This window comes from Vidua chalybeata, chromosome 3 (genome assembly GCF_026979565.1).
Source record: "Vidua chalybeata isolate OUT-0048 chromosome 3, bVidCha1 merged haplotype, whole genome shotgun sequence".
In the NCBI taxonomy this organism is placed as follows: Eukaryota; Metazoa; Chordata; class Aves; order Passeriformes; family Viduidae; genus Vidua; species Vidua chalybeata.
The window spans coordinates 46,632,133-46,774,840 of NC_071532.1; the positions used below are offsets into that span (position 1 = coordinate 46,632,133).

The window sequence follows — 142,708 nt, forward strand, 5'->3', positions numbered from 1 at the left end:
TATAATGACCTGTAATTATTCACCTGCTTTCGACTTGTTACAAGGCTATGATTGATTTAAGGGTAGCTGCAAAATATCTTGTGGGAGTATATTTAAAATTCTTATGATCAGCTGTACTGGATCTGACAGGGATTCATGTAATTTTCTCCATAGCAGCCTATATGGTGCTGGGTCCTGGATTAGTAAATAAAAAAGTGTTGATAACTCACCAATGTTTTGGCTACTGCTGAGCAATGCCAGCACAAGAAGGTGTTTTTTTTCCCACAGACGGTGAGTAAACTGGGAAGGGACACAGCTAGGACAGCCCGTACTATATAACATCTTCATGGAATGGAGGGGGGAAACCAAGATGTTCATGGTTATAGTGTTTGTCTTCCCAAGCTGTCTTCCCATTATGTGTGCTGGAGGCCCTCTTTCCCAGGAAGTGGCTAAACAAACATCTGCCTGCTGGTGGTAAGCAGTGCTTGAATTTCTTGTTTTGCTTTGCTTGCACATGCAGCTTTGCTTTACCTATTAAGATGTCTTCATTGTGGCCCAAGAATTTTCTCACTTTTGCTCTTCCACATCTCTTCCCCATCCCAATGGGACAAGTGAGGAAGCAAGCAAGAAACTGGGCAGGCACTTGGTGTCTGCCAAAGTCAGCCCACCACATTAGCCAGTTTTGTGATCAAAACTAAAATCAGACTTGTCTGACAAACCAAGTGGCGCCAAATAAAGAGTCATCTGCCATTTACTGCTTGTGTTCATCCCTGATTTAGCAGTTAGCATATGAAAGGCAACATTCTTGCAATTCTGAGTCCTGTGTCATTTTGAAAGCTACATAAAGTCTTCTTCATTTACCTGAAAATTGCCTATTCTTCAAAGATTATTAAAAGTGCACAGTTCAAGTTCAGAGAGATCCTTACCCATTTATTTTGATGCTCATACGTGTTATGTTTTATCATATGTGATATAATATTTTCTCTTTGGCATTGTCCCTACTAACAGTCAGGCCTAAATTATTTTACTGTGGTTGCAAGATGCAACCACTTCTGTTAATTAACTGACTACTTACCTCCTCAAAACTGACTATTTACTCAACATTTTCTTTTTACCAAACTTTTAACAGTGCTAGGATTTCATAGGTTCTTAATTTTCAAATTATACCCTTTTTAGTCTTGCTTCCTTTTCCCATCAGTTTTCTTTATTAATCGCCTGTGTTTTCTAGGAGTTGACTTGTAGTCATGGCTATTCATGCCACTATATTCTCCACTGTGCAGAAACTATCCATAATGTAGTACTATTGCCAGTAAAAATCAAGTGTTTAATCCTATGGTGAGTGAAATAATGGACAAGCTCTCAGGAGGGAAAGGAGGGAATCATGCTGTAAAGGAAAACTGTCAAAAATGCATGATGTGTGTGTGCTATCCTTATCAACCTTCCACCCAGTCACTACCTTACTGTTATGCTATTTAAAGTGTGACAAAGTTAGAGTGCTATAAGTGCTATCAGATCTTTTTTTCATGATTCGTTATATTAAAAAACCTGGGTAGATCAGACTGCATGTCATTGCTCAGCATTACTGTTTACTTCCAAACCCTAGGGCTTTATAAGCACCAAATGGAAACTGGTCCTGGCCCCAACCATTTTATACAATAATATTATCCAACTGTCTTTCTTAAGTGTCAAAAGAAAAGCAGAGACATTTAATTTTTTTGAACAGATAATCTACTAAGGCATTGCACAGAATTTATTAGAAGATTAGTTGTTTATCCTGCTCTTCAAAACAGAGGATGAGACTGGAAAGAAATTAAGCATAGGCAAGTGATGCTTGCACTCACTCATCTTACAGCAGTCTTTTCAATGCTGGGTCTGGTACAAAGGTGTGTGGTAATGGATTTGTTGGTATTAACTGTGGATTTCCTCTATCTTGATGCATTCATTTGCAGGATGGTTTCTTTCTACCAGCATCCACAATTATGTTGCACTTAAACGTTCCAGGTGAATGAGTTGTTTGATTGATCCAGACTATATATAATAACTATAATAACTACTCTATTAAGGAAACTCTTAACAGGACAACCTCTTTCAGCATGGCAGAAGTTTGTGCTTCTGCTGGCTGCAGTAGTTAGTTTGCCAGAATTTCATTACAGCCCTTGCCAGTGCTTTACAAAATCTGTGACGCTCTTCAGCTGCCCTCACCCACTGGGGCAGTTCAAGCTGAATGGCATCAATGGTGCCAGAACTACAGGAACCAAAATTCTTTGTTATGTACCCACCACTATAATAGCTTCCATTATTTGGGCTAGGATTGGATGGAGAAGGCACACAAACATAACTCTTATTTTGTCCTTCAATATATTTACCCAAACTTCTGTTCCCGGCAACCAAAATCTCAGAAGACACATTGACCAGCTGACTGGCCAGATGCCTAATTGAGGAATTCAATGCAGAAAAGACACCTAAGTTAAGGGAAGTTTTTGAAAGTGTGTAACCTAGTTCTATCCACCTTTCAGGATGTGCTTGTCCGTGGATATCCAGAATTAGGCCCCCTGACATCTGTGATTTTGCAGTGGTCAAAAATCCCATATAGTCCTCCCACGCCTGTTCTGCTTGGGGAATTCCAAAGGAAGCTTCTTCCTTTCCCCTGTTAGCATCCATCTTGAACCTCTGTAGGTGGTTTATGATGATATGTGGGAAGAAGCCATCAGTAATTTTGTTGATTTCTTCAGCAAGAGCCTGAGCCACTTCTATAGTATATCTGTCTTGGTTTGTAGACACTTTGCATTTCATAGAATTTTGACTACTTCCAGGAGGACAGTCATGAGAGAAAATACAAGAGGATGTCATGGCATCCCAACAGGCAGCCTCTCGATCAGGGATGTCCTTAGGTTCCATTGATCCACCATGCGGGACAGAGAGAATGAGGTTCATGTTGCCCACTTGATATTCTGTGAAATTATTATGGCCAAATATAACATCCTTGGTGCCAGTGACTTTCAAAAGCAAAGGTAAAATGGAAAGGAGGAATAAATACATGTTTTTCATTTGCTGCTGGAAGACTCAGCAATATGGAATATATCAGTACCTACAAAAAAGCAAAAAACAGACTCTAGATTACTTTCAGTTGTGAATGCATGAGACTGTTCAGCTGCTACTGGCATAATTAGTTAATGATTAACCTATTTTAGTTTTATTCCATGTAGCACAAAGAAGAACACTTGAACACAAAGAAGAATATGAGAAACAGAAATTAACAGGGCACTTAGTATGGCTTGATGTAACAGATGCAAGGGAAATGGTAGGCTACTGGGCCTCTCCCATTTCCCCAGAAAGCACAAACAGTATTTGATCACCCTATCTGATTCCAGAGAATCATCCCAGCAAAATATCTGATTTTTTTTTATTTTGCATCAAAGCCTCTCTTTTTTTATCTCTGAAATGTAAGAAAATTCTAACAGAATTTGATAAAACATCTTTATGACATTGACCTGTGTGAAATAGCTTTGTATTATCGATGTGGTTATAGAGGCTATGTCAGTCCAGACCAGCACTTGTGTGACCAGACTTGTGTAAAATAATCAGACTGATAAAAATTGAGTGCTACCAAGCTCTGTCTCTAATTATACTCCAGACCGAGTTACTTTAAGACCTTTATAGATAGGTACTATTGAGTGCATTAAGTAGTGACTCTGTTCTCTTTAGTTTGCAACTCTCCATTCAGTTCAAGAGACCTCAGATATTTTAAAGCCCTCACTAATTATGTCATTTTTTGGAAAGCTGGAATTTACCGAGATGCTGACAGGTCTTTCTGTTTTGAAGATGCCTCTAGCAAGATCCACGTCTTGAGTGTAACTGTATCTGGTGGCTGTAACATGAACCAGTAAAGTCAGTGAAATCAGAATAAAAATGGATACTTTTCACTTCCAGGAGTAAAAAAAAACCTCCTCAGTAAAGGCCAGATGAGGAGAATATAAGACATGCATTTGCAGATGACTAAGTGTACCCTTGTTGTCTGGTCCTGCCCCTATCATTATAGCACCTGTGGAAATGCAGAAGATAAGAGGACAGACAAAGGTGAGAGAAAGAAAGAAGATCAGCACAAATCTATCCCCAGCTTCTGTCCTGACACTATGTATGAGAGCAGCCAGTAATACTGAAAGGGCAGTGGGCACTGTGGAAGCACCTGCCATCAGCTGCCTACTCTAAGAAAGGGAGTAAAATAATGCAGCAAAATATTATTTTCCTGCTATGAGAGAGTGCTGCTGGATTTTTAGAGATAATCTCTCCTGCCCACTGCACTGCACTCTGAGGAGCCTGTACCTGAAAAATAAACATCTATCTTCTGCTCTATTTTCTGGGCTGAAAGTCCCATAAAAGTCTGTGAGCTGGAATCAGATATCTGAGAATCTCAGCTACAGTTTTCCTGTTTATGACAAAAGATTTTTTTTGTTTCATTTCAAGCTTTAATTTAAAAGCTGCTTTTAGTTGAGCTACTGGCTTAAAACAAGATTTTATCCAAGGCCCGTATGGTTCATGTTTCCGTAGACTTCCCTGAAACACATTCACCTGCTAGTTCACTGTGTGCTACCAGAAACACTGAGGAAAGGAACGCTGTCAAACATTATTCAAAATCTCTTTTCTCAGAAAACTAGACTACACATGTAGAGTAAGTCTAGGAATAGCTTACCTGAGGTGCAGGGGGGTCCAGCACTAAGTTAAATAAATCGACAGTAACAACTCCCCAGAGGCTGCTCACCTGCCCCAGAAGGACTCGGGTTTCTTGTCTCAGGCTCTTTTAAATACGATGACACAGCTGTTCTTTTCCCACAGCATGCCAAGCTTTTTGTGGTTCTCAGCAGCAGTTTGCTTGTCTTTTTGCAATTTCTTGTTAATTATTGAATCAAGCTGTTAATGCTACTAGATCATACCTTAATGAAATATGGAGAGAGAGCCCTATAATTCTAAACTGAAAGATGACACAGCTCATGCTCTAGACAGACTTGGAGAGTCTAGAGGCACCTGTGTTATTGTGAGGTAAAAAAAAAAAAAAAAAAAACACACAAGAGTAATTTAAAGTGGTAGTAATGACTGCAGGACGAGTTTGAAGATTTACTTGCAAATTAAGAAAGTTTTTCCTGCCTCTGCGCCTCCGAAAGCGAAACTGAACTGCCCCTTGCACTCAGCTGCAGCTGAGGCTGTGTCCCAAGAAGCCTCTAGGGGCCAGGATGAGCCATGCGGCCACAAGAACAGAGGCTTCAGCAGCACCCGGATGTATGATATCACAACGACAGATCACAAGGGGAAAAATATGCACTACTGAGATACTAGCAGTTTGCCATGCTTTTGTTCTCTGTACTGACAGTACGTTTCCAGAGATAAAAACATTTGCCACACGAGTGGCACAGTGTAGCAGAAGTGCCACACATGTAGCACAGCCAAACTTAATACAAGTTCGGAATAGCTACTAAGCTAACATAATCAGCAGATACCTATAACAAAACTATGTTAACTAGGTAATCTAGGTTTTTAATAACTTTACTAACGCTATTCATATAATATTTTCCTGATAAATGAGGAGCTTTTAAAAACATTTCCTCTGCTACTAAATATAGTTTAAGGATGTCATCCTCTAAACTTCCCTCAAGTGTGTACAACTGTTCATGAATTTGCTGGTGGTGTTAAAGTCTATCTTCTTAGCTAAGCTTAAAAAAGCTGTGAAAATTGTTATATGTAACAGGTATAATTCGCGCCATTTTTTGCATGATATATATATAATATTAAATAGTTGTTAGAATGTACCCTTTGGCATTAGAAGCCCCCCTCCTCAGGCAAAACCAGGTGTGTGTTGAAACCCGATTTACAAGCAAAAGGATGTGGCTCGCCAGGAGATGGGCCTTATCTGAGGCGATATGGAGACACCCAGGCACTGATCGTCCGTGAACGACCCGAGATGGACATCAGGAACATCCCCCCGCCCCGGGCCGAGACATGTGAATACTGTGTTCCCGTAAATTTCATCAAGGGTTTCAATGACACCGGACTTCGAATTGTTCTGCCTTGCTGCCGAGAAGGAAATCTCATCAACTTATGGGACTCTGAATGAAACAAAGGACTGAATGCCGAAATCCTGGCTTCAGGCAAAATTTTCCCTATAAAAATCACTTGTACCAGGATGGTGGTGTGGGAGCATAGAGGAAAACCTCTGCTGAGGCTGACATCTTTGTCTCGCACCCAGTGCCGATCCCGGGCTCGGCACTGTCCTTTTCCTTGTGGCTGGCTAAGTTATATCTCTATTGCTAAAATAAATTCTTTTTTATTTTTTTATTTCGGCTGGATCATTTTTCATTTATAACAAAAATATATAGTCCAATAATAGAAATTTCAATAAAAGACAGATAAAGGGTGTGGTGAATGTAATGTTGCCACCTATCAGAGAAAAATCAAATTTCTTTTCTAAGAAATTGATTAAATAGTCCAACTAACTTCCAAACGAACTTTTTGAGATAAAAGTGATCAACTTCTTAAGCAGTGAAAACAATATAGTAGCAGTAATAAGAAATTCACTGAAATTTTGGAAAAATCATTGTAAACCAGACCCTCAGTCTATTAATATCACTAAAGCTGGTGGCCTGATTGTGAGCTTCAGCAAAGTGCTGGTTTTCATTCCGAGGATTTTAATCTTCTGCATGAAGACACTTTCACCTGTGCCAGACACTGTAGTGGGCACAAATTTAATTTTGCTTTACTTGTCCGTGTAAAGGTTAGATGTTTACATCAGACAGTGATCCCATTTCCTCTCTTTAGGAGAGCTGTGTTGAGAAAGAAGCAGTTCTAGAGGTACTTCAATGTTTTTATCTTGGGCACCTATCTCAAATTTCTGTTAGGGATCAACAGGGCTATACTCAGAATGGCTCTTCTTTTTTTATTACATGACAGAAAACAGTTGCAAAGAAAACAAAATGTTTCTGCTATACTTTCTACTTCAAGATCTCTTTAAAATGTATTCTGCCAGTCACTATTACAAAACTGCTCAAGGAAAGAAAAAAATGCACAGCAGAGATTTGGCATAGTAATTTATAGTCTTACCAGTTCTCCTGATACAGGAGCTACTTGTGAAAGAAAATAATTCTCTCTATTACTACAAGTCTTGTAAAAAACCATAATGCAGTGCTGTTTCATCTGGTACTTATGGGAAATAAAACTGCAATACTATGGTATTCTTCAAAAGAATAACCCACCAAAATGTTCCCATCTGACTACTTTCTTCCGAGACACTGTTGAAGTGAAAGCTCGGTATCTTTAGCCAGTTTTAAGTCGACGTAGCTCTACTGAAACCAACAAAGGCTTTGACTCATGGTATCAAGCTTCTATTATTTTATCGAAGTTAGATGATCTCATGAGGGTGGGTCACACTGGTTCATACATGGCTGAATACATTTGTAATAAATTGAATGTTAAGGCATGTTGTGCTAACTCTTAAATTCCAAAGTACCTATCCTTTCAGGTGAAGGAATTGAAAAGGAAAATCTGTGCTGGGTAAGAGTTCTGTAGCTCTGGCTTCCTTCAAGGCAAGTTACTTGGCTCCAGTACTTCTGACTCTGAGGTTCACCTTAGGACTATTTTAAACTATTTTTAATTTACAGAAAATAGTCAAAAGTATTTTTAATTGAATTACACGTAAGATTTTGAATTATATTGGTAGATTACATTGTCTACTTTGATTACTGTTCTTCCCATGAGCACAGCAGTTTGATAGAAAAAAAAATGTCAGAAGTGATAGAAGAACACATTCTTAAGAGAAGCGAACCTAATCCAAATGGATTCTAACTGCAATTGGATTTAAAACTTGTGGAGTGTGTCATATATAGTCAGAATCATGGTGTGAAGAAAGAACTGGCAAAGCAGAATTGCAGAATTCTATTGATATTTTCACATTAAAACATCTTATGCTATCCCTGTGGCTAAGTTATTTCTATGCATTTCTTAGCTGAGAAATTGTAATTCAGATGTGCTCTTTCCAGAATGCATTGAATTTAAACTTTGCTGTCCACTGTCTGGAAACATTGCTTTCTACACTGCTGACTGAGTCATCCACATCACCGAGTCAAAGTATCTAAGAACTGTACAGGCTTCCAAATGGCATGTAGAAAAAGACACTTCTATCTGGTAGATATTGGACTACATTTACTTCTTACTGCAATTTTTGTTTTTATTTACGCAAGAAAACCCTTATGAAAACTGACAGGATAAAGGACCTGTATCAGATAATTGTAACTTCGACCATCCGTTCTTACATTAACCCCGGGGTTTCAGTGTGTAACATTAAAATCTGTCCCCCGCTTGATCCTTGGCAGGCGGTGACCCGCGCCAGCCCCTCCCTTCCCCTCCTTTCTCACGGCGTTGACTACAGTCCATTGTCCTGTTAAAACTCTGCGGAGGCTTTTGATTTATGCGTATTTAATGTTTACAAATGCCACGTTAGTGTTGTCATCTACGAGCTGTGTTCGCCGCACAGCGGCTGTGAGAAATGCTCCGAGCAATGCCGTGAGGAATGTACAGCCCCACAGCGTAGGCCCCGGTCCCGCCCCCGCGGGGCACCATGGGGATCGTAGTCCCCGCGCGCGGGGCGGGGCCATCGCGCTCAGCGCGCGCTGCTTGAAAGCCCCGGGCTGTGCCGAGCCGAGCCGAAGCAGCCGCGATTGCCCGGGCGGGGCGGGCAGGGTCTCCGCGTCCCTTGCCCCTCTGTCCCTCTCTCGCCCCACTCTCCGGCAGCGCCGGCCCGCAACGAGGTACAGCGGCCACCGCCGCGTGGGGAGGCGGCCCCGAGCCGGGATGCGGGGGGGCAGCCGCAGGAGCTCCTCGTGGCCCTGAGCGGCCCAGCGCCCCGGCTGTGAGCTGGCCTGGCGGTCCTCGAGCGAAGATCGAGAGCGGAGATCGAGAGCACAGGGCACTCGGCTTTGTGTTCGCTACTTTCTTTGTTTCCCCGCTCTGCGGCATCATGGGGATCCAGGGCCTGCTCCATTTTATCAAGGAGGCTGCCGAGCCTTCCCACGTGAAGAAATACCAAGGAATGACGGTAGCTGTGGACACCTACTGCTGGCTGCACAAAGGCGCCTATGCTTGTGCTGAGAAGCTGGCCCGGGGAGAGCCCACGGATTTGTAAGTCCTTCTTACGTTTAGCTCTCAGCCCTTTTAAAACTAAAGTTTTGCCAACTTGGTGTTTCTTGAACTAAAAACTAAGTTACATTAGTTTCGCTTCTTACTATTGTTTCTGAATTCTGAGTTGAGGTCTTTTGAAATGGAAATTTTTGGCGATAAATAAACAGCTTTCCAGCTGTGCAAAATAAAAAATATTTAAGATTATATTGGGGAATAAAACTCTCAAAATATTTTTTGTTAGAATACCCAAGGCCCTATCAGTCAGGCTTTTTATCCTAGCATGTATCACTCTCAACTATAATCTAATTTCTCTGATGGAATTCTGTATGTGCAATTCTTTAATTTCAAATTTGATGTTATTTTCAGACACCTTTTTGTATGCAAAGAGACTTTGTAAATACTTCTGTGACAGAGGTTGTAATGATGCCAAGGAATTTTGAGAGCTGTGTTGTGCTCTGAATAAGGTGTAAGATTTTTTGCTGAACATACTACGTTTTTAGTTAAAGTAGCTTTTTAAAAACACATTTACACAGTTAGAGTTCTAGGGAAGGAAATGAACAAAAATTGTGGCCATATTTCAGATTCAACTCCACACCTTAGATCAGGTTTGCATTTCTTGCCCTTCTCTAGAAATATGGCTTGAACTTTTGTTTTAGATTGGATATAGGTAAGGTTGGAAGGGGCCACTGCATGTCATCTCATACAGGCTCCCTTAGAGAGCATTACTTGGGGTTGTGTCCAGACAGCTTTCCAATATGTCCAGAGAAGGAAGAGGTTCGAAAACCTCTCTGGCCAACCTGTTTCAGTGCTTGGTTACTTGCACAGCAAGGAAGTTCTACTTATATTCTAGTGGAATTGCCGTGGTTTGGTTTCTGCCTGCTGCCTCTTGTCCTATTGCTTGGCACCACCCGGGGGCCCTTGGATCCATCAAATCTTGTTACCATGCACATATGATCTTAGACTGGCACCTTAACTATAGTGTAGGGTCCTTTCATACTTTAAAATTCATCTGGATGGAGGTATTATATAGCTACAGTGCTATGTGCTCCTGTCTTTCAAAAATCAGTTATTTTTCTGTCGCTCTAAATCTAGTTTCTTCAGTGCTCGTATCCTTGCATTTTAAATGCTTCTAAATCCCACTCTCCTTCTCCTCCCTTCCTCTGTTGATGAGGTTGCTTTTGCTGTTTTAAAGTGTCCTTAAAATGAATTTTTTTTTCTTTGAGCATCGGTGCAGTATGCTTGCTTAGTGTTTACAGTAGTTATTAGATTTTAATTCTGTGCTGCTGATAAAACGATCTCAAACACATCTGTAGGAATAACAGGTAAGAAGATGAGAGGTTTGAGGGAATAAATAACATCTGGAATGCCTAACAAATATTTTTTCTAGGGATGGGTTTGAAAGCAGTGGATGGTTGCCTCCTGAGCCATATACCATCTTCGCAGTTTGTACAGAACTGTCTTTCGGAATATTTTCAGCACTGTGCCTGCATTTTTAGTATGGGAAGATAGGTTTGCATGTCTTGTCCATAGGATATATGCATTATCTGGAGAGAAGAGCAGATAGTTCTACAAGGAGAGATTAAATAACCTCATCACTTCCAACTCTACAAAAGTGCTTTTAGTCTGCCTTTCTGGGGGTAGGTCATGTGCTGTGCTTGTCTGCTTCCTGTTTCCCTGGCCATTGGAATTAAGTTGCTGAAAGTAAAAAGACAATCCATGTTTTAACTGGTTAAGTTTTTGTCAGTATTGAATAGCAAGACCAAGTGAATTATACTTGAATTCTTATTTCATTTTGTCTGGGAGAGAGGAGCAGTCAGCTCAGTTCTGAACTGGGAGGTAGATTGTTTCTCTTGGTAAAAAAATCAACCAAACTGCATCCAAGTGTTCTTAATTTTTTCTGATACTGGGGGAATGTTCAGCCTGTTATGATTTTTGAACAATAGTTAGTCCTAAATTTACAGTTCTCCTTTCCTGCAGCTGGAAAATGTGTAATAATCTTGTGATTAACAATAAAGTGTATCTTACTTTTCTTATTTTTGTTGTTGTTGATACAGTTACGTAGCTTTCTGTATGAAATTTGTTCATATGCTCCTCTCATTTGGAATTAAACCAATTTTGGTGTTTGATGGATGTACCCTACCTTCTAAGAAGGAAGTGGAAAAGGCACGACGAGAGTAAGTACTGAAGTGTAGTGACTTGCAAGCAAAGCAGTTTTATCACTATAGTAAAAATCAAAAACCCTCCAACTTCAGCTAGGAAGTAAGTTCTGGTAAACTCCGCTGCAATGTAGTATGATATTTTTTCATTTACATCTAAAATCGTACAAACTTCTTAGAGGTTTTATTCCAAAAATAGAAAGTCAATTCATAAATGAAAGCTATTTTATAAAGGAAGGAAGTAAGCCTTTGAGCAGTAGTTCCTGTCATGTATTAGAGACTTTTAGTTTACCCACACTTGTCATCTCTGGACAAAAATATTTTTTCCCAATATAACTATTTCAAATAAAATTGATTTGAAATTGATAAATAAATAATTAATGAAATTGATAAATAAAATTGATTTCAAATAAAATTTATTTGAAATAAATCATCTTTCTCTACAACTAACAAGATAAAGATGTTTCAAATTTAGATTCAGGTCCTTATAAATGGGACTTTTCACTGAAGTTATGAGAATTTTTCAGTAGTGGTTGTTATTTATGAAGTCTCATGAGACATGTGCTTTCTTCAGCGCGAACAATTTCTGATTTATGAAATTAAGTAAATTTGGTTTTCTGTCCTCTAAATCAATAACTATCTAGTGTCAGATACTCCCAACTCTCGTTAAATCTATTTTACTGCAAGCTGAGTGGGTGCATTTCTTCTTTTACACTGCTGATTTCAGTTCTTATTTGTCACTGTTTTCTGAGAAAATATTATCAATTTCAGCATTCAAATCTAGTTGTTCTTGTCAATGCAGTGACCTAGTTATTGTTTTGTTTTAAAAAATTATGCAATAGCCCAGATTTGGGAGGTGTTACGATCTTCCCCCTTTCTTATCTGTCTCTCTTAGTCCCTTCTGCTGTTTGTTCTTTTAAGTGAAAAATAATCTGAGATTGGTGGATATTTTTGTCTTTCTTTTAGGAGGCGTCAAGCCAGTCTTCTGAAGGGGAAGCAATTGCTGCAGGAAGGGAGACTGTCAGAGGCTAGAGAATGTTTTGGGCGAAGTGTAAATATTACCCATGCTATGGCTCATGAAGTTATTAAAGTAAGTTGTCAACATTATTGATAATGCCAGTTTTAAAAAAATCTCTGCAAAAGGCAGCATATCCTACTCTGCATTTTTCTGGCTACATCACTGCCTCTTCTATATAGAAAAGAAAAGTATTCCCACCTGCTTAGTTTCTAATTACCCTGCATGTTAGGCACAATTAACAAGCTTGAAGTTTGTTATGCCTATTTGTATAAATAATAATGATGTGTCAAACAAAAGGCATCTCTTCCTACCACTAGGAACTGAACTTGATAACACTTTGTTTTACTTTTGCAGCACAAAAAAAATCTTTTTTTTTTTCATTTTTCCCTTGTCTAGTTTCTGAGCATAGACTACAGAAAAAAAAAATCTGGCTGATTAAAAATTGTTCTAGTAATTTTTTGCTATACTTTCAATGCAGTCATAGGGTCTTTATCAAAAAGTATTAAGTTTGTTCTAATATTGTTCTTTTTTGTCCACAATATAACTTGCATGAGTTCAAAGTTGTCATCTGTGGTCAGATGCAGTAGTGTTATAGGAAAGGTTGTTTTTGTAAACCAGTGTATATAGATCTAAACTGCTTTAAAGTGGAGTTTCTGGCTATGAAATATTGGACTCTTACTGGGGGCAGGATGGGTATGTGATTAAAAGGTCATGGTTTTGGCTATTTAATGTAGAGGTTTTTATGCTTTCAGGTCTCTTAAGGTAATTACTGAAAATTAATGCAAAGTACATGTATGCTTCTTGTTTATGTACAGGCTGCACGAGCCCAGGGAGTTGATTGTATTGTTGCTCCTTATGAAGCTGATGCTCAGTTGGCTTATCTTAATAAGATCGGCATGGTTCAAGCTATAATTACGGAAGACTCTGATCTTTTAGCTTTTGGATGTAAAAAGGTATGGAAGAAAATACTCATAACCTTTACCTCTTGCTGATATCTGAAAAGGAGAGTTTGAAGTTGCCAAATATGTTTGATGTATGGATTAACTCTTCTACAGCAAATGTGGGAAACAGAAGAGATGAGAATAACACTTTGCCTTGTCTTGTTTCCACCAAGTGCAATGAACTGCCTTATATGGGTGAAAATTATTGTTTTCACTTCCTCTTAACTTTCAGGTGTTTCTGAAAATTGACAAGTTTGGAAATGGACTAGAGATAGATCAAACTCGACTAGGAAACTGCAAGCAGCTTGGAAATGTATTTACAGAAGAGAAATTCCGCTACATGTGTATTCTTTCTGGTTGTGACTACCTCCCTTCAATTCATGGAATTGGGTTAGCTAAAGCATGCAAGTTACTAAAATTAGCCAACAATCCAGATATTATAAAGGTAAACTCAGTTTTGCTTTGTGTTTTGTTTTTTGGCAGCCTATATCAGTATATACGAAATTTGGCACAACTGAAAATATGAAGCTTTTTTGTCTTCCTCCATTTTGAGGAGAATACTAAAAAGTATTTTTACCTGTTCTTAAAAAAGATACTGGCTTAAACTTACTCAAGTGTTGAAGCTGATATATATTTATAAGAAATATACCAAAGTAAACTTAAGTAAAGAATTGTTTTAGTCCTTCAAGGGTATATTCTGTTTGAAGGGAAACTTAATTTTTGGTAAGACTTTGATTTTTTTTTTTTTTTTCCCCCCCACCCCTCATTACTGCTTTCTTTGGCTTCTGCAGATTAGTTATCGGAACTGTTCAATGAACTGTAACTTCTGTATAAGTACAGATTTATCTGTGTGAGGGAGGCACAGAGATTGGGAATCCTATTTCATTACATATGTATGGATATGGACATTTCTATATTAAAAACAGTATGGAAGGAATGTGTGATATGATGCAAAACAAATTCATATAGGGTGTTCTTTTTTTTCTTGTCCAATGTATGAAATTAAAACAAATCTCATATTAGGAAATACAGAGACTAAGAGGACGGGAATAACTTCTTCTGTATGGGTAGTAAGGGAGTAGAGAGGTTAAGAGCTAATAAGAAGAATACCTCATGGGGCTGTCCTGGAGGCAGGTAAATCTAATCGAGAAAAGCATTTTAATACGCAGTTTAATTAACTTAGTGTGTTATCTTCTTTCTTAAATTGCTTGTGTGTTTTAGTGTATTTATCTTTTTCTCTCACAGACAAAGAACAATGATTTTTAATTTTAAAGTGTTTTGTATCATACAGAGCAGACATCAGAGCAACTGGTTTGGCTTTTGAGGAAGTAAAAGGGGAACTTTGAACTTTTCCCATGCAAATCATTATTTGCTTTGATGTATGTCTGAGCAAGATTCCAGGGTTTATTCTGGTTAATTTTGCAATTTTTTTCCATTAAAAGAACACCCACATATTGCTTATATGTCCTGATAATATGAATGATAAAATTTTGATGTGCATTAGTTTAAATAAATACACCTTAAGGAGATTATATGTTTTTCTGATCTCTGATTTTGTATTGACTTATTTATTGAAGGAGATACAAAAATTGAATTGTGTTATTTTTGTAATTGTAGACAATTTGAGTGGGAAAAGAATGTACGAAGTTCTATTTTCTTTCCTTCCCCTATTTAAGTTGAATCTGCTTGTTGCAGTAGGACACTCATTCTACATTTAATTACAAGCAAAGATAATTAATATTTGAAATGTATTTAACCTTTCACATAACCTGTTAAAATGAAACAGTTGAGTAATTTCTTTTTTTGACAGGTTATTAAGAAAATGGGGCAGTACTTGAAGATGAATATAACAGTACCAGAAGAATACATACAGGGTTTTACACGAGCTAATAATACATTCCTGTATCAGTTAGTTTTTGATCCTGTCAACAGAAAATTAGTTCCTCTGAATGCATATGGAGATGATATTGATCCAGAAACACTAACTTATGCAGGACGGTATCCTTTGTGTTGAAACAGCAGAATGGGGAAATAAGAGTGAGCTGATGTGGTATCTTACAATTTCCATTGCCTCTGTGGTGTACTTAGATTTTTTTTTTCCCTGCTTTGACTAGAATCTAGCTTTTCTACAGTCTTAAACTTCTGTGGGGGTTTTCTTCTTTTCTCCTTTGCTCTGATTTTTTTTTTTTTTTTTTAAGTGCAGGGAGTAACTAAATGACCTATTATTTATATAGGCAGAAGTTATTGATCTGGCTGTTTTCTTTAGAAAAAAAATTGTTAAATACAGTTTAAATATAAACTGACTACTTTATGGCTGTCTTGAATTTCTGCCTGTGTTGTGTGCTATAATATCTTCCAGTTTAATTCTTGCAGTTTGTGCTCAATTCAGTCTCTAATTTTAGCATTTTCCTGTTTTACCTGATCCCTCTTCCTATAGAAAAGGTAGCATTTTGCCACATCTGTGCAATGTAAATTTCAACATGTAAGATTAGAAAAATGAAGGAAGAGAGGGGACTGTTTTAAGTAGTTACTAGCTTTGTATGTTCAAGCCATCTGATCTCTGGCATTTGCAGAAATTTGGAAGGAGGAAGTTGCTGCCTCTCCTGCTGATAATTGAAGACTTTAATATTGACTTGCATGATTTGCCAAAGACTGCAGATCTATTGCAATTGCTGTTACATCAGATGAGCCAGGAGTAGTAGTATTAATCCTATGGGTTAATATTCTAGCCATGCCTTTTAGTGGAAAAATGGGAAAGCAGCTGTTCTAACTTTCATGGTACAATTGTTGAAATATAATGTAATATTCAGATATTTTCCTTTACTATGATGGAAACAGACATGTTGGTGATGATACTGCTTTTCAAATCGCTGTTGGCAATATTGATATCAATACAATGGAACAAATTGATAGTTATAACCCCGACACGGCACAGGTAACATCTTTATTATGAAGTTAGACATTAAGAACTTGATGTGGGTCTGAATGTTAATGGGAAAATGTGATTGAGTGTTATTCACAAATGAATTGTCAGTGAAAGCTATTCTGATATTACAGAAACTGTGTGTTCCCACACACATAATTCTCATTTTTTTAAGGTAAAGTTTTATTTTTCATGGTATTTGACTTTAATATCTGTTTTACTTTCAGACTTATTTGCTAAGTCCTTAAATCTATTTACAGAAGTAACTGGTTTAAAGAGAAAATTCTGAAAGAGTTTTGGATTTCTTCTAAGAATAATCCAAAATTGTTTCCTGAATAGAAATAAATTTTAAACTTTAAATTTGGTCTGAGATGAGCAGTTAGTTGTTGCATCCCAGGTTTGAGTTCAGATTAGGGGTTCTGATCTATATTAGTTAAGCGAGTCCTGTGTATCCCCGTGCACCCCCCATGCTTCCCCCCCGCCGCGATGGTTAGCTCCAGGCTGCCTGCCATTGGAGTTTCCCCCCGCCACTCTTGTAACCACTCGCTGCCCACTCCTGAGGATTCTGTGTCCGTCACCCCGTTCCTGCGACCCCACTCGCCCCGAGGCTCCATGTCTGCCCCTGCCGCGTTCCTGTTGGTCACTGTGGTCGTGTCATCGCCACAGCATCTGCCCTCATTGGGTGGGAGGGCCTTTGCCCTCCCTGTCTCACCCCTATATCATCCCATGGTTCCCCAGTCCCGGGGCCATTTTCGTCCACGCGAGGTTGGGAGCGATCTGCGGCTTCTCCATCGTGGCTCCCGCGGCCATTAAAGCCTTCCAGCCGCCATGTGGATGGATTTGGACGATACCCTTGCCACTTTATTTCCTCCCTCGCACCGATGGCAAAGCGCAGCCAGCCCGTCCTGGTGCGCAGCAACAGAAGCGCCCGGGAATCGTGACACGCGCCAGCCCCAACGAGAAGCCGAGGCGCCCAAGCTGGGCACTCGGGAGCTGACCAGGGCCGAGAAAAATAACACATTGTTGCTGTTAGTCACTTGTGCCATATTGAAATGAAGACATCATGGGAGTGCAACAAAAAGTATGAAAAGCATGAGAATTGTGGGAACAAAAAAAAGGTTTTTGTGGACTATGTCACTAGATGTACAGATGTCAATGTTTCCTTCCTTGTATTCTAAGTCAGGAAATCATATATGGAAGGCAAAACTATAAACCTGTGTCTTGTTTTTTAATTGTTTTGTGTAGCCTGTGCAGCAGAGGAGTTGTGGCTGGAATGACCAACGTGATAATCATGTAAATAGCATTTGGAGCAGAGAATACAAGTTTGGTCCCACTGAAGATCCTGCTCCTCCTAAAGTGCATTTCCCGGAGAAACCATTAACCAAAGGCATGGAGAAAATAATTAGTGTTAAAGGACTAAAGCTTGCAGGCAAAGAGCTCTTGTCAAAAAGGCCAAGGAGTGGTATGTTTATATTAAATAAGTATATGAACAACAGTAGAAGGCTGTGGGAAAGCAAAGGATTTTATCTTGTATGAGGCTTTAGAGGCTTAACTCTTGAATGTTATTGTCTTCATTCTGTTTTCAACAAGCTACAAGACTAACAAGCCACAATATTAAAGCCTAGATGATGATTAAGGGTGACAGCAAACTTTCAACAGGACTTGATCTTAACATTCTTTGGTTTGCTATAAAACTCTGGTGGTTTCAGTTTCAGGTTATGTTTAATACAAGCTGTGTTTTGATATACTTTTGGTTTTAATTTCTATCTTAAAATGGCTTGTGAAGAACTTAAAGCAGCCTGTTTTTTCCCAGCATTGATATTAGGCCAGTCTGAGTACAGACTGTGCTGCATCTAATCCCCTGTATATGTGCTCTTTATGCCAAATTTTTCACTTTCTCTAGCACATCTGTGTTATCTTGTCTTCTCTGCCACCTGAGTTATATGTGCTCAGATAAACTGTGGACTTGTAATAGAAGAGGCACTTTTTCTTCCTATTGTGCTTTATGTTGAGTGTTTTCCACTGCTTCCTTTGCTTTCTGATTATACTGCTGGAGCTTTCTTTTTTTTCCTTCGGTACTCCAGGTATCTTCCTATTCCCTTGCTTACCAAAGTCTGTAGGTAGTTCAGCAACCTGCCTCTAAACCAAATGTAGTTTCATTGTAGTTGTTCTGCCTTCACTCCATCTACCTTTTCACCAAGTTATTTTTAAGGCTATGTACTAGAAAACAATGGCATTAAAGACATCTAAACTCTATTTTCTTACCAGATCTTACTAATATGTTTAAGCCTGTGAGAGTAAATATGTAATGTTTAGCTAACTCATAACTGGTTAATTGTACAATGTGCTTTTACAGTGATGCTTAAATTGTCTTTAGATTCAGAAGAACTCTCAGATGGAGATCTGTTGAAGCAGTATTCATTTTCAAAAACAAAAAAAATCAAGGAGAATGATAATGATGGTCAAGCACAAAAGAGTGTGTCAGCAATACAAAACCTTGTTTCTCCAGGAATTTCCATCTCTCAAGAAAGCTCTAACTCCCTACCCAGAGTTAGAAATAAATTTGCTTCCTTTTTACAAAGGAAAAACAAAGACAAGGATGCTGTAATTGTTCCAGGAACAAGAAGCAGGTATGCTTATGTCACATGTTTTCATGAGTAGCAAAACACTATTTGCTGTCCTGGTTGCTAAAATAGCCTGAATAATGAAAATAGGAAAAATGCTAACTCAAACTTTTTATGCAACTGTATTGCACCTCAGCTGAGATGGTGGATCTTTTGTGCCTAGGCATGCTATGTTTTGGGAGACAGATAATGTTCATTTTTTTACTGCTGAAGTGAAGACTGAAACTATTCATCGAATAGTTTGGTTTGGAGGGGACCTTAAAATAATCTCATTCCAACCCTCCTGACACTGTCAAGACACCTTTTTCTAGACCAGGCTGCTCAGAGATCCATCCAACCTAATCTTGAGCACTTCCAGGGATGGGGTACCTGCGACTTCTCTGGGCAACCAGTTCCAGTGCACCACCACACTCACATTCACCACAAGGTGAAGAATTTCGTCCCAGTATCTAATTTCAGTCTCTTTTAACTTGTCCTGTCACTACATACCCTTATGAAAAGTCCCTCTCCATCTCTCCTTTAGGCTTCTCTGTAGATACTGCAAGGTGCTATAGGGCCTCCCTGGAACCTTTTCTTCTCTAGACTGAACAGCCCTGATTTTCTCAGCTTTTCTTTGTAGGAGAGGTGCTCCAGCTCTGATCAATTTAATGGCTCTCAAGAAAGTATTCAATATCTCTGGGGATCAAAATTAATTAGGAATTGCCTGGGGTTTTTTTCCAGGTAAAGGACATATGATATATCCCAAAAAATCAAGGGTAGCTACTTTGTGGCAAATATGTAAGCAGTTAATGAATACATGGACTTAAGTTGATAGGGCTTTTTGTTTATTTCAGTAAAGCTAAACCTGGTCGTACTCTATGACAAGTACCTGTTCTTATCCCATCCCATTCAGCTGATACTATTGATCTCTGCAGCAGCAGTTTGAGAACCGGGACTTTGTTAGGTTTTCTTTTTTTTTATTTAGTCCCATTTGGCCACAACTACTTGAATTTGTTTTACAAAACATTATCACAATTAAATCTATTATTGTGTAATTTTTATCTTAAATAATGTGAATATTTTTGAGCAGTGCAATTTTACAGAACAGTCTTAATACCGTAGTTTTAAAGCAGACCTTTCTGAGCTGAAAGTTTTGGAAAGTTTTTTAATGCATGAAAAAATAAGAGTTGTCACTGATAGGTTCTTCCCTAAATCTGTGCTCAGTATTCTCAGGAACTGCTGTAGCATAGAAAAAAAGTAGTAAGGTTCTATTTTCCTTGATAAGTGGTGCTGAAGTATTTCACTACTAGCTTTATCATCGTTAATATATTCTTAAATGTTGTAGGATTTCGAGGTGTTTCTCATTCAGTTGAAGAACCTTCTTAGTATTTCAGTCAAAGAATGCCATTTTTATAGATGCTTTTTCCTGCTTTTTTTTCTTTTTTTTTTTTTTTTTTGCTAAATGTCTCCCTGAGGGACTTTTCCTGTTGCCAAAATAATTTGTCTGCAAGGATACCTTGAAAATAAAATTGATGGATAGAGACAATGATGCAAATGAGTATGTAATCATCAATAACTTTCTTCTCCTTTGCTTTCACTTTTTTTTTTTCCTTTTTTAGGTTTTTCTGCAATGATGCAGTTATGTTTGACAGTAGAGCAAAGAAGGAAGGTGGTGCCCTAACTGAGGATGCTGAGCAGGATTGCCAGAAACAGGAAGTAAAACATGTAGCTGAAGACGTTTCTAGGTTTTCAGAAACTGAAAAATCATCACAGACTGTCTTTACACCTCCTGGAGAAATGCAGAATAGTTGTTCCCAGTGGTTTAGCAGCCTCAAAAGTAACTCACGAAATCTTGGTCCATCTCAAACTGTATTTTCACAGCAGTTTCACCATCAGAGAAACAACTGCATTGTATCCCAGGAAGATCAGATTAATGTGGCAGTGTGTGATGAATCAGAGGAAGAGTCCTCCGCCTTAATAGAACTGGAACAGTCATCACAGTCTCATGGGTCTTGTGAGCCATCCGAATGCAGTTTGGAGTCTTCAGAAATCCTGCAAGTATCCAGCGATAGCGTAGGTGCAAAGGTAAGAAAATTAGACATTGTTTCAGCATTTGTTTTCACATTAAATTTTAAAAGAAATTATTCAGTGAAGTCTCCTTTTCAGAATGGTGCCCTACAGATGCTGTAGCTTGTGCTAACAAAACTTACCTCTATATAGAATCACAGGATGATCATATTCTTGTCAATGCTTAACATAATTGTACAGAATGGATTGACATACTAGCTTAAATAAAATCTGTTCTCTGGTTTTAGTTTGTCTTGTCTTTGCTTTTATGAGGCACTGCTATCACTGCAGTGCCTCATAAAAGCACCTGGTAGGCAACCTTTTGTTCTCTGCTTTTAGTGCCTGAAGTGCTTTCAGAAGCATATGCATGCCTTTGTAGTGTTGCTTGCTAAAAGACAGGTTTTTGTATGAGTTCTTAGAACTGCTGAAAACATTGCAGCTTAAAGTATAAACATGTAGCTATGAAAACATATATTGTGTTTACAAAAAGGCAACCTGTTTTAAAACCAGATCAATTTTCTCTTGAAGGAATCCGATTCTAGTTCAAAACTGAATGATGATCAATGTTCCCTGTCTCTGCTATTTTCTGCTGTTCAAACTAACAAAAAAAATACAATCATAAAGACAAAGGTAAGAATTCTTTTAATTTTATGAGCTTTACTAAACTCTGAAAATCAGTTCCTACTAGTTCATTTTAGAACTTGTAATGAAAGACTTAAGCCATGCAAATGTTGACAAGACAAAACTTTTATTCATGTTCATCTACCCTGGAGCTAGGGTGAAATATAACCACCTGTAATTGATAACAGAGTTGCAACTTGTTTGGGGGTTTTAAACACTTCAGTGTAAAGTAAGCCAAGGTAGGGCAAGAAAATCTATTTCAGGTTTTATCATATAAATTGCAGTAATGTTCACAGTCCAGATACAATCACAAGATGCAACTGTAATTTGACTTACCTGTGTTTGCTTGTATGTAAAAGAATAAACTTATGTTCCTTGTCTTTGGAACATTTCTAAGAGCTTAATATATTTGTCTAGTTGATAACTTCTAAGACTTTAACAGCTCTGATTCCTTTGGTGTTGTCATTAGTTTTGGCCAAAAGATGTAAGAGGCAGATATTTTCTATGTATGCCCCCTAGTAAGTTTTCATGTAGACAGACTAAAAATCACAAACTTCACTCTGCCAGACAAGAATATTGTGTGTTTTGTAAAATAGTGACATCTTGTGGTTATTGTTAGGAACTTATTTGTTAAGGAACAAGTTACATTTGTATTTTGGAACATTAACATTTTTCCTGCTTTTTCTCAACAAGACTGAGTAAGGAAATCATCCTGGCATTCAGAATTTTTATTACTTTGGTTTAAAGGCTGTGTTTAATATGTTTTACATTATTTTGCTCATCTTAGAAGGTATATTGGGAGAATGAATATATTAAATATTGGGGGATCACATTATGGAAGTACTGATGTAATATAAGCATCACATAAAAACAGAATTTCAGCATGCTTGGAGCCCTTCATGAAACAAAAATTGCTGAAAATCTGTGAGGACAATAGGGTTAAAGCAAGTGGATAGTAGGAGGATTTCCACCACTTATTTCCATGGCCATGAATTCCCTCTTCTGCTATTATGTGCTGGGAATAATAATTATAAAGAATTACATCAGAAAACCGGCTTGACCAAAAAGTAACCTGACAACAACAATGAAAAGGTCAGTCATATTGTAACTTGGGTCCACCCAGACTCTTGGGACTCCTGAGAGTTGTTGCACCAGTAAGACCATGGGAGAGGCAAGGTAGAGATAAGGAGCACCACTTCTGGTTCAGTTTTCTTTCAGAATTTATTAAAATCTTGTTAGGATATTTATTAGGATCCTGCAAGTGTAAAACAAGGGAAGTGTTTGCTGGTGTTAAAAACAGCAGAAGATACCAAAGGGGAAAATGAGTTCCAGATTTAAGGAAGAAGCAGTTAATCACATAATGCATAATTTAATGTGATTTTGGTAAACTTAATATCAACTATGTAGATTTACTTAGAGAAATTTAATAACTGGGGGAGGCAATTTGAAAAGTTTGTCAGCTCTTATTGTGGTTCCAATCCAAAATATGAAGTGCTACCTACTCAATTCTAATATCAAAACTAGTAGAAGCTTTTTACTAAAAAATGCCTGTATGATACAGAGTTCCCTAAGACCTCAAGTTTTCATCTGTGATACTATTTCAGCTGTGGTTTTTACTGCTAATTATTTTTCACAATTGCTGTGAGCTCAACGAAGAGTGTAATACTCTTTGTGTTAGAAAATAGTATATAGTAGAAAAGAGCATTCTGCTCTGGCATGAAATTTCTTAGCAGGTGTTCACCATGCAGGTTTGCCTACTTTTGGGTTAGCTAAATTAAGCTCAAATTCAGACATAATTCAGTACTACAGGAATACGTAGGATTTAGGTGCCTTCATATGCTGCAAAAAGATCAAGGTGATTAGATAAAAAGCAAAATACTATAAAGCAGAATACTAAAAAGCAAAATACTATAAATTTTATTTTATTCTTCGTAGTATTCCAGTTCCAATTTTTAGCTTACAACATTCTAAACACTTTTTTCCCTCCTTGGAATACCAAGATCTGCTTAATATATTTAGGTAGAAACAGTGCAATTTCAATAATAGGATCACAGAATCATTAAGTTTGGAAAAGACTTTGCAGTCAGGTCTAGCTCTCAACCCAGCACTACCATGTTCACCATTGAATTGTATCCTGAAGTACCATATCCACACAATTTTTGAACACTTCCAAGAATTGTGATCCTGCCACTTCTCTGGGCAGCCTGTTCCAATGCTTTACAACCCTTTGCAGGAAGAAATTTTTCTTAATATCCAATTTAAACCTCCCCTGGTGCAACTTGAAGCCGTTTCCTCATGTCTTATTACTAGTTGCCTGGAAGAAGAGGCCAACCCTCATCTGGCTACACCTTCCCTTCAGGCAGTTGTAGAGAGTGATGAGGTGGTCCCTGAGCCTCCTTTTCTCCAGGCTAAACACTCCCATCTCCCTCAGCTGCTCATCATCAGACTTGTGCTCCAGACCTTTCACCAGCTCTATTGCCTGTCTCTGGACATTCCAGTGCCTCAATGTCTTTCTTGTAGATAGGGACCAAAACTGAGCACAGAATTTGAGATGCAAAAAATATATAATAAATGTGTGTGGTGGGGAGATGGCAAAATGCCACGATGTTTCAGAAACAACGAAGCTATGAATTCTCTTTGAAGAAAAGGCTGCTGAGATGTTCCAATTTAAATCTGGTTGCATTTAAGAGAGAGATTCTGGCCAAGCACAGCTTTTCTGAGCTCCTGGTATAGAAATTGGATAAGAAGGTCCAGCTAGAGGTCTAAGGCTCCTTGGGGTCATTTTACTGTTACCTGTGCTCTTGCTTGTGGCTACATCTTTGTGAAATCTGAGTGAAACTCGCAGGAGTGATACCAGCGAGTTGCTGCTCTTAAAATTCTAAAAGATGGCATTACATGAGAGCACAACAAATAGTCTTCAAACAGATGAAAAAGTAACTATTCAGTAGGTTTTAAAAACTGAATTAAAAAGAAATTAGTATTTACAACCTTAGTATGAAGACTTATGGAAGTGGTTTTGCCAGTTCTTACAGCTGCAGTATGTCTTGTGTTTGAGATTATATTTTTTAGATTATAGACTATCTAAATATACTTTGTTGTGGCATTTCCAATTTCATTATCTCAACACAATGTAAACCACTATTTTTTTGATTATAAACTTTGCAGCATGGTATCTGTTGCTTGCAGGTTGTCATTTTTACCATGTGTACTACAATATTAAAATTCCACAGGTTCCTGGATTGCATAAATCCAGTAATATAAGGTCTCATATGGCAACAAAGCTCAAGCCATTGATACCAGCTAAAGTAAGTGGACTAAGCAGGAAACCTGTGCAGAAGAGAAAGGACTGTGATACTGAAAATAAGCTGGGGCTGCAATCCACTATTGGGGAACTCTGGAAAAGTTTCCAATTTAAAAGGTGAGTTGCTTTAACCCTTTACTTAGTACACGGCATGCTTTTTTCCCAAAGAAACATTTTTCAATTTCTACACATGCTCTCCATAGAATTCAATAAGGATAACAGTGCAAGATTAGATATTTTCTACATACAATTTATAACTTCCTAAGCTTGATGTAAACATGAAGCATGGTTTTTGGTAAATATGTTTTTCATCTAACCAGGAAAAACTCTCAGCTAAAATTCACTTCATGAATTTTATTGATAATTACATTTAGTTTACCATAATTGATATGAAAATTGTTACCATTGTTTGCAATCAAACACCAAAAATCATTTCTTGACCTAAATGCAAAAGCTGCATTAAAGTTGCTAAATTTGAGTCAAAGACTGCTTCTATTTAACTCTGTGTCACCCACATTTGGAGATGGCTGATTGTCAGAAGTATTCTGCTTTCAAGATGACAGTGAACTGATGGAATGTTTCTGTTAGCTGGAGTTTCTGGTTACAAGAGACATTCTTGCACACTATAAAATGCTGTTGCTTTTCCTTGTGGAGATGACTTGTCTAAATTGAAGTTTCTGCAAATAGCTTCAAGGTTTGAATTTGAAGGGCAACTGTGATTTCTAAAAAGTACAACAGAATCTGAACTGTAGTTATTCTAACTTACACTATCTCCATGGGCTCAGATAAAAACTCCTGGTGGCAAAGTTTTCCCAGCTTTAAGTAGCAATCTCAACTTTGAATAAATAAGCCTTATTTAAATAAAATTATTTTCACTAACTTGAAACCAAATATGACTAGGGGAAAAAGTATTCTTTGCACTGAGTAGTAAATGTTGATTGATATTGGTGAGCGTGTGTTAATTCAGATGAATGTATTTTAGTAAGTTTGGGCCTTAGGGTAGGTTATTATAAACATACAACTGTTTTCTGTTTAAAAAAAATGACATATAGTATTTACATTTTTAGAAATTTTTCTTATTTATTATCTTCATTATGGGGTGTGAGAATGACTGACAGTTTCAAAGAGGAAGTGAAAGTGTTTATGTATTTCTCTATTTGGTCTGACCAGGGTTGCTCACAGGGAGAAAATGCATAAATTTGGATTTATCAGAATACAGGCAGATAGAACAGTGTGAGCCTAGGTGGCACACTCTGCTGATGGTTACAAGACTTGGCTCCCACCACGCACATTTTATCCATCCAGTTTTGGTTCGTTTGTAACCTCTGGGTGTTAATACTGGGGATATATATTTTTCTATTGCTTCTATGTAAGCAATAGTTTATTAGTTTTTAGGGGATTTTTTTTCCTCAACACGTTTCACAAATTGGGTTTTTTACTGCTAGAACTTGCTTAGATTTTTTTTTTTTCAGATTTTAAGATGTTTCTAAATTAGCCTTATGTTTTAACAATTATGTTACCTTATGGCAAATACGTTTTGTGGGACGCTAACCGCTAACCAGTTCTGCCTCAATGTCAAGGCTCACAGGAGCAATGAAGTGCTCCTACATATAAAACTACACTTATTCAGAAGACTTAAATGTTAAGGAGGCATGTACAACCCGAAGTAGGATGGGGTACATGCAGTCTTTCATAAATAAAGCTAACAGCTATCATTCTGTCAGTTTCAGTGATTTTTTTCAGTTTCAGTGAATTTCACTGAAATTGAAATTAAAACTTTGCATCAGAAATTTTTATTTTTTTACTTATTCATAGGTGGAGTGGGTAGTTAGGTGAGGGGTCTTTCTTTGTTTTAACCTGTATATTCTTACTGGCCTATGGTTAGAAACACAAAATATCATAACATTCTTTGGTTTTGTTTTGTCTTTGGTTTTTTTGTGCAGAGAGTATGAAAAACTTCCTTCCTGTAGAAAGTCAGATCCTTTGTCTCCAATCAAAGATAATATACAGCTCACTCCAGAAACAGAAGAGGAGATCTTTACTCATCTGGAACGTAGTCATGTTCAGAGAGCTATATTCCAATGAACTGCATGCTGTTCATAATGGGATGGATTTTTAATCATTGTCAAAATTTACATTTTGGATATTTCATCAATATATAAAAGATACTTTGAAAACCAGCAATGTACTTCAGTCTGACTAGTGATTTATCATTTCTTTTATAAAAGCGTGAATTCAAAGGTACAGTTCTGTACTGACTGGAATAAAATAATTCAGATTCCTCTGTTCTCTTATTTGAAGTCCCCATGCTAATTTTTTCTCTCAAAACGTTTAGTTGCCCCTGGGCATTTTATGTAGGTCTCACATACAATCCAAGTTTCTGCAAGAGCAGCAGAACAAGTTTGTGTCTTAATTTGTGATAATTAATATTTTTTGCCTCTTTCTTTTTTCTTCTTGGGGCTAATCTGGCTTCAGTACAGGTTTAAAACTGCTGCTAAGTGTGCATAACAGTCTGCAGTATACTTCCAGTAGTCTGATAACTATTTCTTTTCCCTATAAGGTAAGATTTGCTCTCTTGACACTTGGCTTTCTGTTTGGTTCAGTTGTGTTGGTGGTAGGAATAACTGGGTGTCTGCAGAAAGGAATATCACAAATATCTGGTCCCCAAATTCTCACATTAATAGAATGCAATCCAAAAAAATATAATGTATTCTTCTGTTTAACATGTCTATTTCACATTTTATATTCTTCTCCAACAACAGACACCCAAAATGCTGGTCCTCAGAGTCAGGGTTACAAAATAGCATTGTCATCACAACAGGCCAAGCTTCAGTGTTCAAATAAAGGAAAAGAATGCAGGAGACTAGAGTCCTTGCTGTCTTTGACTCAATTACTATGAAAGAGTATGATGGGATTTCAGATTTCTACCTTGCAAATCAGGATTTGAGTCACTGTAAAGGTATGTTTGGAACTTTCCTATTTTTAGGAATGGATAATATTTCTGCAGCAGATGAAGGTACAAAAATATCTTAACCTGTGAAATATATATTTTCCATTCCTGAGATTAATGCTTTCCCTCAGCCTTTGAGCTTTTTGCAAGAGTTTCAAGTTTGAAATTACCTATGAGAGGCAGAGGTTTTTAGGTTGCAATGTACTTTTTTTTCTCTCTAAGAGAATTTTCATCTATGAAACCGAAGTGAGCAGCTGAATTAAATTACAAAGAAGCTGCTTAAAAGAAAATATTGATCCCCAAATTTGTGGAATCAACCCTTTTATTTTTATATTTGTGTTGAAAGTATGGGGAACAAGGAATTGAAGCAATGATGCTCTAAGGCAGGCTTTCTCTCATATGAGCACCACTAGAAAATTCCTACCACTGAAAAGCAGTATTTTAATGTTGATCTTCAGTGAGAACTATCTCGGATATGATGTTACAAATGTAGGCCAGGGATAAATGTTTGTGTTTCTAGTCATAGAACTGTTGCCTAGGATGAATTTTTATGTGTTCCTACAAATATAATAAAAATGGCAGAATGAGTCTTTGAAGGGAAAACAGAAAAACAATCTAGTTTCATCCATTGCTTATTTATTGGTTTGGGAATTGCAAGGTTTTTTGTACAGTGCATCCTTACCTTTTTCCTGCCCCTTCAATCAAAGGGCCACCTGTTCCTGCTTTAGTGGATCATCATAAGAGACAAGCTACTTGGTTTTGTGCTAGCAAGGACAGATGATTTTAAGAGATTATCTTTTGTGACAGCTACATTGTATGTTCTTAAAGCAGATTTCTTAAAAATACTTCTATATAGTTCCGGACTTGTGTTTTGGAGGTCTTGGGTGTACTGACTTCACATTACAGAGGATCCTTTTCAGGAATAGAGACACCTCTTACATTATATGTAAATATGTAACTTGTAAGCATATATAATAGCATTTCAGTTTTATACTTCTAATGTGGAGTTATTGTGTTGGTGTTTGCTCTGTGGAAGGTGCAATAACATAAATGCAAATGAATTGGTGCAAGACTTTATTCCTGAGTTTAATAGGGTAGGGTAATATTCCATAGTAAAAGTTATTAAGCATCAGAATAGGAGAAAGTAGTACAGGTTATAATGGCCTGGGCAGGATAAAATATAACACAATGAAAAGAAAAAGGAAAAAAAAAAAACATGGAGGAAACAGGTGATTTAAAAAAAAACGCAGGCATTTAAGATTTGGGTAGTTGGAAAACAAGGAGTAGGAGGAATTGAAAGCCAATGGCAAAGAGGGGCATAACTGTGTGTTGCTTGCTTTATAATCTCATAAAATACTAAATGTACCTTTTTTAATATCTATAACTAATATTTCTAATTTTATCAGCAGTACTTCAGAGTATTCTTACAAAATTGATGGCATTGCTATACCATATTAAAAGGGTAAATCTGGCCCAGAAAAACTAAATTTAATAATGGTGGTCTAATCAAGCTTCACTTTTGAAAGTGCTGGCTGGCCATTCCTTTATCAGAATTCTCATATGACCTATAAATATGCAGTATCACAGAGAATTAATGTGAGAGTGTGATCATCTAAATCCAGTCATGGTTTTGAAACTGTAGGTGACTTGTCCAAATTCAACTGAGTATTTCTGCTTAAATCGTTTTTATTCCTTCTCACACAAATCAATACAGTAGAGTTATTTTTATGAATGCATGTGAATAAAGATGTTTTCAGTTCAATTAGCAGCTATTAGCATCCTTTTTTTAACAATTAGCTAATTCTGTTAAACTAAATACAATCTTAGACATTTCACCTCACTATTTTTTCTCCAATGAAGATGATTTTAAATTTAGCTAATGCTAACTTTAGTGTATTAAAACCATTTTCATTAGCAAACACTGTGACCTTCAATGTTCACCTGAATTACAATGAACATTTTTTAAAAAGTTTTAGGTAGAACTAAATAACATAAGTACAGATTTATAAAGAATTTTTAGTTTAAATATAGAGAACACTGACTTCTGAGATTACGGATGCTAAATGCAAGAAAACATTGAACATTTTTGGTGGGTTTTTGTTAGGGGATTTTTGTTGTTGTTTGGTTGTTTTTTTAATAAGGTAAATTGCTAAGCAAAGTAGAGTTCAGTTAAAGGTCTAAAATCTGATCAAAACTAAGCTGGATTGTCCTGTGTCTAATATGATACGTATGTTCAGAGGCTTCAATAAGCTAATATTTGTATTGGCTTAAAAGTCTGCTTCTTGGAGGTCAGTCACAGTAAGAACATTCATCTTCTCACTAAACTATAAAAATGATACCATTTTGGAGGCTTCTGTGGTTTGTCTCGTTTTTATTGGTTTCCTGTGTCTGGCATGCACATTTTGCCAATGCCAGAATCCTGAAGTGATATCTGTTGGACAAATTTCTGTCTGACAATAAAGACCAAGAGACTGTAGGTTTTTTAAATTTAATGTGGATTTTGCCCACTTTGATTTCACAACATTTAATAGCTTCAGGCATGCAAGAACATTATGCTCCTATGTTCTGGTCAGTATTTTTAAGTCAAATTTCAGCTGGCTTTGAAGAAGGAAAAAAAGCATATATATTGGCAGTGCTTAGCTGAATAAATACAAACTACATATAAATATAACTTTGTTAATATTAATGAATCTTTTGCATATCCTCGGGTTTCTTTTTTAAACAATTCTTTAAAACACATAAAAGCTTTGCATAGCAGACAAGTTAGAGTAGTCAAAGTGTAGTTTTGGTGTTAGTTTTTTCTTTTTTGTGTTTTTTTTTCTTTTTTGGCTGCCATTATGCTATTTCCTCAGCAAAAACAACATGAAAGACTTCCCTTCTTTGCCATAGCCCACATTTTGATTTATTTATATATTAAACCATCAAAATGCCTTCTTATCTGCTTTTTAAGCCAGCAGTGGCAAGTGGAGAGAAGGAATTTTGTGAATTTTCTGAAAGTTATAATAGTCTGCAGTAGCAATTTCCCCAGAACTAATGATTGTTTTATCTGTCTTCAAAACAGTCCACTGAAGATTTCTGTAATTTCCTAGGTTATAGATTATTATTCTAATCTTATTTACTCAACCTTGAAGTTAGTTCACTGACGTCATTATTTGTCTCCAAGGGAACACTGACTACTGAACTTTAACAGCTAAGAATTTCTGTTTTCATTCCCTCTTTCAAATTTTAGACTCGCTTCATAGTGATGGTATGAAAGTGGAACAGTAATTTAAAATATCCTTATTCTATGTCTCCTCCTCTACAGCAAAGGACAATATTTGATGTGCAGCCCCATTTTTATTTTCCCATGCAAAGTTATACAGCTGTAATTAAGCACTAAGAGACTGTTGAGACTAGTTGCCTGAGGAAGTTCTTTTTTACCTGAGACTCACTGACTTCTGTGGATCAACACAGGTGTTACAAAAAAAAACAGCCCAACTTGCTGAATTTGTTTCATGTTTGCCCAGTACTAAGTGTAATAGACCACTGACCTCTGGCAAGTATTTGAAAAACAAAATCCTTCAAATTCTGGTAGAAAACCTCATTAGGGTTTGTTCCGAATCCTCCTCAAAAAATACAGCACAATTTAAGGCAACACAGCAAAGGAAGAGTAGGGGAGGTGTTACCAATTATTAGAATTAATATTTAGACTACAGTGGTCTAGAGCATTAACTAAGACTCTTTTCATAACCAAATATAAATAGTAAATAACACATTGCTAAGTGTAAAGTTTTAGAGACAGTTGTGAAATCCAATTAACTGGTGTTTAATTGCCTTTCATGAAACAGTGTTTCAGCCAAAAAGTACAGAGCAGTAACAAGGCTTTTTACTGTGTAACAGTGTACAGCTCAGAAGGCTTGGGTGCTCAGCGTGTTCCTTGTGGGCAAGGCTCTTATGGATTCAACTCACTACCTGTGTCTAGAAAGCTGGATAATATTTATTGCTATGTTAATTAAACAAAAAAATAGGATAATTACCATCCATATCTGAAAATCTTGTGAGCCTGTTTGAGGGTCTGAAAATAGGGACCATTTTGCACAGTAAATCAGAGCTTACTACTGATTTGCTGGCGTGCCTTGTAACAAAGGAAAGGATATATTTACAAATTTCTGGCCTTAGGACCCTGATCACAAATCTATACCTGAACCTAGCTTTCACAAGGAAAGACTCTGAACATACATCTTCAGATGAACTGTTCAAAAAGCTCCCACCAACTATCACCAATTTTAAGCCAAATAAAGCAGTTCTGGAGTTGAAACATTTTATGCAGGGTGTGTGAAGTGCTTCTTCCACTCTCCTTGACACTCTCCAGTAGCAAGAAGTACTGTTTTGGGCACCATACTTGAAGAAAAATGTAGACACCCTGGAGACAGTCCAGAGAGAAGTAAAAAGAATGAGCAACAGTCTAGAAGACAGTATGAGGGAGGGTGGAAGGAATTGGCATTGTTTAGTCTAGAGAAGGGAGGGCTAAGGAAAGATGGGATGTCAGCCCATAAACCATGAACAATGTTTCTGCAAAACAGAAAATATCAACTATAGATTGGGAGCCAAGCAATAAAAAGTACGCAGCAGGGGATCTCCAATCTTGTGGCTGGAGTAACTTTCCTTAAATAAATTGGTTAAATGCTTAATAAAGTTTTCTGGCTGCATTTCATTTTCAGTTTAAAAATTAAGTACTGGTATCTGCAAAGATATAAAGCAAAAGTAAACTCTGTATACAAGCTGTAACTTCTAGGCCAATTCAGAAGCCTTAACAATAAACTTTCTAGAATATCTGGAAGATTTTTATATTAAACAAGTGCCTGCAGTAAGTCATGCCCACTTAGCATGACAGGATACTAGTTGCTGAATGCGACCAAGGTGAACATAATTAGTGCAAAGTTTATAAGTAGCAGTACTCTGTTTTCATTTGGGTTTTTATTTCATTTTTCAGACCAGCAAGAAAATCTCCTGGGGTGGAAGTGGTTCCATCCCAATTTTTAATTGAATCATTTTCTTCTTGTGGGCCACTGAACAGAGGTATTAATTTTGCTAACAGTTGTGGTAGTTAATTTTGTGTAAAATCTGACCCTCTTTCTATTCTGAGTCTATAATGTTTCCAGAATTGAAATGTGGCTTTAAAAACTTATAAAGCAGCTGCTCTGAATATTTTTGTGTTTAATGAGGAAACTGGTTTTCCCTTTTTGTATCACTCTTCTTTAATTCTGAATGTTTTGGACCTGAGTTTTCAGCCCTGTCTTCTTGCTTCATTCCTACTTCTTTCTAGGGATCTAAATAATAAGTATAAGTAAACCAGAACATTACATCTAGATATACACACTGGAAAATCATAAAAATTAAAGGACATTTTAGGCTCGTATCCTTCTGAACTGAAACATGGAACTTCATACTTTCTGTGTGGGGAGGAGTATTTATATCACTCAGATTTGCTTTATTTGTGCTTCTAGAGACCTGATAACTTGGAAGAGACCATTTACCAGTGATTTGCAAATGCATCTAGTCAGAAAAGAGGATCAACCTGGGCTCCCCTTCCCAGAGGGCTACTAGAAATCATCAGATATGGCAGGTAGAGGAAGTTACTCCATCACAATTTTATTTTACTTAATATATTATATTGTGCCATACCTTCTTAACTCCTTAAGGATGCAAGTTTTCTGGAGTACTTACCTGCTTGATAGAGTACATAAACATACAGCTATCGCATACAACTGTAGTGAGAGTAAATTCTGAGTTGCAGTCATTTAGCTTTTATAGGTCTCAATAACAGATCTCAATGCAACAAGGGTCAACAGTACTGTCCTCATTTTTTTTAAATAGAAACTCTATTTGGACTGGCTTGGAGGATTAGCCACTGTTCTCCTCTAAACCGGTGAGAGAGTAAAAAATAGCATGTAGATACTTTGAATCACAGTTCTGCACTGTAACAAGGAGACATCATTCCTGAAATCACCTGAAAGCACCTTGAAAATTGCATCAGCAATGAAACTTGATTATAGGACTACTAATGTGACCTTCTGCAGTGGGTCACAGATGGTCAGAATGGAATAGTATAAACATACAAGCCCAGAAATGTCAGTTCATAAGGTTGACTGTAAACTTAAAATCAGCTTTTAGGAGATCTAGGAACACCACTGCCTCTTGATTTATTTTAGGTTCTGCACCAGAAAAGCTAAACAAGGGGAGTTGAATAATAGAGATGTGTAAAAAGAAGAGGAGCAATGTCCAGCCAATTAGAACTCGCCCTAATTCCAAGGAAAAACATTCATCTCATTACCCTTCCCATCTGGCCCTGCTTGCTTATAAACAGGTGACTAAACAATATTCTTTGAGAACAGTTACATTTCAGCTGGAGGGCAAAGATGCACGTTTGTTCTGTACAGTACTAAATGAATAGACAACACAAGAATGTATCAGTCCAGTGAGTTATACGTCTAAGCCTCCATTGTCTGGAACATAACTTATAAAGCTGCTTTTGCACTTGAGACATGTGCCTAATATAGCTGTGGGTAAGAGTGTCTGAACATTCCTCAGCTGTGCCTGCAGGAGGAAGAGTGTAAAAATGTTCAATCTCCCACATTTATAGCTGTTGTGAAATGCTGGCATGCTCTAGCAATCAGCATTAATACATGAGTTTGTTTTGTGGATTTCTTGTTTAAATGACACTAATTTAAGTTTGAAGAACTTAAATCTATATGTGATGTGGATTTAGATATGAGTGTGCTTGTGTCTGTATGAATGCTGGAGATGAAGAGGTTGAACTAGGAGTTTTCTACAACTCTTAAATACCTGTGGGTCAATCTTTAAATATTGCGTATGTGTAATACCACTTCTCTAGTGGTGCCTTCCTGGGCAGCTGGAGGCTGTAGAAATGTAGGTTATATGTAGGTACAGAAACAAGTGATATACAATGGTTTCTATAATGCCACTGAATTCACACATTCTGGAGTTTAATCATCAAGATAAATACTATAACTTAATAAAAATGAAAACAAAGATGACTTCTGAAATGAGGCAATGTAGTGTATTTTCATGTATGTGATAAATATTTCAAAGAAATCACTAGCCAGTGAAATCACTCAATTGGCTCCATTTGTCCTTTTACAAAAAATAGATTTGGTGTCGTGCAGTTGTGCTGCATGAGAATCCATAATTTATAATGGATTTTTAGAGGGAGTTTTTTTCCAGGACAGATTAAATATTTGGACTTCAGGACTGTGGGAAACCACACATTACTTAGAATGAATGTCTGTTCTTTAATTCAGGTATTGGCCTGTATCCTGGGGAGTTGTAGCACTTGAGGACTTTGAATATCATTCAAACCTACCGTAGCTCTACCCATCAGTCTTGCCTAGAGCCTGACTTGACTGGACCAGAGATTCTGGCTCACAAAGTGTCTGTGCAGCTTGTGGGAGGCAAAATAATCCCTGAAAAGCATGGTAGAAAGATAATTGGTGGGGTCTTATTTTTATCTATACATGTGATCCACTGAAGGTGAACTCCATTTGCTGGAAAATGGTAACATCTGGCAGATTTATTTTCAGTTAGAAATGTATCTTATTTTACTTTGTGACTGTATTTTTTTCAAACAAAACCTTACTGTTTTCAATTGTTAAGTGTTTGAAATTCTGTTTTGAATGAGTCATGGTAAAGCTGGACATTTCAGAAAATATTTAGGAAAGGTGATATATACTGGGTAACAAGGGAGGGTAAATGCTCAAACTAATGCATTCTGTCAATGTTATTTAGCACTCCTATGGAGGAGAACTCTAGAAAATGACCTTTTGCCTCAGCTTGACCACTGTAAATGTCCGGCCTCATTAATCCAGAATGCTAGGTTAGCCTTTGTTCTAAACTCCCTCAAGATATCCTAGGCCATTGTTATGTGGTTACTTTAATCTCCCAGATGTCTGCACTGCTGCCAGAAAAGATTGGCTTTGTTTTTTCTTCTCTCCAGTAATCCATTGCTTTTTGCCTGCTGGTTTTCGTGTCCTACCTCTAGTGTGCACCTAGCAGCCTTTTGAATCAGGCCAAAGAACGTTATCTGTTTGAAAACTAGTATCAAGGAAGCAAAAAAAAATCAATGTGCTGACACACAAAGGTCATATGTTCATCTGCTAGACTGAAGAACCCATTATCAATTCTTCCTGCCTAAACTATTAAGGAAAAAAAACTATTTAAAAAGAGTAGTTTAGCCATCTCTTATCCATAGGTAAAGTAGGTGGTTTTTTTTTTTCCCCAACATGTGAATCATTCTTTTGACAATTCTTTGAACTTTCTCCAAGTTGCAACATTAATCCTGAATTGTACTCACTAGATTTACTGTAGCAGCAGTCATTCCATTGCCAGGTGCAGAAGTAAAGTTAAAATTCTTCTCCCTGTACACTAATCAAAAGGACTGTATTAACCTTTTTTATTACTGGCAACACATGGTGGCTACCGTATGATTATTCTCATATTCTTCTACAAGACAAGGCCCAGCAGCATCTCCTGTAGTTACAGCTGTAGCTGGATTTTATACGTGGCTGTTGTATTATAACTGTATGTGCTCACCTTCATAGCACCCACTAGCAATGATCTGACCTTCACTTTTTATCACTGTCTGTTGCCCTGTAAAATATTTACAGTGAGATACTTCTCAATCATTGTTACTCTAATTGTGCCATTGTGTTTCTTTCTGAATACTTCTAGAATCCAGATAGAGAGCTTCCATGTTTCAAATGGGATCGTGGGCAGGGTCTAAAAAGCTCCTTTCTAATACATAAGTAATCCATGGCACATGGGCATTGACATTCTTCCCCTTCCTTTTCAAAGAACCTTTCATTTGTGAGGAATATCATGTCCCTTTCTGAGCATTTTCTTCTTGAGGCTAAACCTCCTCTGTTTGTGCAACTTTTGTCGTACTAAATTTCTCCTTATCATCAATAATCTCTGAATTCTCAAGTGGCTCATATTCTTCTTGGTGTGCAGTACACTATACACAGTGTTTCAGACAAAGCCCTACCATTGTTGAGTACAGCACAGAAAAGGCATATTTCACCCATCTTGCAGGCTCTACTCTTGGTTAGAAATCTAAGTAGTGTTTGCTTTTCTCACAACAGCATGATAGTGTTGACTCCTGCTTAGCTTGTGATTCACTACATTCCATGGGCTCTTTTAAGAAGAAATGCCACCAGCCACTTGTTTTACACCCTATATTTATGTAGCTGACTATTCTTGTCCTAATGTAGGGTGTTACATTTATCCCTCTTGAATAGTACCCAGGCAGTGATGACAGCCCTCTTCATCTCTTCATTCTTCCTGTAAGATCTTTGCCAATATTTTTGTGTTTCTTATTGCAAAACGTACAAGATACACAGGACTAGCTATTCTATGGACCTTTTTTTGCCTTTGGATTCGTATCTTTATTTGTTTTGAAGGCATAGTGAGTAAAGGTATTAGATAAGCACCAGCTCTGTTAGCAACTACTTTGTATGTGAATAAGGAGACAAGAGAAGAAACTTCTCAATTTGTGGGGTAAACTCCATAAATTCTGATTTGTTTAACCAGAGATTAAATGCCTATGTGAAGCAAACAGCATTAAGAAGAAAAAGGCAGGAGCTGACATTGGTTAAACCTTTGTAAAATTCCATGATGTCAAGCAGATGATTAGAATTTCAGTCAGGAGAAAGACCTCCAGCATGCATCGATTTCCTTTGTGTTCCCTTGCAGTACAATCATGACTCCTTGTGCAAAGTAATCAAGGAATTAGATATAAAGAAGGCATCTCTTCTCAGTATTTTATAGAAATAGGTCTTTATACAGTGTTTAGCTCACTTAATAAGCAAAAATAAATAACTCTTCAGCTATTTGTGCTGGAGCCAAAACTGGTTCTGAGCACTCCTGAGAATATGGCAGAAATAAGAAAATGTGTGTAAATAAAAGTATCATTAAAGGTTACTCTAAGCACTGTTTTCATATCACAAATACTTTTACTGGTAAATGTAAGTATTTGGGTTTAGTAGCTGATTAAATTTAGCATATTTGCTTCAAAATACAAAAAGCACCAGGATTTGTTTTGACCTCACTTCTACAGTTTTGGAATCACTGTTCAAGTACTCTTTATTTAAATTTAGTAAAACCAAAACTGGGACAAAATGGGAAAGACACTTGTTTTGAGCACTGAAATCAGTCTGAGCCTTGAATTTTGGCCTGCTCTAGATGCTGGGGTTTTGTTAATCTCTGACTCATTTCCTCTAGTAACCCAGAAGCAGGCCAAGAATAACTTTGAAGTACCTATTTTTTTATTGTTTGTAGAATATACCATTACTCAAAAAAATCACAGTTATTGATTAAGGTTATGTATCAGACTGCAGTGTGGCATTGACTTTGATAATCACAGAAATATCAGAAATAGTATTCATGGGCCTAGTCACAGGGTCAGAAAATATAAGTATAGAGAAAAATTCTGTCCTCTCCAAAGGATTTTCTTTTCAAATTTCCTGATACTCATCCTGCAACCTGGACTCTCTATAGCACTAATCTCACAAAAACTGAGGGTTTGTTAACAGATTTCCAAAAGTGTAGGCCCTACATCAAAGTGAGAAGATATACACACACAGCCCTGAAGGATTCAGTTTGCAGTATGACTATCTTTTTGAAATTCAATTTGACTGTAACATCCTCCAAAGAGTTTGCCAGCAATACCCTACTGAGCTTCACAGTCCATGGATAAGCAGGGTGATGCTGTACTCTTGCTCTTCTGTTTGCTAACATACTGAAGGCAGCCTTGATTTAGTGTTTTCTTACTTCAGTAAGATCATAAAACATAGTCTAACCAAAAGTGTGTGTATCTTGTTTATATGTAACCAAAACATATCCAAAAACCCCACAGAACACAAAAAATTCTGTGCTGAGAATTAGCAGAAAGTTCCACCTGATTTTAAAATGAGACATCTAAAATGGAATAACCTCTCTTTTGGCTTTTCATTGTTACCTGAGTGCCTCTTGGCACACATACTGCAAATTTTTACGGCAGTTACACTGCATACACAGTTACCATATGGTGTAATTAATAGTCAAAAAGCTTCTTTTAAATTCATTTTTTCTCCCATAAAATATAAATTGAGATTTGGATTTTCCCTTTTTGACAAACCAGTTTAAGTAAAATTAATTTGATGAGGGAAAAATAGTTTTGTTTGAATCAGGAAACAAGATACGTGGTAAAACTGTATTTTGAAGAAAAACTTTCCAGAAACTTAAACATAAAAACTTTCATGTCTGCTAGAGTGTTTGACCTTTCCTTGTTCTCTCCACTTGCTGTGGATAAGTGCTTCCTCCCATGAATTGCAGCATGGTAGCTTTAGCTCTGCAGCTTTTATGGCTCCAGACACTAATTTCAGTGCCTGTCCCAGTTTCTACTGGAATTGCCTCAATTATTTTATAGGGTTTTGCCTAAATTTTCCACTAGTAAAACTGCAGCCTCTCGCAGATCCTGCAGTTGCATAGTTTATTTTCAGAAAGAGAAGGTAGGCTGGGGGTTTAATTTGGGAGCTGGGTTCAAGCCCCTTAGCCACACACCTCTGCTGTCACTCTGGGCTTCACCTGCAAAGGCCACAGGAGCTACTGGGAATGCAGAGTGTGGAGTTTGTGGCTCAGTGTCTTCAGGGAGAAAAAGGAATCATAGCAGGGTCTCCCCAGTTCTTTATCCATTGAGTTATAAGTATGCTTCTTTGTGAAGCACATGACAATAATCTTGCTCAACACTTGCCTAGTGGACCACCTGCCTTGGATGTCAGAAACAAAGGAAATCTTCCTTAAAGGAAAGGTATTTATGTAAGAAGTCCTGACATGGACTAGCCTGCAGACCCATATACTCTTCAAGGTCTACCTATACCAGCAGCAGTTCCACCCTTCAGTTTCTTGTGACAACCCTTCTCTGCACCAAACCTCTCCTGAAAGTTGTTACCTCTCACCAGCCTGCACTGCATGGCATCCTGCTTCTTTACCAAAATCATCTGGATGAGCTGGGACATGAAATTAAGCTGCTTCATTCACCTATCTTGTACCGCTAGAAAAATGGTTCCCATTGGTGAGCAAGGCTAACCCACACAGCTGTTCTTCAGCTAATTCAAGAAATTTTGTCTCAACAAAATTCACTGGAAGGGGGGAGGTTACCAAATAGCAGTAATGGCTGCAGCCATCTCATTTAAACTGCTGCTCCAGCCCTGACAGAGGGATAGAAAGTTGAGTGACTGAGGCACAGCCAAATTTTGTGGGTTCAGCATAGACTGAATTACAATAGCAGAACAGCTATGAATTATCATACAAATTTGTTACATGGCAACTAAGGTAATATTATTTATAATTTTCAACAGCCTTGGAACCTGTACCCAGGTTCTGCAGACACAGAAGGCCTGGTCCCTTTCCAAAAAAAGAATGGGAACAAAGTCAGTGTGCAAGAGGATGGCTGAAAGAACTGGGGTTTAAACCAAAGCCAGCTGCTTCCTAGGAAAATGCAGTTTCTCCTGAGGCCTCTCTTGACAGTTTTGACAGGTTTATAGCAGAGCCAATATAATTTCCAATAGCAAAATTACCTTCATAACCCCTGCAATGCTTGGGTTACCCTGACAGTCTAGACAGCACAGATGTGTCTGCACTAAGCTGGTGATTCTGCCCTCACCTGGAGCACAGCAGCTGTTTTTTCATCGATGGCTCTATTATTTTGTAGGTGACTAATGCATCAAGCTGCTGGAAAATAAGCCAGTCAGCATTCAAATATGCAGCTTGCATCTCTATCTGATTTTTAATTTTTGAGCACAGATGCAACATTTCTGGGGAGAAAGGTCAGACAGAGACCATACTACAATCCATCACTTGACATGAAGTTTTTAAGTTCTCAGAGTAGGGCCAAGCTGTCTTGTGAAGTAGTGCCAGCACCAAGAATAGAATTTCTTTATTTGCCATGTCTGCCTTTCAGCACCATTCTGTGTGGCTTTTTTTTCCATTGACAGAATTCACGTTTTGTTCAGGAAAAGGCTATATCCACCCTCCATCTGTGAGCATGTGTTTCTTTCTCATAAGTTCTCTTTGTAAGCCAATGGGTGTAATAATTGCCTTAGTGAGATCACACTGAGGCTCAGGCTTTCCAGGCAGTCACAGGCAGGCTTGTGAGGAGTACATGGTGGCAGCTGCTTTGGATGGGAGCACTGATATGCGTGCTTAACCCTCTGGCTCACTTCTTCCCCTTTCCTCACCCACTGGTCAGCTGACCTAAAGATGTCCCTGTAAATCCATTTGTCAGGCTGTAAAGTCTTGGCTCTGTTTTTGAGAATAAGAAATAAATTTTAGATCTACTTAGTAGGCATGTCTTGGTCAACAGCATCAAGGACCATGCAATCAATAGCATTTCTGACATAAAACAGGTTTGAGCTGAAGGTTTGATTAAGATCCAGACCATGCTGTTATATACAGAAATAAAGTAAAGGCAGGGTCCTGAAATATTTGCAAAAATAAACACCAGCAGCCAAGCCCACCCTGCAACAAATCATAGGCAGCCTTGTAAAGGCCCTTTACAGTCCCTGGCAGACATGATGTAAGTGCTGAGTGGCCTGGGCATCCCCTCCTCAGCCCCTGCCTGCCTGCTCTGGAAGATCTATACATATCTAGGCAGGCACACTCCCTCTCTCCTGGGGGTCTGACACTGCAGGGGAAAGGACAGAGCTGCTTTTTGAACTCTGGCATTGAGACTTTCCCTGTGTTCTTCGAAACCCACCTGGACTCCACTGCTACAGTTGTGTGCCATAGGAATATTACAGTTATAAGAGAGGCACCACATGAAATACAGGAGGCAGGGAGTGATGTGACTTTCTGGGGAGAAGCTTTAAGGGCATTATTAATTTCATTCAAGTTATATTCATGTCCCTCTAAACTAGGGCCAGATTGTTATTTATTGTAGGACCTAACTGCCCTTGCATGTTGTGGACTGTATAGGAACAAGTAGTAGCTAACTTAAACTCCTAAGAAACAATCTAAAATCATGAGGGGAGAGAATTTGGTAGAGCTTACACTATAAAACAACAAAGCACCTTAGGAAAGCTAAGGAAACTAAGCACATATTTATAGGCAGAAGTCTGTTTTTGGGTTGTTTTTTGTTTGTTTTTCTGGAGGTTTTTTTTGTTGTTGTGTTTTGGTTTTGTTGCTGATGGTTTTTTATTCTCTGTCTCTTATGGGTTGGTTCAAAACTATGACAAAAAGGGGCTATTTTAAGATACATGAGATTTGTCTCAAAATATTTCTGGAACAGTGGTTCTTGAGGGAAGTACGTATGCCATTACCAGTTTTGTATATTGGCACTGTAACATATGAAATCACATTTCTCAATCACCTTCAGGGATCCATTGAAGGTTTTCCATAGAAACCTTTCCACTCTCCCCCCTTCCACTTCATACTGCATAAGTTAAAACACTGTTAAAAAAATGTTTCTGTCCTGCTTAGGTTGTTTTGTTTTCTCCCTATAATTTCTCTACAGGCTTTCTTGAAAGAAGAATATAGCAGGGCAATTTGATTGTCAAGATAAAATATTCTGTCCGATTATCTCATTTTACCTTCTTAATTTACTGTATCTTACCTAAACAAAGCAACTTGTTTGCAACAGGGGATACCATCTGTCACTTAGTGTTTGTAAAATATTAAAGTATTTTTATCCTGAAACTACCACCATCTGGAAATAGTTAGCATGGGAAAACAATAAAAAGCCCATCTAAGTTCACAAGTGTTATTGCCTTGAACAAGAAGATTAGCATTCCCATTCATTTATTTAGTCTACCAAAACATAACAATTAAGTCATTTTTAAATCCAAACAGTTTGGAAAGCTCCTGATGTTGCTTATGTGTGCTAAAGCCCAAGCTGAGGTTATGTTATCATGTTTGTATTGCAGCAACAAATGTCAATTTGCACTCCATAAAGCACTGCAGACAGGTTGTAGATGGCTGTAGGACATACTTCCCTCAAGGACCACTGCTCCAGAAAGGCCCTCATACCACTCTAATATTCCATATCCTTCAGGTTGATTTGGTTTATATTTGAAGCCAGAGCAATGAGCATCTTCTGGCATTGAGCTGGTAGGCTATGGAAGAAACAGAAGTATCCTCAGAATGTTTTCTGTTCTCTGGTGGATATCTTTGATATTAATGAACACAACTCCATATCATGAAGATAAAACTTCTAAAAACAAATGGCACCTCTGCCGTCTCTTTTTGCATTAGTGGCATGTTGGGAACAAGTATAAAATCTGCTTAACACAGCATTGTGTCTTCCATTGAAAAAAATATATACTTGTTTCTAATCAATAAGTATTTGCTTGAGTAAATATTAGGTCTTCAAACAGCAGCTACATTGGAAGTAGCTGCAGCTATCTCAGTTGCATATGTCAGTCAGAGCAGTTTTTCTGTTTGCTTCTTTTCTAATCCTTGTTCTTTGCACTTCAAGAGAGAATAGTTGAAATTTAAATCTTCTAATCATACCAAGGCAATTCCACAAGGCCAACAGATTTACTTGGGCATGTAACTCCTAGGTTATTATTTCAAGACTTTGTGAAAACTGTTTTTGATAGTTAATATCCTAACTTCTTCAACATCTGATAGAAAAGCAGTGATTACCCCAATGATCCTTTCCCAGTTCACAGGACTTCTTTCTAGGTTCATCAGGCCATAAACAAGTTTATAATGATGCTCTTTACCTACAACTGACCTTCTCCTTGTGCAACTTTTTGGGCTGGATCTGTGACAGAGCCTGTAGACACCATAGCCTAATGTTAATAAATGCTGGAGGGATCAACACTTACACCTCAGCCACTACATTACAAACCAAAGAAAGTTGGCTGTCAGACAAAATTGTTCCAGCCAAGAAACTATAGCGCTTCCCTCTTCATGTACCAAGTATTAGACAATACAGGAAGACAGAGGAGCCATTGAAGCAAAATGTTAGCCCAACTCTCGACTGGCAAGAGAGCTTCGACACAGTCTCCCCTTGCTCCTCCCACCCCAAGGTTCCCACAGCTGTTCAGCATTTCGTTGTGGTGCTCCTGCCAAGCAGGTGTCTCTGCTTCCCTGAAGGGCTGGTGACAAATGACTATTCTAATTAAATTTCTGCAATGGAAACTGTTTCCATTACAAGCATAAGTGAAATATATCGCAGGGACTGATTCTGGCATCCCAAAGCCCACATGTTTTTATAACCTATACCAACATAGCCTTATCCTTTCCACGGGTCAGTTCAATGATTTCTTTGTTCCTCAGCTCATGAAACACTAGTTGGCAAACATCACCTCCACTACAGCAGGTTCTCCTCTAAAACCCCTGGTTTAGAGGCTCAAACCCAGGTCTACTCAGAGCTTCATGTTCAAGAGATTATTAATGCAAGAGAACCACTGCAAAAAGCTTACACACACATTCCTTCCTTATGCATAACTTAAATACTGTCACCACTTCTTTCTTTGCAGTCTAGTTATTCCTACATTAATAATTCTGCAGTTTAGTACTGAACAGAAGAATTGCATCATATTGCAACAATTTGACCAATCCTAAACAGAGGCTGCCAGAGGTTGATTAACAAACTGCAAATTGTGACAGGTTTTTAAATTACCTGGTGTTTTTAGTTGATCATGCATGATCAGAGCATTTCCAGCTTTCCAATACATTCCTTACATACAGGAAAGACAGCTTGAGCTATACTTCAGAATAAGGCTCATGTCAAGTGTTCCTTTAATACACATTTATAGAAACCAAGCCTGTACATTAAGATGAATCAACATTTTACTACATGGTATTTTTGATATTTTCAACATCAATCACAAGGTACATGACTTGGCTCTATTGTTGAGAGAAGGCTCACTGAAGTCCTTCATGGTATCTGACAAGCAGGTGCCTGTAGGGGAATGGATATGACAGTATCTAGAGTAACCATGCTAGCAAAATTCAGCAGCAAGAAAATAACTCTTGAAACTTCATTACCCTTCAAATCCTGCTATCTGCATTTCAGTTATGCTGACTAGCAATCAGGTTGCTTATTTAAACAAACAGTTATCTATACCACAGAGTGTTTTCTGTAACAGTTGACAGTTTATTCAGGTGTTAAACTTAACACTGCTCTGGCACTACTACTTAATCTCACAGCCCAGATACCTAGCTTAATGAACTTTTCATAGCTATGGTTTTGCTCATGGGTGACAACTTAAACTCTGATACTTCATTCAAAAATTCAGAGTAGCTGTGCAATCAGTCTTTCAATTATTAAGGCATTGATTCCCAGAATTATTATAGGATCTTCTCCTAGACAAATTTTTACAGTCTTTCCCCAGATTAAAAATAATATTCAACTCAATACTTAAAAGGTTCTTTATTTTTCTCATAGACTTAGGCTTTCAGGAAACCTTAAAAATCAGTTTCACAACAAAGACTGATATTGCAAAGCAGTGGAGGTGCAGTTCACAAGAAAAAAACCTAACCCATAGTGTCTTCAAATATAAAAATATATATCCAAATTATTACCTAGGGAAAGTGTACCACCATTTCTGTCTTAAGCTGGTCCTGCCAGCTTTTGGGTCATAACTCCCACTACGGAGCTCAAGAGCTCACACTGAAAGGAGCATCTCCGAGGTTCATGTCACAGGCATGATTCAGAGCAAACTGCTTTGCTGCAGCATATGAACCCAATCTTAGATTTTCTGAAAGCATTCCATAGTTTTCCCTTGGGCAGTGGGTAATAAGCATCCAAACATCTCCTGGGAAGCATAGGTCATATACACAAAGCCATCTTCATCTTTGTAGTCCCTGTACACTTCTGCCATTGTCAAGGACATACTGGCTAGGCTTTTGTTGTTCACCAGCAGGTAGAAAGCTTGTGTAGCTGTTAGAGCCATCCTGCTTCTAATTGAAAAAGAGAGGAGAAAAAGAGGATTAAACATTAGCAAGTTGAATATGGTTTCAACTTCAGTCTATTACATACATTAGGCAGAGCAGTTGCATGAAGTAGGTACAAGAATTGCTGTATAAAGTTATTGTTAGTTATATTCCTCCATTAGCAGGAACTTAACTGGAAGCTCAAAAACCTGTGCTCTGAGGAAAGGCTTGCATGGCTACACCAAAGGTGCTACTGAGCATGGGCTTGGAGTTACCAGGGAAAAGTGTGAATAACCAAAGAAGAAACCAAAGAAGAAACCAAAAACTTCCATAGTGCAGATATTGTAAAGGAGTCCAGCTCCAGTCTGTTACATTTACTATAAAGTCTACCTTCAAAAAACAAGTCCTTTTCAGAGACATTGCATGCAAGGATTACAATCTAAGTTGTCCAAGAGCCAAAAGCATCTTTTACAGAAGTTACAATCTAGAAAGATCTTTTTCTATACTTCAAAAAGTATGCTGAAAAACATAGCTTTCACATTTGGTCAGAAAATACCACTGAATATTTTGGGTGACTTCTTTGCTGTAATGTTTGTTTCACAAAGAACAATTTAGAACATTTCATTTTGCTCACATTCAAGAGCTGCTTTGAACTTGAGCAAATTCAGCTAGGTGCAGTAAGAGAGCAAGGCAGTGTCCCAGTATCCAGTTCATGAGGCAGGAAAAGAGCCGAACAAGAGTCTTACATAGGTCTTTTTTCATTACAGTTAGGGAGAAGGGAGAGGACTATGAACCTAAAAAAGACCACATTTTCCCCACAAATGCACCTGTGAAAACATCTGCTGATTGTCTTCAAAGATTTGCAAGAGAGAGAAGCTATCACATTACTAACACCTTTATCCTCCTACCCACCAAAGGAAGCAAGATGTCCCCAGCAGCACACTAGGAAAGATCTTCTCTGGGAACAGCAGCCAAGCCCAGGCGCAAATCCAAACAAGCAGTATGCACTACCCACCTGATAATGGTTATGAACTGTGCCATGGTCAGCTCCTCGGGAACCAGAAACTTGGTTTTGTCCAAGAGAGGAAGGTATTTCTCTTTATGGTATCTCTCAACAATTACCTGTTTTAATTAGAATCACACTTAGCAAAACCTAAAATATCCATGTCCTTTTTCCCTCCCCTCACACGCTTCTTTCCTTAAACAGCGGCAACAACCTCCGATAACAAACCAGAGATTTACCGGGATTTTTGTCGGGAACTTGGCTCGGATCCCTGCTACTTCTTCCCGCCGGGTGGCTGCGGGGCAGAGGGGAGAAGAGAAGCGTTACGTGTGCGCGCAGCCCCTCCGACCCGCGCACCCTTCCGCGCCCCTACCGAGACTCTTCCTGAGCTTGAAGGGCCGATCCGGCTGCGCCCCGGGCGCCGCCCGCATCCTCCCGCTTCGGGGCCGCCGCTGCGCCCGCCGCTCTCCCGCGCCTCGCACGGACCGGGGCTGCCCCTCCTCCCGGCAGCGGGGCCGCAGCCAACGGGAGACGGGCAGCTACTGAGCCCGCCCTTCCCGGCGGGCCCACGGCTCCCGGCTGCGCGGTGCCGTGGTGTGGGTTACCTGCGCTGCGAGGCGTTCTGCCAACGGGACAGTGCCGTGCTTTGTGAGAGGTCTTTGACTACCCTGCCCAGTGGTTCAGGGGTGCAGCTCAAGGCTGGAGTGGCCCCAGCTGTCTTCCCTTTCCACATGACCAGCCTTCTTCATACCGACAAACCGCTTTCAAACGATGTCTTTGGTTTTAAAAGAGAACGAGACAACCTACCGCACGTACACAAAAAACTCCAAAAACCAAAACTGAAAAAACCCACCCCCACCCAAAAAACCAACCACCCGCCCCTGTAATTTTTCATCTCCTCAGGCTACCAGACTGCTTATTTTCTGAACGACTTGAGAGCTGAGTTTTAGCTCTGGTTTTGTCTCTGAGGCACAGTTGTGATTTTAAGGGGTTTCAAGCAGACTTCAAGTCCATCTATTTGGTAAATATGATTCCTTGCCTTTTGGATTGCTGGTTCACCTGAGTTTGCTTCAGCTGCCAAGATGGCTTTGCAGATGAACATGGCTCAGCAAGGGGTAAAGTTGACTCCAGTCTGGTGGTTGTGTTTATAAATCATCTCAGTGGGGGTCTGGAACTGATCCTTATTACTTGTTTGCTTTACTTATCCCTTTAAAATATAGGAATTTTTGTTTTATTTGATCTACCATTCTGATCATGATCTAGTTGATGTAGCACTTAGGGACATGGTTTAGTGATGGATTTGACAGTGCTAGTTAATGGATAGACTCAAGGATCTTACAGGTCTTTTCCAATTTAAATTCTATTATTTTACCAGGCTAAGGACAACTGGAATTTGCAAATTTTTATGAGTTACAGTTTATAAGCTATGGCAAAGTCAATTATTGTCACCCAAGATCATTTCCAAAAGGAACATCTTTATTAAAGTGTGTGTGCACTATCTACACATGTGTCAGGTTTTTCAAACAGCCTCTCCAGAACAGAGTTTCCAGTGGCTGCAGTCCTTGAGGCTGCTGAGCTGTCCTTTTCTCTTGATCTGGAAGCGATGAGCATTAGCCACAGCACAAGCTCCCCCACGTGGCAGCACAAACTTTATTTTGCAGAGTAGACACTTGGGTTTGAGGGACTCATAAGCAAGAGCTCTGAACTTTGAGAAAGGCCTTGAGCCTATGCTGGAATGGTTTGGGTATAGCTCATCCCTATGATTTGATCTTTGCATGGCGGCCGGTAAGCCCAGGGATTGGCTTACGTAGCTGGGTCTAGCTTAAGGTCTTTTGAGTAGAGGTGAGGTGACAGACTGAGGAAGCCTGAGTGAAGGAGGACGTGTGCCACAGAATTGACATAGTGCCGTAACTCAGTATGGTGAGTTGTATCTAAGAAGATGAAGGAAAAGAGGAATAATTTGAAGGGTAAAGAAACAGCATGGACAGCACAGGAACAAAGTCTGCAGGAGACAGGTGGATGTGTGGAGACCACAAAGTGTTTCTTTGGAACTATGGTCAAGCATGGGGCTTTCCAAAGCTGTTCAGGAAGTGTCTCAGTTCTTCCACACCCTTGTTGTATCCAGTACACCCCAGCAGATTCAGTAGAAAGATCTGTGATCCACTTTGTGTAGAGAAGAGGGAACCTGCTACACCAGTGCTCTGCTTCTTGTGTCACCTCTCACTGCAGGTGAAGTACAAAAGTGTGGCTCCACCCAGGTATCAGCAGCCTTGCTTGCAGGGAGAGGTAGTTTCTTTTCATGTTCATAAACTCCTATGGCAGTATCTGGAGAGGAAAGTGAATACCTGGTAAGAGGGTGAGCAAAAGAAGACGAATTCCCAGCAAGCCTAGTGATCAGTTACGGCTCTAATGTCTGTGAGAGCTAAGAGTGACTAAAAACCCAGGCTTTAGTTAGCATGTGCTAACTAATAATGTAAATGTGTCACATTTTCTGGAGGTAGAGAGAATGGGATGTCTAATGTGCCTGCATAGCACCTACACTTGCTTCTGCAGTGAAATACCGAGTTTCAGACCTAAATGTGGAATCTATTCCTTACGTCCTTTCCTTTGGAAGTTTTTCTTACATGCACATAATTAATGAACTTATAGAGCAATTTTGTGTAGAGAGTGGAATACTCAGAGGATCCTATTGATACAGAAATGTAAGGACAAAAGTTTCTACCTGCTTGAACGCTGAAAGCCAACACTTACAGGCATCCTGTAAGTCCCCAAACATTAAAGCACAAACTCAGAGTTCTGTATCTTATCTAGTTGTTTCATTGCCACATTCACAGCTTCTTCCAAAGCCCAAAGTCTACAGGTGTAATTGAGTTCTCATGTGTCCACTGTCTCCATACTGAAGTGATCTGCTCTGCAAGTGCTCTCAGACACTCCAATGTGTCCCAGGGACTCAACAACTTAGACAAAAGCAGCCATCTACTTTTTGCAAGTGCTCTGAGACTTGCACTGCTTTCATCTGGATCTGTGAGCTACTGTGGAGGTAAGGGTCAAGTTATCTGTAGACTAACAATTTAAATATGAATGATGCCGTGCTAGAAGGACTAAGATTTATTTATTTAAGCAACCTAACTGAATAGCAAGAGAAACTGCAGCATGATGTTCTTAGGGGAAAAAATGTGACTTGGCAAAATGAGGGCTTATTTGTTGCTTTGGAAAAGCCTGTGAAGTTCTACAGTATTATGCATAGTTATCTTAAATACATGTTTCCATGAGGATTGTAAGTGAACCATGAGGCTGTAAGTGAAAATAGTGAGGAGGTTTTGAAGAGCCCTCAAGCAGTCAGGCTCAGCCAACCAATTTAATGGGTTTTAAAAGAGCCATCCTAAATATTTGCATGCTTCCTGAACACAGGTAGTTACAGATAGGGAATCCTTTGCTTACTTCTTCTCTTCTGCAACTCTGAATCTGTCTATATCTCCGCCTGTGACACAGAAGCAAGCCCACTCTTGTGGATAAGCCTGAAGTAATTGTGTGGCAGTAACTAAATTTCTGAATTCATAAGTCTTTATACCAAAAAAGCTAGCTGGAGTATTATTATGTTTAAGGGGATGCTTAGTACTGTACTCTGATTTTGGTCCAAACTCACCTACTAATAAGACTCAGATTACAAACTTGTCTCAAAATGATGAGATAAATTCAAAGGTCAGCAGTGGTGTTTCTCAGTTGATTGGCTAGGGTTTATATGTACTTTTGGCTCTTTTTCTTTATCTCTTGATTTTTTAACTGTTATATTGAACCTAGATCATACCTGATGATTTCTTGGTGTAGTGACAAGGATTAGAAATTATTTATGTTACTTTTAAACCAGAGATTACATGACTCTTTTGTACCAGACCTTGAGATTTTGATCTTAAAATGTCTCTTCTGCAGAAGAAACTTCAGTTAGACTCAATAATTCTCTCTTATCTTTACCTGTATGCCTGGTGTTCAGCTCATTGTGATGGAATAGTTTTTTTAAACTAGTATTTGGATTCAAGTGCACCAGTTGTACTTTTCTCAAGTGCTCTTTCATTTCAAGATTTTTTAAATCGTTCTCAATATTAATTAGCTAAATTTTCAACCATATTGAAAGAGCTGAGCTCTAGTGGTGTATCCTCAGTAGTGTTTTAAGTTCTTTCACATGTAAGTGCTCCTGGTTTAGCATTTTAAATTTTACAAGAATTTGAGACCTAAAGTCTCAGTATTTTTCAGCAAGGGTTACTCACATTGGTGATTCTGACTAGATGTAAAGCCAAAGATAAATCAGTGACTCTTTTTGAGAAAAGCTGGTGTGAGCTGGTAACCTGTTGGTCAAGGTCCCTGCAAGTACATCTTTGACTTCTGTTTCCTGCTCTACCAGTGGTTCACTGGCTTTTTGCCCTACAGGTGTGGGAGGATGGATTGTGAGAGAATAGATAGTGCTGAAGGCAATCTCGCCCCTGAGGAGTTGTAGCTGTACTAATTACCAAAGAATAGGAACAGCCTTGCCTTCAATAGGTCACAGCTGTGTCCAGTAAGGATGGGTGTTATAAAAGAGTGGGTTAGCGGGTTGAAGGGGGAGTTGGAGTCAGTTGGCTGTGCTGCTGTGAGGAGTAAGTGGCAGGCAGTTGTGCTAGGGACAGTAAGGGTTAGTATGTGCTGTTAAGGACAGAAGGGGTCAGGCAGTTGTGATAGGGACAGGAAGGGTTAGGTGGTTATGCTAGGGATAGGAAGGAGTCAGCCATCCCTGCAGAAGAAAGAGAAAAGGAGTCAGTGTTGTGAGAAGCTGCCTGTGGGAACTTGCAGAGAGAAGGTATGAGAGTTTTACAGTAAGATAATAAACTAACAGTGACAGTCAGTTCCCATCCACCGTTGATTGGTGCCAAGCACTGATGCCAAAAATTGGTGGCCCATACAGGGGCTGAACTTAAGGCCTAGACAAATGTTAAAGAGGGAGAAACATTATTGGATCTTCCTTTCCTATTATCTGCTCTCTTGTTATCATTAATAAGATGCAATGTGTTATGTTTTCTGTCTACAAAAAAAACAAAATTGATGTTGTTGTTACTAGGCAATTTCCTTGATCATCTCCTTGAGAAACTAAAGCAGTGTTCTTCTTCTTGTGGACTGGAATTATGGGGCACAATTTCTTTCTTATCTTGCTGTGCCTGTTGTTTGACTTGGTAGAACATTTGCACTCTGATTTGCTGCTTTTAGTAATGCTCCTACTATGAGTACAGCTCTTGGTGCTGGTGCCTTGGTGAGAAGTAACAGCATCACTTGCTCTGCAAATATGAATATAAAACTTACTCTTTGTCCAAATATGATCATAATATTGTTTGAAGTGCTTTTTCTTCCACATAGGGCTTAAAAGTATTTTGTCCAATGTAGTTCAGCTCTTTTCAGATAGGATGCCTTTGGCTTTATGTGCAGGCTTTTCCTGTCCTCCCTGTTGAGGCTCCAAAAAATGTGTCAGATAATGGCAAAAGTATCCGTTGGGTTTTGGTTTGTAGATAGTGGAAACTGGCTTCTACTTTAGCCTTCAAAAAGGGTGTTATAACTGACAGAGGGTTTTAAAAATAGCTTCAACATGTTGCTGTGAAGCTGGCAACTTTGTTGTTTGATCCTTCAGACAGAAGGGTCAAGAGAGTCAAGCTCTCTGTCAGGGTTGAAAGCCTCATCAGGAGAGTGGTGCCAGAGTTTCCAGGAGTGACTGGGGCTCCTTGGATACCTCTTCTCTTAGGTGGATATGTAAGGGGCTTAATCCCTACTGGGAAATTGTTCTGTCCTTAATGAAAATCTGGACTCTTAAGGTACCCCCATTTAGGTACTCTGAAACTGTGGCTCTCAGGACTTGAAGTCCCTTTTAAATTATTTCAGCAGAAATGTCTAAGGCTTAGACAGGTCCAAATCCAAACACTACAGAAAAAAAAGTTGAACTATAAAGGAAAGATTTGATTCCTTCTCTACAGTATCAAGACTATTACTTTGTATCAGAAATCTGTTTTTAGGGAATTTTTTTAATTTGTTAGGAAAAATTCCAAGATTCATGTGTGTAAAAGAGTGGGATGTTGCTCAGCTATTTTCAAAGAGGGACCCCCCAGATAACTATTCTTGGTGGCTCTGCTGAGCTACCTACTCTCCTTCTGTGATCTTAAACAAGTCCTGGGAGGCTGGCCAAGCCCCTGAGTCATATCGCATACTTGGCTGCATAACAAATACATTGCAGAGCTCAGCTCATACTCATGTGCTATGAATGAGGCTCTGGAGAAATGCAAACAATTTATTGGATATAAAAATGCTGACAAGTGCTATGGACTGATATGGGATTACTGCAAACTGTAGCCCAAGCATGTACATTAGTAGATACTCAAAATTGTCTACTTCAGGAGTCTAACTGGGGATGATGAGGTCCAGAGCCCTATTTTCTTAGGTGCTGTGCATGGCCAGTGGACAGAGGGAGAGAGAAACTCTTGTGTTTGGAAAGCAGATGATTTTCACTACCTGTATGCTTTCAGGTTCCCTATCCTCTTTCGAACAGTGTCTTGAGAAGCAATGCAATGCCAGTTTTTCATAGTGCACCTGACAAGAGCTGTGGTCAGGAGTAGATCTGCAGTTGTTACTGTTGGTGACTCTGGCCATACTGTGGCTACCAGCACCAGAAATGGCCTTTGCCCTGATATGTCAATGTTTGTAAGGGAGACTCCCAGAAGAATAAGAATCCTGCATGGGAAATACTGCTGAAGAGGATTTTTTTTCATGATTTAAATTAAAGATTAGGTAAAGCAGATCTGATTAAAGTCTCATACTATAAAAGAGTATGATAAACAGGGTAGATGTGGTAGCTGGCTGTAAAAAGTAAAAAGCTCCTGTTGGTAACTTCAGGGAGCCCATATGTAAGGACCAAATGACTGAGAGTATTGGTATCTGGGTCTCTCAGTGGTAGGTTTTTGATATGGATCCTTCATATTGTCAATACCTCATATCTGTTTTGTCTGTGATGAAGACATTTGGAGCAAATGCATGGGATAGTGTCACTTTAGTTTCTACTGTGCCCAAGTAGCATCCTTTTTAATAGAGGACAAGTGTAAATTTTCCTCTAGTTTTAAAGAGGACCTCTCAAACACAAGGTTAAACCACACTTAGAAAATAATGGTCCAGAGGGAGCCACTGGGCAAGTGGACCCTTCTGACAAATGGAAATGCTCTCCCCTCACATGCACACTTGGCTGTTTGCACCAGCATGATGGATGTTTTATGCTGCTACTTAAGTCTCTTGGGCTCAGCAGTAAGATGTGTTCCTGTCTAAAACTATCTCTGCTTGCAGGCTGGGGGTTTTCATTCAAACCAAACAACTCTAAGAAGGCTGTGATCAAACTGCAGAAGGACACATTAAGCTTTTAGACAGCAAATCAAGAGTTGTCCCCATTATTCTGTTCCAATACATCCTTAAATATTTAATCAGGTGCTTTTCTGAGTTTATGGTATTTTCTCCTTCAAACAGCTTTTCCTTTTTCCATTCATTTTTCATATACTGGCTTTCTTAAATCTATCAGTGTGAACTGTGTCTCGCTACACTGAATTATGTTGAATATTATCCTGAAATATAAATATTGAAGTGTATTTCCATGTATCACTAAGAGCTTATTGGGAAATCAAGTTAGCTTCACAACAGCTGAGGCATTCATTTCCATCACTTTTTACTGTGGAAAGTCAAATCAAATTACTCAGGCTCACTCTTGTCCCCATCCCTTATGTAGCATTGACTCCATGCAACTGTTGAGTGCAAAATTGGAAAATAAATGTCTTATTAACATAAGAACTCTTCTTGCCCTTAAAATTTCAGTATCCCCTATGACTTAATTCTGTTCTTGTGTTTTCTTTATTGCAAGATGAGAAGCTCTAATCACATCAGACATTGCAGATTTTTTGTGTCCATACTTGTATATATAAATATGTATTATTATATATAATTTGAAGAACATACTTATATATACACCTATATATCTGTGTGTATATCTATATGTATATGTGTGTGTATGTTATTTCTTTTTTTCCACTGATGATATGAAGTCAGATACACTCAGTGGATTAAATAAGTTGCTATGGAAGTAAATGATACTAAATGATTAAACAGCCCAGCCGTCTGTGGTCAAAGGCAGCATCTCACTGAACACTTCTCCAAAATAAAAATTCTTCCATGGAATGATTTATAATTTAGACCTGTGAAAAGGTTTCCTGGATAGCATTTTTTCCCCATGTGTAATGTGGTTTTAAATCTACTTTCTGATCCAGCTTTCTGCAGTTGTCTCTGAAATGGGCTTGGTGACAGATGGTGGCAAACTGCCTAAAGATGAGTAGACATTTTGACTCTCTAACATACATCTCCAGAGTGGTGAGTTAGTGTCTAGCATGGTAATGTCACAAAGAGGAAGTGAGGTGAGAGAATTGCTAATCAAGAATTACTTGCACTGGACTCGCAGAAGAAAAGCTAGACAGCCAACTGCCCAGACTGATTCCTCTTATTCCATGAAGATTTAAATCTCTTTTTTGGAGAGATTTTGTTCAAGCAGAACTTTTTTTGAAGTTTGTTTTTATCTGAACAGGAGCAGAATCCACATCCTATGCACATTAAGTCCCACTGGTGAGGATACCGATACATGAAACTGCCTTCCCTCTCTTGGGTCAACGCAACCTCCAATGCAGTGCAGTTTGGTAACTGGTGAAGATATTCTCACTGTTAAACTCCATTGACTGGGCCATCTTGACACTTTTGTATGGCTTTTTTTTATTTTTAGTTTCCCATAACTGCAAGTACAGGAAACTAACCTGGGCCAGTTCCAGCCCACTGTGAGCTGGCTAGAAAATTCTGACACCAGGCAGTGAACATTATAAAATGATACTTTTGTCTACCAGTGAAGAATTAATACAAGGAGGGTTTGCCTTATGTGAAAACTGAACTCTGAGACTCTGGATTAACTTCTTAGCTGTGTCACAGTCAACCTGGGTGCCTTCGGAGCCTCTTTCATTTCTGATGGGATATTCAACAATATCTACAAAAAAGAGGCGCCAAAATTCTCATCTGTACTTAGTGCAGTGATTAGCACAGTACTACTTTTTCCTCATTTGGAATACGCTTAGTGTCTTGAAATACAAAGAGAAAGAAGTGGATGTTATTAGCTACTATGCATAGAACTGGTGATATCCTATGAATATTCTCTCTAGAAGAATGATCTTGAGAAGTTAGTTTCTTCAGTAGAAGATACAGTTGCATGTTATGACTTGTGCATGTACTTTATGGGCTAGGTGATTTTTGTCTGATTGCTTTGAATAATGAATAAATTCAAGGAGACTGAAATCTGTTCAGACACCTAGTAATGATGCAAGAGCAAAATTCATCAAGGTAAAGGTTTACCATGTGTTATTTTTTGTGTTTCTGAGAACTGTGTAAATTGCACACCAATGAGTCTCCTGGTCGACTCACCTACAGTCCCTTCTGTGCAGATGCTATGTTGGTGTTTCTCTCCCTCCTCTGCCTCAGGTCTCTTGCTGGTGGCAGCAGTGATCTTCATGCAGCATCACTGGCATCTCAGTCCAGTTGCCTTCCAGTTTGTGGTTGTGGCCACCTGTAGCCAGAACTGCCTTTCAACTGTGCCTTCACTACCAACCTAAGCTGAGAACACACTATGGAGCTAAATGGACCTTTGGTCTGACCCAAACTTTTTTGTCCTAACATTACTAAAATGTCTAAGGGAGCATATGAGAACGTGAAGTTATACTTATCCACCCTCTGCTATTTGAAGTGCAATAATTTCCCAAGCCAGGGATAGTAGTTAATACTCTCAGATGGTTTTTTTTATCGCTCTGTTCAATAGCATTTTTAATTATGCTGGTATAAACTTAAGTCTTTGCAAAAGCCTGCTAGCAGTGATTCCTACATCTTGGCTACACATGGCATGCGGGACCACCTCCACTTGTTTATTCTGAACCCTCCGGTTAATAGTAGTTTAATCTAATGATCTTTCATTCTGGTACTTAAGAAAAGGACAATCATCCTTTGTTCATGCAGTCTGACATACTACTCATCTTTGTAAATGTTCCTGCAGTGTGAAAACAAAACACTGATTTTATTCTCAGAAATAACAGTTGAAACCAAATAGTTTTTGGTTTTGCCCTGCTCTTTTGCAGCTTCCAGATAAGACTGTTGATTTAGGTACAAGTTGTTGTTCCTGTTTTCTAAATTTGAGTGTCCAAGTTATAAGAGTTTTGCATACTGTTTGATTGGCCTTTCAGGGTTATTTAAAAAAAAAAGATAGGAGGTTGTGGTTTCCACAATCAGCACTGAGTCAGGCACATGAGAAGAAAGTCTGCAGAGAGAGAAGGTGGAGTTTTTCATAGAAGATGTTTCCTCACTTTAACCACACTACAACAGACTGTAATGAAAAATCAAAAAACTTCAGTCAGCCTCTGGCTCTGTGCAAACCTACAGGGGACATATGTGTTTGCCTGATAGACAGAAAATAATTTAGAGGCTGGGAGCTTATTCCCTGGGGTCATTGAACTTCTATAAAGATATGAAGAAAATGTGTGTTCCAGAATGATTTGGACTTTAAGCATGCAGTGAGTAATATTTTTTCCTACCAGATAGCAGTAGAAAGTAGGGCTGTAGGAGGTCTTCCTACATGAAGCTCTTTAAGAGGCACAGAACATTTTTTGTACAATATAGAATATCAGATGCAAGTTCAAACAATACAGGATATATGTGCTGCAGCCCCAGTTCAGGTATGGTTTATTTAGGATAATTGCCTTGCAGGGTAATTGTACCTTTCTGGAGTGCACTGAAAAATCTAAAAGTACTGGAAGTATCATCTTGTACATAATTTCTGAGTAACTCTGTCAAGAGTACAACTACCTTAAATTTTCCCTGGCTTCATAGTCATAGACCTCAATCTCATACCTATGAGTAATACTCTTACCCCAGTGCTGGACTGCTAATTAAACAAAAAAAAATCCCTTATGTCTTCAAAACAATATAGCTGAATAACCGCCTGTTATAGAATTATATATGTTGATAATGGTTTTAATTTGTGGGGGGAGGTATTACTTGTATTTTCTTCTTGTTAGTGTCAGCTGAGTGCTAAAGACCCCTCCTATGCTGGGTGCAAAACATACCCTGTACAAAAGGTACATCTTGCCATGGTTTCCACCCTGAGCAGTGGAGAAGTTTGTTGTGTTAGTAAGGGGCAAAAGAAACAGTAAGATGTCTTTGGGCACTGTCTCATATGGGACAGTGGTTTTGGAGTGCAGCCAGCTGAAGTTCAGCCACTCTCAAAACATCGCACTTGAAGAGAGACCAAAAAAAGAGGCCTTCCACACAGCAGGGGAGGAGGAACGGTAGAAGGTGGAAGGAGCTTGGCCCCTGGCCAAAAGGGGGAACTCAGAAGCTGCAGTGGTTGGTAAGTTCAGCAACTTTATCATCATATGATTGAAAGTGAAGGACTCTTCCCTCAGGATGCCTATTAGAGCTCCCAACAAAGGTACGTGCTCCTATATATTTTGGTAATGGGACTGAGCCGAAGGATTTTGATGAAGCACACTACCATCCACTAGAATTAATAATCATAAGGAATACCAAAATCAGTTAAATAATTTAGGTATTGTTTCTGTGTTATATTGTAATTTCCAAATAATCATTTGTGCTGTTCACAATACTTTGTAATTCTTACTCCCCTATCTCTAAGTTCCACAATTTTTTGGGATCTGTCATTCTCTTGCCCTTTGGATGTAACCTACTTACCATTCTTCTCTTGCTCCATCAACCTCTTCACTCTTTGAATATTAACTATTGTTTATGTATTGAATAGTAGATGTATTATGAGTTCAATTATATCCTTACCAATTATTCTGCCATTTCATTCCATGTTGGAATATGATGGTTTTTTCTGGATATTCCAGTTGCTTTGATAATTGCTATTATTATTCTTGTAAATCATGTCCTGCATATAAAACAAAACATTTTATACAGGTGTTCCCTTTAGCCAGGGGCACTTGGATTTGAGAGGTCCTCCATCAAGACTCAACAGATATAGGTTAATCCCACTGTCACAACCTCTACATGAGCTCAAGTTTCATGAAAGAAACCAGAGCAAGGTAGAAATGAGGAGCAACAACTTAGAGAAAATGTAACATTGTTTTATTACTTGAATGACTCTACATGCAAAGTACACAGTCTGTGTGAAATGACAGAATGTAATAAAATGAATGTAATCTGCAAAGGAAAAGACATGGCAGCAGAAAATATTGAAAAGCAGTCACAGTAACAGTTCAGGTTAATGAGAACTACTAATAACACTATAATTAGTAGTTCTCAGGTGTAACTGAAACTTCTCAATAGCAAGTGGAAGCATTTATATAAAACAGCCAAAAATGAAATACTTTGCTAGGTATTTGATTTCTGGAACACATGTTGAGAAATTATAACATGTATAAATGGAGAAACACCATAAAAATTTGATTATCCTAAGGGTCTGCCTTGGCATATTTACTGGAAAGGAAATTTAAGGAGAAATGACAGCCAATACTAATTTTATTACTTTCACTTGAGTACTAGCACAAAGGAAAAAATAAACCTTAATCCAGGAGTTGTACCTGTGTTTTTTTAATACATTCTTTTGAGAATTTTGCTCTACCTGACCTCGAAATATTTTCATGACTGCTGAGGGTACACCAATGATGTTCCCATTCAGAGACAACAAAAACAGAACATTCTCAAAGATCTTGGAAAGGCTGGGTGATCATCACCTTGGCTTAAAATCCAATTGACAGAAATGGAAGGTAAGTGCTGGATATGAGACAATAAGCAGATTGAGGAGAAATGCTGATTTATTACTGATCATTAATTTATCAGTAACAACTTGAAAAAAGGAATACTGAAATTATACAGGATTCTGGAAATTTATGTCCAGTCTACCTGATGAAAAAGTCTTAAGAGCTTTGTTGTAGAAAAATACAAAATGGACACAAGAGGTGAATGTGAACTGAGAGTTTGAAAATGTCAGGGATTAGAGAAAGCAAGCACCTATTCCCAGAGGCTCTGATGATACCAGGCAAAACTGCCAAATAATACTTCTAAGCAAAGCCATAGGGCAAGACTTTCTCAAAAGCAGGTCAATGACTATAAACATGTGGCTTGGGCCTCTGGCACCTTCACTTGAAATGAAGAGCAATGCTCAAACCAGAAAGAGCCCAGCACAGGTATGAAGAGCTTCCTGTTTCTGACTACAAGACACACATTGGCACAGACAGACTGCAAACCATTGCTATCAGTAAGAGGTCAGCAGGCACTTTTTCTACTTTCCATTGCAGCTGTATGAGTTCCAAAGAGAAGGCAGAGTCAGAAAAGACTTCAGCAGTAGCTGGCATTTTATCTGCAGTTTTTGGAGAAAGTCCTGGGCAGGGAGGGGGGAGGGGAAGCACCAGATCCTGGCATTTTAGAAGTAGCCGTAGGGAAGTTCCTCAACAGAAAATGCTTTATGTTATGGGGTTAAATGCTCAAGAATCTTGAAATTCATACTAATGCTGTGTAATAAATACTTCAAGGTGAAGTATACTCCATATTTGTGTACAGAGAGGTATGTATGTGTGGCACTTCCCTCAGGTCTCTGTCATAATGGTTACCTTTCTTTTTAAGTGCAGAAGGTTTGGCAGTCAATTTCCTAAGCTCAGAGGCACTTAGGCTGTTGAGAACAACTCTTACACCTTTAACAAGACCAAATCTCTTTCTTATTTCCTTGTCTTTATCCCAACGTGCTTTTTCATAATTTCTTTTTTGCAAGTCGTCTTTGGATGGGAATGCAGTCTTGCTGAGGAACTGAAATGGGAAAGAGTAGAACTTGACTATCAGGAAGTGAGTGTTGAGTTCCCACCCCAGTTTATTTTCACAGCTTTTTTTCTACAGTGTCACATACCTTGGGCATGTGGCTTTGCAAGAAGAATTTAATTCTGGAGGGATCTTGCATGCCAGCTGTCTTCTATTTTTCCATTGTTACTTTAAAAATTTATCATGATGGTGCTCATCACCTGTTTTCAGAAACCCAACCTTCTCCCTTGGGAAATATCTTATTATATTAAATTTTGCCCTATTGTTCTCTAAATAGCAATGGACCGTGATGCTTTTGTTCTGTTCAAATACTAGAAAAATCTTGGCATAACTCAAGATGTATTTTTTTTTCTTGGCATTATGGAATTATATTTTTTTAAAACAGTGGAATCTTATAGGCCTGCAAGCCTTAATTTGATTTCCTCTACAGTGATCGTATATGCTGGACTTCTGTTTAGCTTCCCCAGAAAAACTGAACAAAAACAGGTCACTCATCTTGCACAGCCTGTTAGCAACATTCTGAATACTGCACTTTGCATTCAGCTATGTCTAAAAGGAGAGCAATTTACTGTTCATACACAGATACTCACCTGATCATCATGGGTTACCACCTGCTGCCTTTTCCCAGCAAGAGGGGAGCAGTTCTCAGGCTGAGAGATTGTAGTCTTCTTGTGTGAAGAGAAATGTATTTCATTTGATGGTTTTTTTTGGGCTGTGGGGGTAGCACAGGTTGTAAGACATTTTATGTTGTGTTTCACAGCATCCTCTCTCAACAGCAGTGGATGTGAGTCTTGGAATGTTAGTTTACGGACAGAGTGACACGTAATGAGCCAAACAACAGTCTTCATAAACAACATATGGTGGCCAGATATTTTCATTTCTGCTGCCAGATCTTCATGCCTCATTACATATAGAATGTAGACCTGATGATTATAAATCATTAGAGCATTTCCCTTAAAGAGAGGAATTTCCAGTTGCTCTCCAATAGGACTAACAGATGAAAGTGTTAACATATTCGTGTAATCCTCATTCTTAATATTGGTGAGTGAGACTAAAATTTCTGAAACAGCACTGTTAGATGACTTTACAATAAGAGGATAGACTCTTGATGTCTTTCCATCTGGCTCCTCTTGTGCAAGCTCATTCACTGGGTTTATTTGGGAACAGTTCTCATCTTCAGTTACATCAGGACTAGAACAGTCTCTTGTTAAGTCTGGGCTGCTTGGTATTAAAGACTTTGAAAAATTGCGCCAGAAGGATATGGAACTCTCTTGCATCTTTATTACTGGCCATATGTAAATTACAGATTGTGTTTCTGTAGCTTGCCTTGCTTCAGAGACACTTCTTGCTGCAGCTACAAGGAGTTGCTGTAGTTTAGATGGGAAAAAAGATAGTGGTATTGATGTGACTTTGGCTTGATGTGGTATCTCTAGATCAGGTTTTAAAATCTGTGCCTGAGGTTCTTCAGTAACTTTAAGAGGATCAGAGATTTCAGAAGCAGGTACTTTGTCTTCTTGGTTAGCAAGACTTAGTGAGAAACCTCTTTGCAGAGAGTGATTTACAGCTAAGTTTTCATCACTTTGAGCCTTAAAATCGGTTGAGAACTTTCCTCTGCCAGCAGAGGTCATGACACTATTTTCTAGCATGTTGACATCTTTGTCGATGCTCATTTGCTGATCCTCTCCCAGCAGGGCAGATGTAGCCCTGGTATTCATCTCCTAATCAGCACTGTGGTTTGACTCAATAGATTCTGTATAGACAGATAAGCTTTTGTGATGGGGCAGTTGGACACGTTGGAAAGACTTCTGGAGGAAAAAGAATGCAAAAGGAGTTTTAGCAGGTCTCATCTATTTTCACCTCTTTCCTGAAGGGCTTCACTTGTGCAGCCTGACATGCTTACAATAAAAGTGGACAGAAATTAACAAGTGATTACATGTTTGTACATGCACACAGATTTTTCTTCATTACCTCAAATAAAATTAATAAACAGAAACATATTTGTCATGTAAGTACTAACTACAGCTCCTCTAGACAGTAGAATTTTTCTGCAATAGCAAGTTGCTGTCAGATACTTCCAGCTTAAGTTGGCAGCAAGTTTCTGCTTGCTTCTGTAGGAATATACCCAATACTGCAAGCTGCTGGTGGACAGGATCTATTTTGTTTAGATGTAGCACTCCCTCATGTCAGAAGATACAATCTTCTTAGACACAGCACCATTGAAATCAATACATATTTTTAATAAAAATGGTGTTAACCAAAGGCCTTTACAATCAGTTTTGTGCTTTGCTTGCAGAATGCTTTGACTTCAGCAGTCAACCCCAGCCTGCATTACTCTCTGCTGTAGCAGAATCAGACCCAGTAGCTTTGTCATGGCTTTTAATAAAGATGTAAAAAAATTTAAAAAGAATTCAGGTGCTTATCTGATGCATATTATAATCTAAGCACCAGTGAAACTGTAAAATGCTAAACAGTAATAAAAACATAATTGAATGTACAAGAGAAGGAAACATGAAATTTAAATTTGTATCCTTTGTAAATCTGAGATAAATTAATTTGAATTAACTGCTTCTTCTCCAGTGGTTATATTCTCCTAGAAATAACCTACTCATCTTATCACTACAGACTTGATTTTGTAGAAGGGAAACGCTCACGTTATTTGCATGTCAATCACACAACTCTAAGGTGTTTTTTAGCCTTCCTAAACATTAAAAAACAGTGAGTTTCACCTCCATAACTGAAGAGGTTCTACTACTTAACTTACAAAAAGAAATGTAGTAAAGACAAGGTCAAAGAGCCTCTGTTCAGGATAATGAAAATTAAACTTTGAGTCCTTTTATCTAGCAAAAATGAATAAATGGAAAAACAAAATGACATTTTGTCCTCATCTAGGCTGTATCTCCTGCATTTATGATGCATACATCAAGATGTAATCACCCAGTTCCAGGACTTTAATCAAGAATAATTAGAAATAATTATATCAATTGTTATATTGAATAATCACTTGTACATAAAGGAGTGAGGCCTTCTGTAGAAGCAGACTCTAAATCAACTTTTTTCTTTTGCTTTATCTAATGAGTGGCAGTTTTTTTGTTCTTCTTTTTAACTTCTGATGTTAGGGGGTTTTTACTACATCCAGCACTGCAGTGTGATAAAGGTAGGGCCAATCTTCTGATCTAGAAAGTCTTTTAGCATCTTAAAAAATGGAAAGTCTCAGAAACCTAGAGACATGCAAGGGCTCCTTCTAGCCCAGTCCCTGCCTCTGACAGTGGCCAAAAGCAAAGGCCTAACACTAATCTGAGTAGAGGCCTTGCACATGGTGACAATTTCCTGGATGCCCCCCAGGCTCTGAGAGCAGGAGGCACAGGGCCCTCCCGAACCAACAACGCTCTCTCCATGGGTTTCCTGCTGGCACCAGGCCCTGCCATGGAACACCCTCAGGTTTCCCATCAGCTTCGACCCTACAGTGGTGCCCATGGGGCTATGTTTGGACTCCCGGTTTGGGGTTAAGCCCATGTCTCAGCAGTACAGCCAGTGTGGGCTGGAGGAATGGAACAAGGGGATGAGGTTTAGTTACCATTACAGCCGGAGTGCAGGCACCGGGCTGGAAGTGCAGCCTTCGACTGCAGTGGCAACTGCCAAAACTGCAGAGAGCCTTCCAGAACCTTCCAAAGGCTACTGGACATCTCTTACCTTGACTCAAGGGCAGGAGGGGAGGGGGAGGTATGGGGAAGAGACAAAGAGACCACTCACCCAGATCTTCATGTGCCTACAGAGAGTTTATTCCCCAACGCTTCCTTATAAAGGCATTTGAAAAGCCCGGTCTGGATATTTTCATTGGTCTGATCTTCAGGCTCTGGCCAGTGAAATGCCTGCAGCCTTGGGAGAGATGTGACTGGGTGAGGCCCCTGTCAGTCAATTCACATAGTGCTAGCCAGCTTGTGCTGCTACGTGACAACATCTCACCCTTCTTTCTTTATAATTTGTGATCCGCTCTCTGTCACCCATCTGCAAAGGCCCTTTGCTAACGGAGCGACAGAAGACAGCATGGGTCTAATTTGCACTGGAGCTGCAGCATTCACATCCAGGATCTGCCAGGCGAGGGCTCAGGTTATCATTGGTCACAGGCTTAATGCTTATAGGTTACAACTTATCTCTAAAACCAAGAAACTACTTAACTTTTAAACTATTTATCCCATAGAGAAAAACCCAGCTACTAGAGAAAACAATCTGTAAACAGAAAAACAGTTTGTAAACAGGAAACATAATTTGTAAACAAATCAAGTCCTTATATGAACTGACACTTCAAGAGTCCTGGATTTCTATGGGATAGGTCCTTGTGATGTTTGTTGAGGGGCATCAGGATAAGCAGACATAAATGTGTCCATTGAAACACATTTCTCATAGGTTTAGGCTGCTGAGTATCATAGGATTATTGTGCTGTTATATGATTGACTGAAAGATATGAGATCATGATACTACCTAAGACTTAATGGGAGAGGATGTACATTCACCCCAACCTTTTTTCCCTTTTTTCTTGGTATTAATAACTAAAAATAGGAACAAAACATGGACTTTGAACAGTATTAATAGGGTAGGGGGTTGCTGAGGGAGTCTCTCACTATGAGGACTTGAAGGAACCTCTTCAGGATGAGGCTTTCTTGTTTATCTCAAAGGAAAAAGGCTTTAACTTTTGTAAAGTTTGTATACTAATATATTTTCTTAGAGGTTTTCTGTATTTTATATTTTTCAAAAAACAAGCTTGTGTTAATACCTCATGCAAAACAAAATTTTTAACAAAACTTATGAATGATTAAAGAAATATAGGTATTTAAATTTTCTAGTTAATATGGTAACAGTGCAAGCAATATTAACAGATGACTTTTATGTTTGGGTTTTTTTAAAATGATGACAGGTGACAAATTCTCAGTTAAAAAGAATTTTGCGAAATTTGCTTATGATGTTTCTAAATAATTGTTCTGTGTATGCTTTAGTGGATCTAGAATGTGAGGACGATTATATTCTTTGAATCTTCCAGGTCGATCTAGATATATCACAAGTAGAAATACAATGAGAAAACTTATTGAAATACATTCTAGGATCTCTTTAATTCACAGTAGCCCATGTCTGAGACAGAAGCATAATATTTTCTTAGTAACTGTCACAGTCTCAGTTATCAGAGGCTTATTAATTTTTGTTTTAGCTAGCATAAACAACAATAATAAATACTGTACTAGGACTTCTAGGACATACTTCTTAGACTGTTATGCAATTTTGTAACACTTGTGTGACAGTCCTTCAATATTTTTACCCTTAGCACATTTTATTAGTTTATTAGAGTCTGTGGAATATGAGAACCTTTCAGAGGGCAGGGTGGCTGTGAAGTTTCGTTGAGGTTTGAGGGATAGAAACTTGGTCTTTGTTTGCTTTTTCACTATCCATATGCAGGGAGGTGTGCTGGTTTCCTGCTGGACTTGGTGAGAGAGTGGCACTCTCTCAGCTGCTTTGGAACGGCTGTGCCGTCTTTTCAGGACGGCTTGGTTGCTGTTATTCCCATGGCACCACACCCCTGCACGTTTCTTTCCACTGCTTTTTGCTGGGTGGGCCCCTATCAGAGGCTTTTTCCATGCTCTACCTCTGGGTTTGGTGTCTGCAGCTATTCTTAGGGGCCAGGGATGGCAGCTCTCCCTATGGCTCACCAAGCATGCCCCCACCTTTCCTGGGGGAGCCCTGGAGGCTCTGTCTGAGTCCTCCCTATTGCACAGCTTGACCACAGGTTCTTGCATGGTCCACAGGTCCTTCAGATGTCCTTGTCCTTGTCCTCCAGCCAGGGCCTCGGCAGCTCTGGAAGGGAAGGCATTAGCAGGCCCAAGCTTCCCTCCTGGCCTTTCCTAAGCACTGTTTCCCTTGCGTTGCCTGGCAGTGCTCCGGAGTGGGGGCAAAAACAAGCCCTGTGGCCAAGGTGAGCAAGGAAAACTCTGCCCCTGGCACATCCCAGCCATGCCATTATTCCCTGCTGTGGCCCAGCTCAGCTCAGCCCAGCCCTCCAGGAGCCTGGCTGACCGCCCATCGCTTGCTCTGCTGGCAAGGAGGCTGCAAATGATGTGTTCCTTACCTGCTCACAGCTTGGAGAGGGGAGAGAAGGTTTCAATATGAACCCTTTATCTGGCTTTTTCACACTGATTTGGGAATGTGACACATCATGTCAGACAATGAATAGATGTTAGACTTCATATTGATTTTTTTTTTTTGCCTGCATAACAGTTTTATTTAAATGCCTAGTGAAAAAATATAAAATTTATTTCAGTGGGTTCTGGACCAAGTCCTAGCATATCAAGCACTTGTTCATAATAGACTGTGTTTATCTGTTTCAGATGCTGAGCTTGACATATAAATATGATATATACTGCACTGATTTTGAAAAGAGGTGGCTTCCTTCAGCTTGTGACAAATTCTGTTTGGAAACAATGCATAGTCTCCAAGGGGAATCTTGAAGAATAGGAAAAGGCAAGCACCCCTGTACAGCCTGAGAAAGCTATGACCACATGTAGCACCAGAGCAAAGAGCACCACACAGATATGCTTGTAGACCTGCAAGGCACCAGCCAAAGTCTGCACATGCCTCAGAAAAATATGGGTTTGTAGTGTTTCCTACGAGCAACTGTGCCCTGCCAGCATGCTTCTACAGCACAGTGCAGGCACTGGAACGCATCAGCTGCATCAGATGGGAGCTCTGTGAATGTGAGGTGCCCTGCTGTCATGGTTTGACACTGGCGCAATGCCAGCACCCCCATGAAAATGCACCTTCCCTAAATAAATGCTGTGAGATGTTATCAGGGACAGAGCAGAGCAGGCCCAAGCTTAATAACAAAGGAAAAAAACTTTATTAAACTACTACTAATACAGAAAACACATAAACTAAATCCAGGATGAAGACCTTTTAAAACCACCCCTCCTCCTCCCAATTCCAAACACACCCAGCCATGAAACATCACCCGGGATTCTTGATCAAATTACCACCCTTCGGGTAATCTATGCTTAAACTATCAAGGGAGAGAGAAGTCTCTCTTGCACCACAGGCCCCCCAGGAAACACAGCTGCCCCCCTGTGTTTCCCTGTCACACATGGCAACCGCCCGGAAGAAAAATCTGCCAGTGTGACACTCTCCATTCCATGTCACAGTGCTCTCACCACCGTGCATGGACAGACTGCTCATAGGGCTCCTTTAAGGATGCTTTGCCACGGACCCAAAGATACAACAGTTCAGCTTCTCATCCTGGGACTACAGTCCCCCCCCCATTTTCCCCTGGGGCCGAGGGGTCCAAAAACAGGACTCATCTTCTTCCTGAAGACAGAGGGTATCACCATTCCCTCTTCAACTCTCTTCGTTTCTCACCATTCTTGTGCTGTTCGAAGCTGAAACAGGTCTCCCTGGGTCACCACCGCATCCCCCTAAAATGCAGTCTCTATTGCAGGAGATTTTGGTTCAGTCCATGGCTAAGAAGAAAAGTCCAGCTAAAAGCTACTTCATCATCTCCTCCCACCTAAATATTTCTTCTTCTAACATCTCAGGTCCCGGACTATCTCTCTTCCACTACAAATCAAGGAGGAGTAATACTTTAAAAAAACCCCCTCATTTCCTGGAAAGGGTTAAAAGTTCAGACTCCCTGTACGGCCGATATCTCAGTCCGGCGTTCCGCCTCCCACACTGGGCATTTCCCCCCCCCTTCTCCTTCTCCTCTGCCGGCAGATTTCCAGGTGCCGCCAGGCTCTCCGTCTCTTTCCCACATGGGGGGGGGGCAAAGGCATCTCCGCTTCTCTCCACCCTTCCGTCCACAGGAGCTGGCTGGGTTCCAGACCCTCAGCCCCCTCGGCCTACCTGGACAAGGCCGCGTGGCTTCCCCTCCCCCGCCCAGCCTAAGGCTGGGCAGGGGAGGGTCTGCACTCTCTGACGACCAGAACCAAAAGAGAGAGTTCTCCTGGGAGTTCTTGCTTTTAACCCCCTGTGTTCTCAGAGGCGTGTCCATACTTTCAGTGGTCACTCCAGGTGCCAATATCCAAACCTGACCACTGATTGGTTTGACCCAACTTCCTGGAAAAAATTCACTTCCATGTCAAACCACGACACCTGCAGAGCTCATCAGTTTGTCAGCACATCCTCCTGTGCCTCTGCTGTTAGGGTTCTTCCACCAACCTGGGCACCAGAGCACCTGAGGTGCTCAGTTCAGCTACAAGCTGGCAGCGTCCTTGTTCTTGTAATGTGTGGCTCTTACCAGCCCGTGGCACAAGAGACTGAGTGGACTGCCTGCACTCCTTGAGCAAGATCTCTGGGGCCTTACAGCAACCTAGAAGGGCACTAAGTAAAGCAGATGCTTGGGAAGCTCTATGTAGTGAACCAGAATTAACTTAGTCTCATTATTTCTATGCACCTTCCATAATTGAACAGATGGATTACATTCAAATATCTTCCTTTTTAAATGATTCCACTTATTGCAGCCCTTAGCTGATGCCTGCTCCTCATTGATTTTACAGTCTCTAACTAGATGCTTCATGGTCACCAGCTGTGTGAGGAAGAGGGAGGAATTACGTCTCTCAGTGGTAAACACTTGGGTCTGTCAGGTTTCCATAATTGTAAGTCTAGCTTCTTGTGCTTGGGCACAACAGTTCAGAATGACTCAGTAACTTACAAGAGCGTGGACTGGGCTAAGGACTGCTAGGGAGACGGTGGATTTGCCATCCCTGGAGGTGTTTAAGGTACGACTGTGTATGCCAGTTATCTCTCAGCTTGGCTCGATCTCAGAGGGAGGTCTTTTCCAACCGAATTGTTCTGTCTGAAAGTATACAAATATCTTACATATCAAAGAACATCCTGCCTTAATTTTGACACATTCCACGTTTTCCACCGCGCGCGCCCTCAGGACTGCGGGAACAGCCCGTCCCGCCCCTGACGGCCCGCGGGGTCCTCCGCGCCGCCAGAGGGCGCGCCAGCCGCGGGGCGGGCTGCGGCGTGCGCGGCCATGGCGGTGCTGCTGGAGACCACGGTGGGCGACTTGGTCATCGACCTGTACACGGAGGAGCGGCCCCGCGGTACGAGCCGAGCCCGCCGGCACCGGCTGTCCCTGGCCCCCGCCGGCTTCGGGCTCGCCCCTGACCCCCCCCGCCGCCCCGGCACCGGCTTTCCCTTTGCGCGGGCGGGTGGCGGCCTCGCTCGGGACAGAGGCCGGGGGGATGCAGTCAGCGCTTGCGGCCACAAATGTAATATCTGCTAAATCGAGGGGCTACCGTGAGATTCTTTCTCAAGTGTTTGAAAAGAAACGGAGGGGGCGTGGGGGGGGGGGGGGGGGGAAGTGTGTTTCTGTATAACTGGCCGTGTTTAGGGTTCTTTGAATCGCTAGAGATGATTTGTAGGAAGGGATGAAATGTTAAGTCTCCTCCGAGCATTTCTTTTAGCGTTTATAGGCTGTACCCTGGTAAGTCTCGACACAGTCTGCTCCAAAACCACTTTTATGCGCCTTAAACTAGGGCTCTGTTATATCTATTCTTACTGTATCTGTAGTTTCCCTTGTAAATGTTGGTATGATTTTTTGCAGCTTGTCTGAATTTCCTGAAGCTCTGCAAAGTCAAGTACTACAACTATTGTCTTATTTATAATGTACAGGTGAGTATTCTCATAAATTCCTTGTTTTTCAGTTGGTTTAAAATCACAGACAAGAAAGCAATATCTTATGTATTCTCCTTTGTGACAGAGGGATTTTATTATACAAACTGGTGACCCCATGGGAACTGGTCGTGGAGGGGAATCCATATTTTGGTAAGTGTTTATGTATAAAAATGATACATACATATGTATATATCTGTATATGTATCTTAACAGAGAATTTGTGTAAGTGAATAGGAATTCCAGTTAGATTGTCTTCAGCTTTCTTGGGACAGAATTACTGGTGGGAAATAAAAATGTTGATGCATAAGCTTCTTTGGTTTTCATACTTAGATACCTTTTTAATTTCTATGCTGCCTTTGGCCATTCACTGTTTTTTTCCTGGACATTGTTCTGTCTCTGACCTTAGAAGTGAAGTTATAGGTAACAACTTGTACATACGTTTTTGTCTGTTTAAAAGCTGGCAAATAACTAAATGTTTGGTTAGAAAAGTATCATGACTAAATGCTCTGTAGAAGACAGAATCAATTAGCATTGTGAATACATTTATTATTATAACAAAATATACTAAGTGGAGCATGAGTGGAGCATAGAGGCTATACTTGATTTCCTCTGTGTATAGAAGCGACCTCCTTACTTATTTGAGTTTTAGTCATGTTGAATGTTTATAAGGAAATCGCTTTTCTTATTTGTTCAAGAAGTTTTCAGTGGTCACGGAGACAAGAATTGAAGAGATCATTCAAACAGCTAGGATGGAGTTAAAGTGCGTGTTTTCTACATGATTCGTTTGAAATAGGTATTAAAAGTAGAATTAAAATTACAGAGCAGACCTAATTACTGGGTAGATGCTGGGGAACACAATATACAGCAATAAAAGAGTTCAGCTGGAGCAGAGACATTGTTGCTAGACTAGTGTTGGCTTTTTTAAGTCAGTGTGTCAGAGCTTCTTAAATACAAAACCTGCATTGATCCATAAATCACCACTCCAGTGGTCCTGGAAGGAGTGTAACTGTGCTAAGCAGATGCAAGTCTGGGTAAGTAAACTCGCCAGACTTGCCTATCTCTGCACACAAGTAAATTAAGTTTATTTTGATATTGTACAAGTCTTCTAAGACTGACTGGTGTGGCAAATTGGGAAGTACAGTGTGATGAAAGAGTGTCAGATCCTGTCTGGCAGTAGCACGGAGAAGGTCAGTTCATCTTTTGTACCTGTTTGTGTCTGCTGCAGTCCATGAAACTGGAGTTTCTGTTCTTGCAGGCAAAGTTTAATTTGAATCCTGTCTTCATAGAGTCTAGCTCCTGCTTAGCAGAATGAATTTAAACACAGCACTATCCTTACATTTGGGCAGATATGGTTATTGATCGTGTAGCCATCAGTTTATGGAGTGAGACAAAATAAGTGATAGCAGGATTAGACATAAAAAATTTAAAAGAATGCAACAATTTGCTATATCCTGTATATACCAAATTACTGTATGTAGTCCTGTCTGATGAACTGGTTTTGCACATAGATGTACTGCTTTTCTGTTTTTCTTGGGAGATAAATTTTTTATGTAAATAACTGCATTTTTACAGTGTGGAATAACTTCTTTTTGTAGAACCTACTTAAAATGTATAGTTCCTTCATGCCTCAGAAAAATGTTACATACTGAACTTAAAAATATAGAAGTGTACCCTTCCCACCCCACAAAAAGCCTCTTGAAATGAAATGTCCAGAGAAAAATTTGTGGTTCCTTGTCATATAAACTGTGGAAGTGTATAGGTCCATAAATATGTTTATGGGTGCAATGTAAAAATCCAGGTTTATTTGAAGGCCTAATGTAAATGTGAAATGTAAAATTTTTTTGAGATGTCATTTAGAGTTTTACAATGTTTGGTTAGCTCACATTTAAAAATTCATTTTTCTTGTAACATATCCATTATATATGTTTTTTTAGTCAACTGTATGGTGATCAAGCCAGATTTTTTGAGGCAGAAAAAGTGCCGAGAATCAAGCACAAGAAGAAGGGAACTGTGTCAATGGTGAACAATGGCAGTGATCAGCATGGATCACAGGTCAGCAGATGGTGTTGTCACATGTCTAAATAACTAAAATAAAAATTACATGAGTTTACAAAAGCTGTAGAACAATGACACTGTCACATCAATAGCATCTTGTAAAACAGTCAAAAGGCATGTTACAAAACCCACCATAGCTAAATATTTTGCATAGCATTCCAGGTGTCTATGGGTATTTGGTTACAAAGAGAGGAATTAAAATGCCCATATTCAAATCCTGTCCTAGAATAATTTTATTTGCTAGTACTCAGTCCTGTATTTTTTCCCTTTATTTATTTCCCTCTGTTAATACTTCTATGTGATTTTGCTAATGAATAAAATGGTCAGGAAAAAATTCTGTAGTTAAATGGAAGTGAAAATTAAGGAAACTGAGTTTTGAATTTATGTTGACATATTCTGGTATTGACTTTGTGTTAGTTTGGAAACTGAAATCATATCACAGTTTCTCCTGTATGGTTGCTTGAAAGTTCATTAATAATGTAAGTTTACACTTTTACCACAGTGTTGGTATAAAACAGTTTTTGAAAGTGGTCTTGTTCTCTTTGCTGTTCATGGACACAAAGTTTTTGCTGTAGGTAATTATTTTTACTTATTTTGTAAGGTTTTTTAATATTTAAATCTCATAGAACACTATTATTTCTGAATTATTACTATTTTAGGTGCATTGCCACTTCTATGAATTAAAATACCTCACTTGTAATATCCATGTCTTTTAATTTTTAAAAAGAGTGATTTTTAATAATCAGAGAACAATTTTTAAAAAGGTAGTGTTTTATTTGAGCTAGAGCTTGTAATATATACAAGTAATTATGCTGTTTCTCTGCATTGTATGTATAAAATGGCATGGTTGGGGTATTTAGGAAAAAGAGATTACATTTGTATTTATATTTAAGATCCAGCCTGCTAGTGCATATGCAGGCGTGTGGAAATGAATGCTGATCCCAGGAACGTTATTGCAGCTTCTTCCTTGAGAAAGAAAAATTCCAGGAAGGAACTACCAGGAGTTGCCTTACAAGTATAGTGTAGCTTAGTGTAACCTATACCAAATACTAACCAGTCTTAACTGTGTTGTAGAGAGAATGAGGAGTGGGGTGTTGCCAGTCAGACTGTAAAATGTGGGTGCAGCAGTTGTGTCCTGTTATTTGTGCATATCTGCTTCTTCCTCCCTCCTCCATTACCAAGTGTCCTCTACAGTTTGTTACTAAATTCTCAGCTGGTATCAATTTTCGTAGTTTCTCTTTTGCCTTAAAGTGAAAGATCTGATTTGTGATAGGATACTTTCCAGTGCCAGTTTGAGTTGATCTAAGTCAGTGTGTTAGTTCTTCTCTCAATGCTACTGCATCCTGTTTTTCATGAGACAAGGGTTTGTGGGATGAAAGGAAAAAAGTGGATAGAATAGGTAAAGATAGTACTAGGGAGTTTTTGCCAAATTTATGAAAAAGTACCTGCTGAATGCTGCTTGGTGAACAGGTGATTTCAGCTCAGCTCACAAGGGGTAGCTTTGCTCTTTCTGTCCTCTCCCTTTCATCAGCTGTGATGCCAGTCTGTCGCCTTCTGATGAGAAGGCGGGCAACCTGGTTTCGAGACACAGCACGGCAACCCGGCCTCCCCCAGGTCACTCGGGCCACAGACGTGCACAGACACCAATGTGGTGGATGGCCAAATGGCGTTTATTATCTTATCTCATGGGGTTAAATAGTCAAGGGGGCTTCACTACGTCAGAAGGGGGTGGTGGGTCTGGCTAGGGTTAGTAAGGAGTGGAAAACTACTGAGTTTAGGAGGGGCTGCATGCTTTAGGGGTAATTGATTAACTATAGCAGGAAGAAGGGGGAAGGGTCTAGCTTTCCGTCACATCCCGAGATCTTCCGTTCGCCTGTCCCTATCTACCACACCAGTCACAACTTTTGCTGGTCTTGCTCACCAAACCTCCCCAGCAGAGAGCTCTCTGCTCCTCCAATGCCCTTGTGCCTGATTACCAATTCACAGAAGGGTCCTGTGAGCTGCACCCACAGGCTCCTGCAGAGGGAGATTTCCTCAGGTAGTGGCTGTGAGCTGTACATTGGCTCACCATGTTCTCAGAGGTAAGAGAACACAGTAAGCCAATGGACATGGGAAAATGTTTTTTTTCCCCCCACTGAATTCAGTGACAGTGTGTTAAGATAAAAAAAATACAACCTGAGTTTTTCTATTTACTGTTCCTAGTTTTGTATCTTCTTTTGTAGTTCCTCATTACCACAGGGGAAAACCTGGATTACCTTGATGGTGTACATACAGTATTTGGAGAAGTGACAGAAGGCATGGATGTATTGAAGACAATTAATGAAACGTTTGTAGATAAGGATTTTATCCCATATCAAGATATCAGGTGTGACTGCTTTTAACTTTACTTTTTGATGAATACATTATTATTGAATGAATTTACTTCTTTTTGGAAACTAGATGAATATCATGATGTCAGGTGACCTGTACATGCTATCTTAAATCCTTTTTTTCCTGCAGTATTAGTGGTGAAATAAACAAGTACTAAATAAACAAGTATGTACAAAAATATTTAGCATGTGACCCTTCCAAAAGCATCAGTTCTAGAATTTATAATCACACAGGATATTTGGCTGTTTGGGTTACAACTGAGATTTAGTGGGGCTGGTTTGCTCTTAGTTGGGTAAACCAAGTTTTACTTGCATGTAACCAATGCTGATCTCTATTTTGCTTTCTCTAAGGATAAATCATACCGTAATTTTAGATGATCCCTTTGATGATCCTCCTGGCTTGTGTGTTCCTGATCGCTCACCAGAACCTACAAAGGAACAGCTCGACGTGAGTGTTCATAACAGGGAAAAGTTGGAAGAAATAATTAAATAAGTTTATCTCAAATAGCATCCAGCACAGATTTGGCCAAAATAAGAAATCAGTCTTCCAAGATTTTGTGTCTCAAATCTGTGTCCTAAAACAGCTACACAATTTTTCATGTAGAAGGTATTCTTCTGTGCCAGCTTGAGTTCTGATACGTCAAATGCTTGTCAGTTATTTGGAGCTATTGCTGTGTTTAATCGAATACTGCTTATTTAATACTGCTAATTTAAGCTTGTTTAATCAAAAGCTGCTTAACCTTTCAAGAGAAGGATAAAAGCATGACTTGGGTGCTCTCCCCTGTGGGTCCCGTGGAGTTGTGTTTGAAAGCTGTGTTTAAGTTTTCTATTTACAGTGTAGATAAGCAGACCATTCAGAATATTCAATGCTGATGTTACTGGTTTTCTGTATACTCTGGTAGAAGACAAAATATAACTGACATTTATTAATATTAAAATGGTTACTGCTATTTTTCTTTTAAATGTGAATAGGCTATATTTCAGTGGAAGTAATCTTTGTCATTTTTAGAGTTATATGTGCAGGCACACATACTAATGTGGGCTATTTGTTCAAGCACAAGGAATTTTCTAAAAAATAATTGCAAGTATGCGGTTACATAAATTGTATGTGAGATTATTCCCTTATATGGAAACAGTTGTTTCAAGTAATGAATTAGTTAACTAGAGAGAATGTTGTTTATTTTTAAGCTTAATAGATACAATTACAGGATTCAAATTAGCGTTTCATAGTATGTGTGCACAGTGGTTAATCTCTGATGTACCTTCAGATATGTTAAGAATAAGGTATTTAGTAGCTCACTGCCAGCAGCATAGAGATGTGAAGACTTGTACTGAGTTCTTTTCCCTCATAGCCTGTCTGAGGATACCCCTTTTAGCATAGAAATGTCTATAAGAAAGGCAGCATTCTAGAGATACTGGTGAGAAGAAAAAAATAAACCTCAAGTCCTGCCTAGGTATAGATGTATAAAACCAAATTATTAGTATTATTGTACTATGCTCTGTTTAATGTCTTGCTAGACACAACATATATTTGCAGTATTCCTTACCTTTGTTTGTCACAGGAGTTGCCTGGATTAGAAATGAGTTGACACTTGTGGTGAAATGTTGAGTATATATAAAAGAATTTAGAATACCTCACTGAGTATGGTTCAGACTAGTCACAGAAGTTCAGAAATAGTTCACAGTGCCTGAAATGTGAGGATAACATCTTCTCTTTTTTTCTTTTGTTCTGAGTGGGAAGAACAGAATAAAAGCCCAGTTCTGCAGACATACAGTGCATAAGCATTTTTTTGTGTCTTGAGGGGTGAGGGGAAAGGTCATCCAAGTAATAGTTGGAAAGTGAGAAAGAATTTTTGGCCATGGCTTGGTAATAAATAGCGTTTTCCTTCATTTTTCAGAGTGGCAGAATAGGAGCAGATGAAGAAATTGATGACATGAAAGGACGGTCTGCAGAAGAAATAGAAGAAGTTCAGGCAGAAAAAGAAGCAAAAACTCGTGCTATTCTTCTGGAAATGGTGAACATCTTTCTGTATTTATCTTTTAGATCTTATTCCAGTGTGTGTACATGTTAAGTCTAGGAGGATGTGTACTATTTGTCTTGAAATTACATATCTGGTGATTATGTCATGTTTCAGAATCTGCTGTTAAATATCTGTTGTACAATGAAAGGATTGAGCATGAGCACTCATGTTGTGGTTTTCTGATAAAGCCAGTGATACTTCATTGTCAGAGTGGGCCAGTGGAGGCTTTCCAGAAACTTACTAGAAATGCATCCAATTAAAAAATGTAACAGACATAGTATGCTGCTGGAATACCTGCAGTTGTGGAAAAATTCTAGCATGTGTGGGAGAGAGCTGAGCTAATTTGTGATAAACTCCTCCCAGTGCATACAGTGGTAAACTCCATAGTAACAAAAATTGTGAAGAGGCTTTGAAGGCCTTTTTTTTTTAAAGAAAAAAAGAAAAGTAAATAAAGAATACAGACCATTGAAGGATGAATGAATCCATCTCACTTCCTTACAACTACCAAATTCAAATTTCGTGAATAGTTTGCAGCAGAGACTAATTCCAAGATCAAGCCAGATCTGGCCACAGTGTTGCAGAAGATTTGTAGGGTCAAAAAGGGTGCACTTCCACCTTTTAGAACTGTCTGTTTGTTATGCTAAGAACAGAAAAAGCAAAGTAGAATATATTTGTGAAGTTTCATGAAGTCTAGTGGTGGAATTGCAAAAAAATAATACATTTTAGGTGCTATAGAAAGCACTTTTTTGTGACACTGAGTAGGAAAAATATTTTATTAAGTTTTGATTTTGTGATAGGAATGTGAGAGCACACAGAAGATGTGTTCCCAGTGTGCCATGTTGCCTGTAGAGAGCTTTAGGCAGAAGGTGATGAATGTCTTATTTCTGTATCCCAGGTGGGAGACTTGCCAGATGCAGACATCAAGCCACCAGAAAATGTGCTTTTTGTTTGTAAACTGAATCCTGTGACCACAGGTGAAGACCTGGAGATAATATTTTCACGATTCGGTCCCATTAAAAGGTAATTATGATAAAAGAGAAAACCTTCTTTCTTGAAACTGAACTTGTTTCCTCCCAGACTGTTTAGGTTTGGCTGTAAAGGAGTAGTCTGGTGTCTCAGGAGATTTATGCTCTGTCTGGATAGAGACCACACGAATGGGGATACAAAGGCAGATCTAGCTAGAGGAGTATCCTGTCCCCAGGAGTGGTTTTAAGGAAAGCCTAAGGAAATGAAGGAACCAAGAAAGCATATGACACTCCTCCCTGCCCCCCATCCTATCACTCCCTTCAGCAGTTTTTATGTCAGATGCTCAATGAGCTGGATTGAGTCGCTGGGTTTTTCTTTCCTGTGGGAGTATGTGTGGTTTGGGATAAAGCACCAAACATCTGTGGCATCTGATACATTCCTTGTAAGATGTTCCTCATTCCTGCTGCCCTTCTCAGTTTTGGCCTTGGCTTTTAGTAATTTCAGCTGATTCCTCCTAGTACTGATATCAAAAGACAGGATAGGCAATGAAATCTGCTTTCCTACACTCATCTACCCTACAGCCCAAAGTTATTTTTTTCTTTGCTAAGAGTACTAACCTACATATTCATGCTTCTTCATAGTAGAGACTTAATTACCTTGTTTCGCTTTTCTTGTCCTTTTCCTGTTCTTTTGTTTTCATCTCAAGGTGAGAGAACCAGAACTGCACGCAGTTTTGAAGAAATTACAGATTTATAGTGGAACAGTTTTGTTCTCTGTTTTACTCTCAACTCCTTTTCTAGTGAATTCTAAAGCTGTTTATTCCGTTGGGGTTTTTTGGGGGGATTTTGGGGTTTTTTTACAATATACAGTTACGGTTCAACCCGTGCTTATCTTGTTGCATGTTTATTGATTCAAAGATGTTCCTTATGCCCTTGCGCTTACTTTCCCCAAAAGCCTTTGGTGCAAAAGTTTATTAGAATTTGCAGAGGGATTTCAAAAGACTTAATGGAATGGATCATCATCATCACCACACATGAGCCTATTGAGTCTGTTAGAGCATTTCACTTAAGTTTATTCAGATGGTCCAGAGAAGGCCCTGTGTATTCAGATGGATGCTAACTTTGTTCGGCTTGGAGTTTCTAGCAGTTTGTGCAATACTGGCACACAGGCCTGCAGGCTCCCCGATCCTAAACTACACTGTCTCTGTATGTGTCAGAGCTGTCACTCTTCTGCAGTTTTTCCACTTTCAGATAGGTTCTCTGAATAATCCATGAAGGAGGGTTCTTGCACAAAACCATTCTGCCTTCTGCTGCAAAGAATTCCTATAGCTTGTCTGAATAGCCTTATGGTCTACTTTTTTTTCTTTCACCCCCAGCTTTTTTTTTTTTTTTTCTTTCAGCCTTGATCATCTTTTGATTGCAGATCCTGATTTGTCACTTCCTCTCTACATGTGGGGGAGGTCTAACATTTATTCTCACCTTAATGCCACATATCCTGCCCTTGTTGCCTGTGTGCCCTCCTTCAGCATCCTGTAGTCAGATTTATGTCGAGTACAAGAGTTGTGTAATACTGATACAATACTATATTGTTCCCATTTTGCACTACTTACTCAATACTTTCAGGCTTTTTATTTTTGCTCAGTGGCCTGCATGATAAAAAGCTGGGCTGCTGAAGAGGTGCTTGCTAAGAAGAGAAAGTTTGTCTCAGGATGTTTGTTTAAACTTTTGCTAAAAATGACAAAGAAAATAGAATGTGAAATTTCTCATCTTGCATTACTGAAATGCAAAAAATTAAAAACGAACAGTAATGTTGAAAAATATATTTTGTTTCACTGATTAGAAATTCATCTCTAGTTTTGTGCTTCATGGTCCCATGTGTGAGTTCAGTGTAATTGTTCAAAGCAATGTCTCATGCATTTCTTATTGCAGTAGGGGGTCTCAGAATCAGGTGTTTTAATACCTTCAAGGTGTTTAGGTTTTGTGGGTTGGGGTTTTCTGGGTTATTTTTTTATCTCTACTCTCCCTTTTAAGCAGTACTTTCCTACCTTACATTTTTTGCTCCAACAGTGTTGACAGTTTAATTTCATATCATTTTTTCAGTTGTGAAGTGATCCGAGACTGGAAGACTGGTGAATCTCTTTGTTATGCTTTCATTGAGTTTGAAAAGGTATGGGTTTTAGGTATAAACTCTATGTAGATCCCGCTTGTAAAAGCCCCTTTTTGGTATACTTCCATTTAGGAAAAACACTGACATCTTCAAGTGTGGAATAGCTAATATTTTCTCATACTTTACTGAGAGAAACTATAGCTTAGTTACAGAAGTTGTAGGTCCTAAATGAGGCAAGCATATAAGTCTGTCTCTGTTTGAGCAGCCAGTACAAAAATGTACTTAGACTATCTTGAAACCAGTGGGAGGGCATCAGGCCCTTTTTTCCCCCAGAGTGCATTAAGTCTTCGAAGAGTTGAAGAAAGGAATCCTAGGAGCATGCAGCATAAAGAAAGGAGGGTGTATGGAATAAGATGGATCCATGTGTACAGTAGTTTTTTATTCTGGGCTTGTAAATGATATGTGCTGTATCAACACTGCTGCTCTTACTGTGAGAAGGATGGCAATAGTTCTCTAGGTGGTGTATAGCTTTATGTGTGCTGGTATCTCTCATCTGTGAGGACAACACTGGAAAGTGTTCTCACTTTTCTTTAGCCTGCTTATGTAGTTAAAATTGAACTTTTATTAGTTCTATTTTCCTTTTTTTTTCTGAATGCATTACATGTGCCAAATGTGTAGCTGGATTGGCAAATTTTTAAATAGTGAAATGAACTGAAGAATTGGGAATTGAAATGCTGATATTCAGACAAAGCATAACTATTTCTTTTGAAATGGTACAATTGAAGAACTGTGGTGCTTTAGGCAATTTCAGAAAGAAATGTATGCCACTAAGCAGTTGAATTTGTGTTTAAGCTTTTCAGTGAATATTCCTATGAAATAATCATGACTCAAGATTTTCCTGGTTAATATCAGGAGGAAGACTGTGAGAAAGCCTACTTCAAGATGGACAATGTGCTGATAGATGACAGACGGATACATGTGGATTTTAGTCAGTCTGTTGCAAAGATTAAATGGAAGGGAAAAGGTAGGTATATTTGCAATTCTTCAATCCTCATAGCTTAATAAGCTATGACTTCTAAACTAAGTATTATATAAAGAGTTAGGAGTTTAAATCCTCTTATCTTCAGGCATATAAATGTTCCTGGTACTGGAATAAATAGAGCAAACACAGTTGTTAGTTCTTCCCTTCATTTGTTTCATAAGAAAAAGTGGAAGGGTTTCCTACTGTTACATGAACATTGCATTGCCACTGATTACCATTCTAGCCAATATAATTTTGCCACTAAAACATTTTTTTAATCTCAAACTTCGGACATGATTTTTTCTTATATGTTACTTACTAGCAAAATAATACGCCAATATATTGTTATTTTCTAGTTTCTTTATTCACTGTATGCCAATCAGGTTTATACAAGAAAAGGTCAGTATTCAGGCCAGGGATTTCTGCTCTTCACCTCCTGTAGGTCAAACATAGTGCATGGCAGACTGTATGTTACAAAAATCCTGTTTCAGGTCTTTGAGGATGTTTTGGGAGAAAAAGGGTGGTGGGAAGAGGTGGATGAATACTGGGGCATGAGCAAAACACTGGACTTGGAGAGGTGTCTGTGTATTGCATTGGCGACATTCTTGTGTGTGGTCTTCTGAAAATGCAGTCAGTCCTCAGTTGTTGGCATGCAGTTTCTCCAGGTAGGTTGTGGCCATGAACACTGAGATACTGGAACTTGTCCTGCACAGAGCTGAGAAGACTCTGTATTCTGTCTATACTAGGTGCTGTAGTGCATCCTGTGTTGACTGCCTACTTGGGAAACTTTATCTGAGGTCTAAATTGTCCAAAATATTGGAAAGCTAACTATATTGTCGTCTTGTGCTTATATGGTACCCAAAAAATGGCCTTCCATCCTCGGTGGTGTTTTCTGGCCTAGCCAGTGAGTGTTGCAGTTCTAAGCGTGGCCGTGAGAGGGCAGCACGTTGCCGTAGTTCGTTGATCCGTGCATTGGTGCTTCAGGGAGTGGAAACTGAAATCCATCGTGTCCCTCTTTAAATGTAGACGTGAACATTTTTTGTCATAGTCTTCCATTTGAATTCTTGAGATGTAGCTGTCTCAGAGGTTTCCCTCAGTGCAGACCAGAGCAAAAAATTGTTTAATAATGAGAACCGTCTGTGGGCTTTCATAGTGACAGAATTTTAAGTAGTGTTATATAGGACCTGTAATAGAAATGGGACTAATCCAGTTGCTGAATCTTGCTTTGTGATCCTCTTTATGTGTAGTCTCCACTGGACATGAATAAGCCGAAAGTTGGGTGTTGTTTAATGGAATCTGCAAGCAAGAGAAGGACAGAACATCACAATTTGTCCTGCTGTCTTCTACTCTGTTATGCAGATGTCAGTACTTCTGGAACTATATCTTGCTCTGGAGCTCTCTATGGTTATAAAGAGCCCCTAAATCATCACCAGAACTTAATGTTAAACGTGGGTCTTGGTTGTGTTTGTGGTTAGAGTGAAATGAACATATTTTTTTGTGGACAGGTGGACGGTATACCAAGGAAGATTTCAAGGACTATGAGAAGGAACATGACAAACCTTCGAAATTTGCTCTGAAAGAAAAGGTAAAACCAAAGCAAGAGTATCCTTTTCTTTTCAAAGGTACTTTTTGAATTAAGTAGAATTTATGAAAACAGCCTGGGAAAAACTTCTTATTTTTAAAGCTTGACAAATGGATGTTTACCTTCTAACGCATATAACATTTGGTGTTTGAGATGGAATTTAATATTTTGTGGTTTTCACTTTGATGAATTTAGTCAAATCAAAATGTGCTATTTCACGTCCATGTTGTGTGCAGGTAAATAATGTCCCTAGTCCACAGCCCTGGAATGACATGTGGCATAACAGAGTTTTTAAGTAGTTTCAGAGGGGACCTTCTGCATCCGAAATGAGACCATTCTAGTAATTAAATCATTCTCTAAGATTATACTTTGTTTGTGGTAATCATGAGAGAAAACACCATAGCTTGTTCAGATATCCACAGGTGGAAAAGAAAGGAGAATGCAGCCTGGCTGTATTGTTCGACAGGACAGACTTCAGTCATTTTAGCACAACTGATTTTTTTTTTTTTTTCAATGTGTACAACTGTGTTCTGACTGAAATATGTGTTAAGTCTTGGTAAACTCTTGTCAGATAAACGGGGATTGGTTTGCTTTCTGGGCTGTTGTGCTCTGCTCTTCATTGATATGGGGAAACAGATCTGTCCTTAACCAGCACCATCAGTGCCAAGTATGACCTTGTGCTGGATGAGGATGCAGAAGAGTCTCACACAAGTCAGTCACACTTGGCTAAAAAACAGAAGAAGAAAAAGCACCACCACTCTGAAGATGAAGATGATGACAAGAGGACCAAAAAATCTAAGGTACTTGACTCTTCATGCATTAACTTTGTACCTGTTCATTGTTTTCTTCATAGAAGAAGCCAGGAAGAAAGCGTGATATTGAATAAGGACGTGGTATACAAAGTCCTGTGTAACATATAGCAGTTGTAAGCCTACAGAAGGCTGATGTTAATATTTGATTATGAAAGAGGGTTTCCTCATGGATTTTTGAAGCTTGATGTGTCTAGTGGTTTTTTGCCAGAACATCCTGAAGAGGCAATGTAGCCTCTCGTAAAGTAGGGGATCTTCAGCACTTAGAACCTGTTGTTCACATATTCCTAGTCATAAAGTAGAAGGTAATCATATTTCATGACTGTAGACTATGTCTCATTTTCTTGCCAGACCATCATACATTGGGTTTTTCCTATATGGGAACACAATCTCTTTACGTTATCTTTTTGTATTTATCCTTAACTGTTTTGGAAGTGTTTGTGTAAAATCTGCACGTGGGTTTGCTTGCATCTGGAATGTGCAAGCCTATGGTGCTGTGAGGCTGGGGTTGTGGAGGACAGCACCAGGAGACAGTAACTCTGTAATTCATTAGTTCCACAGCAGCCTGTCAGGACAGCATTCCCACATTTCTGCAAACTTGGGGTACTGAAGACACGGTGTTTTGTGGAACCAAAGTCTGCAGTGAGAAAGTGGAGGGTTAACCACCACTGAAGTGAATGTTAGGAAGACTTGAGCTAAGCTGGAAAACAAAAAGAACAAACCCCAGTATTTTAACAGTGCCAGCTTTATAAGTGAGAACAAAGCTGTCTTCTAGCAACTTTGCAGAAAGTGAAAAAGTTTCAGCCACAGTAAATAAGGCTATTGTCCCAGCCTGAGTTTCGAGTACTGCTGAAAGTTTTGGGTACACAAAGCATACAGGATTCTGTTCTTATAGACCACTTCTTGCTGTGATGCTTGAAAATAATTTTCCTCATGAACATCAGCAATTAAAATCTTTCAGTGCCAGCAGTGAGACCTATTGCTCATTCGTGGACCCAGTCACTGTACTAACTCAGTGAGGGTCCTTTGAGTGGAGGGGAGGGGCTTGTTCAGGTAAGTAAAGTCCTGACTGCAGCGTGTGCATACAGGAGGTGTGGACTAATGTTGGTTTAGACTTTCTGCTGTCTGTTTAGCTGATAGAAACGGTTGCTTTAGACTTCTTGAAAAAGTATTGAAAGGTATTTTTGGTGGCAGTCTTTGTTCCTGATGGTTCGGGAATTACACCCATGGAACTGGCTGGTCATGCATAACAGAGAACATATTAAGATCATTTAGAAGTCTTCACGCCTGCAGGTGGCACAAATGCTGGCAGCAGAAGATTTTTAACATCTGTTCTAATCGTTGTAAATGGATTGTGAGACTTCATAGCATAGAAACATGAATGAGAACAGAGGGATTCCTGGTGCTATTTTCAAGTTCTGGAGTAGAACATATTCTAATGCTTGTCTATGTGATCTCCTCTGTGTTTATGTGTATCTTTTTGTGATTTAGTCACCTGCTTCTGGTGTGGTTTGTTCTCTTAGTCTGCTGCTGCTGTGTTCTGGTATCTTCTTTCCCACAGCTTTCTTCTCTCTTAGTCACCTTTACCCATTTTGCTCTAAGTAGTTTAGCTTTCTTATGCCCGAAATCACAGATGGAGGCTTACTTCTATTCTCTGATGGCAAGCATCATAGTTCCCCCTTGGAGCTGTGAAAACTAATTTCTGGGAAGAATTTTTCTCTCTGGATTTGAATGTCCTCATTAGTGTATACTGTACAGTATGCATATACTGAGCAGTATGTACTCAGTCTCACACAGACTCAGTATTTTAGGCATCACCTCTCTAGTGAAATCTGCAGCAAGCTTAGGTGACAAATCCTGTTTAGCATATACAAAATTTTGCTTTATTTTTTACTATTCATACTTTGGGCATAATATGTGAAACTAAGGGGAAGCAGGCATGTTCCTGAGGTGGAATATATTCAGTGGGAATATTGAGTCCAACACAAAGCATAGCAGCATGGAAACGTTTTAGTGAATGGTAGCATTTTTAGTATAGGCAAACAAAGCATTCTGCCTTCACCCTATTTTGTAAATCACTGAATGTATTTGAGGTAAGAACTTGAAAATAAAACAGATGCAGACCTTCCACAACTCATCAGCCAAAGACCGCAGTAGCCATACTTCATACAGAAACTTCCACCGTGAGTCCATAGTGTGGCAGAGATTTTAATTAACAAAGATATGGGGCTTACATTGGGAAGTTCTGGCAACTGGAGCTGCAGTTTGTGCTATCAACTCTAGCTATGACTTGAAGGAGTTTTATTTTCTCAGTAGTTTCCATGATGTTGAGTTGTTTTTCTGTTCTCTTGCTGGTGGTAATTTTTTCTTTAGTATATTTTGACTCATCCTTTTCTCAGTCTGACACCCATTTCCTGAATCTTCGGCCTCTGTGTTGATGTTTCAAGAATATATTTTTGAGTCTTGTGCTGTTTGATTTCATTCCAGTGGGTAGAAGAGATAGGGTGCTGTGGCTTGCTTTTAGTAAGTAACAGGATGTGGGTCTGGGGCAGGAGGGCGGACTGCCATGTGGGTTTGTGAATAGGATTTGGTGCAGGTTTTTTGAATGCAGGACATGCTTCCCCCTGAGATCTATATTATGACTTTGTTTGCCTTCCAGTTTTCTCTGTGTGTTTTCTCTTGGATTTTATTTTAATTTTAGGAGGACTGAATCTGTGAAGTAGTATGGCCTATCCAATAGATTTTTGTGAGACATAGGGACTTCCCAATTTCAGATTTCTGTAGTGCATGGTTTTGGCAGAGGTTCTGATTTTTCTCGTTTTGATTTCCTGCTTTTACTGCTTATTGGACACTGTTCCCTTCATATTCAGGGTCAAGTTTTATCAAAATCTGCCCCTAGAAAAAGCTCTCTCTATTTGTTTGCTCCTTTTAACCTTTAACTACTGTATTTAATGTAAGTAAGAGGTGGCATATGCATTTTACTTCTGTGGCCATGATATTTCTAGCTATTTCACCTGTGACTGCTGTTTAGCAAGTACTTACTTTTGGCAAAATCAGCCATGAACTTCCAGAGAAGCATCTTTCCCTCTTCCCTTATTTCCTTCCTCCTATGTGTTCCAACACAGTGCTGGATTAAGAAATGGGGTGATCATCACTTACTCATTGACCGATGAGAGGCTGTGATCCTAGATTGAGAAATACAAATTTCAGCAGTAAGAGGAAGCCTGTTTTTAAATACGAATCTTTTTCTTCTTCTTCCAAAACAGTGTGGTTTTGACTTTCGGGCATAAAAATTTGGTTTTAAAATACCATTAGTTTTAGTAATTTAGTGTGTTTTAAAAATTGACCCTTTTCCACACCAAAGACCTTAAAATGAAAAATCTTATTAAAGGGGAAATGTAACTTACGCTGGCAAGAAATAGATGCAATTCATTATATTAATTCAAATTACAGTTTTCTTCCTTTACATTGTGATCACATTAGCTACTGTGGTGACTTTGTTGTGTCACTTTCAGACTTGTCCATCACCTGTACCTTAAATGCTTTTGTGAATGTCACTGTTGTCGTTTAACACAATGCTTGTATGACTTCTAATCTTTTCAGCAAGTTGTCCTTTTCTGAGGCATTCAACATGGCCTATTTGTCTGTAGTTTGACATGTTCACTAACCTGTTCCCTGCCCCCACTTGACCAGTAGCCTTGTCTCCAGTGTTTACTTGGTAAATTGTTCAACTGAGTGTTGCCCTGCTTTTCTCCTGTTTATCCCATGTTTTTTTCCATGGGAGAAAACTCCAGCAGCAAACCAGTTAGAAGGTAGCCATACACCAAGCCCACCATTTGGTTTTCTGGCCAATATTTTTTGTCTTGTTCTTGTCTACCCCTCCACTAACATGTCCATTGTCTGATGTTTACTCAGGCCTTGTCACAGAGGGGCTTGAAACCTGTTGGCTTTTTCATTCACATGGAGAGTGAGGCTTTTGGGTACAACAGTAGTAATATGGCTGTGCATCATTCTGAGAATGGATGTACAAATCTCTTAAAAGTAGCTCGAAGCATCACTGAGACTTTTTGGTGGATCCAGATTTTAAATCTGTACTGAAATAAATTTTGACAGTAAAGATGTGGAATAGGCATTTGGCCACCAGTGAGATTACTGTAACCAGCAGTAGCAGAATGTTTTTGTTATAGATCAAACCTGTGATTATTCATGTGTCTGTTTATCCAGAGGGTTTCTGTTGCTTATTGTAACCCTAATACTTTCAGCATTATCAATGTAATTCTGAAGGTGGTGTTTGCTCTGGGAACCACCCCAGTCACTGGCTTGCTGCATAAAATCTCTGTTCAAAGTAGAGTTTTTTCACTGTTCTTTTAAATAAATGAAGTTTGCTTGTTAGTACATGGAGTATAGGTTTTAACCATACAGTTGTGAAGGCTGCTGTCATGGTACATACTTAGAAAAATAATATCTGAAATGAGGAAAGAAATACTGTGTGATTTAATGCAGACATTCTTCTTAACTTATAATGATCTGTGTTTAACAGTGTTGTTTCAAAAACCCCATGAAATTGTATCTCTCTGTTAGCACATACAGTGATACTAAACTGTCAGGTTGTTCATTTTGCTGAAGCCTAGAATTTAGACCATTAAGAATTATTACAGGTAGGCCTTAAAATATGTTATATATCTGCATAGTGCTAGAATGCCTATGGGGCTTGAACCAAAAGTTACGGAAATATTTGCATTGCTGAGGTAAAGAAATCTGAAATCCAAATCTAGCTTACAGACATGTTTGATGCTTGTGAAGAGTTTGATAATATCCATCTGAATGGAATCCCTGATATAACCAATTTTTGCTACAGCTCCTTAGGCAGTACAAGAAACATGACTGACAGCCATTCTTTTTTCATAAACACCAACGGAAACTTACTTGTAAACTTACCTTCTTCAGATTGTTTCAGTTGGGTATTTTTATGTTACCTTTTCAAATCATCTTGGATGTGAATTTCTTTAAGGTAGTACCAGCTGTAGTTAAGGGACCTGCCATGCTCGACTTTTCTCTAGTTCTCTTTGTGCCTCTGTGTGTTTTCCCCTCTTGTTTGTAACTGCATTTCTGTCCAATTCCTTTGACAGGATTCTGACTGGAAGCACAAAGAACGCTGTAGGGAGAGGAGCAAGAGTGAGAAGAAAGACAGGCATTGGAGCTGCAGCCATTCTCAGGAGAGAGATTCCACTTACAGCAGACAAAAAGACAAATACAAAGAAGACATCCGAGTAAGAGACTGGGATAAAAAAGCAGACAGAAGCAGAAGTCCTAAGAAATCAAAAGACAAAGAGAGGTCCAAATATAGATGAAAGACAAGGAAAATACAGAGGGGCACTAAAATAATAAATTTAAATTTTTTCTTTTGTGATAGTGTTTTTTCTGTAATACTTACTGTAGTGTCTGACTGCAATATGCAGTAAGATTTTACAGCTTGATACCCTTCATTGGAACATGATCTGCTAATTCTAAAATTCAAGATGACTTGCTGCAAGTTGCTCTGCCCTGGAGTGCTTGTGCCTGGATAGAGTATTTCAGTGGACTGTGAAGAAAGATAACTTCTTAATGATTCTATGGGAAGGCAGACATTTAAGGAACATAATCAGCTGAAACTATCCCGTGGCAGAATATTCTGACTAGGCAGGCCTAGGGATGGCTGTAATCTCTGGACCTAAGCTGAGCAGGGATACTGAGGATATTTAATACAGGAATGTACTTTTCAGCAGCATCTGCCCTGTCTTTGCTTTGTTAAAAACAAAGCTGGAGTCCAACATCTTTGGTGCTTGTGGTAATCAGAAAACAGAACAAAAAAACCCACCTTCCTGTAATGTTGAAAATAACATAGAAAATGCAGTAGCAGAAGCATTGGCTTCTTCACTTTGACATAGCTGAGGCCTGTTTGAAGGGGAACGCCTCATGCTTTGAGGCTTTTTGTTCCTTAGTTGAAGGCTTAGAAACCAGCTCCTCAGAGTTTTCCTTTACTTGCAACAGCTTAAAAATGTGATGTAGACTCTAAATTGTTTTATTCTATGGATTTGAGTAAGTTTGAGACCTGTTTTGATGTCACACATTATAGTTCCTTTGGTTCTTTTTCGTCTTGAGCTTGAGTCCAAGACTTAAAGTGGGCTTTACCAAATACAGGAAGTGTACTTGGCTAAGAAGCTGCCTTTTGATGGATCTCTTACTTTTGTGTCCTTCAAAGCATAGAACTAGAAATCCAGGGCTTCCACAGCTGTCTCCTGGCAAGGCATTTCCAACTGCCTGAGACTCTACAGGGGCCGGTGCCTTCCTTGCAGAGTCTGAGTGAGAGCCCTCTGTCCCAGAGGAGAGGTAAACAGGAAGCCTGTTCCTGGAAGTCTGGGGAATCTGGGGCTGAGGACTGCTTACTATTCCTGTCAAGAAAATTTCTGCCTTCTATCTGAGCATAAGAAGATTCCAAGGAACTGTACTAGGTCAGGTTATGGTGCCTTTGGAGTAGTGTTATGGAGGCAGTAGTTTGTCTCAAACTCTTCCTGCTCTTGGTCTGCTTTGTTAAAGAAACAAGGATTGTGCTGTCATCCTGTTCTCAGTCCTGCTCTCCTCCCCAGGACACTTTTAACTTGGAAGAAGCACTGGCCAGAATTGACAAGGATGTGGAGATAGTGAGGCAATTGTGTTCTTACTTTCTTTAGGAAATGGTAGCCATAGAAACAAACTAAAGCTTCCAGTTGGGGAGAATGCTGGATTCTTGCTGAACATCAGAGGTCCTCTTGTTGAAGAATTGTGACTTAACATTGCAGAGTTTCAGCAGCCATTCCTAGGCTTCAGCTAGCCCTCAACCACCTGTGGGATGTACAAAACTTACCAATGTTTAGAAACAAACATCCTATTTCAGGTGAATGTGTTCGCTTTTCTGCAGCAGAAATGACTTTTCTTTGCAGCAGGTAAATGCTTAAGAGCTGAAAGTTTAAATGAGTAGTATATGGAAGTAAATAGTCCATTTTCATTGTTGGCCAAAGAGTTTTCAGAATTAAGTGTTAAAAAGTCAGTACATCCAAAAGGTCTCAAGTACCTGATTTTCAATATGCCTTGGTGCTGTTAAAAATACACAGTATCTTCAGATTAGTGAAATTACCTGTTTGTATTTTTTAAGAGGAAGCTTTCAAATGTTGGTGTTCAAAAATAAGGTAATATTAGTAGGTGATTAAATGACAGTATAAAAGCTCCCAGTTTGGGAGCAAGTACTTAATTTTAGGGCTGCATTTCTAGGCTAGTCTGCTGACAATGGAGGGATTGCAGTTCACCTGGCACATAGGTGGCAGAGCACTTGGGTTAGATGGGATTTGCTCCTCCCATCACTGGAAATTGTGGTTCTTCTGGAAATGGCATGAACAAGCTGAAACCACAAATATTTCCTGCTGTTCCTGTCCAGCCAGAGGTGTTGGAGTGGACAGGACTTTTTATTTGTGAGTTGAAGAGTTGACTTGTTTTAGCCTAATGAGAAGTCGCACTTCACTGTCATTTCCTTTTTATCAATGCTATCTCCAAACTCAGTTTCACTATTGACCTTTGGTGCTTGTGGAAGTTGAAAAACAGAACCAAAAAACCCACCTTCTTCTATAATGTTGAAAATATCATTGAAATTGTAGCAGAAGCATCAACTTCTTCAGTTTCACTTAGCTGATGCTTGTTTGAAGGGGAACACCTCATGCTTTAGGGCTCTTTGTTCAAAGTGATTAAAGTCTTAAAAACCAGCTCCTCAGAGTTTTTTTATTTTTAGTTTTCTAGTTTTCTATTTCTATTTTCTATTCCTTTACCTACAACAGCTTAAAAACATGATATAGACTCTAAACTGTTTTATTCTGTGGATTTGAGTAAGTCTGTGACTATTGCTGTCATGTGTTGTAGTTTCTTTAGTTCTCAGTAGATCTCTTGAGTTTGAGTCCAAGACTTTGAGTGGACTTGGCCAAAACCATGTTATAAATAGGACCTGGTGGCAGAGCACTAAAGGCCAGTGGGAGGAGGGTAGGTTGCAACACAGATCTCTCTCTAATCTCACGGACATCACATCAGTGGAAGTAGCATAAATGTTGTATCCAAGTAGTTGGTGTTGCAGGATGGGAATTACCCAAACCCAGTCGTGGTAACTGTGTACTCTCTAGAGATAAAGCTCTACCTGCTTCCTTCCACTTGTCAAAACCACACCCAACCCTAACAACCACACAAACCGAACCAAATTCTGCCCCAGTCCCCTCATCTATTAGTTATTTGGACAAGCATTTTAAAATTTCCAAGAAGTTTAGAACAATTTTTGATTCTGTTGCTGCGGTTATCTTTGTCCATCTCTCTATCTCACCCTCATGTAGCCTGATTTTTATCATATAAAACTTGGATTTGTTGGTGTTACAAGGTTTTGCTTGTAAGCTTCCTGAAGTGTGGGTAATGTCTCTCCTTTTCTGTCAGTCACCTGCTGCCCACAGAGGAGGTATGAGCAAATTGAAAAATGTTAAATTACAGTCAGATTTATGTAAATACTTGCTACAGGGCAGTATTTTTGTGTAAAATGCTTGGTCTGGCCACTGATGGAATGTGCTTTTTCTCAGTGAACAAGCCAGTATCACCTTGGTTAAATGTGGTAGCTGTGTTAAAAGGTACCAGCACACCGTACACTGGTTTAGGTCTTGCGAGCTTACAATAAATCGTTGAAGCTGAAAGACAGTTCCAAGAGCCTTCTGAAATATTAACCTGAACGGCAGTAAACTTTTGAACTTGAAACTTGTTTGGGACTTTCTGACTCTGTAAAAGGTGCTTTTTTATTTTAAGCCCAATGGAAAACAACTTGAGTCATAGCAGTATCTTGTTATATAAAAGGAGGAAAAAGAGATCTTTTAGGCCAACCAAGCAGGGATTCTGCTACGTCAAGACATTATGGACGGAGTTGCAATTTTCCAATAAGTTCCCATTGTTTGCATGATTGAGATTGGTTTTCTCATTATTTGTTCTCTCTGTTCTGTGATCAGATGGAGTGCTTGCTGCAGTAAAAGGTGGTCATTTTGGCAAGCATGTACAAATACCTCTTCTAAAGATAGTGGCTTTCTGCCAGTATGAATACAGGATTGCCTGTCAGTAACTGAGCTGGTACTCTAGTAGGACCTGATAAGTTAGTGATGTAGGCTTTTGGGGTGAACACCTGTCTCCAAGTCAAAATTTTCAGTGACTCCAACAGGGAAAGAATTTCACTGGCAGAAATTCATCCAGATTTTGCCTAATAGTAAAAAATTGTAATTAAAGTCAGGAGTGTAGCTTATTCTGTTGAGAGAGCTTGGCTTGAGGGTCTGACCTGAGCCTTCCTGAAGGGAGTAGGGAAATACTCTCACTTGAGGCAGGATGGAGAATATATTAGTTCCACAACTATTAAAAATATTCCTGGCAGTAGACCTACATTTGATTTAGCACTTGCTTTATTCTGACTCTGTCCTGCTGGTTAGGGGCTAAAGAATTTTCACTGTGTTACTATGGCCACGTGCTTGTTTGGTACACAGCAGGTGAACTTTTCAGATGAAGAAGAGAGTGATAACGCTTTTCTCTTGTGCTGATGCAATAGTGGCTGTTTCCTTTAGCAAAGCAAATACCTCACTGAGGTGTGTAGACCAAAACATCTGAGGTGTTCCACAGAACCAGTTTCAAGAGAGTGGTTTTTCCATGCAGGAGCCTAACTCCATCAGGAAAGTGCTTTTGTACAAGGAGCCTTCTTCAAAGTCATGCTTGGTCATCTCCATAGCCTCCAGGAGCTGCTGCAGCAAGGCTGCCCCACCTTGAGGTTGGCAGTGATTCTTTCTGGTGAAGGTCTAGTTGTTTCACAAACCAGTAAATCCTCAGTCCTTAGCACTGAAACATCCATTAGTGGGGAGATCTTCCCCTCTGAAAACTTCTCTTACTACAGCTCTTTCCTTCTTGAACCTAACAATGGCCTTGAACAGCAATAAATCTGTGCTGGGAAAAACTCAGCATGCTTGTCAGCACAAGGGAGCACAGCAGAGAAAGGAAGTGTCTGAAACCACAGTCTTTGGTGCTCAAACGTGAGTCTAGGCCCTCATGAAAGGGTGCGAGGCCATCTGAAAAGTTAAATATGCTCCTTTATTTCTCATGGTCTTCCCTCTGGTAGCTGGTGATCACCTAGATAAACAGATTTCAGGAATTGGCTGAGTCTCCCTAGCTGCCTATGATTTGAATGATGAAGTCTTTTTTGCTCATGGCTTTTTATAATAGATGGACACGGTCACTTCAATAGAAATTAGATTTCTTTTATCTAATTGGCTTATCTTTTCTTTGTATAGTCTCTGATTTGTTCCTAATTAGGTAGGGAAACCCCCATTTTACTGAGAAGTAGGGGTTAAAACACTACCACACAATGTAGTGTGCTTTCCTCTGTTGTCTGCCTGGGTTATAAATAATGCAGCAACTTTCTTTCCTGTTGTACTGCTACTTGGTGGTCTTGTGATGAGGTGTGTGGCATTGTGAAAGCTTAAATGGAGCAGAGGAGATCCCTTCTCTCCAGGGATGTTTGGTTGGACTTGATGATCTCAAAGGTCTTTTCCAATCTAGTTCATCCTGTGATTCTGAGTCCAAGGAGTGAGGAGTCAAAGGTTGTTCTGCTCTCACAGCTGTTCTGGGAGGCAGGGAGCTAACATGTTTCTTTAGTTGTGGCCCTAGGAACACTTCCTTGTTTCTGTAGCCTTAACCTGCCCAGCCCTTTGTGGATTAGAGGAAGTGTTGTGCCAGAGGTAGGATGGAGGAGGCTGTGTCCTGTCCCTTTATCCTGTCACTGCCTGAGCACTGCTTTACACAGCAGCAGGGCATCCTGGCTCCCAAAATGTTTCCAGGAGCCTGGGTGTGATGTAAAGGTGTAACTATCACTTGGAAAAAGCGACAGTGAGGCTTGCAGCAACCAGCAAACACTCTTTGGATTAAACAGGATACTACAAAGGGTTTGGCTACCCTGTTTACTCCCACAAAGTATGCAGGTAGTAGGATTTCTAACTGGAAAAGGTCAACCCTGCTCTGGTGTGTTGCCTTGTGACAGTGGACGAGGTTCTCTCCTTCCACAGCACAGCACCCCAGTTGTCCCTCAGGGCAGAGGGCACTGCACATGCAAGAGCTGTCTGAAGCATCCAAAATGTCCCAGAGGCTGACCCCTCTTAGAGTCTCCAACCCTTCTTGCTGCCTAAAATTGGATTTGGGGTGTATTTCTTTGCAGTGAGGTAAGGAAAAAGCAGAGGGAAACCTCAGGTTTCCATGAAGAAGTGCCTGTCAGACTTTGCTGTGGACAGGCTGAGCATCTCTGAAGCAGTCTTGCAATTGAGGCACCAGTAGGCTAGAGGGGGTTGTTTGGATTTTGATGTTTCATTGTAGTGTCCCAGAGCAGGTTCCTTCAGACATGGAAATGTTTGAATGAGGCTTTGCAGTATCAGGTGCTAAGCAAAATGTTGATTGTTTAAAGTACTTTTTTCCACATTTCCCCAGAGGTCAGGAATTTGCTAGATGCATGGGAATGAGGCTGTGCTAACTTGGTACAGCAACCCTGGTGAAAAACTTTTCACTTGACCCAGAATTCATATGCAATGTTCTCACTGCCCGGTGTTCTTCATCCCTGCTGGAGTGAGTTTGACTAATTTTTGCCTGTGACTCAGAACAGAGATGTGTTGGGAACCTCTTTTATTTTTTTTTCCTTTTGAAAAATGAAGTGAAAGTTTATCAGACTATGGTTATATGAGAGCATGGCCTGCCAAAAGAGGAAGTAAAACCTTCCTATAAAATGAGTTCTGCACACTGCACTTACTTGCCTCAGCTGACATCAGCCTTACCTCCAAATACAAGCTGGTGACTTCCTTGTGAGCCTGGTACTGCTCTGAATCCAGCTTCTGGCTGGAGAATGGTGGGACAGCACTGCTGGGCCACAGAGAGAACAGCTGCCAGGTAAGCTGCAGAGCAAGAGGGGTTACCTGTGGGCACAGCTCGCTCCCTGGGGAGTTTGGCTTTATTATTTTTAGCAAACAGAGCAGGGAAGGTGGGGAAGAAAAAGGCAAATCTTTTCTTAGTCATCAGGACAACAAATGTCTGGTGTTGCTATGAAGTTTATGAAGAGTTACGTGCATCTTCCATTTGTGAAAATAAAAATTCTTAGTTTTCTGAAAGTAGAGCAGCCCCACCACATAGCAGGGCTCAAATGGGCTGTCAGTCTTAGGTGTTTTGCAGTGTTATTCTCAGGGGTGAAGGAGGAAAAGGGGTGAAGTGATCCAGCCCTGAGGTGTGAGGGGCAGCACGATGGTGGCAGGGAGCTGTAGCTGTGCTCCTTGTACTGCTTGGCATACACATGAACTTTAGAGAATAACTTACCCTGCTTTGCCTTGACCAATGCCAGGTCTGTCTGGGGCTGTGTCCCCTCTGCCTCTGCTTGGGCAGAACAGGCCTTTGAGGGGTCTTTGAAGAGCCCTAACTCCCTGTGAGTCAAACTGCTCCTTGTGGTTGTGTGGTCTGAGGCTGTTGGCGGGCTGCTCTGACTGGTCAGAAGAGGAGCAAACACCTGGTGGAAAGAAAAATTATTCTTTAAAGTAATTCAAGACATAGTAATTGCCACTACTTCTTTGGAAAAGTGTTCTCAATTATATTTTTCTAATCTGAAAAATCTGTCAAAATATACCAAAGGCCATAACATACCAAAACCATAAGAGGTTTTTTGATTTTTTTTTTTCTAAAGTACTCATTGAAACATTAACCTTCTAAAATGTTAAGATTGAAATAGAATTTTGGAAATCTGACTGAAGCCATTTCTTCTGTGTCTCTCTGTGTGTCTGTCTGTAAGAGGAGTCACAACAACACAGAGAGTGTGCTTTTTGATAGAACATAGGATGGGCAAACCATTATCTGTGGATAAATTATTCTATGAAATAAGAAGACTTTAGCTTTCAGTGGAGGGAAAACAAAAACAGATTCCAGTGGGATCAGCTGAGATGAAGGGAGAAAAGTGGCAGGAGGAAATCTAAGCAGTTTGCAAATGAAGGTCATAAAGTTTATAAATGGAATTTCACAACCTGTTTGTGATAGCAAAACCTGCACTCTGTGATACACAATTTCTCCTCTTGTCATGTTTTTTCTGCTGGTTATAAGCAGCCTGCTGACCTGCTAGACTTGGGCACACTCTGACTGTTTACTAATGTGTAAGCCAGGGATTTTATTGCATTTTAATTCCCCCTTGAGAAGGGTGACCTCAGTGTTTTCTGTGACCAAGGCTTCCATCTCAGTTTTTCCAAATTATTCTCTCTGTGGTGAAAACCCTGCAGTGACTATCACCCATTTATGATGTTTGGCCACACTGCAGCAGAAACCCAGTGGTTAACTTTGTAGAATTACCACATTGCTGGTGATGGCTCACACTGCATCTCATCAATCCTGGACAGCCATCCAGAGCTCAGCGCTTCCCATGCTTACCAAGCCAAAGGGATTCACTGGTTGCACAGAGGGACCAAGCCTTGCATAAAGAAGCAAAATGTGCAGACATGGACCACGGGCTTGGTGCTGCCTGGGATGGAGCTAGGAAAGTGTTGTGGTGAACAACTTTCATCCAGCACCTGCTCATGTGTGCTGGAGGCTGCAAGGTGGATGTGGCCTCTGCCCCTTCTGCAGCTGGTAAAATTCTAAAGGAGTGGACTGAACCTAATTTCAGGTGAAATGCAGGGCAAATATCCATGCCACAAAATGTGATGCTAACATGGGAAATTGTTCTGATAATAAAAGATAAGGGGGCGGGGGGAAAGAAAAAAAAGCATCAGAGTAGACAGAAGTATAGGTTTGAAAATAAAATTAATGGCAATTAAAATATGTGGTAAATATTTTCTTTTCAACCTGAAGACATACTAAGAAAAGTTTTAATTAATAATAATTTATTTTTAATAAATTAGGCATTTAAAAAAAAATCGAGTAGTACACTTTAGGTGTTTGGAGCCACTACTCGCATACCTGGACACAGGTTTTACTGTGGTGCTAGCCCAGATGTGACTGCTTCTGCTTTATTTGGTTACATCAATGTATTTCAGCTCAGACAGTAGCTGTTTCAAAGATGAGAAAACATTTCAATAATGAAAAAGCATTTTCATTTTCATCTTTAGTCAATAAATTAAAAACAAGGATTAGATATAAAAATGGTTACCGAGTGCACTGTGAGGAAAACAGTCACTGACTAAAATAAGCAATGCTTTAGTTTAGATAGAAAAATACACATGGTAACTGTTTTCCCCTTACAGTTATGACATACTTCAAGTGTGTTTTATTTTATTGATGCTGCTTGTCATTTTTAACTGAGTCCCAGAGAATACCTGAAATTTATAAAACTACGTAGAAAAGCAAAGATCAAAGTTTCACGGGATAAGGTATAATTATCACGTTTTCCTGCTGAACTAATCAGTTTTAAATTAACTGAACCCAGGGTGGATTTCTTCTCCACAGCCTGAGAGGGCTCTTATGCCTTGGGAAGGAGCTTCACTCTGAATCCTCTCCCAGCTGCTTGTTTCCAGGACCTCCATGCCTTCTTCCACATGGTTTCAGCTTCTGGTTCCTGGGGTGGCCTACTGCTGGGCAGGGAGTGGCTGGCAGGCTGGGAAGGGGAGATGGTGGGTGGACTGTGGTTCTGGCTCTGGGCTCAGCACAGAGGGGGTTGTTTGGCCAGTTAATTCTGGATCTGACCACAGTCAGCAAAGGGAAGATGGCCACCCTTACATCCCTCGTGTGGGTAGAAGAACCAGCCACAGCTTTCAACCAGGTAGCACCAATAATTGCAGTGATGTGGCAAGAGATGCTTCAGTGCAAGCAAGCCAACAGTGACTGAAGGTGTTTGGCTTGACAGATGAGTGGTCACTGTGTTTGTTCTCCCATGTCACGCTTGTTGGGCTTGGGCAGCTCTGGGTATCCCTGACTGTGCTGCCCATCACTTTCATTCACTGGGTAGACCAGAAATTTACATAGTGCCGTTCTGGAGACTATGAAGTAGCTTTTTGCTACTTTTGCACACTCATTTCTGAATTACCTTGACAATAAACGTAAGTGAAATTGAAACTGCTTTCTGGATCAAGAAACTGCTTTCTGCTTCAAGGCACCGTCCTGACAGCTTTCAAAAAACCAAGCTGCTTCTCTGAAAATAAAAGCCCTCGCTGGAATAGCAAGTAACAGGAAAAGAGTAGTCAGACATCACTAGAACTGATGAGTGACAGAATTTCAGAATTTATGTCCGTGTACACACAGACAGATACATAGTAGGAAAGAGAAAACTATAAAAAAAATCTGTTTCCGGATACTTTGCAAACAACATGTTTCCTTAAATCACTGGATGAAATTTGCTATACTTCTTAAGTTGCTATGGCATCTGAGCCTGCCCAGTAAAGCTTGACAGATATTTATCTTGGGTTGAGAAACCACACAGCAGATTGAAAATCCCCTTTGTCATTTCCTGTGAGATAAGTCTGCAGAACCAACTCACGCATGCAGCCTGTCTGCGTACAGGCACCCTGGCATAGTCACAAGTAAAGTGACACCTGTCTGACATAATGTTCGGAGAGTGACGAACATTGCATGGGACACTCTGGTGCTTTTATAATTAATAGCAGACCAGAATGCTGAGAGAAGACTGGACAGTCTCCTCAGAGAGAAGACAGCTAATCTTCTGGTCCCTGCTGTGCACTAGGCAAAGAATTGAGATGATTGCACCTTCTTCCTTAATGCTTGTGTTTTGTTGTTGTTAATCTTTCCCTCCCTGAAGCTGATGCCTGTGGGACACAGCTGGGAAGACAGGATCATCAGGTTTAAAGGAACATAAAAGCCTGCTAAAATGGCACTGGCCAGTTCAATTTCTAGCAAAGCAGTACCACCACACTCCAGAAAAATTTCTGCAGCAGGGGTGGAAATGCACCAGAGCAAGATGGATTTTTTCTGCAAGCTGGGCTATGGTAAGCAGGACATCTGCAAAGTGCTGGAGAACCTGGGCCAAGAGGCCCTAGAGGATGATGTGCTGAAAGAGCTGATTCGGATGGGGAGCAAACCTCAGGCTCTGGAGAACCAGGCTCAGCCTTCCCAGCTAAAGCTGGTTGCCCGTGGATCATGTAGCACCGCACCAGGTCTGAAGTGGCTTGGAGAAGATGAAAGAGATTCTTCCGATTCCTTGAGACCCATTGTGATCGATGGCAGCAATGTTGCAATGAGGTAAGCTCCATTTCCCGAAAGGCATCTCTCTTCCTCTAAGCTTTTGACTTTTAAAACTGATGGCTTGAAGTGGGTTTTTCCTTCAGGTGAGAGGTGCATTGATGCATTTGATGTATCAACAATTGCTTATTCCTGTTCTTTGGCTGATGCACAGCTTTTAAGGACCTGCTGTCTTGATGCCCCTGAATATGCACATCACTTGCAATTACTGGCTCACTCTGCATTCTGACCTTCTATAAGGCAACCTCTGTCCACTGTTTGTGGCAGTGTTTCCCTTGGAGCTCACCAGTAAATTATGCCCCCCCCCATTTCCAAATGGGCACCTAGGATTTCTAAACCTGAGATGTTTCCAGGGAAACATCTGATGAACAGATAGACAGACCACCCAACTAATCTAAGGAGAAGGGAAATAAAGTCAGGTAACTGTGGTTTCTAACAATATCACAGTTTTACTGCTTTGTCTTGCAAGTAAACTCCAAAAGTAAACGGAAGCCAAATCAAAAACCAACAAAAATTATACAAGCTGGGAATATTTCCTGGTTTTTATAATTTTTGTTGGTTTTCTACTTGGCTTCCATTTTAGGTAAATATCAGGGAATTGATAATTGAATAGATTCATTTCCTCCTCAGTCATTCTGTTTCTGGGAAATGTCGAATCAACCCATGCTGGCCAGTTGCATTTCCTGCAATGCCCTGGCACTGTGAAAGCGCTCTTACAGATGGGGAGCCTGGCGTGTCCCTGGGGATGGGATGTCCCAAGACAGCAGTGAGTTGGCCTCTGTTTATCCAAGCAGTACGGAGCTAAGAGTCCAGGATTCACTGGCTATCCATCTGTTTTCTCTGTTAACTTCCCTGTCCATTCAGCAGGGCCAAGCTCATCCCTGCAGGCTGAGGGGGGCAAAGGAAGGCTTCCTCCTTCTGTTAGCTATCCTGTGAGATGAGATGAGACCATATCCCCTCTGGCTGGAGAGAAAAGTGGCCAAGCACATCCAGAGCAAATGGAGACTAAGCAAATTATGCCATCTTGTGGGTGAAGGGAGAAATCCCAGACAAAACCAAGAGGTTCCCTGCTCAAGGCAGCTCGCTAGGAGTGGGAAATACATAACAGGGCAAAATTGTTTGGCCTTGTCTGCACCATGAGCTTGGTAGCCAGGTGTTAGGATCTCCTGCCCTGCTTTGCCTCTTCACTCAAGCCCCTCCTCAGGGTGTCTTTCTTGCCTCTCTGTAAAAGAATTGAGCACCCACTCAGGTAGTGTGGCTGAGCTGATCACTCACCCTGTCTTTGTGCCGGGGTCAGTATTACCCATAGTGGGCCATGGGCTCTGTTCTCAGCTCTCCAGGCACAGCAGCTTTAAGTTTCAGAAAGGCAAAGGTTTTACAGCTCTTTTCAGACATCCCAACCGCTGTTTTGGTAACAAGTCTGTGGATGATGGAGGAAACCATTGAGCTTGTCAGTTCAGTAGGTACTGAAAGGGCACAGCTGCTTTCCTCTCCTGGATGCCTTTCAAAGTGGTGCTGAATGACATTTGCTTTGGCTAATGGAGTAGGCCTGGTCAATGCTTTCAGTATCCTTGCTTTAATTTTTCTTGTTTGCTACTGTCTACCAGAGAAGGACGGTTTGCAGATGTCAGGGGAAAGGGATGTTAGGTTCCCTTGCTGGGGAAAACATCATCATCAATACCAACAACCATAAAAGTGCAGAAGAAGCAGCAGTTCAGGAATGAAACAATCAAGAAGTTAGAGCTTTAAGTGGCAGTTGTCTGTGTGAAGAAAAATATCTTGAGCATTTGTATTTATATCTTAGGATTGCTGTTTCTGGAGCATTTTGGAGTTGGCATTGAGGGCCCACTGTAGAGTGCAAGGTTTTGAAAAGGATGAATATGCCCCAGGGTAGTAAAGCAACTGGCTTGGCAGTCTCCAACCATCAATCAGCCTACCCAGAAAAGCGGAATGGAAAATAACCTTGCCTTCAGCCAGTCTCACTCATCAGACATCTCACTACACTTCGTGTTTCCATCAGGTGTAATAAGAAATTTCGCCACCTGCCAGCCTATCCATGGCAAGCTTAGCAAGGCTGGTGGAAAAAATAAATGGAGTTGTGTTAATGGAAAAAGGGAAGTGTCATAACCTTATTCACTGCACACCGAAGAAGCTACTATCTCCTCTAGTGCTTGCACTTACACCTAGTTTTGAAGCTGTGGTAGCTACAGAGGCCTATTCCTAAGCCTTTCTGACAAAGCTTTGGCTGATGTTGTGTCATGACCACGTGGAGATGGGGCCATTTGCAGTTTTCAGAAGAAGTTGGTTTGCCTAAACTACCTCTCAAAAGAATTGGAATGGCACAATTTAAAAAGTATGCTAATGATGGATTAACTGCTGCAGTCACAGAGATGCCAAATTGCTGCTCCATTTTCTGAGAGATAGGCCCTGCGGGTCTGTGACCCAAGTGCAGTGTAGCCTGTTGCTGGCAGGAGGGAGAGATGAGACTGAGTTATGACAGGTCATGGATGGGTTATGGTCCATGGACTCTGGGGTTGCATGGGAAAGGTGACTGACTGGAGCCAGTCTGTGCCCACTCAGGGAGGATGGAAAGCTCTGAGGGCCCTGCTCCATTGCACAGCAGTCACTGGTGTTTGGTGGGGATGTGCAGCCCCCACAGTGTGCAGCCCCCACATCGTTCAGATGGCCACAGGTCTGGCTGTGTAGCAGCAGCTGGATTAGCTGATAATGCAGAGGGGCAGTTCCAGGTGCCTCATCTTCCTTGTTCCACTCAGCCTTTTGGCTGACCCACTTGTACTTGAGTACTTTACTTTCTGCACAGGATTATATATACAAGTAGCCAATATTTAAGAAAGCTGTTGCTGAACTTTGTTTTTGAGTCGTGGCATCAAAGATGTACCTGGACTGCCTTTTAAAGGCAGTTATCTGAACAAGTCACCCAAATTTCCAATTCAAGATCCAGATGATGGTATGAATATCCTGGAAAGATCCTATCCTTTAAACCCAAACAAATCAGCTGTTCTAAAATGGAGATTAGATATGTCAGGCACATCAGACCATTTCTTATTGTTAAGGGTTTTGAATTACTTCCTATTGCCTTGGTAGCTCTTAATAGGCAACCACGTTTCTTCCTACAAATTGTGCTATTTTTCATCTGTGGTCACCATTTCAGGACAGAAACTTTTATTGGGTGTAAAACAGAGCTTTGGTTATGAGGCTGGTGTAGACAGATCCTAGAGATGAATCCCTGGGGGGTGGTGGGAGACTCATTTAAGACTGCAGCATCACCCTTGACTGGTCTGTCAGTGCAGGTGGGTGTAGCAGCCAAGAGAGTTGTTCACAAGGGCTTTTTGCAGAGGTGAAAGCCTGAGAGAGACTGGCAATATTATGCAGAAAAGTCAAAGTACAAGGATGAGCATTCTGTAGATACTGTGAAAGCATTTATCCACTTAGGATTTTGGGTACAGTTTATTTAATTTCCCTGTGCAGAGGTAGTTAACAAACTACCTTTCTTTACACATACACTGCACTGTAGTCAGATTTTAGATAAGTGAGTGCCAAGCAGTAGGAGCTTTCAGGGAAGGTGGGACATTTAGAAGGATGTCACCCCAAGCTGTTTTCCTTGAGGTTATTTTCTGTCTTATGCTGCATATTGAATTCTTCAGAACCCACCTTGCTGGCACTTCTAGAACACTTGTCTTAGAGCTTTCCTACCTCTCTGTGCAATGAAGAAATTATCCATCAACTAGAGCAGGATAAAAGTGGGCCTGAGGTGCCTGTGGCTGTCTCCACTGATGTCTTGTCCCTTTTTTGGTTCTCTATATTTCTTATCCTGCCTCCTACAGTTTTTCTTCCCCCATATTTTGTCTCATGTTTCCAAAAAAGATCACGAGTGGAGTGCTCTGTGATCACACCTGCAGGCACTTCTGCCATTAAAATCTCTAATGGCCCTGTTACCACAGAAGAAAATTCCCACATTTTGTTTCTCACAGGAGCCTCATGGGTTTCTGCTTGTGCAGGAAGAAACTCTCACCCCTCAAACCTTTTTTGGACAAGGCACGTAAAGGGTTTGACGAGGGCCAAGATCTTCTTGGTTCTTTAGAGCTTTAGTCCCTCCAGATAAAGATGGAAGGAATAGGCTTGGGTCACAGAAATGGGGAATAGGATACCTCTGTTTTTAAGTATCCAAACTGTTTCAGATAAATCTTTGGCTCTGCTGGAGGGGATGTTTGGATGTGTCCCACCAGGACATCCTGCCAGTTGTTTTCTTGGAAACCGGTGAATGGCACAAAAGGTGTTTATTTTGCCTTTTGATTACCGGCTCAGTTAAAGAGAACTCTGAGCTTCATGAAAGCTTTGCCTCATCATCCTCTCTCTTTCTTTATAGTCATGGAAACAAGGAGGTGTTCTCCTGCTGGGGGATCCAGCTGGCAGTGGATTGGTTTCGAGAGAGGGGGCACACTTACATCAAGGTTTTTGTCCCACTCTGGAGAAAGGAACCCTCTCGACAAGACAGCCCCATTGCAGGTAGGTCACCACCCTGAGCATAATTTGGCAGCCATTAGGTGCAGTTTGGAGACAGAGGGAGTGTGAAGAACCTGGTACAAGTTTTTTTCCTGTAAAGACAAGCACAGCGCAAGTTGTGTATCAGGCTTCCCTCACTTAAATGAGTCATTCATTCATTGCCCCATTCAATGCTCCTGGCTAGCAGCTAAAACTGCTTACAAGGCAGTTACACTGCTTTAAACCTTCTGCTTAACAAGCACAAGATGCTGCCAAGCTGACTTAAAGACGGAGTTTGTCAGCTTGCAATGAGTCTATGGAGCCTTTGAAGCCTGCCAGGAGACAGTGATGTTCATTACTGCATGACTATTATCTGCCAGCCTGCTGCCCAACACAGAGGGTGCACGGGATCCCCTTCCAGGAGAAGAAAATGCATCAGTCTGTGGAGAGAAGTGAGACTCAGTTTGTCGGGAAATACTTTGTCTGGAAATCAGCCAGGTTTGTGCCAGAAGCTTGGTGTCTGCAGATGAGGTGGATCTGCCTTCCTGCAGAGAAGGAATGGCAAGAGGTCAGAGTGTCCTCAACAGCAGCAAAAGAAGTTTATTTATGTATTTTTTCACACAAATTTTATCTCCATGCAAAGCTTACATCAGGGCTGGTTGTGAGCCTTCTGGCATCTAGCAGGATAAAAAGGGCACTGCAGGGATTCAGTATCAGACTCTGGTGTAGAATTCAAGGTATTCTTTTACAGAAAAGACTTAAAAATCAAAAAAGGGTGTCTCAAAATTTACAGGTTAGGTAAAACCTCTTTGTAAAAGACCTAATTTTCAAGTTGTCAAATAACCACCAGATATCACTGCATCTGAAAATTGCACCATGACTTTCCTAAAGTGCTGAAATATCTTTAGATTCCTGTCGGTTTCTAGCAGACATTTGTGACGTTGGCCATAATTAATTAATTCATTTCTCTTTTATTTTTTGCTTCCCTCCCCTACTTCTGCCAATCGTCCCACCAGATCAGCACATCCTTGCGGAGCTAGAAAAGCAATCTATCCTGGTCTACACACCCTCTCGGAAGGTGAAAGGCAAGAGGGTGGTTTGCTACGACGATCGCTACATAGTGAAAGTTGCTTATGAGAAAGACGGAGTCATTGTTTCCAATGACCACTACCGGGATCTCCAAAATGAAAACCCCGAGTGGAAATGGTTCATTGAGCAGCGACTACTCATGTACTCTTTTGTCAGTAACAGGTAAGAGATGATAGTGTTATAGAATTTAGAATTTAAATGTTATGGGCCGAGTCACCTCCAGCATCAGAGTACCTCCCATCAGCTGCAGAATACATGAGGCTTTTTATGAAAGGAATTTATTGCAGCTTTTTTTATCTTGTTTCTTGAGTGTCCTACTCCCTCAGCTTTGGTCTTAAAACCTCCCGTGCCACTCTTCTATGAACTTTACTACTTGAATGGCAGCATTAGTGACCAGCTTTTCTTCCTTCCAATCCAGTTTGTGATGTTGAACCAAGGGCTGGTGTATTTTCATTTCTATTTCCTGTAAGAAGCAGAATTAAATCCATGAGAGGAGGCTGGCTGGCAGTATTTTTAATTCCCCTACATGACAAAATAGGACTTTCCCCTGTGTTTCTGCAGTTGTAGCTTGCTAGAAGAGACAAGAAGCTGGTCTCTTTGGCCCTTCACCATCCCTGCTGAGAGAAGGTTTGCAGTCTTGCACCATGCCTGCGAGGCTGAGCTGAGTGGTCCTCAGTGTGTTCATACTAACCTCTCACGAGTTTCCTAATAGCTGAGCTGTCCAGGGGAAATGCACTTCACTGAGACATCCAGTGTGCACAGACATGTGCTTACATCCATGGCTTCTTTTACTTTTCCAGGTTTATGCCTCCTGATGATCCATTAGGCCGGCATGGACCCACCTTAAGTAACTTCCTCAGCAAAAAGCCAGTGCTTCCTGAAAAAAAATGGCAGCCTTGCCCTTATGGTGGGTTTCTCCCCATGCTGTGAGCTGCCCCCTTCTTCCCAGCAGTGCTCTCCCTCGGCTAGGGACCACTGCCATGTGCTGTCCTGCTTTGTGTGGTAGGCACTTGGGTTGGGGTTGCTCAAAGGTGTGATGCTTTTTCCCCCTCCTGCTTGAGTGCCTGCAGCCTCAGCAAAGGCAGCAGATGTTTTGGGTCCCTCCATCCTTGCCTGCACGCAGCACCCACGAGCACTGTGGCTGTGCTGACTGTCCTGTCCCCACACACTTCTCACTTTGTGGAGTGGATTTTGCTGCAGCATTAGGGAATGGCCATCCAAACACTTTCCCTCTCTCCCCTCCCACCAGCCCCCTAGCAATGTGCAGGTTTCTCAGAGGTAAATACATTTTTTAAAGCAACCTTTTGTAGCAGCAGACCTCCCAGCCCACCAAGTGCAGGAACTGAAACATGAATATCAGACACTTCCAAAATAGCAGAGACTTCCTTTCATTGCTGCTTCACCCTGCTATTCATATCAGCAATATTTAAATCTGGAGTCAGTAGTACTCAGTTTGAAAATAGTACTTCCTCTTTTTTCTGTGTTCACCACACCCAGTGCTGGGGAGAAGTGATGTGTGCATTAATTGATGTTGGTGCTAGTGACAACTTCCTGTCTGATTTGTTTTTATCTTTTCAGGTAAAAAATGCACCTATGGCAATAAATGCAAATTTTATCATCCAGAGAAGCAACATCAAGCTCAGCTTTCAGTTGCAGATGAGCTCAGGGCCAAAAAAAAGGTCCCGTTAGCCCTGGGGAAAGAGGAGGAGAGGTGTCAGTGCTCCCCGTGCGATGCCTGCACAGAAGCTCTGCGGGAAGCCAGAGGCTGCTCTGGGCCTTCCTGCTGCCCAGGCAGGGCCCAGGGGAGCTGCTCTGAGCAGACATTCCATGCCTGGGCCAGCAGTCCTAGCTCTGACCTGCGGCTGGACCAGCGCTTGCCGCAGCCAGAGCTGCTCCTGGAGAAGATGTCAGCAGTGTCCATCAGTGACGCCTATGGCTGCAGCTGGTCCTTGTGCACCTCTCAGGAAAGGGGGGTCATGGACGGTCCTCACCCCTGCTCTGACCTCAGGCACGAACTGCTCTTACTTCATCACCCTCAGGGCTTGGACCGCACCAGCTCTCCCAGGCGCCCTTTCCAGCGAACTGTGCTCCCGCCTGTGCAAGGTGGGATGTGCCCGGAGCACAGCTGGGCTCAGGAGCGCCCTGCTGTGCACGGAACAGGCCACAGGAGCCACTCCTTCCCTGGTGGTGCTCAGCACAAACAGGCCCTGGAGACGCAGCACCCTCTTTTGCTGCAGTCCACAGCTCCATCCCCTGACAGGCTTCCCCTGTACAGTGAACCCCAGCTGCAGCGGCAGCAGCACTGCTGCTTCCCCAGCCAGGCCCCAGGGCAGTCCTTGCCCTTAGATTCCAGCAACGGAACAGGCTTATTCCAGAAAGCCTGTGCTTACCCCAATGCCTCTTACAGGGACTACTGGCCCACCCCAGTTGCAAGGCCACCCTCTGCCCAGCAAATAAACATACTCAGGGAGCTGTGCTCCCCTTATCCTTACAGTGGGATGAGCCAGGTCATGACTTTGTACCCCAGTATTCAGGATAAGGGGACTGGAGCATCTCCCCTATGAAGACAGGCTCGGGAAGTTGGGGCTGTTCAGCCTGGAGAAGAGAAGGTTGCATGGAGACCTCATAGAAACCTTCCAGTATCTGAAGAGAACCTACAAGGAAGGCAGAGAGGGACACTTAATCTATTGATAGTACACAGGGGAATGGCTTCAAACTGAGATGGGGTAGGTTTAGATTAGATTTTAGGATGAAATTCTTAATTGTGTGGCTGGTGAGACAGTAGAACAGGTTTCTCAGAGAAGTTGTGGATGCCATATCCCTGGAAGCTTTTAAGGCCAGGTTGGGTGGGGCTCTGAGCAATCTGGTCTAGTGAAAGGTGTCCCTGCCCATGCATGGCAGCAGGGGTGTTGGAACTGCATGATCTTTTGGGTCCCTTCCAACTCAAACAATTCTGTGATTCTATGACATTGCCTGCTGGACTTTAATGATTCAAAGACACAGAAACTTGTGAAACCTCCAGAGCAAACCATTCCCAATAAGCACAAGTCACAGGGCAAGAAGATGCTGTTCTGAGGCTTAACTAAGTGTTTTTAGAGGGTGTTATGGCAAGGATTACAGCTGCTCCAAGAATATAAGTATAAGCATCAAGTCAAGGCAAAGGCTGTCGTCCATGGCAGTGGGATTGCATTCCACCTCCCCTGAAAGAGAACAGGAGGGCTCAGGGTTACTGGGCTGTCAGCATTTGAACCTCACTAGTGCCTGGATTGAGGATGGCACAGAGTTTCATTAACATCTTGAAACACTAGATGTGTTTTTAGAGTCCTAACCTATGGTTCAGCTTCTGTAAAACAACCCCAGTCAAGGGCTCTCCCATGGCCTGCCTGTCACTGTCATTTGGCCTGTTCCCCTAGCACAAGGCTGTGCTCTCTGCTAGAAGGCAGCTTTGGGTCCCTGTCATTACCTGATTCAAGCCCAATCCACTGTCAGTGAGCTTTCAAAACTACATCTCGTGCTTCTAAAGCAACGCTGAGAGCACACAGAACCCCTAGCAGAGGGGCTGGAGGTGCACCAGAGCACCTGAAGGAGGACACAGGTACATTTCTCAGAAAAGAGACACACAGAGCATAAATAAAATCAGGGAAGTCATGTTCAATGTAAGTCCTGGTGTGGACTGAGGGCTCGGGGTTGGTAATTAAAAAAAAATCCAGAAGTCCAGATGGAAAAGAGGAAAAGAGGAAAAAGAGGGAAAAAAAAAGCTTGAAAGTCTCTCCTGTATTGAACAAGAAATCTATTGTTGACTTAACTCTTAATTACCAAATGTGGCCCCATAATGCAGTTATTTAGTAAACTATGTTCTGTTAGGACATGTTTGATTTTCAGTAAGCTGTAAAGCTGCTAATCTCTGCATTATTCCACCAAATGCTTCAGGTTGTAATTCAAATAGTAAGGTTGATCCTGAAGGTTTTTTTGGCATTATACCAAAGTTTAAGTATGTCAGTATGACATGTTTTAAAAATGTTTTAACACATTATAAAATGTTCATTTATAACAACACTTTGTTCTCAATAACGCCTTCTTTATTTTCTGGGTTTTACTTAGGTGGTGGGACTTTTGTTGTTGTTATTTTGTTTAGTTTTTGGTTCTGATTGCTTTTTCTCCCCAGTCCTCTTAGAACAAATGCTTCAACATTCAGGTGGGATTTTCAAGCTCTCTGACCCTGCAGTATCTCATTTCTCTGAAGTGCAGTGTTGTTAGTTCCAGGCAGGAATTAAACACGGTCCTCAATGAGAAGTTGGAATTCTGTTGCTTTCACAAAGGCAGCGGTAATTTACCCTTAGTGACATTATCACATGATGAATTTTTTGAAAGCGGTGATAGTTTAACCTGTTTCCCTCTGGAAACCACCACCAACTTTTTTTTTTTTTCTTTTTTTGATGATGGTGTTTGAAGAATCTGCAGAAAGTAAGTATACTGTATCTTTTCAATTTCTTATGCCCCTGTGGTTGGCTCCAAGAAACAGCAATTTGGATTTTGGAGGTATGATTTACGTTCACAGAACACGACAGTTTTTTCCATATGCCCTATGGATTGTTGGAATGGCTTATAAATTTATCCACTACATATTACATAAGGATTAGAAGTGTTCTTAAAACAAAACTATGGAAAAAATTCTCTGTGATATGCCTCAAAAAATACTGGAGACAAAGTGTGATGCTGAGTGGAAAAATACCTTCCACCCACTCAAACAAAGCAAGTCCCAAATGGCAGCATCCAGAAAACATACACACAGCAATGGAGCAGGATGTAACTGTACATGCCAACATTCATTTTCATGTCTGGCATGCATGTTACATATTTCAATACACAAAGCATTTAAAAATCCATAGGAACATTGGCACACAGCCTTTATATGGTGCCCTCGGCTTGCTGGAGATGTTCCTGAACCTTTTCCTTTGAGGATACACAAGAATTTGGTGGTTGTTCAAAACTCTCTCAATGTTTAATTTGTTTTTTTCCTTTTAATTTCTGTCATATTTACTGAGGAATCTTTTTGTAAAATACATAGAATGTGCACTCTGCTGAGAAAGTGTCTGAGAAAATAAATCAGACTTTGGTGCTAAACAGAACTTGATTTCTCTTGGCTCTTGTGCTCACCAGAGGTTTTTTTTCTCATGGGGATTTTGTTGGAAGGGCAGCTCAGCAGCAGCTCTGTGTCACTGCCTGAGAGGAACTCTGCTGCTGGCCAGGAGACCACAGAAAGCAGGGAGTGTTTCCCTGTTCGACCACAGCCCAGGCACATGGGGCTCAGGGGCTCCTGCTGCAGGGCCTTTTGCACTTTCCAAAGCAGGGATTTCTATTCGCCTTTGTCAACCCCTGGCGCAAGGGAAAGGGCTGCGAGCAGAAAAGAGGCGGCAGCTCTTGGACAGAGGGGTAAGAGGCTGTTGCTATTTGGTATCTCTGCTGAGATGCCTTTGAGGCCAGCTCTCGCTGCCAAGTTGCAAATGAACCCATAAATCTTAACAGGCTCAGAAAGCCCTTGATGTTCTTTGCTTTTTGGTTGTCAAGACTCTTTTAGAAGCTGGAAGCACTGAGAGCAATCTTCCAGGAGACGGGCTGCTTTCCCAAGGGAGATTTACAGAGTTGCCAAATTCATAAAAAAAAAAAAAAAAAAAAGAGTCAGGGAAAAAAAAATCCTCTTCCTTTCTCTATACTCTGTCTTTTCCGAAAAGGCAGAAAGCCAGAGACACCCTCCCTTGCAAGGGGCTAGGGAAACTAAACACAAATATTTCACTGAGAATTCTTGGGTCAGCCCTGCAATAGCTCCTCAGCGTAAGGGGGAAGGAGGCTGCTCTTCGCAGTCCTGGGCACCTCAATGCACCTCCCACCAGCTTGCCTAAAATACAGAAATCTCTCCTTTGCAGAACATGGATGACAAGCCTACTAATGTGGTGAGCTGAGGTACCATAAGAATTAATGCCATAAAACAGTCTATAAAGTAGATAATCTTCCTGGGTATCAAACACTTGTATTTGCCAATTATTCTGAGAAGTTTTGATAATATTTTAACTCAGTTCCCACAAGAGCAGGCACAATTTATAAGCAAGTATTTGAACTAATCACAAAAACTAAATAGAACACGACTTCTCTCCGCCTTAAAAAATGTTGGGAAGAACAAGGCTTGTACTTCACCAAGTGTGACAGACCTTTGCACTCACTCATGTATACACAAGACTGCTGTAGGAAATATCTCCCATTCACTGGTGGGTCTGGATGCTTTGAACTCTTGAGAAGAGTGTAATATTACAGCACCATTACCATTATTAAGAAAGTGCTATGACTTGCAATTGATAGCAAAGGGATTTTTTAATAGTATTTTAGCCATGTCCCTTCTCCACCCCCAGCTGGGCTCACTGCCTTGAAGTCTTGCAGCAGGCTCAGAGGAACTCTTTAGTGAGATGTGCTGACTTTGCAAATGCAGCCCAAACAGACATGCATGTGGAGCAGAGCAGTGAGTGAACACAGCCATGCATGGGGACAGCACATGGGAGGCAGTGAACCAGAGAGCCAGGACAGCCCCTGAAGGGCTTTGAGTGCAGTCAGGAAATCAGATGATGTGCATGAATGGTGGCATCAGGATTGCTCACCCTAACCACACTGCCAGCTCTTCCTCTTTCCCTGAGTTAAACTGTTTCCTCATCTCCCCTTTCTTCTCCCATCCTTGTTGGGCTCAGGATTTTCGTTGCACCTACAATTCCCTAGTTTGGGCATTGAAGGGAATTACTAACACTGCTGGTTCCATACAGAAGACAAATGGGCATCAGTACACTTGATGGCAGAAGAAAAATATAAACTAGGAGCAGGCAGCAAAATATAGATGGCATAAAAAAAAAATACCACACTGGACAACAAGTAGATTTTCTCAAGTAAAGAACAAAAAGAAATTAAATCCAATTAATTAATAGTAGAGCTTGAAGGAGCAAGCAATATCACATATGGTAGGATGAACCTTGGAAAGGAACTGCTGTGCAAACTAAGACTGAAAAAGGTGTCTGCCACCCATCTGCACACTTGCAAGGCTGAACAAAGCAGGCCCAGCTCTCCTGCAGCTCTTAGCTTGCTGAATTTAGAATCTGTAATTTAATATTTGCAGGGACTCTAAACAACTGAGAAAAGTGCTAAATAAGAAGCAGATCAGCTGTAGTAACCAAATGAGCTACAACACTGAGCACAAAGTCAAGACAAAGATAACTTCACCATCTGGTGATTTAGTTTCCAGATTAGACTTCATTTTACTACAGGAATTAAAGTTCTCCTGGCATGGTTGGGAGGAGAGCTGTGCAGAGAGACCAGAACTGCCTACAAGGACTAAAGAACAACCAAGGCTTGCCAAGGGGGGCAGCAGGAGAAGCCCAGAGGAATGTGATGGCTTTTACCACTTGAACTGGTAAACAACAAAATGCACTTCATTAAATAATACCACATTCTCCAGCTACATAGAAATCTAAATCCTAAGAACTGCCATGATGCCTTGGTAAAGGTTGCAGTCCACCCCTCCACCACTCCAAAAGTGGTGCTAAGGAAAATTTAGCAGGGAAGCAGATTCGTTATTGCCAAAATATACACAGCCATTGGCAGACAATTATAAGTGTTACTCAAAACCATCATCAGAATGAGAAATACCGAGGTCTCCCCACAGGAGGTCCTGTTAGGAAGAGGTTGAAGTGAATACAGAAGCTTGTAAAAATGTTATTTCCAGCAGGGAAACATTCTTGGAGAACTTCAGTATCTGCATATCCTTTTGTTCATAACGTAATGTATGACATGTGGTGTATTTGGAGCCCTGGCTTCACTTAAAGAAGAAGATGGAAGATCTTTAAATCTTCAGAGCATCTTCCCTAGGTCATATTTAAGCCTTGCAGAAGGTAAAAAAAAGTGAATACCAGTTTAAATTGAAGTAAAATAAACAGTATTATGGAAAACAGGACAGAGAACCCAATTTTCTACATCAGTAGAAAAGTAGAAAAAATAATCAACTGTTATTTCTGTTCATCTTCTATGATATTGATAAGCAACTAGGGATGGTATTTGGGAGACACTGGTTTAGGTCAGCCTCTGCACTTTGCTCTTTGATGTTCTAATGTTTGAACTTGCTCACAGCCAAATGGAAGTCGCGCAATTGACATCCCTAAGACATGCACCAATAACATATTTCTAGAAAAGACGATGGCCAAGTCCACCACAAGGTGTCGATGTGGTAGCACTAGAAGCAGTATTTGCTGCTCCAAGGGCGGCTTTGACACGCCGGTGCCGTGCACTCGGGGAAATCCTGGCAGCAGAAGCTGCACTCGGGAGCAGCAGAGGCGCCAGGACAGGGCTGTGCGGCACAGGCTCAGCTCTGCTCAGCACGGACGCTCCTCTGCCGGGGACCCGGCCTGAGAGGCTCCCGCAGGCTGAAAGAAACCACGAACCTGCGGGTGAGGCTCGATCTCACCGGCCGAACCAATTCTGCTGCTTCTGCGACTTGAAACACGTGGCATTGTTAACCATTCACACGCGCCTGGGCTTTAGCCTGCCGTTTATGTTTAAGCAGCCCTGCAAGGGCACACAGCAGCTCACACGGACTCGGAGGCTACAGCAGTGTCAGGCTGTGCAGCAGTGAGAGACAAATGCAGAATTACAGGTTTCAGAAAGGGGGTATTTTACAAAATCTACCCTTTATTCCATCTCTTTATTCTCCCCTCACCTGCAGTTCAAGCTGTGGCTGCCCTGCCATGGGCGGCTCAGGATTTATCTTGGCTGGGGCCCAGGTGCTGCTGCCAGGCTTTCCTTTCAGGGCAGCAGCCCTGGGAAAGTCACTCGGGGTTAAGTTTAGAGTTCCACGTTGGCACATTCTTAACGCAAGCCAAAAATAAGTGTGAATGGGGATCAATTTTATGAATTTGCTGAGCTGCCAATTATATTTTAAAGCTGAAATCTGAAACTAGGTTTGCCAGTGGATAAGTATCACAGCCAATCCTTAGGCAGAAATTAATTGAAAAAATACTCTGCAAGCCCAGATAACATTTGTAAGGCAAGGCTATCTCCCATGTCTTTCCAGATGGACTTTGGACATTGGCAGTCAATCAGAACACAGGGGATTTTAACTAATTAAGTTTATTGACTTGTATGTGTCAATCAGCAGTTAGGTGGATATACAACAAATATTCCCAGTAGGGCAGCATTAAAGGGAGGGGGTGCAGGGGGAACTTTCTCCCAAAACAAACCAGTACAAGCTCCTACTGCATTCCTTTTACACCTTCTTTCCTTGCATTTTTGGGGAGCAGGGTCACCACAGGTGTACAGCTGCCCAAAGCCAGGCAGCTGAGTTGTGCACCTACGTCTCAACAGAACTGAAAATAAAATTCTCCGCTTGCCAGGCAGAGGCTGGATGTGCAACTCAGCACTTACAGCCTTGAGCTCACAGCTAGCTGAAACCTGCCTGCAGCCTTATTTCTAAGCTCCTTGCCAGAGGCACAAATAACCCTGTGGATCCAGCTATCACATCACCAGCAGAGCAGCAAAACTGGCTTGAAGGCAGGATTTCCTGGTGGAGCCTGTATTTGTCCACAAGCCAGCAGAGGATTCCCAATATTGTGCCATACTCGATTTCATTTATTCAGGCCTGCATTTGTGGTGCCCAGCTCTTGGTTTTCAGGGCTGTCATGGTTTGACACTGGCGCAATGCCAGCGCCCCCATGAAAATACACCTTCCCAAATAAATGCTGTGAGATGTTATCAGGAACAGAGCAGAGCAGGCCCAAGCTTAATAACAGAGGAAAAAAAAATTGATTAAACTACTACTACTACTAAAAGACACACACATTAAATCCAGGATGAAGACCTTTTAAAACACCCCTCTTCCTCTCAATTTCCAAAACACCCACCATGAAACATCACCCGGGATTCCTGATCAAATTATCACCCTTCAGATAATCAATACTCAGTCTAGCAAAGGAGAGAGAAGTCTCTCTTGCGCCACAGACCCTCCAGGAAACACAGTTGCCACCTCCTGTGTTTCCATGTCACACATGGCAACCGCCCGGAGAAAATCTGCCAGTGTGACACTCTCCTTTCCATGTTACAGTGCTCTCACCACCGTGCATGGACAGACTGCTCACAGGGCTCCTTTAAGGATGCTTTGCCATGGACCAAAAGAAACAACAGTTCAGCTTCTCATCTTGGGATTACAGTCCCCCCCATTTTCCCCCTGGGGCCAAGGGTCCAGGAACAGAGATCATCTTCTTCCTGAAGACAGAGGGCATCACCATTCCCTCCTCAGCTTTCCTCTGTTCTTGCCATTCCTGTGCTGGTGGTTGCTGAAGCAGGTCTCCTTGGGTCACCACTGCATCCCCCTAAAATGCAGTCTCTATTGCAGGAGATTTTGGTTCAGTCTATGGCTAACAAGAAAAGTCCAGCCAAAAGCTACTCCATCTTCCACCTCCCACCTAAAAATTTCTTCTTTTAACATCTCAGGTCCCGGACTGTCTCTCTTCCACTACAAATCGAGGAGGAGTAATATTTTACAAAGCCCTTATTTCCCAGGAAAGGGTTAAAAGTTCAGACTCCCTGGATGGCTGAAATTTCTGCCCAGCATTCTCGACTCCCACACTGGGCATCATCCCCCCCCTTTCTCCTTCTCCTCTGTCGGCAAATTTCCAGGTGCCATCAGGCTCTCTGTCTCTTTCCCTCTGCTGAGGGGACAAAGGCATCTCCGCTTCTCTCCACCCTTCCATCCCCAGGAGCTGGCTCGGTTCCAGACCCTCAGCCCCTCGGCCTACCTGGACAAGGCCGCATGGCTTCCCCTCCCCCACCCAGCCCATGGCTGGGCGGGGGGGAGTCTGCACTCTCTGAAGACCGGAACCAAAAGAGACAGTTCTCCTGGGAGTTCTTGCTTTTAACCCCCTGTGTTCTCAGAGGCGTGTCCATACTTTCAGTGGTCACTCCAGGTGCCAATATCCAAACCTGACCACTGACTGGTTTGACCCAACTTCCTGAAAAAAAAAAAATCACTTCCATGTCAAACCACAACAAGGGCTCAATACAGTTTTGAATGCAGTTCATCCCATTTCAAGGTGGATTTACATCAAAGCCATTAGCACCAATATTACAAAAGTTACACACACTTTCTAAACTCTGCACTATGTAAAAGAATCTGTGAAAAACAGAAGAAATCCTTCTTGAGCAACTTCTAAAGCAAATCTTCCAGAGGACACAGACAGCTTTATGACATACAAAATGTATACGTCTTATTAATAAAAATGTATTTCACATATTTTAATAATATAATTTTACTATGTGTATATGTATATAATGTATAAACATTATATTATATTGTATTGACACTGAGCTGCAATCCAAAAGTACCCACCTCAAGTGCTGTGTGCAGTTTTGGTCACCACAATATAATATAGACATAGAGCTATGAGAAAGCATCCATAGAAGGACCATGAGGATGGTGAAGGGTCTGAGAGGAAGCTGTGTAAGAAGCAACTGAGGTCATTTGGTCTGTTCAGCCTGGAGGAGAGGAGACGGAGACCATGCTGTGATCTTCAACATCCTTACAAGGCAAAGCAGAGAGGTAGACACTGAAATCTTCACTTTTGAGACCTGAGAAAATGGCCTGAAGCTGCGTCAGGGGAGGCTTAGATTGGATATCAGGAAAAGGTTCACCACCAGAAGGTGGTTGGGCATTGGAACAGGCTCCACAGGGAAGTGGTCACAGCATCAAGCCTGACAGAATTCAAGAAGTGTTTGGACAATGCTCTTAGGCACAAGGTATGTCCTGTGCAAGGCCAGGAGTTGACTCGATTCTGATGTATCCCTTCCAACTCAGCATATTTATGATTCTAAACACTGAGGCTTTTGCTGGAGCATTCCCAGGGTGCTGTCATGGCCCAGCCTGGAAACGCTGCCCTGCAGTACATGGCCTCTGAAGTGCAGGGCAGCCTGCCCTGACAGCAAAGGCTTCCCCAGGCTGGCCTTGACACAATTCAGAAGGAAGCAAGAAGCACCAGTTTTGCTCCTGCCTGCCTAGGGACCAAAGACTCAGTATTGGGTTAAGAGTACAATAAAACCTTGCCAGCTCAGGGGTGACTCAGCAGCTCGTGTGCATTACATCAAGCCCTGCACGATCAAACACGCTAGCAGGGAAGTCAAGAGAAAATGAGGAAACACTTGGTTTGGGAGCTACCCATGGCCATAATGTGGTATAACCCCTCACAGCACTGCAGCAAGCTTATCTCCTCCTGACTGGAAAGTGCTAAAAGGGCAGGGAAAGCAAACTCCATTGACCCAGGTACTGGAGGCTTGTGAAAAAAAAAAAAAACATCTGGAAAAGGTCAGCAAGCGTGCTGGCTCACGTTACTGCTAAAGGCATGCAGAGAGAGCTAACTGTGCCTGTGTCGTGACAGCTGGCAGGCACCCTCTCAAAATACCACACGAAAACCAACCAGAGGCAGCCAACAAAACCTGCAGGTATGGAGCAGCTTTTGTAGCTAAACACACAACAGGAAGGCTTGGGGTGGGGGAAATCCCACACAAAGTAGGCCCTGTCAAACATGAGTGACGGCTGATGCTTTAGAGGATCACACAGGAGTTGCTAACAGATGAATAATGACTGACAGATCAAGCCTCTGAGCAATCTAATTTATGCCACCTACCTCAAGCCCTCAGCCACAGCCTTTTCACTGGTGTGTTTTATTCATTGGTCTTTATAAGGTTGTGTTTAAATGCTTTTACTCTTAACATGAAAATAAAAACAATTAGGTCATGGCAGTAACAGCAGGAGCCAATTGTGATGTGAAATGAGCTGTGTTACCTTCCTGAAACTCATCTGGAGTCATAAAGCCAAAATTCAGAAAAAAACATTAATCACCACTTGCCAACGTCTTCCTTTTGGCCACAGAAGTGAAAGCCCTTCCACACTAAGCAGGAAACAGCAGCTGTGACCAAATGATGGGCAATGCCAAGATCAGCCATTCCCTGTCAGCCCTAGGAGTGTGCCATTCCAGTGCCAGAAGACAGGATTCATAGCCCATTAACAGCCCCACAGAGAATGGGAGCATCCTGGAGTGTAGCCCTGTAAACCAGCAACAACGACACCTCCAGCTGGGGGTGATGCAATCCCTGCTCTGAAGCATTACTAATGCATTTTGTCTCAGTCTCATGAGATGAATTTCACATGTGAAATGAAAAGATACTGAGCTGAAATCATCACATGGCAGCCCACCACTTTCTGGGCCAGTACTATGACTAATACAACCATTTTAAAATTCAAGAGAAAAGCATGGTTGCCATGGGGTGGCAGACTGATGAACAAGTGCGACCTAGATGCTGACTCAATCCTTGAACTCAAGCACTGTGTGCAATCAAGTTATCAATTGGTTCAACCCTGCTACCAAATACAGGGATTGGTCCAGGAAAAGAACAGGATGAAAAGATAGGAAATTAAATGAAAGAGAATGAAAATCAACATGAAGCAAGAGATCAGGAAATGGATGACACTTTTCTATGCAACTACGTAGAGACATACCTTTGCATGCCACTTACCTTATGTCCACTTTGAACTTAGCTGGGCTCTCAAAGCTGGAATGCAAGTTTCCGAGCATGGCGCCACATGGTACAGCCATGACTGACAGTTGCGTTAGGGGCGAATAGTAAATTATGTCAACAGTGAAGTATCTCTCTCCATCACTCAACCCTGTTTTTTTCAGGAAGCACTGAGAACTGGGAACAGGGAAGATACAGAGTCACAAAAAAACCCAAAAGATAAATCCTACTTCTAATCCAAACTTTCACTGTAGCTACTGGATAGTTGCAACAAAACATACGAAACTTGGCCTGAGTGGTTGTTCAAGTCTCTAATTAGAGATGGAGAAAAGGCAAACTGAAAAGACAGAGGCAGAGATGAAGACATAGGGAATAGCAAAATCCTGGGGTTGCATTCTGCACCCTGCCATGGCACAAGAACAGAGCATCTTTTAGAAGCTGAGTCAGTGACACAGCAATTGCTGAGATGGACAAACCAAGGGCCAAGCTGGATTGAGCTTTGAGCATCCTGGACTAGTGGAAGTTGTCCCCGCCCATGGCAGAGGGAGCTGGAACTAGATGAGCTTAAAGGTCCCTTCCAACCCAAACCATTCAAAGATTCTCCAATACCTTTGGCCATATTGCCTTTTAAGGCCTAAGAGGTATTTCACACTTTTTCACTACTGTGCACAAGCTCACAGTCAGCACCAGCCCCAGAGCAGTGGGATGGGACACAATGCACCCAAACATGTCCTTCTTCCAAACAGCAGCTCCCCAGATGGAGCAACAGTAGCTCTCCATGACATAAAGTAAATACAAACAGGAGCAAAGCTGCAAAAAGATTCTGTAAAAAATCCATCCATCCATCCATCCATCCATCCATCCATCCATCCATCCGTCCATCCATCCATCCAATTTTGTTCTACACAGGATATAACCTGTGAAATAGTAAATACTAAAATAAATTTAAAAGCCAAAATAACAATCAAAAAAGGGCCCCCAACTCACCATTTACAGCTAACTATGAAGTACAGAGTTGCTACCATGAATAAGTAGATTGTAAATGAAATATCTTTTATATCAGCTGATAAGAGACATTAGGTATGTTCAAACATTGCTTTGCTTGTAATCTTAGATCAACAAAAAACCGCTATAAAACGAATTCTTTAAATAAAGTTTTTGGGAAGATAACTTTTGTAATTAAGTTTTCATTACAAACACACATGCATTCTCTCATCTGAATCATGTTTCCTGTCACCTCATAAGAGCTATCAATATTTGTTAACCTCTATAAAACTCACTTCTAGATTTACCACATGAATTAGGAAACACCACTTTTACGGGTTTATTGTTGCAGTATGATGGTACAAAGCTAATCCAGAATTAATGATGCACAGGCTATTCTTTCGAGAGAACAAAGTGTCTCTTTTAAGGAATCAGTGTCCAACCTTGCAAACCATGGAGGATGAATAACCCCTTTTACATGCAGGCGCCTCTTCCCTGTTGTGGGTAAGCAGCTGTGTACCAGTCAGATGAGGAACTCCAGGGACTCACTTCTCACTGTCCTTTCCTCAGGAAAACCTTGTGAACTTTTCCCTGGCATGTAGTGAAATGTGGCAAGCGCAAAACCTCAGCAGACAATGGAGACGTGGCTATCCTGTCAGCAGATGCACAGTGGTGACACCAGCATTCTCTCACATAATGACCCAACTTCCGGACTTCAACACACCCTGTCCAGCTCTGAGGTCTTCTGCTTGCCACATTTTATTTTGCATGCTACAGCAGGATGCAAGGAAAGCAACACCACCTGCTTCTGTATACGGAGAGCAAAGGGCACAGCATTCCTTAGACCATTTCCTTGCTATCTCCAACACCACATTCCTTAGCCTTGGACCTTCAATCATTTGCAAGGGGAACCTGAATTTAGGTATATCAGTCACCGGCTAATAAGGTCTGCTGATATCTCCTAAGACAAAAAGCACATTAAAATGCTGAATTCTCAGCATCTCCATTTGTTACCATATCAGCTACATCAAAATTATTTTGGTACCACATTCCTGTAAATGGTGCGAAAAAAAAGCACAGTCACAGAATTCAAAGCCGTAACAATGCGCCCCCTTAAAAAGTGAAACTGGTGTATAAAACAACTTCAAACGCTTTAGTAGTACCCGAATTGAGATGCTACTTTTCACTTTTAAAATCTGCACTCACGTGTGATATGATAGGGTTTTATTATTTTAAATGAACTCGCACATCATAGGCAGTTTGAACCCCCGCAGACAATAATTTTGGCTCAAAGTCCTCTCTAAGTACACATGGATATCTGCTAATCAAATCAATAAAGAGAACAGGACACTGGGAAAAATAATCAGCTAAACTCATGCCTGCCGCAGCACTGCACTGGCTGAAGATTGTTATATTTTGATTAAATATTAAAAAGTATTTGCATTTGTGATGAAAGCATCATTATATGCACTGCTGGAAATTAACATTTGTGAAGTCTTGACTGAAGCAAAAATTTCTGAGACTTTTACTCAGTGCTGCCTCTGAAGGTGGCACTGTTTGAGTTCTACTGTAGATGCCATTCATACAGAACTGCTCAAAGAGAAGAACAAATTAAAACTAAAGAATCATATAAAAAAGTCAAATTGAGTCAAATTGAGTCTGATCATATTTTCAATGTTCACCACCACTCCCAATTGCTCCTCTAGCACTTAAGCTTGTTATAGAGCCTGAAGCCCCCAAACATTTCAAAGAAACTCTTCCTATTCTCTCTCAGTACTTTTAAAGTAGTTTACACAAAATATGAACCTCTGGACTACATAAAATCAAAGGTTCTTCCTCAAAATTAGCAATAAAATAGCTATTCAAGCAGTCAGGCTTGAAAAAGGAATGCACTGAAATTATTCCACTCTGTGCCAATGAAAGTAATCTAAAGTTTAATTTGTATTTGCTGTTCAACTTATCTGGGTATAACAAATATGAGATATCAAATTATTTTCTTGCTAAAGTTAGAATTAAACTTAAGTAATAACTGCTGTGCATTCACAAGCTACACTACATATTCTGTTAACTGTCCTGAAAAGTTTCTGCCATTGCTTTGTAGCAATACTCCCATTTTAGAATACCAAAGACATCTTTAATTGAGTCTTCCTTTGTGTCCAGGCTCCAATATATATTCAAGTGAGAGGAAATTGACTGAAGAAATATAGTACTGATAAGGACACTTTTCCCCCAGGTATCTACAAAACACGCTGAAAGTAGATGTTTCAAGACCTCAAAACTGATTAAATTCACATAAATAAAGGAAATACACAGATAGGCATTAATACTGACCACACAGTTTTAAAGCCAATTTATCATTAGCTTGAGACTAAAGATACTGAATCTCATCATTAAACTGAATTTCATGGGTGCCACACCTGGCCACACTCCTGGACAACAGAACAGCTTGACTGCTGAGAGACTGCACAAATGTTTTTCTAATACATCTAGAAAGTAGCAAGGTGAACTGAGTCAGTTCCACTGAGCTGATGTCACACAGCAGCCCAGTCAGTACTAGCTCTGTTTTGTTGCTACATTTCTAAAGTTATCCCAATTCTGAAACTTGACCAAGTGACAATCTTAAGCATTCACAAAAAATAAAGAGGAGCATCTCTGAAAGCCAAGAAGGGTACTCCCTTCTTGCACACATGTACTTGAGATCACTGACAAAGACAGTACAGAAAAGTAAAAAGTCATAAATCAGCATCCAATATAAAGTACTGATGTTCACAACACAAAGTTTAACCTTCCTGCAAGTATTTTTTTTTTAATGTTCTGTGAGGAAAATCCAGCAGTGAAATCTAGCTCCAGTTCATCCTTCAAATTGAAGGCCATGACACAGTACATTGATATGCCACTATCTGATGATATATGTGACCTGAAGTATGCTAAGGGCATAAAACTCTTGAAGGGGAAGGTAAAAGTCTGGAATAGACACTGGAGACATCATATCTCTTATCCCACTGTTTCAGGATCAGTTATTGAAAAGGCTGTCCAATACACACTCATGTTGAGCAGATGGCTCTGCACAGCTAGCTGGAACAAGGATGTAAGTTTTTTTTTTCCTTCAGAAAATAAACAAGAAGGGAACAAGGGAAAAAAATCAATTATGCATTTCATAGAATGAGCAGGATTCCATCTCACCTATTTCTCCAAATATGCTCTTTCCACCCCTCAGTTGACTGAAGTTTCCTTTATAAATTCAGTTGCACCCCTCATTCCAACCACTATTTCTCATATTGCAGATTACAGCACACTAGTTGAATAATATACATTAAGGATTTTTTTTTCTGGATCTGTAACTAATTTTTTTTTAATAGATGTCTCCTGAAGGCCTTTTATACAGCATCAGTATATCTCAGGAAAGCCCAACTCCACATAACAAATATCTGCTTCAACAGGATCCATGTGGGAAAGACATGTCAAGGAACACACCACATCTCACAGCATTTATATCCATAGCACCAAGATACAGTTTAGCCATGTTCATCCTTAAACTTTGCTTATATCAACATAAGTTTGTCATCTGTTACCACAAAGTAGTTGCCCACTTTGGTTTAGAAAAACACTTAAAAAATCATAAACCCCAGAAGCAGGAAGTAAAAAGGGCCTGTGTCTAGCTTATTGCTTTATGAATAAGTGAGTGGGTCTTTGGTCAGAAAACAATCTCGTTCAGTCCAACTTTATGAAATACATTCCTTATGCTCACTGAATTGGAATTAAACAGAGTAACGCATGGCAGGAGAGACAAGGTTCAACAAAACAAATGCTTAAATAAAAACTCTGCTCATAAGAAATCAGCCTACTTTTAATACTGTTAATGCTTATTGTTCCGTTGAGTATTCTGTTGCTCCACAGCATGGAAAAAGCAAACAAATCACAAAAGAAAACATTAGAATATTTTTTTTTAATTTTTATAAATAACTTATCTGTTACAAAGGCAGTTTACCCAGCTAAATCACAAAACCATCAACTCAAGATATCCAAATTAGGTTTTATTAATAAACAGGTAAAAACTGATTTGTCAATCTTCACATAGAACTGCAGATGAAGCTGAAAAACAAGGCCTCATTTTATAAACAAAATGCATTGAATGCAAGTGCTTTGGGTCTACTGCCTAATTACCTGGGATTGACATTTTCTTCCCACATAAAAAAAATGCAAAGCCTTCAAAACAAAGGCCTTTGTGCATTCACATAGATCACTTGTAAAACTCCTAATAAAAGTGTCCACTGGCGGATGTTTACAGTGGGTGACAGTTTACTTTGTCTCTTGCTACATGGTTAGCACTCCCTCCAGCCTCACACTAAGTGCTGCTGCTACATAATTCTTTTCGTGCCGTCTTTCATGCATATTGTACTGGAATTCCATTTTCTTGATCTTGGTTACATACATCCCCGATTATGTGAGTATTTTCCTTAAAAAAATAGATCATCAAAATAAAAGAGATGCTTGAGGTTGCTTCAGTGTTCAAGTCTGTTTGATTGCTCTTTTCCAGCCTTTATTTCAGTTGTCCTAAATATTGCTATCCTTGTTTTCTATAAATATGAGACTTCACCACAAAGTCAGGTTTAGAAACTGGCTGCCAAAACAGGAAAGCATTTAAAGTCCTTGAACAAAGCTGTACGATGCTGTTGCTGTTGATTTTGGCATTTTATGTACTTCCCCAATGGATCTCTCTTCAGGAGTCTGCAAGACACCCAGCAGATGAAGCAAGCTTAACTCGGATGCTGATCTGTTGGTGGGTTGAAAGTTTCCTAGTATAAGGTTTCCTCACACCAGACAAAATGCTCCCTTTGTGTCACCCACCGTAAAACTCAGTGTACAGAGTGAACTATATGCATAACTCTTCCAACTTTTCCTGCACTTTTACCACGCTGCATCTGCAGGTCTTCACAGATCATCAGCATTTACAAGAGCAATGTACAGAATGAGCAGAGGAAAGCTATTTTGTGCATAGTTTCTTACTAACGCTCTTATTTTAAGGCATTGCTTCTCTCAGATAAAAGCTTAAAAAAAGGGACATGATCGTGCTTAATCACTTAAAGGGAAAAAAAGAAAGTTAACAAAAAGACTATTACACTATACATACAGAAGTACAAGAAAATAATAAAGGTGAGGAAAAGAAATCACTTAAAGCAGGCTCTAGAGCTATGTACAGTAGGAAAAGCTTTGGGGTATTTCACTGTGTGTATTGTACAGACAACGCATGCAGTTTTTCCTTTTCATCTTTAGATGTGATTGTACTGATTTCTGGCTTCACAGAGATGTTTTCAGGGAAGACAAGGCAAAGAGTACCACTGATTTGTGAAGTTCTTCCCTTTATCAAAGGCACTATGTGGCAGCAAACAGTTTAAATATTTAAACCTTGTTCCTTTTAAGATCTCCTTTGTGCATGTAGTGTTTCACTGAAAGCTCTGAAAACAAAAACACTAGCACTCTATTCCTTTCCCCTGTCAAAATTCAGTAGTGACATCGGGGGCAGAGAAGAGGATGGGCAACACCCAGGCACTGAACACGGTGTGTGTTACTGGTAATACTGTACATGGTTCAGGCAGCTGGCGAGTCTCTCAGCAGATTGCCCTTCAGCCGATCAGCGTCAACTGCCTGTGGCACAACTGTGAGGTATTGCTTGCTCTGTGGGCTGATATTTAACAACAGCAAAACACCATCTCATCACACTTTCCATTTTACAAAATCCTATGCATAAATGCTTTTTTTGCCCCCCAACACCTGGACAATTCCTTGTATGTTTGCTATGGTCTTACAGAAGGTAATGGGCTCGTTGGCTCAGAAATGCCTGGGCATTTCACACTGTTCACAGCGATTTAAGGCCGGATGATTTAAAAAAGTACAGGCAGTACAACTCCACTGAGCTCCCTCATCTTCATCTGTGTCTGGAACAGTCTTTGGTGTTTTCACAATGGACCTCTGATCTGTGACATGGAAGAGATAAGATAAGCAGTTACTAACTGAAAGCAGCATGGAAAGAATTTTGAGATTTTTTTTTTTCCTGCAACTGAGAACTATCTTGTTCCTCTGAGAACAGCATAGTTATTAAAAGTGACAGAAGCAGCTTTTTACCACCCCCTTGACTACAGCTTGATTGTAGGTCAGCCAAAAGGCTCAAAGTAAAACTAAAAAAATCAAGTTTCCCATCCCTTAACTCTGCTTTCTTCCCTCAGTTCAAAGCTACTGCATAATAAGGAGATAAAATTTGCAAATTAATCAGCACAGGAAACATGGACAAGATTTAGATCTGAGGTCTACAGAGTGGTCTAAAATTCATTATGACAGGAAGTATGTGCATTGTAATTCTTTGATACATTAAACTTTTTATCCTAGAAAGAAGGTAGCAGTTCTTCAAGCCAGCTCAGCAGACAGATGTACTAAAGAAAAACCATTGCCTGGCTCTGTCATGCTAGAGTAATCATCCCAGCCATACCAACACATCGTTTTGCATGATGTGTTAAGACAGCAATCTTCAACTATTTTAAGAGAGAAAAGAAGAAGAGAGAAAAGGAATGAAAAGGATGAAAAGAGAGATGAGTGACTTCTCAAGTTAAGGGTTCCCTGGTTTAGGCAACTGCAAAATCCTTTCAGCCCATTATTTCATCTGGAAAACATCTCATCAGGAACTAATCAACGGCAACTGCTGCAAAATTACAGCAAGAACTCCAGAAGTACAACGGTACTGATCACAGTTGCAAGAAGAATTATTTTTGTTCTTTTGTGAACAGCAGTAATTCTGTTTTATGTCAAAGCCTACATGATAGCTAAATTGAAGCTTAAAATGAAATGAAAATTAAAGTTAATGAAGAGCTAAGATACAGCAGAGATACTTTTTTAAAAAGAAAGAAGAAAAGAAAGATTATTGATAGAGGGACTTTAGAGCTTTATAAACCAGTCAGGGATAATTTTGCATTTTTAAGATAGGTTTTACAATGCAGAACTGTCAGAAATCTCTAGGATGAGATTCTGTAACAACAGTTACTGCACACTCCAAGGACAATTTAACACACATATCTATATTATGTGGAGAACTTCCAGGTCAGAAAGACTGCACAGAAACACCTGTGGATTATCTCCGTGTTTCATGAGGTGGTCTGCCTAAAGTCATAGTATAATGATGTTCCAAACAATTCATTCTCTGCTTTATTTTAAACACAAGAGGTAATTGTTCTGCTTTGTTTGACATTCTGAGAGGGAAAAAAGCAAGTAATGTGCACACTAATGACAAGCAGAGTGTTTAAGAGTGGCTAATATTCAGCAATACTGACTGTCCTACTGCTCTGCATTACTTTCTTTTTCAACTACATAGAACCATATTTACCAATAGTCAGAAGAGGCTTTCATGTAATTTGTCAATTCAAATTCTAAAGCAGCCACAAATTCCAGTGACAGTAACCAACCAGAGTTGTTGCTACATGTAAGTAAATCTACTCTTTGCTATGGATAATGGTGAAGTCATCTAAGTGAGTTTCACTGGTCCCTAAGGAATGTACCTCATGATCATTTTTAGAGAAAGATGGATGCTTCCATTACATAAACTGCCTTACAATATATTATCCATCTTTAACATAACCCATTTAATATACTTCTCTTTCCTGAAAGTATCAATAGAGAGGAAACAAGAGCAAACAGAAGCATACTTACTGCCAATACAAATAAAATGCAAGGTTTGTATGCTTTTGAAGTAATCTATTTCATAATCAACACTTAAACAAGATTTGTAAATTAGAATTTGATATTACATACAAACCAAGTATTTGTATCAAATCCAAATTTTATCAATACAATACCTTTGGGTTTTGGTGGCACGGGACCAAGAAATCCAATATTATCGTAAAAATTATGAATAGCGCTGGGATTAAAATGTGGTCCTAAAAATAAAAAAAAAAAAAAGTGCAGCAGTTAAAAAAATAAACTTGAGTAGGGAATAATATCACTTTTTCCTGGTAGTAATTCTGTAACAATACTATTATTCACTTTTCACCTTTTATACCAAGGTGTCAATACAGACCTAACTGAGATATTAGTGATTTCAACAATACACTTTAACAAACTTATTGCCCAAAATATGCAACATACAGTAAAGTCAGAGACAAAATCTAGCAAATTAAACTCCTTTAAAGGTATCTTTTTCTGCTACTCTAAGATCATTTTGTTAGTTAATCTTAGCTGACTTTTTCTAAATTGCAACTATACTCAGAGATATCTAACCTACTATGCAGTGTATTATACATGCTTAGAATTAAAACTCAAAAGGAAGTTCTAAATGCAATTTACTGTAACATGCAAAAAAAAAAAAAAATCACTCACTATTCACTCTATTTAAGGTCATGTTTTTAGTGTAGCATTACACTCAGCACACCTGTCTGCCTTCTCCTGAACTGCGGGAAGGTTGTCTGAAGCAGCACTTTGGTAGCTCATGTCCCAGCTGATCTAACAGCTCACTGCTTCTGACAGTGGGAAGTATCAATTCCTTCCCTCTCACTATCTCAGTTCTCCCTTCCTGTGCCTCTCCCTCACATCAGATACAGCAAGCTTTTCCAGTAATGCAAGTTTTAGCTTGGCTCGTGAACAGAATCAGCTCTGCAAAGGGTCTAAAAAACTAATACAGAGTCAGAGCTCAGTTAATGGCAAGAGAGAGAAGCAGGAAAAGAGAGGCTTTCTTGTTGGCAGTTCTTGAACTGGCTCAGCTGTCTCATCATTTCACCCCTACAATCAAAAGCTGTGTCCCTGCAGACAAGGAAAGCAGAGAGCACACTGGAAGTTACAACCACACTTTATATTTGCTAACTTGAGAGGCTAAATAACAGACAGAGGTGGAAGACAAAAGAGAGAGATGAACACATATGTATAGATGCATCATTCAAAAAACTTACTCTCTTTCTTTGATACTCAGATAATCAGATTTCCCCCCCTAGCATTTAATAAATAAATGGCATCACAAACTTCTCTCTTCTGAGCCAAGTATGAAATAGGAATGACTGTGGAATTAGGAAAATCATATGGCCAATAAAAACAACAGGCTTTAAAGACAGTTACTACCATGGTTTCACTCAAAGCAATGTAATAATTTTTCAAAAAGTGTGTATACCCATCATGTATGACACAGACTTTTTTGAAACATGTAGACAGTGGAAAAAAAAAAAATCAACATTTACAGTTACTGATGTACTAAGACATACTGTACCTCTTGCTTGAAAAAGATCAATTTCTTTGGTTAGGCAATCTATGTCTATCTGCAGCTGTCTGTTACAACTTCTTAACTGTTGCATTTCTTCCAGCTGAAAAAATAAATCTGCCTGTTAGACTAATTTTCCCAGTTTATGAACAGTTATCATTCACGCACAGGTAGACAACATTTAATTATTTCAGAAATTATGATAAAAGAATCTTCCCTAATGACCACCTTTCTTTTAATCCAAGCACAATCTTACAAAAAGCTTCCAGATCTACTAAATTGATCTCTCTCATCAGACTTCAGAGCTAACTGAACAACTCCAAACTGCAGTGGGGGCACAGCCAGTGGTCTGCTCCACCAGATCAATGAATGATCACCCAGCACTGAAAACTGGTGCATTAATCGGTTTCTTTGAGCTCAGTATATGCACCAAGACCAAAAAGTACTTGGTGTGATAGCAGTATGAGGATTAACTTATAAAGACTATCAGGTCAAACCTTTTGTGACTGCCTTTAAAAGCAACATTTCACAAAGAAATTAGCAAACTTCAAGGCTGTGGTTAAATAACACATTTTTAGTATTTACTCTAAACTTCACTGTTTACCAGCTTAATTCTAGCTATACTGCCTGTCCCCAGTATATTGTCAGTATCTGAATGAGTCTTCCTTCAATTTATTGTGACAGACCACACTTGTGGTTTAGGTTCATACCCTACAGACGTTTCAACTTACTGATGGAATTTGGGAAACAGAATTCGATCTTTTCAGGCGCCTTCGTGTTAGATTATTCTCCATTTCATTGACCTCTGATTTTAGTTTATCCAACTTTTTCTTTTGAACCTCAAGTTCTCGTTGAAGTCGCTCCATCCTGGCCTTCTGGTGTACCAGTAAAGCTGCAATACATAAAGTCCCATTTTATCTACTTTATTATCATTCACATGGTAACATCAGATTAAGATGCAAGTTAGTACTCTTTTGAGAAAAAATGGAAAAAAATACTGCTACAAACTGCTTTTCCAATTTCCTCACAAGAAAATCTCTGCCATAAGACAGAAAGTGCTGTATTTTTGAAAACAGCACAAGCTAACTAGAGACAAGCAAATATAAGAAAGCCATACAACATAATAAATGGCCATGCAAAATTTAACTGTAATCTGTAAAAACCTACAAGACTAACTACCCAAAGGTAGGAACAAATATTTCTTTGTGCATTCATCTTAACCACTGTAAAACAGGTAGTATGAAAAGGATTTCAGACAACTGAAATATGGAGCACTACATATGCTTATTACAATTAGGATTGGATCCAGTGTTCATCACAGTACAAACCATCAAATGAAACCAAACCAGAAATAAGCACACCACTAGCAAACTATGATATTTGACAAAAGCTGGATTTTATGTCACTTTACCCCTAAACTGTGGTGCAGAACCATTAGGTCAGCTTCTAATTTCTAACACTGGTTACTATTTGTAAAACAAAAGGCACAAGGAAACCTAATTTAGAAACAATGAAGTTAGCAAAACTTCACAGTTTTAAACCACAGTTTTTTAAAGGTATAAAGCATATAAGTAGCAGATGACACAAATTCATGCAATCTAATGAGTTTATTTCACTGAACGTAGATTTATTATTAAACATCATCACAAAAGCAGATACCACAGCTCAAAGTAATAATCACCTTCTATAAAAATGCATTTAATTAAATAAACCAAAGAATCATTTTAACTTCTGCACAGCCATTCATTCATCCATTAAACTAATAATTCATATAAACTGTGATCATTTTCACAGACTATGAATACTTTTATATCATCCGGGAAATGATAAAGAAGTAGCAATAACAAGGTATTTTAAAAAGATTGAATTTGCCTCACAAAGTCTTTAAACCAAACTCTAGCCGGAACATGATGTTTAATTCCTCACAATTTCTTCAGGTACCAAAAAATTAGAAGCACTCAAATCTGGTTGCCTAGGTTTCCCAAATAGTAGCAGAGGGAAAAAAAAAAACAAAACAAAAAAAACCTATCAGAAAGATGGAACGCTCCACGTCTCTGGCAAGCAGAACTGTCTTCTCCTGCAGATCTTGCCTGCTCATTCATTCATTCACACATTGCATTTTGTCTTCCAGAGGTTCTTTAAAAGGAGGAACCATGCCAAACTATTTTTGAACAGTGTTACAGACTGTACTGAGATCCAGCCTAGGCTTTTGAGCCACAAATGTTCACAAGATACTGAAATGACACCTAGCTTCTGCTACATTTTGTTCAAATCTCAAATTGGTGACGTTTTCATAAACAGACACCTTTACTTTGGGTCACAGTAGTGGCACTACAGTAAAAATTGCAGCTGTGCTCACACGTAAAATAAAAATGTAGTAACTGAAATCTCAGTATAAAGATTTTTGTTGAAGACTAGGAATTATCAGGTAAGTAATCTCAACAGACAGCCTCTCCTCTTGAAAAGTCTTTTACAAACAGCAAATGAAGCTGCAAGTCTAAAAAAAGGAAATCAAAGACTACTTTGCCTCTACTCCTGCAGAGACTGTACAAGCCCATTTTCTTTTTACATTCTATTTCCACTTTTATACAGTCTCTTCTGTTTTCATTACCTTGGTAAGACTGCTGAGGCAACACGGCCATGCTCTACTGCCTAGACCTCTTCAGACCTGTCAAGCTGTGGATGCAAGCTGCTGGTGAGTAGCCAGTGCTGCTGGATGTGGTAGGTGAGGAGCACTGTTACCAGAATATCAGGCTGTATGGCATGGCATGGCCTCAAGAGTTCGACACAATGACCAAGACTTCACCTGTGCATCCCTCATCTCCTTTTTTAAGCTACTCTTGAAAAAAACCCACGATTTCTCATTTCAGTGTTCTCCCACTTGTGAGGTTTAGAAATTCAGCTGTCAGTATGGAACTGCACAAGAAGGAGAAGGCACTGATGGATGCTCACAGCATTAACTACATGCTTTTCATTTTTATGTCGTGTCTGGAAAGTTATGCAATTTATTCTCCTAGGAACTTCGTGACTACCATCTGACAATTTCAAATCCCAACAGATTTTAAAAACACACATTAAAAATTACCACTGCGATTAAAGAAGAATCACTTGATACCACTGTGCTATCCTTCTACTATTAAAAGTAACTTTGATAAGGAACTTGAAAGAGATTGGTTTAAGTGGAGACTTTCATGTACAATTTGGTAATTTTGCTTTAATATCAATTTGGTAGCTGCAGGAAAACAATGGTGGGGGGAAGACAAAACTTTTCTTGTATTTCAGTGTCGTATTTATGAATGGAAATCAGCAATTTAAGTATTCAGCTCCCTCTAGTGTTGCTCAGAGCAACTGAAAACGTTCAGAAAAACCCGGCAGTTCAACTTCTTAATCAAGTGCAAACAGGGTATTTGGCACATTTAGTTTTTTACACTTCTGCAGTTTGCATTCAGCAGAGCGCAGTACATTTCAATGCTCTGGCAGATGCCACTGTTTCCTCTGACATCCAAAGTGCACATTTTTCACATAAAAGCTGTTTATCATTATAATAACAGGAAGGAGCATAAAAGTCCAGAGGACGAAAGTTCACTCTTCCTCTCCCAGAGACCTTCTCAGTCAGGCACTAAGTATACCTTTACTTTTGAAAATGTATGCATTATTGTTTTCTCAAAGAGTCTGTGAATGTGAACTTAGTGTCTTTTGCTATTTTAAGTGTTTCTAAGATAAATTCTAATCTAGGAATACAACGATTTCACCCTACCCTATAGACTATGTATTTCTTGAATTGCTTAGTTTGTCAGATATGGAGGGGATTTCTGGCAATGCAATTACACTGTGGCAGGAGGTTCATGAGAGTGTCAAAACACACTTATGCTTGTGCATGTTTTCAAAACTGTATTTGAAGCTGCACAGAATTCAGTCATGTGATATGCAACTTCAATAGTTCAAACTGATTTTTTTTTGTTCTCTCTTTACCTAATTTTTTAAAAAGAGCATCACTGAAGAGCAGGGATAAGGATATACAGAGCCGAATATAAGGTGGTGTTTTTTCTTAGACCACACGAAGCAACACACTCAGAGCCTCTTGGCACATAGGCCACAGCTGTATCTCATTCAAGTCTTTTTTCTTAAACATCTACAAGGACTGGCTAAGAATTAAAAAAAAATGTTTCCTGCAACTTTTATTTATTTTTTTAAGTTTTAAAGAGTTCCAAGAAACCAAAGCAAGAGCTGTGCAAAATGTTAATTTACTAATCTAGTTTATCAATTCATTTATTTACATTAAAAACACAGTGGCAAGAATTGCTAAGCAAACATGCATTCACATATATAACTATAGTTGGTACCAATGATTCACCCAACTTTGCACACCATCCTCTTTCAAGTTAAAGAAAATAATATGAAAACATCAGACAGTCAAAGCCATGTAATATTTAAACAAAGGACTTAAGTTCCCTAGTAAGAAAACATCTACCTAGTGATTTTATTACACAATTATGTATTTTCTTGATGGGATGCCTTTCCATTACACAGATGGAAAGCTATACGCAGAATGTGCAATTACTAAATAACTGTTCAGCCTCACTACTCATCACATGACATGCATACAGAGCATACATCACAGAAATGTATCTGAGTACAGATTTTTAAATTTCTAACAAGATTTCTATTTTTCATCCATATGACATTTTATACTAAACTAAATTATATACTGAAATCCCACTTAACTATTTCATATTCATAAAGCTAATTATCAATTGTAATCTCTCCTAAGTAATGGGAATACTCCTGCACACTAACAGAAGTGATACTGAACACATAAAAATGCATCCTCTTTTGGCTGTCCTTCTGGGCATGCATCTAGCATTACACTTCTCACAGCACCATGAATTCTTACTGACTTCAACAGCGGACACATGCACTCAACACTTGCACAAGTGAGTCCTCAGTATCTCAAACTAGAATCCTAGAAAATGAGAAACATCCCTTAGCAACCAGTTCTCAAAAGTCTGGTGACAGTGAATTTCTTAGGATCACAGAGTCAGTGACAGAGATACAACCAAGCATTCCAGGGAAATGACATTGATCTTATCTGAGCAGTACTCACTCCTTTGCACATTATATAACCTCCAAGTTTGGCAGCAAATGAGACAGAGATCTGGGGCAGTCTTCTACTACCTGCTGTGACTTTCTTGGGAGGAAAACCAGAAATATCATCGAAGGAGACTGAGGTGCCTACACACACTGCAATTAAGTAAAGTTTCTTTAATGGCAAGCAGCAGCACCTACACAGACATCCAATACATCTTCTGTTCTCCTGGGTTGGACCATCCATATAAATGTAAAATAAATAAAAAGAGCAAAGGAAATTTCATTTGACATCAAAGCAACTCCCTCTTCCACCTCAAAGTTTCTTTCCCCCCCAGCCAGTTTCAATTCTCCCTGCCAAGATAAGGAGCATTCTGGCAGAAATAGAAAAGCTGATGAAAATACATTTTTCTCTAAACATAGCCAGAGAAACGACTCATCTTCTCTAGTGAAAATTAAAATGGAAACAAGCACCTTGCATGGAAGGATTCTGGCAGTCTGGCTAAATCATATGCAGTTTAGAACACAGAAAACATCAAGTAACTCAAATCTCTTTTTGTATGCAAGACCAAAAAAAAAAAAACACTGCTAAGTGTAAGAAACATGTTTAAAAGCAACAGTTAGGACTTCCAGATAGCCATATCATACAAGTAAGTCTATCAGACTTCAACTTTCCAAATATTAATTAATAACAAAAACGTAAGAAACACTGCACTTATTGCAGCAGAAATGGAACACACATGCTGGAAATGCAAGACATTTCTACATGTAAAGAACTTCAGAAGTACAAGCACACTTTCTAGTGAAGGACACAGAAGGATGGTACTTTCCTGAGGTCCCTAAAGTTTTACCTGCCCACATCACAGATCTACACATCACCTAATAGCTGCAGCTTGGCTTCAGGAAGAGCTGGGCTCCACAGCAAGTATGAGGTCAACGCTTCTGGAACTATAGTATCAAGCTTGCCTCATCTTGATAAACTGCTGATAGCTGCAGCTTGTAAAGATTTTGCAGGAGGTTACAGTGGCCATCACTACCAAGGGTACAAGAGATAAAAAGGTAGACCTGGTAGAAGTCAGTACCCTCAGAAAGAAAAAAACAGAAGAAAGGGACAACTCCCCAAAATGTACCCAAAGTGCAGTTTTGCAACCCCCTAAAAAGTACCCAACTTGCTTGGGAAGCAAGTTCATGACCTAAAAGACCGTTTAGAGCCGAAGGACAAGATTTCAATTGCTTAATTTCTGGTATATGAAGTTTTCCAAGACTAAGACTAAAACAGACACCTAAGTCTCCCTCCAAAGTAAGAAAAGGAAATATGATCTGGGGGGCAATTGTTTTGCTTACCTACAGATGAATTTTCTGAAGTTCTTTATGCACTGAACATAAGAGAATGTAAGGATGATTAGGTTTTTTGTTTTGGCACATAACCTTTAGAAACTTTTGAGTTAGGATTGACTATTCCTCACCAAAGATAATTATATCCAGAAGTAGTGCACAAGCTAGAATCACTTTTTGATTTACTTCATTAGCACTCCAGTGTAGTACTCCAGATGCAGACCTGGCTTTCAGTGTCCTGATCACTGTACTTATTTACACAAAATAAAATGGCTAAATTCATCTGAAGAATGTTTATATTGGCTGTGGAACAAGCCAGTTTTTGAAATTCTGAATTGTTTGCTAAGTCCAGAGAGGACCAGTGAGGTCAAAGACAAATTATTTTGACAAACTATTGTGAATACTGCTTAAATATCCTAAGACTCATTCGACATTTTTATGTTAATTGCTTACAGGAGGGTTAATAAACCATCGAGTTGGTAATAAAAGCATGCAAACCCATGAAAACAGAAGAAAAAGATTAACAGGTTATCTTGCTGTATCACATATTCTAAGTTTTACCCCTCCATTACCACTGATCCCTTAAAACAGATTCCTTTGATTTGGTGTTCCTTTTCACATTTTAAAATGTAAGAGAAGTAAGTATCAAGACTTTAAGCATTTTATTGTCAGGAACATAGTAGGAAACATGGAGGCCAGGCCAACACTTCATGCTATTAATTGCTTTTGAAGTCTGCTTTTCTTTCCTCTTAAATAACACTCACAAAAAAAAAAAAAGAACATTATCCAATGTAAACAGTATCTCAACTGATTTAGAAATCTGACAATGGAATTGTAGCTTTTTAGTTGAACAAACGTAGATATTTCTTCCAGAACAACATAAAAATGAAGATGGTATGACTCCACTTCATTAAACAGATAACATATCTACTTAAGACAAACAGAAGAAGATCTCCAAATATTCAGTTACATGTCTTTACCATAAAAAGAAATCTATGATTTGCTTATAAAATGCTTTTATTTATTTAGGAAACACTCACAAAAGCTAAAATTAAAGACACTGTATTAACATCATAAAGGTTACTAACTGTTTCCTGTTCTGCAATCTACACACTGAATTGACAACCTGGTCAGTATCTCTACAATTTATATTAAGAATATTACCTTGCGTGTAGGCAGCATCATCAGATCCCATACTCAATTTCCGTGCATCACTGATCCTATCCACATGTGCTAAAACAGGGTCAGTAAGATGCTGGATACCCTCTGGTTCAACATAGTGATCAGGAAGGTTTAGAAGGTTTGTAGGTTCAAAAGTTGGGGATACTACCCCTGGGGAAACTGCAGGGGGCTTATTTGGAGAAACTGTAATTTTAAAAGTATATTTTGTGTTAGGCTGCGTAACAACCACTCGAGGAGAAGTTGCAGTGGTGCTGTTGCCCACTGCTCGACTCTTGGGTGGATGGTGATGAATAAATGCAGGACCCATGCTTACTTGACCAGACATATTCCTAGCAGTAGTAGATACTCCAGGATTTGTCGATATGAAAAGCGTGGGCTGGTTCCGCACAAGTTGATCATCTCCTGTTGTGGCATTTGCTGAAATGTAGACCTTGGGCTGACCACGTGTGATCACTTCATCAGTATTTGGAGGACTGGCCGATATGTAAACAGTGGGTTGACTTCTACTTAATGTCTGGCTGTTGAGGGAAGAGGGAACAGTGGAGGTGCGAGGGCCAGTTGAACGTAACTTAGAAGAACTGTTTCTTTGTGGTGGTTCAAGTTTGATTTCAATTTGATTTTTGCGAGGTCCTGTGGATATATTCTGAATGTTGTATTGGCTATGAGCAGAAGATTGTGAGCTACCAGATGAATGAATCATAGGTGCTTGTGGAGTAGTAGGAGAACTGATAGGCATGTACACATGAGAAGTCTGGTGGCCTTGCTGGTTTGGCTGTGTTGAGTGTTGCGATGAGGTATGTGGCGTAGTACTGGATGTAGGAATAGTAGTCCAGGGACTTGGCTGTGAAGGCTGGTAGACTTGCTGAGGGTGCATGGGATTAAACTGAGATGCCCAGCCTGGCTGCTGCTGTGTTTGCCGAGCGGTACCACTAGGAGCTGTGATGTAAGGCCTAATATAGATAGAATTTCCCTGGGGACTGTTAAGTACAGGAGGAGGTACACCATGTATGTGCAAAGACGTTGGGGTATTGCGACCAGGCTGAATGTTTGGGGCTAAAGTTACCATAATGGGGTTGAATCTGGGTGTTTGTTGAGACAAGTTAGATACTCCTTTGCTGCCTAGGTGAAATCCAAGATGCTGCCCTGGATTAGAAGCACTAACTGTATTAGCCATCCCAAAGACATTAAATCCTTGTGGAACCTGCACAGGCGCTGTCTGTGGTTCCTGCTGAAACAGTTCATTGTTGGACTGACTGGTTTGAAGGTGTCCATCACTAACACTGTGAGCTAGAGTCCTACTTCCATTCATTCTACTTCCTTCTCGTCCATGGTGATAGACGTTCTGTGACTGCAAATCCAAATTAAGAGATGTCATGTGATTTCGTAGTCCAGGAATCCCAGAGTCATCCGAAAAACTCAGGTCTCCTTCACCGTAGAGATATTTTGTGCTCTCTTGAGAGAGAATTGCACAACAGGCATCCAAATTATTGTTATTCTAAAAAAGACAGATGGAAGTTTGACATTACTGATAAAATACTGTCACAGTTATGTATGAATATATCCAATCACAACTGAAAAATGAGCAATATAGCATCAGATGAAAGCTTTAGGTGGGTGGCTAGCATAGCTGCTCTATACACACAAAGGGCTTGCCTGTGAAGCTCACTGCTCTGGGAACAGTGACTCAGCCAGTGGCACCAAGGGCAGTGGTCTGCATTGCCTCTGAAGCAGTGACAGGGAGATCCTGCACCTTGGAAAGCTAGCTTTATACAGTATGATACACCTTGGATGAATACTTTCCCTATTCCTTCTCAGTTTCAGAACCATCTTCAGCAGAGACCGAAGCTCTGGCTTTAGGGAGGAAAATGACAGCAGGAATGGAGTCACTGCATCTGCATAGTAATGATTAATAACTTAAAAACAAAAATAAAAACACATGTTCATTTTATATGTTTTCCCAAACACTTCAATACCAGTTATGCATTACCTCCTGCTGAAAACAGAAAGTGAATCTTATGAAGAGAAGAAATACGCCAACTCAAGAAACTGTACACGACTTCAAAAGAAATGCAAAAATCAGTTTATACAAATATATGAGGATTATTCTTTTGTAAGATTAAAACTATTAATTGAAAACTTAGAGGACATTTGTATTTCAATTTTAAATTATTGCTTGCAAAGCTTTTAAATACTTATATTTGCACCTTTTAAAACCTGTAATAGGATGACTTAGAACAGAAACCACAACCTAGTTAACTCTTTTTTTAAGAAGATTTCAGAACCAAACCACTAATCTCTCTTCTCCTTTTCCACATGTTTAATAATATTGTACTCTAATCTTCCCAACTTTCTTTCCTACATAAGGATTTGTAGAAAGAGTGAACATGCATCAGTGACCTAATTTCTTCATACTGTGCTCTGTCTTTATCACTTTTCATACAGAACCTCCCACTCCCCAAGAAATTAAGGTTAATACTTTCAGCCAGAAGAGCACCTGTTCAGACCCATGTTATTAACACTAAATAGGTGGCATATCCATCCAGCACATAGAAACAGTTACTAGAAAAAAAATGCACGTGATCAAGGAAAAAAATTGCATGTGCCAAGTAGCAACATTATCAGTTAGTTAAAGAGTAACACAACCAGATAAACTGATCCATGCTACATGCTTTCTATTTTGTCATTTTTGTTAAACTAGCAGACATTTCTCATTCTTCAACCACAATGAAGGTGACAGTGCTGTGCAGACATAGCAAGACTGTCTCTACCTTACAGATTTACCAAAACACCCAAAACCCCCCCCCAAAAAAACCCCAAACAGCAACAACAACAAAAAATCTCCAGAAGTGGGAGAGGGATGACAAGGCTAAACTTCACCCACAAAACCAAAAATATGTGTTCATACAGACCAGATACAGTTCTGAATTCTTCCAAATTAAAGAAAAAAAAAATCCCCCAAAAAAACCCCAGCCACAAAACTTTTAAAAATGACAGGATTCCCTAAAGGCTATCTATCAAGCCAGCTCTATATAAGGATTGCTGGAAAAAAGTATTCACTGATATGAAAATGGATCAAATTGATAAGCATATTGCCTCTAGTTTGGAATAAGCACCAGAAGATGAAGTAATCAAAGGAAGTTAGTAGTGAAGAAAGGAAACACGCGGACAGAACAGTGGGTAAGATAAGAACAATAGCCTGGTATTTGTTGCAAAGGAGAAAAGGGAGCCAGAAAAGGGAAAAAGATAGGATGCTACAGAAAAACAAGCTAGAGAGATTTCAAAGGCAGATTTTGCATGAAGTGAATTAAAATCATTAACAGAAAGGCCAAAAATACCAAACCAAAAAGGAACAGGCCAAGCTCGCAAGGCCCTTACATTCAGCTTGAATGCATTTCTTTGGACAATTTTTTTTTTTCTTTTTTAAGACTGCATCAAATCAATTCCAAAATTTCAGTGACGTCAATGAGAAAATTGGAGAACTCAAAGGGGAAACGGGGGCACATGGAACCCCTGGCATCTTCTGGCTGGCAGAGGCAGAGTTTCAACCGCTTCTAGCTCTTTACAGATCAGAGAACCGGTTGATGGCAGAACTGAGCATATTCCAGCAAAACAATACCCCTCATCTTATCTCTGCCCATGTCCCATTTGAGTTTAAAATGTTGGCACCCTGAAAGAGAAAGAAAAAAAAAGAAAGAATAAGAATGTTGGAGGGAAATGAGGAAGCAAGGAGAGGATGTAGACTTGAGGAGCAGGTATAGAATACTCTGGACACAAAAAATAGAATAACAGGGAACAATGTCCACCGACTGTGAGCACTGCAGGGATTGCTTTAAATGAGGAGAATGGGAGAGCTGAATGCAGGAGGCTTGTTGGGACAAACAGAGGGATACAAAACTTTTTAGGAATATTCAGTGCTATCAGCCCAAGACTTTTTACTCCCTAGATTAAGCATGTTTAGGTTTCCTCCTATTAGCTCTTTGGTGGTCTTCTGTTGTTTGCATGCTATATATTGTTCAGGCATTTCAACAGTGTGCTATTTACCTTGAGGTATTTGCATACTCTCTTTATCCTTATTTTTTTCATTATAAGCATGTAATGCCATAAACCTTCCTTTAGAAACAGCTGTAAGCATTTGGTTACAAAGAATTAATGGAGGATGACTGAAGTATCTGTACATTTTTTCTGCACAGTTCACAGTGATCCAAACAAATTTTCCTTGTTATAGTATTATTGATGAGGCTTTTATAAACTGCCTAATTGCTTATGTTCTTTCAGATTCTCACCTGGGGTATCTTATAACCTCTAGCTTAAAAATAACTTCACCCTGACATATGATGGCTGCACATAAGGTACTGTGAGGGCAAGGCATTTCTTACACCAAATGTCCTCAAGTACTTGTCTTTGACCTGAACTACACTTACTGCCATTATTGGAAATTCCTTCCACTGTGTTCAACTACAAGGTGGCAGAACTCAAGATTCAGACACTGTTCCAGCAGCATTGAAAACATGTGCACAAGTACTCTCAAATTCTGCTTTTCAATCTTTCCCATCAGTCCAAGTACAAAATTTGTTGGTTTGAAGAGGTCATGTTAGGAAGCTTTTATAAAAAACAACCCCAAACAAACCAAAAAACAAACAAACAAACAAGACCCCAAGCCAGAGAGTAGCAAAGCTAGAAGGTGCATCAGAGAAACCAGAGCTCATGAAATTTCAAAAAACCACCAACATGACAGGATTTTCTTGGTGAGTCTTAGTTCACAAAAAAAGTAGCTTTCCAGTGTGACAAATTAGTTTAACAATACTGCACACATGGAACATTATTCTAGACTGTTTTTGAAAGATCCTCTTATGAAAGCTGACTTAGAACATTTCCTCAAAATCTAAACCCTTCCCCAAAAATCTGTCATAACATGGTATGTACAGTATCTTTTCTTCGCAGTTATAAGGCTCTTTTTATTTAAAGAAATCCACTGTATTCAATGTTATGAAGATCACTGACTGTAATAAAGACAAACATCAGTTTTTAAGTTTATCAAGGATTACATTCAAAAGATGATTACTGATGCATTCACTCCACCAAGTCCACAGCTCTTGCTGAACAAGCAGTTCTCATGTTTGAAGAACAAAACTGTACTTGTAGTATAAAGTCCTACAGAGCACTAACAAAAATAGCAGTGTACAATCCTGAGAACAAGTACAGGCAATTTATACTCTTGTTCAGTTTCCTTTTCAGCTAAATAATGAGAAAGAAAGGACTGGAGAAAGCTTGAAACTCATGAGCCCTGAGCAGAATTTTGCCATCTTGCAAAACAAAACCTATTCTGTTTATGAAACACACTTTTCACAACTTCTTACTCTAGAAAGACTGGAGAGTCATGATAAAGTCTTGGCAATATGAATGTTAAAATTGTTACAGACACTTTTCCCAACAGTATGAACACTTTATTTGGAGGTATGTGTGTGTGAGTACATATACATATGTAAGTAAAGAAAAATATGTATTTCATACATAAAAACACATGTAAATAGCAAGACAAAAAATTAGGAAATAAAGAATGTTGAATCATAACCACAGCTGTCCTAGCCATAGTCCAGAGACAGCTTCTGGGAAGCTGTAACCCGTTGTTTTTCCCTATCAGTGTATATTGATGATCAGTATGACTATTTGAATAATTCTCTTATTAAACATAGTAAATCAAATGTTGAATATCCTAGAATGAAAAAGAAGATCAACCAGTATGGATGCTTTCAATTGATGAAAAATGCAAAGTGAACATGTTTAAGCAACATAGTTAAATAAGTCAAGTCTACCAGCATTTGTTAACTCAAGGCATTTAGGTGTCCCTGCTGGGCTTTGGAGGGACATTAATTTATCTTCTGAAGTAGCTAACATGATATTACAGAACAAGAAGCTGATACAAAATATGGTATGTGTTCTGATAGTGGCAGCACTAAAAACAGGCAACTGCATGTAGAATTTGAGAATATGCAGCTTCAGCACTAACTACAAATGCACTGGTCAAAAATTATTTTTTACTATGAAGCCCTACAGAAATCCATTAATTAATTACACAGACTCCAAAGGTACAACAAATAAATGAAGCCCATCTGGCAGCCAAAGCCCTGGGCAGATGCACACCAGTGCCTCACCTCCCACTCAGGTCTAACACTAGAGGGGAGGCTACAAGCACCTCATCCTGCCTGAGACAGCCCGACTTGGAGCACCTGGCTGTGCCCACATCACACTCCAGGCTTCCTGCTGGAGAGGGTACTGAAGGTCACCAGTGCTGGCTCTGCAGGCCAAGGGAGCTGGGAATGGAA

At 40.0% G+C, this 142,708-nt stretch overlaps 7 protein-coding genes across 16 annotated transcripts in view; 3 read left to right on the forward strand and 4 right to left on the reverse strand.

Moving 5' to 3' along the window:
- Positions 1–1,706: 1,706 nt before the first annotated feature.
- Positions 1,707–6,012, reverse strand: LOC128785616 (uncharacterized). Of its 4 annotated transcripts, none has more exons than XM_053938350.1 (3): positions 4,739–6,012; positions 3,771–3,847; positions 1,707–3,067 (listed from the first exon to the last, which is right to left on the reverse strand). In XM_053938350.1, the coding sequence occupies exon 3, from the start codon at positions 3,025–3,027 to the stop codon at positions 2,068–2,070; it is 960 nt and encodes a 319-aa protein (XP_053794325.1). In that variant the 5' UTR covers positions 3,028–3,067; positions 3,771–3,847; positions 4,739–6,012; the 3' UTR covers positions 1,707–2,067. The 4 variants fall into 4 exon arrangements, with proteins under 4 accessions (XP_053794325.1, XP_053794326.1, XP_053794328.1 ...); XM_053938351.1 differs by having other exon boundaries at positions 4,670–6,012; XM_053938353.1 differs by lacking the exon at positions 3,771–3,847.
- A 2,655-nt stretch (positions 6,013–8,667) lies between these two features.
- On the forward strand, positions 8,668–26,951 carry EXO1 (exonuclease 1). The gene is made up of 13 exons (XM_053939625.1): positions 8,668–9,141; positions 11,196–11,315; positions 12,264–12,387; positions 13,131–13,268; positions 13,489–13,701; positions 15,067–15,254; positions 16,095–16,191; positions 17,425–17,641; positions 18,557–18,809; positions 20,402–20,867; positions 21,378–21,479; positions 24,701–24,888; positions 26,715–26,951. The coding sequence occupies exons 1-13, from the start codon at positions 8,981–8,983 to the stop codon at positions 26,854–26,856; spliced, it is 2,409 nt and encodes an 802-aa protein (XP_053795600.1). The 5' UTR covers positions 8,668–8,980; the 3' UTR covers positions 26,857–26,951.
- An 18,009-nt stretch (positions 26,952–44,960) lies between these two features.
- Positions 44,961–47,097, reverse strand: MAP1LC3C (microtubule associated protein 1 light chain 3 gamma). The gene is made up of 4 exons (XM_053938650.1): positions 47,014–47,097; positions 46,880–46,935; positions 46,653–46,759; positions 44,961–45,664 (listed from the first exon to the last, which is right to left on the reverse strand). Exons 1-4 carry the CDS (start codon positions 47,069–47,071, stop codon positions 45,454–45,456), a joined length of 432 nt encoding a protein of 143 aa, XP_053794625.1. The 5' UTR covers positions 47,072–47,097; the 3' UTR covers positions 44,961–45,453.
- A 998-nt stretch (positions 47,098–48,095) lies between these two features.
- Positions 48,096–64,369, reverse strand: LOC128785720 (uncharacterized). 4 transcript variants are annotated; one of them, XM_053938506.1, is made up of 3 exons: positions 64,111–64,167; positions 61,127–62,341; positions 48,096–48,965 (listed from the first exon to the last, which is right to left on the reverse strand). In XM_053938506.1, exons 2-3 carry the CDS (start codon positions 62,249–62,251, stop codon positions 48,954–48,956), a joined length of 1,137 nt encoding a protein of 378 aa, XP_053794481.1. In that variant the 5' UTR covers positions 62,252–62,341; positions 64,111–64,167; the 3' UTR covers positions 48,096–48,953. The 4 variants fall into 4 exon arrangements, with proteins under 4 accessions (XP_053794481.1, XP_053794480.1, XP_053794478.1 ...); XM_053938505.1 differs by lacking the exons at positions 48,096–48,965; positions 64,111–64,167 and adding exons at positions 58,829–60,527; positions 64,287–64,369; XM_053938503.1 differs by lacking the exon at positions 48,096–48,965 and adding an exon at positions 58,829–60,527.
- A 4,899-nt stretch (positions 64,370–69,268) lies between these two features.
- On the forward strand, positions 69,269–88,532 carry PPIL4 (peptidylprolyl isomerase like 4). 4 transcript variants are annotated; one of them, XM_053938967.1, is made up of 13 exons: positions 69,269–69,286; positions 70,123–70,190; positions 70,279–70,343; positions 72,128–72,245; positions 74,471–74,613; positions 74,969–75,065; positions 76,516–76,632; positions 77,534–77,658; positions 79,704–79,770; positions 80,623–80,734; positions 82,237–82,333; positions 82,975–83,113; positions 88,252–88,532. In XM_053938967.1, the coding sequence occupies exons 3-13, from the start codon at positions 70,309–70,311 to the stop codon at positions 88,471–88,473; spliced, it is 1,272 nt and encodes a 423-aa protein (XP_053794942.1). In that variant the 5' UTR covers positions 69,269–69,286; positions 70,123–70,190; positions 70,279–70,308; the 3' UTR covers positions 88,474–88,532. The 4 variants fall into 4 exon arrangements, with proteins under 4 accessions (XP_053794942.1, XP_053794941.1, XP_053794944.1 ...); XM_053938966.1 differs by lacking the exon at positions 69,269–69,286 and adding an exon at positions 69,528–69,619; XM_053938969.1 differs by lacking the exon at positions 69,269–69,286 and adding an exon at positions 69,769–69,787.
- Positions 88,533–99,014: 10,482 nt separating this feature from the next.
- ZC3H12D (zinc finger CCCH-type containing 12D) lies at positions 99,015–107,903 on the forward strand. Its single transcript, XM_053938227.1, has 5 exons — positions 99,015–99,388; positions 103,776–103,915; positions 104,908–105,142; positions 105,781–105,887; positions 106,559–107,903. Exons 1-5 carry the CDS (start codon positions 99,018–99,020, stop codon positions 107,542–107,544), a joined length of 1,839 nt encoding a protein of 612 aa, XP_053794202.1. The 5' UTR covers positions 99,015–99,017; the 3' UTR covers positions 107,545–107,903.
- A 15,578-nt stretch (positions 107,904–123,481) lies between these two features.
- TAB2 (TGF-beta activated kinase 1 (MAP3K7) binding protein 2) overlaps positions 123,482–142,708 on the reverse strand; it is a 59,912-nt gene continuing 40,685 nt past the window's right edge. The window contains exons 3-7 of the mRNA XM_053938834.1: positions 136,368–137,880; positions 129,515–129,675; positions 128,793–128,886; positions 127,396–127,476; positions 123,482–125,529 (exon numbers count right to left, since the gene is read on the reverse strand). Of these exons, the coding sequence (XP_053794809.1) occupies positions 125,384–125,529; positions 127,396–127,476; positions 128,793–128,886; positions 129,515–129,675; positions 136,368–137,880 (1,995 nt within the window). The 3' untranslated portion in view covers positions 123,482–125,383. The remainder of the gene's footprint in view (positions 125,530–127,395; positions 127,477–128,792; positions 128,887–129,514; positions 129,676–136,367; positions 137,881–142,708) is intronic.

Bases quoted from the DNA above. Each gene is read 5' to 3' on its own strand.
- LOC128785616 (XM_053938353.1), bottom strand. From the start codon at position 3,027: ATGAAAAACATGTATTTATTCCTCCTTTCCATTTTACCTTTGCTTTTG.
- EXO1 (XM_053939625.1), top strand. From the start codon at position 8,981: ATGGGGATCCAGGGCCTGCTCCATTTTATCAAGGAGGCTGCCGAGCCT. The intron at 9,142-11,195 runs GTAAGTCCTTCT...TTGTTGATACAG, and splicing joins CGGGGAGAGCCCACGGATTT to TTACGTAGCTTTCTGTATGA. The intron at 11,316-12,263 runs GTAAGTACTGAA...TCTTTCTTTTAG, and splicing joins GTGGAAAAGGCACGACGAGA to GAGGCGTCAAGCCAGTCTTC.
- MAP1LC3C (XM_053938650.1), bottom strand. From the start codon at position 47,071: ATGCGGGCGGCGCCCGGGGCGCAGCCGGATCGGCCCTTCAAGCTCAGG. The intron at 46,936-47,013 runs GTAGGGGCGCGG...TCTGCCCCGCAG, and splicing joins CAAGCTCAGGAAGAGTCTCG to CCACCCGGCGGGAAGAAGTA. The intron at 46,760-46,879 runs GTAAATCTCTGG...TAATTAAAACAG, and splicing joins AGTTCCCGACAAAAATCCCG to GTAATTGTTGAGAGATACCA.
- LOC128785720 (XM_053938505.1), bottom strand. From the start codon at position 62,251: ATGAATACCAGGGCTACATCTGCCCTGCTGGGAGAGGATCAGCAAATG. The intron at 60,528-61,126 runs GTGAGTATCTGT...TTCCCATTTCAG, and splicing joins TGGTAACCCATGATGATCAG to TTCCTCAGCAAGACTGCATT.
- PPIL4 (XM_053938966.1), top strand. From the start codon at position 69,550: ATGGCGGTGCTGCTGGAGACCACGGTGGGCGACTTGGTCATCGACCTG. The intron at 82,334-82,974 runs GTATCCTTTTCT...CAGCACCATCAG, and splicing joins AAGGTAAAACCAAAGCAAGA to TGCCAAGTATGACCTTGTGC. The intron at 83,114-88,251 runs GTACTTGACTCT...TTCCTTTGACAG, and splicing joins AGAGGACCAAAAAATCTAAG to GATTCTGACTGGAAGCACAA.
- ZC3H12D (XM_053938227.1), top strand. From the start codon at position 99,018: ATGGCACTGGCCAGTTCAATTTCTAGCAAAGCAGTACCACCACACTCC. The intron at 99,389-103,775 runs GTAAGCTCCATT...CTTTCTTTATAG, and splicing joins GGCAGCAATGTTGCAATGAG to TCATGGAAACAAGGAGGTGT. The intron at 103,916-104,907 runs GTAGGTCACCAC...TCGTCCCACCAG, and splicing joins ACAAGACAGCCCCATTGCAG to ATCAGCACATCCTTGCGGAG.